The sequence below is a fragment of the Capricornis sumatraensis genome, chromosome 4, assembly GCF_032405125.1.
Source record: "Capricornis sumatraensis isolate serow.1 chromosome 4, serow.2, whole genome shotgun sequence".
Classification (NCBI taxonomy): Eukaryota; Metazoa; Chordata; class Mammalia; order Artiodactyla; family Bovidae; genus Capricornis; species Capricornis sumatraensis.
The window spans coordinates 10,930,299-11,052,194 of NC_091072.1; the positions used below are offsets into that span (position 1 = coordinate 10,930,299).

Consider the following 121,896-nt stretch of genomic DNA (forward strand, 5'->3'; position numbering starts at 1 on the left):
TGAACTGGCCCGAGTAACAAAGAGAGATTTGATGGGTCTGTGAGTTATTGGATTGGATGGGTCAGTGGGTTACTACACACACAGAAATCACAGGCAAAGGTTACTTGTTTTACTGTTCTTTTAAGCCCTTCCTCTGAAAAAGCCTTTGGCCTCACGTTCCATAGTGCATCCTTCCCATGGTGGGTGGTGTCAGGTAAGCTCTTGGTCTCCATTTTTGGGCCTCAGGGATTAGAACCTTGCCCTCCTTTTTATACCAGCCTGTGTTTCCTTTCTCAGAGCCACATTTCTTAGCATTTCCTTGTTCCTGTGGCGAATTGTGGGGGAAGCTAGGGAGTTCAAGGAAGGGTGGCCAATCACGAGGGCCGTAACTTGCCCAGGTTCTTTCAGTGGAGCTCATTGGAGCTCCTGTTTTTCAGTGGAGCTGCCTGTTTCCCAGTTCCATCAGCTTTGCTGTTTCCTTGGCTCACAAAAGATCCCTCCCTCTGGTAGCCCCTACAGTGAATTACTGCTACACAGGTCAGGAGCTGTACTGCTTCTAAAAGAGCCAGAATCAAATCTGTATGTTTTGTGGGGGGTTATACCTATTGGTTAACATTTCCCTTTTTTCCACATGTCAGCATGAGCATGTATCACATATCACGTGAAAGCCATATTTAGAGTCAGTAAAAATATTTAATTTCTCATCTGTTTTCATTGCAAAGCCCTCAGTAATGCAGTTAGTTCAACCTCCTGGGGCGATGCCCAGCAGGGCCTTGGTTTCCATGACTTCATCTAGACTAACTGTGGCATACCCTGCCTTTTGGGTTCCCATTACTACAAAACTGCTCCTATCAGTAAATCACTAGACCTCAAGGTTTCATCTAGAAGATCAGACTCACTAGAGTAAACTTATTCTATGGTCTCTACACACTGATGCACAAAATGCACTCTCAACCACTTAACACAGAGTTGCCAAGTTCAGGGTTTAGCACACCTTAAGGCCAACAAAGGTCCGTCTAGTCAAGGCTATAGTTTTTCTGGTGGTCATGCATGGATGTGAGAGTTGGACTGTGAAGAAAGCTGAGCACCAAAGAATTGATGCTTTTGAGCTGTGGTGTTGGAGAAGACTTTTGAGAGTCCCTTGGACTGCAAGGAGATCCAACCAGTCCATCCTAAAGGAGATCAGTCCTGGGTGTTCATTAGAAGGACTGATGCTGAAGCTGGAACTCCAGTATTTTGGCCACCTCATGCGAAGAGTTGACTCATTGGAAAAGACCCTGATGCTGGGAGGGATTGAGGGCAGGAGGAGAAGGGGACGACAGAGGATGAGATGGCTGCATGGCATCGCCAATTCGATGCACGTGAGTTTGGGTGAACTCCGGGAGTTGGTGATGGTCAGGGAGGCCTGGCGTGCTGCAATTCATGGGGTCACAAAGAGTTGGACACGACTGAGCGACTGAACTGAACTGAAGGTCATGTCAGACAAAGGAGCCTGGCATGCTGCAGTCCATGAGGTCTCAGAGTCAGATACAACTTAGCAACTGAACAACAACAAGAAGGTAATGTCAGGGTGTCCTTTAGGAGGGACTGACATCTTGTTAGCCTTTCCCCAGTCAACTAATAATGTCCCTTAACTTTCAGCACAGAATGTACATGGTGAGGGTTAACACATCTCAGTGTTGTCACGGTGAGATTGGAAGCATCATAACCAACAGGGCTGAGACTATTCCTGCCCACAGGCAGCCTGGCCATCCCAGGGCCACAGAGTCGAGTTGTGTCAAGAAGTCAGTCCCTGGTGTCCGATTCAGCCCCAGCTTTTGGATCAGGACTCCTAGTTCTACCCCTTACGTCTCATGAACATACTAGGGGCTTGTCCAAATTTGGAAACCCCGGCACTGGTGCTCTGCTCAACTGTCTTAAAGCTGCAAAAGCCCACAGGTGGTCCCTATTCATTGAAGGGGCTCTCTTTGTCTCTTTAGAGCCTCATTATTGGGGTTTTGCTGGAAAGCCATATTTGGAACCCAGATAGGACAGAATCCTGGGAAAGCCTTGGAACTGTCAACTTGTGGTCAGAGAAGGTAATGCACTAATTTCTGTTTTTGATCAACAATCAGGACTCCTACCTCTGGGGTCAAAACAAACCCTAAACACTGAGCCCCATGACTGTGAGATCTGAGCTATGGTTGGGGAGACATTATTTCTTCTTTCTGCCACAAAATTTGGAACTTTAACAGTATTTGGATCTAAATTCTGTTTTGTCCGACTCTTTGTGACCCCCATGTGCCGGGGGCCAACATGGGGAATCCCACCCGTGGCAAAGGTCATGAGGAAGAGGCCTGACAGGCAAACGTGAGATCAGGCCTCGAGGGAACTCCCTGGACCTTCTCAAGCATTCACCCCCAAAATAGAGTCTGTCTGCCTTATTGCATTATGCCTTTCACCAACTCTTCTGACATTAACAGGGGGCTATCCCCCACCACCTTTCTCTGAAAAGAGTTAACTTAGAGCTCTAGTTAATAAGTCTCCTGGGCATAACAAGAGTGTTTCAGTCCAAAAACTCCTCTGATGGCTCTCTAGCCTGCCTGACAAGTTTATCCAGCCTCTTACAACCACACATGTGATTGTTCACAGCCTCCCAACTGTGGGAGGCATGAGAAGCTCAACTTTCTACATACAGAGTCTTTTGAAAAGTTAGAAATTATTAGTGTAGTATTAGTGGATTGTTACAAATATACTGGTGGAGGGTTTCATTGTTGAGCCAATATTTGCTGCTAAGTCTCCATATCCCTTGTCCCTTATATACATTAACTGATATAACTGGCATATAGGAAAACTAAGTAATAACCTTTTATATTAATCATGTTAAACCTTAGGCTAGTAAATTATTTTCTTGATCATAGCCCACTACACATTTGCCCTGTAGAAATGCAACTTTATCTGGTGCCTTTGGAGGGTGGTGCCTGGTTTAAGAAAAATCACCCTTGGAAAAAATAAGTTTTCTGGTTGACTGACCATTATCAGAAAGAAAGGGTCATAAAATGTTAGCAGACCCCCTGGCCAGACGATGATATAAAACCACCTAAGACCTTTGTATGCATGCATAAAGAGTGCCTGGTCTCGATAAGGGTCAGGTCTGTTGACTCTGCATGACTTTGTATTATCCATTGATCTCTATGTACAACTTAAAGTATAAAAGCTTTCCTGAAAAAGAGATGGACCAGTTCCTGGAAAGACTGGTTTCCCCCGTGTCTTCTTTACTTTCTCTCCTTTCCAGGCTAATTCCCGTCTGGAGCACAGAGGCTCGCCATGTCTACTTATTTGCCCAGGCTTCTAAGACCCATGCAAGAGGGAGCCCAAGGTTGGGCACCCTCTGCTACTCAAGTGGGCACCTGTGGCCTACGTAGATGGTGCAAGTCCCTTTTCTCGGGGCTTTATTGGTCTCCTATGTAAACCAAGGAATACAGCCTCTTTTCTCCTCTATTTTCTCCACTACACTATTCTTTCCTAATCTCTCTTTATATCTCTAAATAAATAATCTTATCTAATCCCCGACACCGTCCCTGCTTCAAATTCCCTGGATCCACTGCGGCTGGACCCTGGCACCCATGGACTGCAGCACACCAGGCTTCCCTGTTTCTCACCGTCTCCTGGAATTTGCCCAAATTCACGTCCACTGAGTCAGTGATGCCATCCAAACATGTCATCCTCTGCCACCCTGTTCTCCTTTTGCCTTCAATCTTTTTCCTGCTCTCAGGGTCCTTTCCAATGAGTCCCCTGTCACATCAGGTGGCCAAAGTATTGGAACTTCAGCTTCAGCATCAGTCCTTCCAATGAGTATTCAGGATTTATTTCCTTTAAAATTGACTGGTTTGATCTCGTTGCAGTCCAAGGGACTCTCAAGAGTCTTCTCCAACAACACAGTTTGAAAACGTTAATACTTCTACACTCTGTCTTCTTTATGGTCCAGCTCTCACATCCGTACATGACTACTGGAAAGACCATACCTTTGAGTGTATGGACCTTTGTTGGCAAAGTGATCTTCGCTTTTTAACACACTATTTAGTCTCACTAAATATCAATAAATCATCAATCTATGCATGAATTCTCTCATTTCCCTTGCTAACATGTTTCCCCAAAAATGGACGCTATCCCAAAAACCATGCAGAAACACTGTCCAGGTATATTGTGTAGCCTCCAGGGTGTCAACGACCTATTCAAAGGTACAAGGAGTATGGATGTAGAGGAATAGAGAAAAATGCAGCTTTGAGGTCCAAAACAGAAATACTGAGTGTCTGCCAGCAGGCAGTTGGGCAAGAGGGTGTGTGGGTTTGACACCACTGGGTGAACAGGGATGACAACCACATTTAGTGCTTGCAAGTCTTGCACAAACTGATATTCCTCATTAGGCTTATGAATGGGAAGGTCTGGGGTGTGGCAAGAGGATTGGCAGGGCTTAATGAGTCTGTGTTTGAAAAATGTGATGAGTAGTGATTGCGTCCCCATCAGAGTCTCAGATTTAAAGATATGTCCTTCCAAGGGTATTTTTCCCCAGGCCTTATTGCATTCCCATCACAGTCTCAGATTTAAAGATATGTCCTTCCAAAGGTATTTTTCCCCAGGCCTTAATCATTTTTATTGTGTGTGTGTTGGTGGGGTGGAGGGGGGGCGGGGGGGGGCGGGGGGAAGTGGGGGAGGTCAGGGAAATGACATATTTTGTCATCCTGGAACCAAGGTATCACAAAATCCAAGATTTAATTGTTTTTAAATTTGAGGGGATGCCTGGGGAGTATCTTGATGAGCAGAAGGTGGGTCCCCTGGGGCTGCTAACAGATGCAGTGTCTGTTTGAATTCTCTACCTCCTTGGACTTCACCTTGTCCTAAGCACATCAGTTCAGTTCAGTTCAGTTGCTCAGTCATGTCTGACTCTTAGTGACCCCATGAACCGCAGCACGCCAGGCCTTCCTGTCCAACACCAACTCCCGGAGTCCACCCAAACCCATGTCCATTACATTGGTGATGCCATCCAACCATCTCATCCTCTGTCGTCCCCTTGTCCTCTTGTCCTTAATCTTTCCCAGCATCAGGATCTTTCGAAATGAGTCAGCTCTTCACATCAGGTGGCCAAAGTATTGGAGTTTCAGCTTCAATATCAGTCCCTCCAATGAACACCCAGGAATGATCTCCTTTAGGATGGACTGGTTGGACCTCCTTGTAGTCCAAAGGACTCTCAAGAGTCTTCTCCAACACCACAGTTCAAAAGCATCAATTCTTCTGCGCTCAGCTTTCTTTATAGTCCAACTCTCACATCCATACATGACTACTGGAAAAACCATAGCCTTGACCGCTGCTGCTGCTGCTGCTGCTAAGTCGCTTCAGTCATGTCCGACTCTGTGCGACCCCATAGATGGCAGCCCACCAGGCTCCCCCAACCCTGGGATTCTCCAGGCAAGCACACTAGAGTGGGTTGCCATTTTCTTCTCCAATGCATCAAAGTAAAAAGTGAAAATGAAGTCGCTCAGTCATGTCCAACTCTTCACGACCCCATGGACTGCAGTCTACCAGGCTTACTAGGATTCTCCAGGCAAGAGTACTGGACTAGGGTGCCATCGCCTTCTATGATAGCCTTGACTAGACAGACCTTTCTTGGCAAAGTAATGTCTCTGCTTTTGAATATGCTGTCTAACTTTCCATCCAAGGAGCAAGCGTCTTTTAATTTCATGGCTGTGATCACCATTTGCAGTGATTTTGTAGCCCAGAAAAATAAAGTCAGCCACTGTTTCCACTGTTTCCCCATCTGTTTCCCATGAAGTGATGGGACCAGATGCCATGATCTTTGTTTTCTGAATGTTGAGCTTTAAGCCAACTCTTTCACTCTCCTCTTTCACTCTCATCAAGAAGCTCTTTAGCTCCTCTTCACTTTCTGCCATAAGGGTGGTGTCATCTGCGTATTTGAGGCTACTGATATTTCTCCCAGCAATCTTGATTCCAGCTTCTGCTTCCTCCAGCCCAGCGTTTCTCATGATGTACTCTGCATGTAAGTTCAATAAGAAGGGTGACAATATACAGCCTTGACGTACTCCTTTTCCTATTTGGAACCAGTCTGTTGTTCCATGTCCAGTTCTAACTGTTGCTTCCTGACCTGCATACAAGTTTCTCAAGAGGCAGATCAGGTGGTCTGGTATTCCCATCTCTTTCGGAATTTTCCACAATTTATTGTGATCCACACAGTCAAAGGCTTTGGCATAGTCAATAAAGCAGAAATAGATGTTTTTCTGGAACTCTCTTGCTTTTTCAATGATTCAGCAGATGTTGGCAGTTTTATCTCTTGTTCCTCTGCCTTTTCTAAAACCAGCTTGAACATCTGGAAGTTCATGGTTCACATATTGCTGAAGCCTGGCTTGGAGAATTTTGAGCATTACTTTACTAGTGTGTGAAATGAGTGCAATTGTGCAGTTGTTTGAGCATTCTTTGGCATTACCTTTCTTTGGGATTGGAATGAAAACTGACCTTTTCCAGTCCTGTGGCCACTGCTGAGTTTTCCAAATTTGCTGACATATTGAGTGCAGCACTCTCACAGCATCATCTTCATACTAGCTCCTAATTGACTTAGCAAATCTCTCCAGAGAAGAGGGTCAGAGTATTCTGCCATATACAAAAAGAAGTGAGTAATAATAATAGACCTGATTCTGCAGGCAAGGGGAGATGTAAATTGCCTTACCATTGGCCATCTATCAGCTACCAATACAGTGCAGTTAGGGTTGGAGTGGGGCCCAGACAGCCAAGCCAGAACAGAGCAAGTGGCTCCAGTTTTAACAAGAATTAATTTCTGCTTCCTGCCATGGCGGGAGTGACCCACAGCTCCTCTGGAGTCATGAGAATGGATCAAGTGGGATGTGGACCTGGACAGGCACTTGGGCCCCATCAGATGGTGTGCAGGAATCTCTCATAGGAGAGATTTGAAAGGAGCTAGGACATCCCTACTTCCAGTGCCCTGCCTTTCAACAAAAGACAGGCTGCTTTTGGCCCAGACAGCTTCCATTGAGTCAGCCTTCTTGATCCTCCAGGATCCCCTTGAGTTCATGGGAGAATCAATACAGTCAAAAGCTTTTTTTTTTTTTTTTAAATTAGTCTCATATCCTTCTTGGCCTCTTCTGTGAAGTATTACTTATTATTGACCTTGAAGTCCTCCTCTACCAAGGTTGACAATGGGGTTCAGGGCCCAGCCTCAAGCTTTTATAATGTTTTCCAGATGTCAGAATGGCCTGGGAGATAAAATGCATGGCCAATAGCAACCTCCCTTCTGCCGACTCAGGGTCTGGGTGAGTGTCCTTCCTGAAGTCCCTGTCACCTGGCTCAGGAAGATGGCCAGGCTTTCATCTTTCTCCTGTTTAATCTCTCAGACCTTATCATAATTTAAAGGCTTCACTATACACCCTTTCATGGTTTCCAACAGACAAGTAGCATACTGTCTCCTCCCAGCCTGCCTACATTGTCTTCAGAGTCCCAGCATGGGTCATGTCCGGGTTTCATCCCCACCTGCCTGATAAGTCTGGTGGTGCTGGCCAGCAGCTAGCAGGCTATCTGAGGGCCTCCTGGCATTTCTCAGTGTCTGCTCCTTTTCATCACGGGTACAACAGGGGGCCAGAGTAACCACGATGTCCTGCCAGGTGAGAGAGAATGTCAACCCCAGCCTGGTCAGTTCATCCTTAAACTTGTCAGGGTTCTTTGAGAAGGGGACAAGCCCTTGAGTCGTCACTCGACTCCCAGCAGCTGGGAGTCTTATACTTCCCAGAAGAATTAAAAGGCCTTGTGGGGCGGAGGTGGGGGCTGTCTTTGAGCTCGACTGGAGCCTTCCTGGGGAAAGCTCTGGAGGCTCCAGTTTGGGAGGGTTCTGGTTTGACAAGGTAAGATGGAAGTCGAGGGGCTGAAGGCAGTGATGAAAGGGAAAAAAATGGGGGCCTGAAAAGGGGCTTTGGGGGGCCAATGGCTTGTCGCTGGTTGAAAGACCGGGGTCCCTGAGAAAGTCTGGCTCCGAGTCTCTTGGGGGCAGCACAGGAACAGAAGGTCCTCACTCAACGACAGGAACCCCTCTGCCGGGAGCCAGTGTGGGGATCTCGTCCTTGGCCAAGGTCATGAGGAAGGAGGCTCAGCATTACACAAAGGCGAGATCGAGCCTCAGGAGACCCCCTGTTCCTGAGCATCTACCCCCAAAACCAGAGTGCCTACTTTACCATTTTATGCTTTCACCTATACCTCTGACTTTACGGGGGGCTGTTCCCCCACCACCTCTCTCGGAGAAGGAGTTAACTTGCAGCTCCAGTTAATAAAAATTCCTGGGCGTGACAAGAGTGTTTCAACTTACAAACTCCTATGAAGGTTCTAGCCTGTCTGAGCAAGTTCGTCCAGCCACATGTGATTGTTTACAGCCTCCCAACCGTGAGAGGCATGAGATGCTGTAAACTTTCTATATACAGACTCTTTTGAGAAGTTAGAAAATTATTAGTATAGTATAGTGGGTTGATTAGAAATTATACTGATAAAGGGTTTTTCATTTGCTGAGCCAATATTTGCTGCTAAATCTCCATATTTCCTGCCCTTATAATGAATATAACTAGCATATAGGAAAAATAAGTATTAACCTTTAAGATTAATCATGTTAAACCTTAGGCTAAGTAAGTTCCTTTCTTGATTATAACCCACTACACCCTCACCCTATATATTTGGAGGGTGGTGCCTGGTTTAAGAAAAAATCACTCCTGGAAAAAATAAGTTTTCTGGTTAACTGACCATTATCAGAAAGGACCATAAAATGTCAGCAGGCCTCATGGCCAGAAGATGATGTAAAACCCCTAAGACCTTTGTATAATTTTATATGAAGCACCTGATTTTGACAAGGGTCAGGTCTGCTGACCCCGCGTGACTCTGTATTCATCCCTATGTATAACAAAAAGTATATAAGCAAACCTGAAAATAAAGAAAATGGATCAGTTTCTGGAAAGACTGATTCCCCCGTGTCGTTCTTTCTTTCCCCTTCTGGCTGAATTCCCATCTGGAGCGTGGATACTTGATTGGTATTCCACGTAAACCAAGTTATTCGGCCTCCTTTTCTCCACTAACATTTCCTACTACACTATCCTTTTCTAATCTCTCTTTATACCTGTAATTAAGTAAGTTTTTTCCTAGGACGCTGATTCCATCTCCCCTTCGAATTACCCTGGATCCACCGGGGCTGGACCCCGGCACCCCTCAGTCAGGACTCTCGATAAAGTCTCATAAAGAGGGCACATACTCGACCTCCCTCCATTTTTGAGACTTCTTACCAAATTGGTCCAACTGCAAACTGGTGTCCAAGTTTAAAGGATCCCCCATGCTGGGGCCACTTCTCCTGGTCACCTGAGGCATGTTGGTGTCAGGCTGCATTGCAAAAGAAAATCAGGATTTGTTTTGTTTTTTTTTTAAACTGTCTCCACAATCTTCTATTGTTGAGAATGAAGCCCTGAGGAGAATCTGTGGGGATTCCCTGGGCATTTTCTATGTTTCCATATAAGCCTGGAGGCTAACAATGAGAGACCCTGGGAACTCAAGGCCTGGTATAACCGCCAAGGGGATCACAGAATTCCCTCCTCAGAGTCAGACACACAGACAAGGGGTTTCCAGGATGAAGGGGATGGGAGTGTAGGCGTGAGGTCCAAGGGAGAGGAAAAGAGGGATAAAAAACGACTGAAAAGGGGAAAGAGACAGAGAGATTGCCTTTTCCACTCACCCGCTACAGATGTCTATTCAGGCACCCACCCTGGGGCTTCCAGAAAGGGCCAGCGAAGGAGGGAGCACCCTGTCCACTGCCTGGCAGGTCCTCGAGCCCAGAATCCAGCCAGTTGTACCGTTGTGAAACTGAAAGTGTTAGTCGCTCAGAAGTGTCCCTTTCTTTGCGACCCCCATGGACTGCAGTCCGCCAGGCTCCTCTATCCATGGAATCCTCCAGGCAAGACTACTGGAGTGGGTTTGCCATTTCCTTCTCCAGGGGATATTCCCCACCCAGGGATCAAACTCTGGTCTCACGCATTGCAGGCAGATTCTTTACCAACTGAGCCTCCAGGGAAGCTTGTACCTTGTGGGTGGGACTCGCACCTATGCGTACAACACAGAAATCTGCCACTTCAGCCCTTTCTCTCGGAGCTTCTCTCTCCAGCAGGAAAATAAAGATGAGGATATTGGGACGATCGGACTTCTGGCCACGACATGATACGAAGTCTGATTCCCCTATCACCCTCGCAAATCTCTGGTCAGGAAGAGCCCGCAGGGCAAGGAGCTGCGTGCTGTGAGGCAAGCCCCTCCCACCTCTGCTGGTCACCATCTAGATGACCCGCTGCCGGCCAGAGGGAGCTGGTCCCGCAAGCTGAGAGGAGTGATGCGGTAGCCGCCCACGGTCCGACCTCTTGGAAGGACAGGACAAAAGGAGAGGATGGAGAGGGGATAGAAGCAGCTGTCAGGAGAAGGAAGGGGGCAAAGGGGAGAAGGAAGTGTTGTCTGAATGAGGGTCCTGAAGCCCCCAGGGGCCAGGAAGGCAGACTTACCAAATGTGGGGGCAGTTAGGATTTTGGTCCTTTTGTGTCTTGTTCATAATTTGCTCCAACTGGGCATGCACTCAGTTATTTTTAGTCCATGCTCCATTACTCTGGGAGAAAATTTAACTACCACTGTTTACGTTGATGATAGTTTTAGAGTAGCTCATGATTTTGGAATGTTGTGGAAGCAACCTGGTTTCCTTACTTCTAACAGAAATACAATTTTAAACAGCCCCTATATTCACCACAGAGAAGGCAATGGCACCCCACTCCAGTACTCTTGCCTGGAAAATCCCATGGACGGAGGAACCTTGTGGGCTGCAGTCCATGGGGTCGCTGAGAGTTGGACACAACTCAGTGACTTCACGTTCAGTTTTCACTTTCATGCATTGGAGAAGGAAATGGCAACCCACTCCAGTGTTCTTGCCTGGAGAATCCCAGGGACGGCGGAGCCTGGTGGGCTGCCGTCTATGGGGTCGCACAGAGTCGGACACGACTGAAGTGACTTAGCAGCAGCTATATTCACCAATTATTAGGTGCAATACTTTAAGCCTGCCACTTCAGCTATTATGGAGACTCTGGGGAATCCTAAACTTGACTCTCTGGGAGTGAAGGGAAATAACTTTGCTGGCATTTCTGCAAGGAATTAAAGGGGAACAGCTGCCAAACTTGTGTCATGGTGCAAAGAGATATTTCTCCAAACGAAAACAGAAAAACTGGCTAGAGAAGCTCAACAATTGGCCTCAAAAGAAAAAATAAAAAAGGAAAATGGAGGTTAAAAGGTAAACAATTGTTCTTGTGATAAAAAAAATCTCTGGTTTAGACCAGTTTATTCCTTCTCAGATCCAGATTTCCAGTTTCACTATCTGCTCTGCAATAACGGATTGAATGCTATTTTCTCCGTTAGTGAAGGCAGTGGTAGGTCTAGCCAGCAGAGGGCACCAGAGGTACATTGAGGGAAGAACAGGCTCCACCCGCGAGTAGTGTTTGGCTTTCTTTTTCTTGCTGCACAGGGCGTGAGCAGCGGCGGCCTAAGAAGACATCCAATGATGCTTTATCCCAGGTGCTCACGCTCCCAGAGTATGTCTCCCTTAGGTGATCTCACTGGCCTCCCTGGGTCCAGTAACCACATTCTTGGATCCTACTGATACCACATCATGGACTTCAGGTCTTGCTCCTGCGGCACCACCTCCACAGACTGCACAACCCCTGCAACAGTTGCAGTTTACCCACACCCACCCCGGTTCAGACACTGTACACTCCAGCTCGCACATGAGGTGGCACTGGTTCTCTCAGCAGCACCAGCTGGAGTTATGTTTTCTGCTTTTCTCCATGTCTGTGGACCACTTCTGGCCCAAACCATCAGCTAGGCAGAAATGATACCTTCTCCAATGAGGTCTGAACCTCAGCCTTGGGAGGGTGGCCACTCTTCCAAGCGTATCCTTCCTTGGGTAGTTTCCCTCAGACCTAAGATACCTGTTGAGTTCTCAGGATATCTTTAAATAATGGCTCTCCAATGGAGTATATTATTAAAATACCTATTTAAATTACTGTGTAATCCCTGTTCTCCTGATTGGACCTGGACAAATATAAGGCCACAGGCACAAGCTAAAGGAGGAACACCGCTGCTACTGTGCTGAATGCCACAGGAGTCTGACGTTACAACTTGGCAAACCATAATGAGCAGTTCAAATGGATGGCCACCTGATGTCCCATGGTAAAATACTCCATCTCTACTAGATCCCAGTAACACACCATTTCTCAAAAGATACATAAAAATTAGGTTCATAACATTGAAAAGAACCTTTGCAAGTAAGTGGCTCTGATGCTTTTGCTTCCTTGAAAGTATTACTTGCTCAGTTGTGTCTGACTTTTTGCAATCCCGTGGATTGTAGCCCGCCAGGCTCCTCTGTCCATGGGATTCTCCAGGCAAGAATACTGGAGTGGGTTGCCGCACCCTCCTCCAGAGGATCTTCCCGACCAGGGATTAAACCCCAGTCTCCTATATTGCAGGCAGATTCTTTACTGTTTAAGCCACCAGGGAAGCCCTTAGCTTCATGGTACACCTCCTCTTGGTAAACAGGAATCTGAACACACTAAAGCAGGTATACAGCTTTCAAAGAGGAGAATTGGTAACAAGAGAAAGACTGGATTCAACAACTCCTGAGTAAACGCCACTAGGACAAGTCATAGGCTAGCTGAAATCTATGAAGGAGGAAGGAGGAAAGTGGGGGAGAGGTTCAGGTCCACTGAAAGAGCAGAAAGGAAAAGGGATACTCTCTATGCTGGGGTCTTGAGACACAACTGGCAGGCTCTCAAGGCTTTATGGGTCTTTGACTGCTTTTAGCTGACTGAGAGTCTTTTTCAAGTTAGATACAGAGAAACTGAAAATAGAGAAAACACCAGACAATTAGGATGATTCCGGTGCAGATGATTTATTATTTCATGATTTAAACCCTCAGCAGTGACAACAGAGGGGACACAGAAATATGCTGGTTTGTTTGTTTGTTTGTTTTCCTTCTTGGTTTAGGCCAGTTTCTGGTGACTTATTTGGTACTATCCTCTCTACAGGGCAAGACCGTCAGTGACTGTTGCTATAAGGGAAAACAAGATAAAGCACAAAATGAAATAACAGTGTTACTATTTTTTTGAGTCCACATATTTCTAATACAAGCAATTTATTTAAAAGGTATGGCAATTGAGAGAGGATCAGGTAAATAATAATCGATTCTAGGGAAAAAAATCATTTGTTAACTCAGCTGCAAATAGTCTTAGTCTGTGTCTTCCTAAAATATCCTAAGTGCTTATTTATCAATTTTTGGTAACTATTTAGGTCAATAAAGCAAAGTGCCTTTAAAATTCCATTCTAAGTACATAAACTGATTTTAGTTTAGAACAAAAAAGAAAGAGATGTAATATTTCTAAGTACAATCACATTCTATAAAGGATAAAAACACAAACATACATGCACATACCTGTCTATACATCTATATATTGAAATAATTTAACAATGATCATCCTGGGTGCTAATATCAATGGTTAGTTTTTATTGTTTTGAATAGTTTTAAAGGAATAGTTAGATTCTCATGAAAGGACACACTAAAAAATAACCCACCAATAGTCTTCAACGACAAGGACATCAAAAACAAAAAGCCTAAAAACTAATCAGAGCCAAGAGGAGCCAAAGGAAACATTAAACAAAAAATAATGATGTCTCATGAATGGACTCTGGACCAGAAGAAGGACATCTATTAAAAGCTAAGAAAATATGAATATAGTATGGACCTTAGTTAATAATAATATATTAAATTGCTTTATCAATTGTAACTTATCAACTAATATTAAATGGTCATAATAGAGAAGACTGAGTGTAAAATATATGGAAAATTGTACTCTTTTCTCAATTTTTCTGTAAACTGAAAATGTTTCAATGCCATAAAGCCTCTTTGGAGTAAAAAAATTCATGAATGTTTATTACTTGTTACTACTATAATAAACAGAATGATTTGCATACTCACAAGCATATAGAATTTACTGAATAAATCAAGAGAGGGGAGTAATGGCAAGATACAGGCATTGCAAGCTCTCTGGACAGAAAAGGATCTTACTCTCATTATAAGGTAATCCTTCAGAATTATGATTAATGGAAATGGTTAAGCATAAAATAAAGTCAAAATGTTTGTTGTAAAACTCAGCACAAAATTGAAAATGATAAAATATTTTTGGAGCCAAGAAAATAATGTTTAAAAAACAAGAATTAATTAACAGTAGGCTAGATCTAAAATTCAAACTTAACAGAAAAATCAGTGGAGAGAGTTAAGAGAAGGTAAAAATACACTCAGCATTTCTTAAAATAAATGGAGTCTCAAAAGTGCCTCTAATCCGTTATTACTAATATTATATTACATATTTGTCTTTCTATGCATACTCATGAAAGAGCTCATTACAGAGAACAAGATGGCAGAGACGTAGGTGGACCATGGAGTACATCTCTCTCCACAGATACACCAGGAATACACCTTCAGACACAGAAGTGCATGCAGGACACCAGCTGCTGAGAGCGGACAGGAGTCCCTGACCAGCAGAAAAGAAGAGAACCAGGCAAAACTCGGTAGGACAAGGAACTAGGGGGGAAAACAGGAGTGTTAGTAGGACTGGACCTGCCCTCAGTGGGTGGGGGAACTGAACCAGGGGTCCACTCCCCACATCATTGCAGCAACCGTCTGAGTCAGAAGAAAAACATTTAAGGCTGAGAGTAAAACAGCCAATCCGTGGCAGCCTAAATGGAATGAGACTCAGACAGTCCTTGCCGCAGCCATACATACCCTGGACAGGGACACAGGTCCCCTGGAAAGGGCAGCGGCTCGGAGCTGGAGTTTAGGAATTGTGAAGAAATCCCAGGACGAGGGCTGCTGCTGACTGCAGAGACGGGGATCGAGAGGATGTGAGGGAGGAGATTGTGCCAGGAAAAGCCTGTAGAGGAAAGCCAGGCAGCCATGGAAGCCAGGCAATATAGATGAGTCACGTGTAGGGGGTGAAGCCATCACCACGGCCTCTCTCTCCCCACATGCCTGCATCAGCAGCTGAACAATAGAGAGGCTGATCCATCAGACACACTGAACTACAGAGGAGGACCCCAAACAGGTTGCCCCTTTAAGTGACTGATGTACAAGACTACACAGTAGGACCCCAGCCAAAGGGGGCCCTCTGTGTGCCTGACACACCGAACAACAGGGAAGGATCCCAAGGAAGGGAGCCCTCTAAGTGCCTGAATGGGAGGAGATATGGAGAAAAACTGGCCAAAGAGGCCTTCTGATCCCCAGCTACAAGAGGCTCGAAAAAGACTCTGAGAGGGCCATAACTCCTGCGGCAGAGGCAGTCCATGTCCCTGCAAACTTGGCACCACCAGGGTCCCTGCAAGCCAAGCAGCTGTGCCAACCCTCACTGGGGCAGAGCTGACACAGGCAAAAATGTCCTGCCTTTATGCACCCAGGGTCGCTTTGGTCGGTCCAACTCTTTGCAACCCGGTAGACTGTGGCCTGTCAGGCTTCCAGGCAAGGACACTAGAGTATTTTGGCCAATACTGGTTGCCATGCCCTTCTAGAGCACTATATTTCCTGCTGCCCTAGCTGCCAACTCTCCTGAGTACCTGGTGCTGCCAGAGCCCCTGCAACCCAAGCAGCTGTACCACTTCCACACCTGGCCCTCACTGGGGCACACCCAAGTCCTCCAGCACAGCCTCAGGAGCAAAGCCCAGTGGACGACCCACATGCAGAGGTGGAAATAAAACCACAATTGAAACCCAGGGGCAGTTGGCTGAGGAAGAGGACCCAAACCCCTCCCACCAGCTGTACAAGCTGCACATTAAATCCGCATGATCAATTAGGCAGACTCTGTGTCTAGGGAACATATATAAAAGCCCATTGAGAGCTCCCACAAAAGAAAACACACTAGTTCTGAGAGCTGTGGACATTGGAGGCAAGAACACACAGGAGTAGAAGCAGATTAGGATCTGAGCTGCCCCCACAGCAGGTCCAGAGACCAGTACAGTGTTGGAGGCCATCCTAGGGAGGTGAGGTGGACTGTGACTCCCAGTGAGAAAGGACGCTGACAGCAGTGACTCAAGAAAAACATTTATTATTCTTGTGTTCTGACTTGTTCTGTAGACTCTTTTGGATTTTTTTTTTTTTTACTTTTTTCTTTTTCTTTTTTTTCCCTTCCCACCACCTCCCCCCATTGTAGTTGTTGATTTTATTGGCACTATGAAATCTAATTAAGCTTTTGAGTTTTATTTTTTCCTTTCTCAGTCACATTTTTTATTGTTCCTATTCACTTCTGCCTCTACACTGGACTTGTGGAAATCTGTGGAGATTTTCTTTTTTCCACATTTATTCCTTTCTTTGCTTTTCCTACTGTTCTCTTCCCCTTGCAGTTAGTCTTTAATTATATAAATCTTTTTCTAGCTCTATTTAACTTTGCATATCTATTCTTTCTTTCATTTCTTTCCATCACTCTCAAAATATTTGTTACTTTTGTTTTCATTGCTTTATTCCCCACTTGGCACCTAGCTTTAGTTTTGTTTTCCAGTTTGTGCTTTAGTCAGTTTCATTTTTAACTGGTAGATACAATTTTCTATTTCCTTTGTTCACTGGGTCAATCTACTGTCTGTTATTTTTGTCGGACTGCTTTGATTTTGCTTATGGGTCTATATGTATATGTGTATATGCAGTCACACTTTTTATTGTTATTATAAACCACTGCCTCTATTTTGGATTTTGCAGTTCTGTGGAGTTTTCCTTTTTTTTTTTTTTTCTGCTTCTTCCTTTTTTCTCTCTCTCTCTCTTTCTTTTAATTGTATTAAACCTATTATATTTTTCTCCATTTATTCCTTTCTTTGCTTTTCCTACTGTTCTCTTCCCCTTGCAGTTAATCTTTAATGTATATAAATCTTCTTTATCTGCCTCTATTTAACTTTGCATATCTATTCGTTCTTTCCTTTCCTCTCAGCATGCTTATTAGTCTTGTTTTCATTGCTCTAGTCCCCACTTGTCGCCTTGCTTTAGTTTCGTTTCACAGTTTGTGCTTTAGTTAGTTTTACTCTTAACTGGTAGGTGTAATTTTTGGTTTCTTTTGTTCGCTGGGTCAGTCTACTGTACTTTATTTTTGTTGGACTGTTTTGATTTTATGAATGAGTGTATATGCATAGGTATATATTTCATTATCTTAATTATTATTTGCTTGATTTTGTAACCGACATTTGTCTGAGGTTCAGCTTTGGTTTCTCATTTTGGGTATTTGTTTTAGTCTCACTTAATGCCATAACAAACCACTTGGGGAATCTTTGTTCCTGACCAGAGATCAAGCCCTGAGCCGCTGGAGTGGGAGCACTGACTCCAAGACCCGAGATGACCAGAGCACTAACCATCAGTTCAGTTCAGTCACTCAGTCGTGTCTGACTCTTTACGACCCCATGGACTGCAGCACACTAGGCCTCCCTATCCATCACCAACTTCCAGAATTTACTCAAACTCATGTCCATTGACTTGGTGATGCCGTTCAACCACCTCATCCTCTGTTGTCCCCTTCTCCTGCCTTCAATCTTTCCCAGCATCAGGGTCTTGTCAAATGAGTCAGTTCTTCACATAAAGTGGCCAAAGTATTGGAGTTTCATTTTCAGCATCAGTCTTTCCAAGGAATATTCAGGATTGATTTCCTTTAGGATGGACTGGTTGGATCTCCTTGCATTCCAAGAGACTTTCAAGAGTCTTCTCCAACACCACAGTTCAAAAGCATCAATTCTTCAGTGCTCAGCTTTCTTTATAGTCTAACCCTCACATTCATACATGACTACTGGAAAAACCATAGCTTTGACTAGATGGACCTTTGTTGGCAAAGTAATGTCTCTGCTTTTTAATATGCTGTCTAGGTGGGTCATAACTTTCCTTCCAAGGAACAAGCATCTTCTAATTTCACGGCTGCCATCACCATCTACAGTGATTTTGGAGCCCCCCCAAAAAAGTCTGTCACTGTTTTCGCTGTTGGAGCAGTGGCTGCATGGCATCTGGGTGATGCTGAGGAGGTAAACCCCATCAAAGGGCAAAGGAGAAGAGCCAGCAAGATGGTAGGCAGGGAAAATTGTGTTTAGAATCAAACCCAATACCCACCAGAGATGCTCAAGGGCTCAAACAAACCTTGGGTGCATCAGGACCCAGAGACCCCACAGAAACTGAGACAGAACCGTGTTAGAGCATCTCCTGTGGAGGGACGGGTCAGCAGTAGACTGCCAGCAGCACAGGGGCTCTGGGTCCAGCAGACCTGGGTATAGCATAAGCCCTCTTGGAGGAGGTTGCCATTAACCCTAACATAGAGCCACCAGAGCTTACACAAGACTGGGAAAACAGACCCTGGAGGGCACAAACAGAACCTTGTGTGCACCAGGACACAGGCGAAAGGAGCAGAGACCCCACAAGAGACTGACCCAGACTTGTCCATGAGTGTCCAGGAGTCTCCAGGAGAGATGTGGGTTGGTGGTGGTCTGCTGCAGGGTTGGGGGCACTGAGTGTAGCAGCGTGTTCGTGGGACCTTTTGAAGGAGGTCACCATTATCTTCATTACCTCCACCATAGTTTGGGCCAGGTAAATAGCAGAGAGGAAACACAGCCCCACCCATCAACAGAAAATTGGATTAAAGATTTACTAAGCATGGCCCCGCCCATCAGAACAAGACCAAGTCTCCCCTTCAGTAGTCTCTCCCATCAGGAAGCTTCCATAAGCCTCTTATCCTTCTCCATAACAGGCGAAAGGAGAAGGAGACACTTCTCCTTCCTGTGATTGGTCACAGAAACAATCACAGTCACAGAAAACTAACCAATCTGGTCACATGGACCACAGCCTTGTCTAACTCAGTGAAACTATGAGCAATGCCGTGTAGGGCCATCCAAGACAGACGGGTCATGGTGGAGAGTTCTGACAAAACGTGGTCCACTGGAGAAGCGAATGGCAAACTACTTCAGTATTCTTACTTTTAGACCCTGTGAACAGTATGAAAAGGCAAAAAGATGCACTGAAAGATGAACTCCCTAGGTCGGTAGGTGCCTAATATGCTACTGGAGATCAGTGGAGAAATAAGTCCAGAAAGAACGAAGAGACGGAGCCAAAGCAAAAACAACACCCAGTTGTGGATGTGACTGTTGGTGGAAGTAAAGTTCGATGCTATAAAGAGCAACATTGCATAGGAACCTGGAACGTTAGGTTCATGAATCAAGGCAAATTGGAAGTGGTCAAACAGAAGATGGGAAAAGTGAACATCAACATTTTAGGAATCAGTGAACTAAAATGGATGGGAATGAGTGAATTTAACTCACCCATGACTGTTATATCTATGGCTGTGGGCAAGAATCCCTTAGAAGAAATGAAGTAGCCCTCATAGTCAACAAAAGAGTCCAAAGTGCAGTACTTGGGTGCAATCTCAAAAACAACAGAATAATATCTGTTCATTTTCAAGGCAAACCATTCAATATCACAGTAATCCCAAGTCTATGCCCCGACCAGTAATGCTGAAGAAGCTGAAGTTGAACAGTTCTAAGAAGACCTACAAGACCTTCTAGAACTAACACCCAAAAAAAGATGTCCTTTTCATTATAGAGGACCGGATGCAAAAGTAGGAAGTCAAGAGTTACATGGAGTAACAGGCAAATTTGGCCTCAGAGTACAGAATGAAGCAGGGTAAAGGCTAATAGAATTTTGCCAAGAGAACACACTGGTCATAGCAAACACCCTCTTCCAACAACACAAGAGAAAACTCTACACATGGACATCACCAGATGGTCAATACTGAAAACATATTGATTATATTCTCTGCAGCCAAAGATGGAGAAACTCTATACAGTCACCAAAAATAAGACCTGAGGTTGACTGTGGCTCAGATCATGACCTCCTTATTGCCAAATTAAGACCTAAATTGAAGAAAATAGGGAAAACCACTAGACCATTCAGGCATGACTTAAATCAAATCCCTTATGATTATACAGTGGAAGTGAGAAATAGATTCAAGGGATTAGATCTGATAGACAGAGTGCCTGAAGAACTATGGACAGAGGTTCCTGACATTGTAGAGGAGGCAGGGATCAAGACCAATCTCAAGAAAAAGAAATGCAAAAAGGCAAAATGACTGTCTGAGGAGGCTTTATAAATAGCTGTTAAAAGAAGAGGAGTAAAAGGCAGAGGAGAAAAGGAAAGATATACCCATTTGAATGTAGAGTTCCAAAGAATTGCAGGAGAGAGGAGAAAGTCTTCCTCAGTGATCAATGCAAAGAAACAGAGGAAAACAATAGAATGGGAAAGACTAGAGATCTTTTCAAGAAAATTGGAGATACCGGGGAAACATTTCATGCAAAGATGGGGATAATAAAGGACAGAAATGGTCTGGACCTAACAGAAGCATAAGAGATTAAGAAGAGATGGCAACAATACACAGAAGAACTGTACAAAAAAGATCTTCATGACCAAGATAATCACGACGGTGTGATCACTCATCTAGAGCCAGACATCCTGGAATGTGAAGTCAAGTGGGCCTTAGAAAGCATCACTACGAACAAAGCTAGTGGAGGTGATGGAATTCCAGCTGAGCTATTTCAAATCCTAAAAGATGATGCTGTGAAGTGCTGCACTCAATATGCTGGCAAATTGGGAAAACTCAGCAGTGGCCACAGGACTGGAAAAGGTCAGTTTTCATTCCAATCTCAAAGAAAAGCAATACCAAAGAATGCTCAAACGACTGCACAATTGCACTCATCTCACACACTAGCAAAGTAATGCTTAAACTTCTCAAAACCAGGCTTCAACAGTACATCCAGATGTTCGAGCTGGATTTAGAAAGGCAGAGGAACCAGAGATCAAATTGCCATCATCCACTAGATCATAGAAAAAGCAAGAGAGTTCCAGAAAAACATCTATTTCTGCTTTCTTGACTATGCCAAAGCCTTTGACTGTGTGGATCACAACAAACTGTGGGAAATTCTGAAAGAGATGGGAATACCAGACCACCTGACCTGCCTCTTGAGAAAACTGTATGCAGGTCAGGAAGTAACAGTTAGAAATGGACATGGAACAACACACTGGTTTCAAATCGGGAAAGGATTATGTTAAGGCTATTATTGTCACCCTTCTTATTGAACTTATATGCAGAGTACATCATGAGAAATACTGGGCTGGAAGAAGCACAAGTTGCAATCAAGACTGGCAGGAGAAATCTCAATAACCTCAGATATGCAGATGACACCACCCTTATGGTAAAAAGCAAAGAACTAAAAAGCCTCTTGATGAAAGTGAAAGAGGAGATGGAAAAAATTGGCTTAAAACTCAACATTCAGAAAACTAAGATCATGGCTTCTGGTCCCATCACTTCATGGCAAATAGAAGTAGCAACAATGAAAACAGCGAGTATAAATTAGCAGTGAGCTTCTCATATATATGGTTTTTACTCTGTTGTACATTCCTTCTGTTCTTAATTGGTTGAAAGGATATATCATAAAAATGTTTTTAATTTGTCAAATTTTTCCTATATCTACTGAGACAATCTTGTCATTTTCATTCTTCATCTGGTTAATGTGGTGGGTGTTATCACATTGATTAATTTTCATATGTTGAACCATCCTTGCACTCCCATGATATCACTTTGCCATGGTGCATAATCCTTTCCATGTGCAGTTGAATTTGGTTTTGCTAGTATCTGTTGAGAATTTTTGCATTTATATTCATCACAGATACTAGTAGTTTCCTTTTTCTGTGGAGTCCTTACCAATTTTGGTATCAGAGTAATGCTGGCCTCATAAAAAGAGTTTGTGTTTTCACCTTTATACTTTTTGGAACAGTTTTAGAATACTGACTTTAATTCCTATTTAAAATTTTGGCAGAATTCACTAGTAAAACCAATCTCTCCTGGGCTTTTCTTCGTTGTGAAGCTTTTAATTACTGGCTCACTTTCCTTGCTAGGTTTTAATCTGCTCACTTTCTATTTCTTCATGATTTAATCTTGGCATGTTACATGTTTCCAGGAATGTGTTTATTTCTTTTTGGTTTTTTTAGTTTTTTAGCATACAAATGTTCATAGTAATCGTTAAGGAACTATGAACTATAAAAAGATTAATTCTGTAGTATTTGTAATGATACTATTTCTGGTTTTATTATATTAGTCTTCTCCCTTTTTGTGCTAGTTAGCCTAGCTAAAGTTTTGTTAATTTCTTTCTTTTTTCAGAAAAACATGCTTACGTCTATTGATTTTTAAAATTGCTTTTCTAGTCTTCCTTTTCTTCATATCTGCTCTAAGCTTTATTATTTCCTTCCTCCCACTTAATTTGGGTTTAGTTTATTTTCTTCATTCCTTGATGGTTGTCAAGTTCAGTGGTTACTTGAGATCTTAAGACAGTTAAAATGAATGAAAACTCCAAGACTCTATCTTATTAATAATTTTTTTCTGACATAAAAATATAACTATAAGCACATTTGACATCTTTACAATATCAGTCTTCGTTTCATGTGGCAGTAAAACATCATCAAGTAATTAACCTCCAATTAAAATAAACAAATTTATATTTAAAAAAAACATCATCAAGATATAAGCTCTCCTTACCAAACTTCAAAATTAAACAAAAATTATGTGGTCATAAATGCTAGTGTGAAATCTCTCCTTTGGTGTGGGTCAGGGAGGGTTGAGACATCATGAAACCAAGTTTTATTATTCAGTACTATACAATCATCTACAATGGGGACCATATAAGAATATTGTGAACAAACGCTTGGTTTGAAATTAACGATTTTAAGTGTTCCTTGTACAACGATTGAAAGGTACAATGCAGAATGGTTAATCCTGCTATACTCACCTGGCACTGGGGAATGACACGCTGTTAGTGCTGCTTTCTTCTGACACAGATCTGTAACAGCGATAATGTTTATTTTTAAAAAGTGAGAAAATGTTTAAATCTTAATCAAGTGACTATTTGAATGAAGAATGTTCTTCAGAGCAATAGAGTGATTCACTAAATAAAATGTCTCCTTCTAGGGAAATAAGAGCAATAAAATAACTACCATCTCAATATTAGGAGAAACACCACCAGCCATCTCACTATGTCGACCTAATCTTCTCATTCTCATTTCACATTTACTCAAATATTTATGGTATAAGCCCACATAGTTGCGGGCAGGCCCCTTGATTCCTTGGTAATCCTAACTCTCACCCAAATTAAGCCAAAACAATAAAGTAGCAGTCCAAAATTTCAGCTTAGAGTCTGTACATTTCTATAGATTTCTTTCATTCTCTCATAACACATACTCTTCTTCTCTTTATATCGATTCCAAGAAGGTAAAACTAGAGATAAATACCTCTGTGGGAAAATATAGTAAATTATGAATAAGGGGTTCAATAATGATGCTTAAATTTTTATGTAATGGATTACAGATAATATGATAATGTCATTTATTAATTTAGTGTACCCAGGAGTTTATGATAAATTGGAAAGCTATTATCTCACCTTTTATACAGTTACAGAGAATAATTTTAAGAACATAAAGATTAAACCCCTTGCTCAAGATATCATAGTTATCAAGATATGCAATATTTAGAAGTTAAAGCCAGGTTTTCTGAGACTAAATATAGTTTTCGCCCCATTTCATGATGCTTCCTCCTGTCTAACCTGATTAACATGAACTACACATGTGATTTCTAGCTGAGAAATGACTTGCCCAATCAGCAATATAACGAATTAGGAAAATAAATATTAGGCAGGCATATTCATAGATCTTATCTCTAGTGGAGTAGGGTATTTTAATGAAGTTATTTACCATTGGTCTGAGGCTCTGTATGTTAAAATTTTATTTTTAAATGCAGTGTTATTATTTATTCTCATGAAGAGAAGTCTCCCGTGTACAATATGACCATATAGACAGAGTCTGGATTAAGAGCTTGCCCAGTGGCTCAGATGGTAAAGAATCCACCTGTAATGCAGAAGACGCGGGTGAGGAAGACGCCCTGGAGAAGGAAATGATAACCCCATCCAGTATTCTCGCCTGGAGAATTCCGTGGACAGAGGAGCCTGTGGTCTACAGTCCCTGGGGTCGCAGAGTCAGAAACAACTGAGCGGAAACTATCATATTGGATGAAGAGGCTGAATTAATCTCCACCATACCCTTGACACCCATCCTCCTCAAGTAATACTGCTGGTAAAATGTAGTAAAACCAGAAAAAATATGAAGGACACCAAGCCAGTTTGAAATGTATCTGTGTGCCTCTCCTCATATCGCTTTGCCTATATAGTCTTAGCATATTCTAGATGAACCATGAACACTTTTTTCTTGACTTATTTATTTGATAAGAATAAAACATATATACCTTTCACTTTCAAGTTCTCCTTTGTAGCACAGCTCTCTTATTTTATCCTGCTTTATTATAAGAGCAGCAGCAATGATGAACACAGGTATAGAAATGTAGAAAATGAGTTGAAGTCTGTGTTTTGGATGACCAAGAGATCTTCCCTTCAAAAAACTTTTACCTCGAATGGAAAATATCATTTCAAACTGTGTCAGAGATTTTATTAATCAAATGAAATGGTGCAAAGCTATCATTATCAGCCATATTCCCAAACACTAAACAATTCATTCATATAGACTGTGAATATAATAAAGTCCAAAAACCTAAACTAATATATTAAATGAGCTTTACAGATGTTTCTGTTTTCAAACTTCTACCATATGGTGATTTCCTTGATTGAAGGCATTGTTCTTTCATGGACCACATGTTTAACACCTGCAAGTATTTCTTCAGTTCTGTTAAGATACAGGGTTTCTGAGGCTCAAACATATATATCACAAAGAGTATTGGGATTTTACCTGTATGTGAGAATTAAATCTGGGGTGTGTGGCATTTTGGCTTCTCTGGTGGCTCAGATGGTAAAGAATTTGCCTGCAATGCAGGAGACTTGGGTTCAACCCTGGGTCGGGAAGATGCTCTGGGGAAAGGAATGACCACCAACTCCAGCATTCTTGCCTAGAGAATTCCGTGGGTGGAGAAGCCTGGGGAGCTACACTCATGGGGTCACAAAGAGTTGGACACAACTGAGCACCTAAAATTTTCACACTTTATGTGGCATTTTTCTTATATTACTAGAATTTTTTCTAAAAATTAAAGGTACTCTAAATAACTTATTTAACTAAGTTATTTAATCAAATATGTGGCAACAGGAAATTGTTAAAATGACTCTAGATTTTATAGAATGCATGGCTAAATCTGCCTCTGACCCATTTCTGATTAACAAGTGCTAATATTTACATTTTCCTCATCTGTTCTTATAGATTCTCAGCTGACATCTGTATTCGCCTTCCTGGAGTCCTTATGTATTGAGTCCTGCTTTCTTCATAATTTGTTGGTTTGCTTCCTTTTATTTGATATGAACTCTTTGGCAATGTGGGAGTCCTGGGTTCAATCCCTGGCTCAGGAAGATCCCCTAGAGAAGGGAACAGCTACGCATTCCAGTATTCTGGCCTGGAGAATTCCATGGCCTATAGTCCATGGGGTCACAAAGAGTCGGACAAAACTAAGTGACTTTCACTTCACTTCATTCTTGCTCTATCACTTCTTAGCCACATGGGGGAGCTGACAGGCAGAAGAGCAACTCGCCAGCTACAGTGTGGCTGATCACAGAGGCTCAAAATTCTCCTCTTAGGCTAGCCTCAATTCTTCTCCTTTTTTCCCATGGTTTTTAAAGAGAGTTCAAGGTAGGAGCAGCATTTTATTTTTCAGTCAGCTCTGTGTCTGTGCCTGGGGTTCCTGGTATCTTCAAGGTAAAAATTACATGATATTTGTAATTAGACAAAGAATCAGATGAAGAGATCAGCATCTCTAGTTATATCCAGCAGACTGATTCTCAACCTCATGTGTAGTCTTCTGGGTAATCATGGAGATCACGTGGTTACTTTGAAAATGAATAAGATATGAAAGTGGCCTTGAAAGTCTAAGCAAGATTTCCCAGACCAAAAAAAAAAAAAAAGGTCTTTCTTTCCCTTTTACTATCTAGTTTTAATGAGCACTGTGTACTGATACCTGCCAACAAAGACTATTTTCTATAAATTCTTCTTTCAGTTTGAGATCTTCATTTAATTAATTACTCTGAGTCTCCAGTCCCCATACGTTAAACTAGTCCCCAACAATCTGCCTCAAGGATTCTACCTCCTTTCAAAGATACCTCAGGGCATCCAGTCATTTAACTATTCAGTTCAGTTCAGTTCAGTTCAGTCGCTCAGTCCTGTCCGACTCTGCAACCCCCTGCAGCACACCAGGCCTCCCTGACCATCACCAACTCCCGGAGTTCACTCAAACTCATGTCCATTGAGTCGGTGACGCCATCCAACCATCTCATCCTCTGTCGTCCCCTTCTCCTCTTGCCTTCAATCTTTCTGAGCATCAGGGTCTTTTCAAATGAGTTCTTCACATCAGGTGGCCAAAGTATTGGAGTTTCAGCTTCAACATCAGTCATTCCAATGAACACTCAGGACTGATCTCCTTTAGGATGGACTGGTTGGATCTCCTTGGAGTCCAAGAGTCTCTCAAGAGTCTTCTCCATCACCGCAGTTCAAAAGCGTCAATTCTTCAGCACTCAGCTTTCTTTATAGTCCAACTCTCACATCCACACATGACTACTGAAAAAACCACAGCCTTGACTAGATGGACCTTTTTTGGCAAAGTAATGTTCTGCTTTTTAATATGCTGTCTAGGTTGATCATAACTTTTCTTCCAAGAAGTAAACGTCTTTTTATTTCATGGCTGCACTCACCATCTGCAGTGATTTTGGAGCCCAAAAGATAAAGTTTGCCACTGTTTCCACTGTTTCTCCATCTATTTGCCATGAAATGATGGGACTGGATGCCATGATCTTTGTTTTCTGAACGCTGAGCTTTAAGCCAACTTTTTCAATCTCCTCTTTCACTTTCATCAAGAGGCTCTTTAGTTTTTCTTCAATTTCTGCCATAAGGGTGGTATCATCTGCATATCTGAAGTTATTGATATTTCTCCCAGCAATCTTGATTCCAGCTTGTGCTTCATCCAGCCCAGCATTTCTCATGATGTACTCTGCATATAAGTTAAATAAGCATGGCGACAATATACAGCCTTGACATACTCCTTTTCCTATTTGGAACCAGTCTGTTGTTCCATGTCCAGTTCTAACTGTTGCCTCCTGACCTGCATACAGGTTTTTAAGAGACAGGTCAGGTGGTCTGGTATTCCCATCTCTTTCAGAATTTCCCACAGTTTGTTGTGATCCATACAGTCAAAGGCTTTGGCATAGTCAATAAAGCAGAAATAGATGTTTTTTGGAAACTCTCTTGCCTTTTTTTTTTTCACTGTTTAGTTTTTTATTACAGTACTGGGATGATCCATCAGATGTTGGCAATTTGATCTCTGGTTCCTCTTCCTTTTCTAAAACCAGCTTGAACATCTGGAAGTTCACAGTTCACATATTGTTGAAGCCTGGCTTGGAGAATTTTGAGCATACTAATTCACTGCTTTTCACCTCCTCCGTTTTATTTCCCCCAAATGTCTCAGCCTTTATGACTCAAGGGTTTAATTGTCATATCAAACTCCCCAAAACACAGATGTGACCATAGCAAACTTCATGGGTAAATATCAGGCATAAAGGGGCCAGCATCCAGCAGCAGCAACTCCCAAAACTTTTCCCCCTTCTCCTCCAACTCCACACTGCATTCAGATGGGTGACAGAAAAACAAGATGAGAAGTTCTGTGTAGACACAAGATTGCTCATAAATAGTCATTTCACTTTTGCACTATTAACTACACAGTTACATGATTGCCTAGTTCCTCCAGGCAACTATTCTACCATGAATAAATTCCAGGTTTACTTAGAATAATCGATGTATACTAAAGAGTGTGTGTGTGCTCTGCCTTTTGCAAGCCTGCCAGCCTCTCCTGTCCATGGAATTCTCCAAGCAAGAATACTGGAGTGGGTTGCCATGCCCTCCTCCAGAGGATCTTTACATCCCAGGATTGAATCTACTTCACTGGGCCACAGTGAGCTCAGATCTTGCTCAAGTAATATTCTAGGTGTTTCTGCGGGGTGTTTTCAAATGAAATTAATATTTAAATCAGTATGTGTGTTAGTTGCTCATTTGTGTCCATTTCTTTCTGACCCCATGGACTGTAGCCCACCAGGCTCCTTTATCCATGGGATTTCCCAAGCAAGAATATTGGAGTAAGCTCCCATTCCCTTCTCTAGGGGATCTTCCCTACCCAGGGATTGAACCCAGGTCTCCTGCATTGCAGATAGAGTCTTTACCATCTGAGCTACCCAGGAAGCCCAACATTTAGATCAGTAGACTGAGTAATGTAGTAGCTTTCTTTAATGCAGGTGGGCCTCAATCCTGGAGGTCTTAGTTAAACAAAAACACTGATCCTCCAGTGAAGATTCTTCCTGCTTGAGGTGCCCAAACTGAGACACCAGCTTTGCCTGACCTTTAAGGCTGCTGCCCTTCACGCAAAAACTGCACCATCAGCTCTCCTCGAGCTGAGTTTACTGACTCTGTAGATCTTGGAATCTGTCAGCCTCCAGAATCACATGGGCCGATCAATTCCTTCTAAAGCTTCTCCTCCTGTGCCATCAATGGTCCCATTTCTCTGGAGAATTCTGACTAATACAGATTTTGGTTCCAAGAAACAAGATGTTGTTATAAAAAATACCTAAATATGTGGAAATGGCTTAGGAACTCATAATAGATACTATCTAGAGGAATTTTGAGGCACATTGTGGAAAACACCTAGATTAATCTGAAGAGAAGGCAGGAAGAGAAGGGGACGACAGAGGATGAGATGGTTGGATGGCATCACCGACTCAATGGACACGAGTGTGAGCAAGCTACAGGAGTTGATGATGGACAGGGAAGCCTGGCATGCTGCAGTCCATGGGGTTGCAAAGAGTCAGACAAGACTGAGACCGACCTGAACTGACTGAATCTGAAGAGATTGTCGGTGGAAATCTGGACGGTAAAGGCAACTCTGGTGAGGATTCAGAGGCAAAAGAGGAGAGGAGAGAAAGCCCACATCTTTTCTAGACGATACAAAGATAATCATGAATGGAATGCTGGTAGAAATATTTACATGAAAGTTGTTCCTGGTGAGATTTTAGACAGAAAAGAACAATGGGTAAGAAAAGGCAACTCCTGTTATAAAGTGACCAAAAACTTGGCTAAATTGTAATCTTGTGTTTTATGGAAGATAGAATTTGTGAGTCATGAAACTGGATAATTAGTTGAGAATATTTCTAAGAAAAATGTCAAAGGTGTAGCCTGGACACCCCTGACTTATTACAGTAAAATGTGAGCAGAGGAGAAAAAGTGAAGAAGCTAGCGCTAAGCAGAGAGGTGCCAGAATTTAAAGATTTGGAGAATTCTCAGTCTATGAATTTTGCAAAAAAAAAAAAAAAAAGAGGGGGGGATATGTTCCAAAATGTGGACAGAAAAATCATCTGATAAATAGACTGTCCACGTGAACCATCTCAGGAGACGGCGGGAATAAGGATGAGATGATATCAGCAGAAGCACTGCCAGGTCCGACCGAAGAGAACAGCACAGAGCCACAGAACAGGCTGGCTGCCAACACGCTTTATCCTCCAAGAAAAGAGAAGGATGCAGAGGGTGACTCAGAGATCATCCAGGCTTCCTCTCCCATCACGGGGCCAGCAGCTATCTCTTCCTCACTTTTGACCAGCCAAGTTCCGTTGCCCAGTGGCTCAGGGGCAGTTTACTCCAAAGAGCTGTATGGATGGAGCCTCTGTCCAGAGCTGAAGAGTTAGGGTAGAAGCTACTGCAGCTGGGTTATGCTCCCACCCCAAAGGCTCTGGAGGACAGAACATCAAAACTAAGAAGGTTATTCTCCAGCCTGAACATCAAATGTAATTTGCCTTGCTAAGTTTTATTTGTATTTTCTGAGACCTGTCACCCTTTTCTCCTTTCCAATTTCCCCCTTTAGGAACAAGAATGTCTATTGTATGCCTGTCTATCCACCATTTTTTATTTTCTTGATGGTCCAACTGTCACACCTGTATATGACTACTGGAAAAACCATAGCTTTGACTAGATGGACCTCTGTCAGCAAAGCGATGTCTCTGCTTTGTAATACACTGTCTAGGTTTGTCATAGCTTTTCTCCCAAGGAACAAACATCTTTTAATCTCATGACTGCAGTTACCATCTGCAGTGATTTTGGAGCCAAAAAATAAAATCTGTCACTGGTAACACTTTTTTTCCCTTTTATTTGCCATGAATTGATTGGACTGAATGCCACGATCTTAGTTTTTTGAATGCTGAGTTTCAAGCCAGCATTGTCACTCTCCTCCTTCACTCTCATCAAGAGGCTCTTTAGTTTCTCTTCACTTTCTCTGATCAGACTGGTATCATCTGCATATCTGAGGTGGCTGATATTTCTCTTGGCAATCTTGATTCCAGCTTGTGATTCATTCTACCCAGGATTTCACATTATATTCTCTGCATAGAAGTTAAATAAGCAGGGTGATAATATACATACAGCCTTGTTGTATGCCGTTCACAGTTTTGAACCAATCGGTTGTTTCACGTCTGGTTCTAACACACATACAGGTTTCTCAGGAGGCAGGTAAGTTGGTTTGGTATTTCCATCTCTTTAAGAATTTTCCACAGTTTGTTGTGATCCACACAGTCTAAGGCTTTAGTGTAGTCAACGAAGCAGAAGTAGATGTATTCCTGGCACTGCGCTTTCTCCATGATCCAACGAATGTTGACAATTTGATCTCTGGTTCTTCTGCCTCTTAGAAACCCAGCTTGCACATCTGGAATTTTCTCAATTCACATATGGCTGAAGCCTAGCTTGAAGGATTTTGAGCATAACCTTACTACTTACTACCACTTGAAATGAGCATGATGGTATGATGAGTTTAGGCTCTTATGAGGTCATTGCTTTTTCACTGGGACCTGTTGTGCACAAGAACCTGTGTGTGCCCTCTAGAGTGGAGGTTCTGTTTCCCCCAGTCCTATGGAATTACTGCAATCAAACCCCACTGGCCTTTAAAGCCAGATGCTCAGGGAGTTCCTCCTCCTGATGACAGACCCCTAAGCTGGGGACCCCCATGTAGGTGCTCATAACTTTCACTTCTGTGTAATAAGTTCTGTGATACAATTATTTTCCAGGTTGTGGGTCACCCACCCAGTGGGTATGGGATTTTATTTTATCGCTATTGCACCCCTCCAACTGTCTCATTGTGGCTTTCGCTTTGTACTTGGGTGTAGGGTATCTATTTGTATGTTCCAAAATTTGTTTTCAATGTCTGTTCAGCAGTTAGTTGTGATTTTGGTGTTTTTGCAAGAGCTTATGTTTTTCTACCAAGTCATCTTGTCTCTGCCTCCTTTTTCTTTTTCCTGTGTGCTTAATCTTATTTCACTTGCTCACACAGTGCTGAGGGCAGAGGTCTTACACCCTACACTTCAGACCTAGTGCGAAATTGCTTTGCTGACATCTCTGCTGAGTGTGTAGAAGTATTGAATAACACAGCGTTGCTTATTTAAAGGTTGCTAACAGAGCATACCTTAAAAGTTCCCCATACAGGAAAAAAAACACTCTAAGTATGCTGACAGGTGTTAGCTAGACCTACTGTAGTGACAACCTACATTGTTTTACAATGTATAAAATATCAAATCATTATGTTGTACCCCCTGAAACTAATATAATGCTACACATCACTTATATCTTAATAAAAAATATTTTGAATTGGTTATGGTGGAGAAGGAGCCGAAAAAACACAAATGGAGATGAAATCTCAAATGTCTGGGTTGAGACAAGCAAGTATCTAAATCAATTACACATTTTTGTTTCCTAAATTAAAAAAAATTTGTTTTCCCTAAAGATGGCAGTGTTCAGATAAAAATAACTACTGCTGGATTAGTTCTGGGCCCACTACAAGAACAAACATGTTTTATCTATTCATTCAATTTCTTCTTTTTTCTTTGTGTTTTTCTTTTTTATTTTTATATATATTTAATTTTTTAATATAAATTTCTTGATTGCTCTACAAAACTATGAAGTTACATTTCCAGATTCATAGATTGCAACTAAAATGACTAGTGGGAGAAAAAAGTGGAAGTTTTGATAACATCTGTTGATCCCTTACAGTGAAGCAATGACTCTGTCACGTTTTAGAAAGTAAATGTGGTAGCACACATTGCCCCAGCTCTTAGGTAATTTAGTTTCCAGAAGAGAATTTCAAATAAGCTTCTGAGTTTCTATGAAAATTTTAATAAAACCATACAAAATAAAGTGATTGTTGCTATCCTGATCAAACACAAACTAGTCTTTGTTCATCTATATGCATATTTACCAAACAGAGCAAATGTAACTCTTTGCAAGTTCCATTCAGTCTATAAATTTCTTACTGAAGAAAAGAAAAAGATCTCACTTGCCAAATGTCCTGACCACCTGGTACACAACACTGAAAGGGGTGTGATTTGTTTTTCTGTGATATGAAGGTTTTCATAATGAAAATTTCAATCACTTTCAGTTTCCTCAAAATGTGCAGAAGCATTTAACAAGATTTTGTTTGTTTGTTTTTTAACTTCACACTGTAGAAAGACATTGCTTCCTTAAACAAGTGTACAAGATGGTTGTACACTTTGCTGGCCATAGAAGATATGTTGAAATATTTGCAGTGCAGTGGGTGTGTGTCCAGTCATGGCTGACTCTTTCCAACCCCATGGATAGTAGCCCACCAGGCTCCTCTGGCCACGGAATTCCTCAAGCGAGAATATTGAAGTGGGTCACCATTTCCTCCTCCAGGGTATCTTCTTGACCCAGGGATCAAATCAGGGTCTCCTGCATTGGCAAGCAGATTCTTTTACCGAACCACCTGGGAAGCCCAGTTCAGTTCAGTTCAGTTCAGTTCAATTCAGTCGCACAGTCCTGTCCGACTCTTTGCAACCTAATGAATCGCAGCACGCCAGGCCTCCCTGTCCATCACCATCTCCCGGAGTTCACTTAGACTCAAGTCCATCGAGTCCATGATGCCATCCAGCCATCTCATCCTCAGTCGTCCCCTTCTCCTCCTGCCTCCAATCCCTCCCAGCATCACAGTCTTTTCCAATGAGTCAACTCTTCGCATGAGGTGGCCAAAGTACTGGAGCTTCAGCTTTAGCATCATTCCTTCCAAAGAAATCCCAGGGCTGATCTCCTTAAGAATGGACTGGTTGGATCTCCTTGCAGTCCAAGGGACTCTCAAGAGTCTTCTCCAACACCACAGTTCAAAACCATCAATTCTTTGGTGCTCAGCCTTCTTCACAGTCCAACTCTCACATCCATACATGACCACTGGAAAAACCATAGCCTTGACTAGACGGACCTTAGTTGGCAAAGTAATGTCTCTGCTTTTCAATATGCTCTCTAGGTTGGTGATAACTTTCCTTTCAAGGAGTAAGCATCTTTTAATTTCATGGCTGCAGTCACCATCTTCAGTGCTTTTGGAGCCCCAAAAAATTAAGTCTGACACTGTTTCCACTGTTTCCCCATCTATTTCCCATGAAGTGATGGGACCAGATGCCATGATCTTTGTTTTCTGAATGTTGGGCTTTACGCCAACTTTTTCACTCTCCTCTTTCGCTTTCATCAAGAGGCTTTTTAGATTCTCTTCACTTTCTGCCATAAGGGTGGTGTCATCTGCGTATCTGAGGTTATTGATATTTCTCCCGACAATCTTGATTCCGGCCTGTGTTTCTTCCAGTCCAGCGTTTCTCATGATGTACTCTGCATATAAGTTAAATAAGCAGGGTGACAATATACAGCCTTGACGTACTCCTTTTCCTATTTGGAACCAGTCTGTTGTTCCATGTCCAGTTCTAACTGTTGCTTCCTGACCTGCATACAGATTTCTCAAGAGGCAGGTCAGGTGGTCTGGTAATCCCATCTCTTTCAGAATTTTCCACAGTTGATTGTGATCCATACAGTCAAAGGCTTTGGCATAGCCACGCTAAAATATTTACCTGATGTAAAATCTTATTTTTTAAAATGCTGGACAAGAAGAAAATACTTCTCTAATGTTGAAATTCATGGAGGATGAGAATAGAGAAAAAAAAGTTCTCAATGAAATGGAAATTTATATGCTGCTTTTCCAAAGCAATCTGATGATCTGTGAAGAGGCCTGCAGAATTCCAGAATAGGATGTATTGACTACACCTTGGTAGTTCTCTGATTTGCACAGGTTGTGACAACAATTCATACACTTGAAAAAACGACTCATACCTTTGGAAATAAAGACTGCTTCTGAACTCAAAAAATGTAACCAGCAATGGGGAAGCAAGTTAGGAAGGACTTCCTCAGTTCCTTTATTAAAACAGTAATTTATATGGAATTCAAATTAGATTTCACCAACTAAGATTACTTCTATGCTTTAAGCCATGTTCCCTGAAAAAGAAATATTTAACATCCAGTGTGCTTCGGAGTGCATAAAAATGATGGGCATTTGAGACACGGATAGCCTATGTGATGAATTTAAATATGCAAAAGAGCTGACTGACAGAGAGGTGGCCTATCATACCAAGCCTGTAGCAACAAAGTGATTGAACATTTTTGCAGAGCTGCAAAATATTAATAGTTTTTCCAAGCCTGAGAGCCTGCTTTATCTAGTAAAGAAAACCCTTAGTATCCTATGCTCAACTGCTTTTGTCAAGATACTTAGCATAATGCCATTACAATGAACTGATATCGCAATTCAGTAAACGTGGGCTTGTTAAAACAAAGCTTCAAGTCAAAATGAATTTTACATTTGATTCTATTCCACTTTGCTACTACTTAAAAGAAGGATACCTTAAAGGCTGCAAGCAGTTCAGAAAAGTATAACTGGAGAATAAAACAAAAAATATGTCTGACTCTATTATGGCACTGAAAGAAGCATGACACGTTAATTATTCCTGTTATATTTTTATTCTTTCTCCTTTCTAAAAATCATACATTTATGTATTTTAAGAAAAAAGAAGATAGCCATGCAAAACTTAAATATCTAGTATAGGGTTCTTAAAAAGAGGTAAAGTAAATTGCTGTATTATAGAATACATTATATTCTCATTATAAAGTATTGTTCTTGTTCATATATTGTTACTTTTAATTGGTTTTTCTATAAACTACTATTGATCAGCACTGTTAATTAGTTCTATTGCTGTTTCACTTAAATAATAGCAATTTACGTAACAACCTGGAGAAGGAAATGGCAATCCACCCCGGTACTCTTGCCTGGAAAATCCCATGGTTGGAGAAGCCTGATAAGCTACAGTCCATGGGGTTGCAAAGAGTCAGACACAACTGAGCAGCTTCACTTCACTTATTTAACAAAAGTACACAATACAGAATAATATCAAATTTGAAATAAATACCCATTTTTTCTACATATTTATGTGAAAATAATAATATATATAGTTTCTTGTTACATGTTAAATGATTATATTTCCTTTTCTTAGGTCTACACACAGTCTGATATATCTGTATTTTAATTGTTTAAGAAGTTACTCCCCTATGTATGCCTCCTCTTGGTATTCAAGCTGCATATAAGCCTGCCCAGGAGCTCATCATTTATTTGACCCAAAGGAAAAGGGGTAAAGGGGGACAGACATCCTCTTCTGAAATCAGGAATATTCTCCAGTTGTTCCCAGTCTCATCCAGACCTACTTGATCTCAAAACAATCCTCAGGAACCCTAGGTGTGGGGATATTCTCAAGGTAAAATTTTAAATTTTAGGTTGGAACCCCTACAATGCAAAAGAAAGGAGTGGCCTGAAAGACAACGAAGATGACTTAACACCATTTTAAACCAAGCATATGTGAGACAATCCAAAGTGAACAATCGAAATTAACTGGTCAAATTAGGTACACTGTAATTTCTACTTCTCAAATTTCCTACTACTAGGTACAATTTTTGTTAGTAAACAATATCAACGTTGATACAGGAATACAAACTTAAAACTGTCTTAGTTTTTTAAAATTTTATAAGTAAAATAAAACTCATATTTGTTGACGTGAGTTGCTTTGCAATGTGGCTTGGAACCTAAATTTCATTTTCTTACATATTACCTTAGATTAACAAAGTTTTAAAGACACTAACCAGCTTTGTGCTGGTGTCCATCATCGACACTTCCAAACCCTCCTAGAAGGGGCTTGCAGTTAGGAGGCGCAAACCCTTTCGAACAATGGCAATGATTTAAATTGTTGCATACCTAGAATAATTAGAAAATAGAACAATTTTTATGTACAAAGTTGGTTTTCCATAGAGACCAATGAATATTCTATACTTATTGAACAGAGAATTTAACTTAAATAGACAAATTCAACAAATTGTCACAAATTTTACCTTGAAAATTTCCTATACTGTAGAAAGTATATCTGGCTTCTGTTGCCAAATCATTTTTAAAAATTATTTCAACTTGCCCCATAACCAGACCAAGATATGATCAATCAACAATAACATGCCACTAATTATCATTTACTTCCTAACTTCACAGAAAAGTCTGGACACCAAATTAATGAACAAAACACTTCTAATGACCTCATTTACCAGTTCCTGCCTTTCTCTGTTAAAATATCATTTTGGTTAAATGATAAACACAGTACCTATAGCATATCCAGCCCACATATTTACCAATCATTTTATATGCCAGAATCATCCTAAATGTTTCTACATCTTCTCTAATATTAAACAGTTTGGCAAGATTTCTCAAGAAAGTAAGATTGAAGCTGTAAGTTATAGACTGTTAAATCACACCAAGCAGCATGAAGATGATAAAAAATTACTCAGAAGATTTCTTTAAATCTCCAAACTGTTGACTGAATTGTTCAAAGCATGTTACTTAAAATGAAAACTGAAATTACTTACTCCTTTTGAATTACAATCAACATCATTACTGCATTGTGTAGTATTTATTAGGAATCTAACCTCTCTACAGGAAAAGTTCAAACAATACTAAAACAAAGCAAAGAAATTGAAAAACAAATTCAGTCAAACCAACAAATTAGACTGTGCATATAGATAATACATGAGAAAAAATTCAAGGTTTCATATTACCAAGAATTGGCATAAAAACTCAAAACATAAAGTTATAATTGTGACAGCATTGAAATAAATATGAAATAAATAAACTATGTGCCTTCATACTGTAAAAGTATAGTCATGTAAGAAGTTGAAAATTTTATTTTCTTGCCATCTAGTACCAGCAGTCCTCTTAGAAAGAAAAATATCCAGAAAAATAATTTGGTTAGTCCTTTGAGTTCAATCATTATGTGAGGAGCATTTAAAAAATATCCAGGCCTGGGCTATACCCGACACCATTATATCAATATATCTGTGGGCAGGGTTTAGATGATTACCAGGAGCAGTTAGGGCTGAGAAATATCGCATGGGAGGTTGAGATAATAAAATCACGTGTATGAGGAGCAAATGAGGCACGTTACTATTGCATGTGGGGAAAAAAATGAGGAGAAAAGCAAGGATAACAGGAAATTATATGAGGTAATACAATGATGAGAGACTCTCATGAAAGAGATGGCTAAATGGCCTTCTAAGAAAAGGAATGTTTAATGTGTACATTTATATTGCCCTAATTTATGGCGTTAAATTATGTGACCTTTTCCAATTACTCAAAATTTTTCAATAAAATCAATACTTTACAAAAGATTTTTGTTTTTGGCTGAGTTTTGCTTTTTGATCATAATAACAACAGAGGAGACAGAAAGAGGGGGATCAGAACTCAGAAACAGAGATTGGAGCCAATGTCATTTAGATTTCAAGGGGAGAGAGACCTCAGATCTTGTACGTACCTGTATGTTTTCAAATAAGCAAGATGTGACAGATACTATGATATTATCAAAAAGTATTAGGAGAGGGTGGGATGATTTGGGAAAATGGCACTGAAACATGTATAATATCATATAAGAAATGAATCGCCAGTCTAGGTTCAATGCAGGATACAGGATGCTTGGGGCTGGTGCACTGGGATGACCCAGAGGGATGCTTTGGGAAAGAGGTGGGAGGGGGGACCAGGATTGGAAACACGTGTACACCCGAGGCGGATTCATGTTGATGTATGGCAAAACCAATACAATATTGTAAAGTACAAAATAAATAAATAAACAATAATTTAAAAAGTAAATTTGAATTTACTAGAGACTAGAGACTCTCTTTCAAAAATATGTACATTAATTTTCTAGTGTAGCTCTTAGAATTAATAATTTCTAAGATAAATTAGAACATTAACTGTTGTTGGATATATTGTTTATAGAATATTAGAACTTTCTGAAAACATTCTATAATTATAGAAGTATATTATTGTTATAGATATAAAACATTATATTATTGTTAATGCTGTTTGCTTATTCTTATGTACAACATACATGATAACTATATGTATTGTATGATAGCAGAATATAATATTGAACTAATATTATTCAATTAAAACATTCATCTACCAATCAGAAAAAAAATCAAGAGTTGATCATAATAAGTTAAAAATCAATATAAATTTATATATTCTACAGAAACAATCAACATAATTTAAGAAAGTTTTTCCAAAAACAATCCATCAGTTCAGTTCAGTTCAGTCACTCAGTCATGTCTGACTCTCTGCGACCCCATGAATTGCAGCACGCCAGGCCTCCCTGTCCATCAACAACTCCCAGACTTTACCCAAACTCATGTCCATCGAGTCGGTGATGCCATCCAGCCATCTCAACCTCTGTTGTCACCTTCTCCTCTTGCTCCCAATCCCTCCAGGCATCAGGGTTTTTTCCAATGAGTCAACTCTTCGCATGAGGTGGCCAAAGTACTGGAATTTCACCTTTAGCATCATTCCTTCAAAAGAACACCCAGGACTGATCTTCAGAATGGACTGGTTGGATTTCCTTGCAGTCCAAGGGACTCTCAAAGAGTTCTCAAACACCACAGTTCAAGGGCATCAATTCTTCAGCGCTCAGCTTTCTTCATAGTCCAACTCTCACATCCATACATGACAACTGGAAAAATCATAGCCTTGACTAGATGGACCTTAGGCGGCAAAGTAATGTCTCTGCTTGTGAATATGCCATCTAGGTTGGTCATAACTTTCCTTCCAAGGAGTAAATGTCTTTTAATTTCATGGCAGCAGTCACCATCTGCAGTGATTCTGGAGCCCCAAAAAAATAAAGTCTGACACTGTTTCCACTGATTCCCCCATCTATTTCCCATGAAGTGATGGGACCAGATGCCATGATCTTCGTTTTCTGAATGTTGAGCTTTAAGCCAACTTTTTCACTCTCCACTTTCACTTTCATCAAGAGGCTTTTGAGATTCTCTTCACTTTCTGCCAAAAGGGTGGTGTCATCTGCATATCTGAGGTTATTGATATTTCTCCCAGAAATCTTGATTCAAGCCCAGCACTTCTCATGATGTACTCTGCATATAAGTTAAATAAGCAGGGTGACAGTATACAGCCTTGACATACTCTTTTTCCTATTTGGAAGCAGTCAGTTGTTCCATGTCCAATTCTAACTGTTGCTTCCTGACCTACATATAGGTTTCTCAAGAGGCAGGTCAGGTGGTCTGGTATTCCCATCTCTTTCAGAATTTTCCACAGTTGATTGTGATCCACACAGTCAAAGGCTTTGGCATAGTCAATAAAGCAGAAATAGATGTTTTTCTGGAACTCTCTTGCTTTTTCCATGATCCAGCGGATATTGGCAATTTGATCTCTGGTTCCTCTGCCTTGGAATCCCTTAGAAGAAATGGAGTAGCCATCATGGTCAACAAGAGTCCAAAATGCAGGACTTGGATGCAATCTCAAAAACGACAGAATGATCTCTGTTTGTCTCCAAGACAAACCATTCAATATCACAGTTATCCAAGTCTATGCCCCAACCAATAACGCTGAAGAAGCTGAAATTAAACGATTCTATGAAGACCTACAAGACCTTTTAGAACTAGCACTGAAAAAAGATGTCCTTTTCATTATAGAGGACTGGAATGTAAAAGTAGGAAGTCAAGAAACACCTGGAGTAACAGACAAATTTGGCCTTGGAATACGGAACGAAGCAGGGCAAAAGCTAATAGAGTTTTGCCAAGAGAACGCACTGGTCATAGCAAACACCTTCTTCCAACAACACAAGAGAGGACTCTACACATGGACATCACCTGATGGTCAACACCGAAATCAGACTGATTATATTCTTTGCAGCCAAAGATAGAGAAGCTCTATACAGTCAACAAAAACAAGACCAGGAGCTGACTGTGGCTCAGATCATGACCTCCTTATTGCCAAATTCAGACTTAAATTGAAGAAAGTAGGAAAAACCACTAGACCATTCAGGCATGATCTAAGTCAAATCTCTTATGATTATACAGTGGAAGTGAGAAATAGATTTAAGGGTCTAGATCTGATAGACAGAGTGCCTGAAGAACTATGGACAGAGGTTCGTGACATTGTACAGGAGACAGGGATCAAGACCATCCCCATGGAAAAGAAATGCAAAAAAGCAAAATGGCTGTCTGGGGAGCCCTTACAAATAGCTGTGAAAAGAAGAGAAGTGAAAAGCAAAGGAGAAAAGGAAAAATATAAGCATCTGAATGCAGAGTTCCAAAGAATAGCAAGGAGAGATAAGAAAGCCTTCTTCAGCGATCAATGCAAAGAAATAGAGGAAAAGAACAGAATGGGAAAGACTAGAGATCTCTTCAAGAAAATTAGAGATACCAAGGGAACACTTCATGCAAAGATGGGCATAATAAAGGATAGAAATGATATGGACCTAAAAGAAGCATAAGACATTAAGAAGAGATGGCAAGAATACACAGAAGAACTGTACAAAAAAGATCTTCACAACCCAGATAATAATGATGGTATGTTCACTCACCTAGAGACAGACATCCTGGAATGTGAAGTCAAATGGGCCTTAGAAAGCATCACTAAAAAAGCATCACAACAAAGCTAGTTGAGGTGATGGAATTCCAGTTGAGTTATTTCAAATACTGGAAGATGATGCTGTGAAAGTGCTGCACTCAATATGCCAACAAATTTGGAAAACTCAGCAGTGATCACAGGACTGGAAAATGTCAGTTTTCATTCCAATCCCAAAGAAAGGCAATGCCAAAGAATGCTCAAACTACCGCACAATCGCACTCATCTCACACGCTAGATAAGTAATGCTCAAAATTCTCCAAGCCAGGCTTCAGCAATACGTGAACAGTGAATTTCCAGATGTTCAAGCTGGTTTTAGAAAAGGCAGAGGAACCAGAGATCAAACAAGCCATAGGACAGTAATTTTGATCAAATAATATGTTACTCAATCCAAACTAGTATTTACATGAGATCTTCAAATGCTATTTAAATATTTACTCCCTACAGTGCTTACAAAAACACTTGCTTATACATTGCACAACATAAAAAAATGATCTGTATAAAATTTACTTAAAAGTAATATTGCTGTTTAAAAGAGGTATGGAGATCATTAAAAACTAATATTGGTGCAATATTGCTTAATAAACCTGTGAAAGTTGTCCACAATTTGTAAATAGAGACAATGAGAGAACTACACTCACCCCAATGTCATTTTTGAACATTCATTAAAGGAAACACAAAGATTATTTAATTATTTAAGGGAATGTATTTTCCATAACTTGCTAGTCACTACTGATAAGGGCCTAGATTTTAAGTTACATGATAACAGATTTTGTCTGGCAAATATATAAATGAGTTTTGTCTGACTGAAAAGATAACCCCCAAATTATGGTTTTACTGCTCTATAGGACATTAGCAGATTTTACTTTAAACCTAGCAGTTGTATTTCAACATTCTTTTGCCTAATGGCTCTAAATATGTAGTCCTTTAAACACTCTTTGAACTAGCTTTCACAATTTGTTCCTTCATTGCTGTGTTTGATGGGTGCTCAAATTTATATTTGTATAAAAGCTATGTTTTTACATTTCTGAAAGTCTTCAAGCCCCAAATGAAGTACCTAAGTGGACATATTTGCCATACTCAAATTTCTTTGCCCAACAAAAGTTCCCTTTAAGCTATTTAAGTATGGACATGTATTTTCTTATATGCACATGCCTTGTAGGGTAATTTACAAGTGGCATCAAAGATTTACTTTGGCTCACTCTCCATTTCTCTTGAGTTTTCTTTTCCTTCTCAGTTTTGTTTTGAGTTGTTTTGATATCATTTCTGATTCTTAACCGGTCAGTAAGTCTGCCCATGATATATGCTGTGCTGTGCTTAGTTGCTCAGTCCCATCTGACGCTTTGTGATCCCGAGGACTGTAGCCCTCCAAGCTCCTCTGTCCATGGGGATTCTCCAGGCAAGAATATTGGAGTGCATTGCCATGCCCTCCTCCAGGGGACCTTCCCATCCCAGGGATCGAACCCAGGTCTCCTGCATTGCAGGCAGATTTTTTACCATCTTAGCCACCAGGGAAACCAATGAATACTGGAGTGGGCAGCCTATCCCTCCTCCAGGGGATCTTCCCGACCCAGGAATCAAATCGGGGTCTCCTGCATTGCAGGCGAATTCTTTACCAGCTGAGCTACCAGGGGAGCCCACCCATGATATATACATGTATATATATACTTGTGAATATATAAATATTTGAATATTTGTGAATATATAAATATATGTGAATGTTTGCATATATGCATATACATGTGTATATACATGTGCATACACATACAGTTTTGCTTGTTTTACATATTATAGAATGGCTATACCTTTGGGTTGTGTAAGTTGTTCATTTTTGCCACTTTAAAAAGAAAATGAGTGTGACTTTAAGGAACCATATAATGTGTGTATAAGTTTTTAGGCTGCTAACTAGCTTCTGTATGAGAGGTGTAATTATCTACCTCTCATTTCTTTCTGAAATATACCTTAACTGCGTTAAAATTATAATTATACAGTTGGGACATATTAGTAGCAATAATGGCAGAAGACAACCATCTCAGGGTAATGGGTTGTGTAACTGCTTTTCAAAAGACAAACTAGCTTTATCCTGATGTTATATCTGATTATTTCAGAATATAAAAGAAGACAGTCAAAGTCAAGGTTTAAATGAATACAGAATATTATATTTTGTGCAAAGTAACCTTTATTTTGTTTATAGTATCTGTAATAAAAAAAAATAATGAGTCTGAAAAATTTTAGTAATAACTGTTCAGTTTTGGTGGGATCAGTCATAAGATAATTTTAGAATGTGCCTGTGAATAATGTAGAGCCTGACAGAGAATGAGATGGTTGGATGGCATCACCAACTCAATGGACATGGGTTTGAGTAGACTCCGGCAGCTGGTGATAGACAGGGAGGCCTGGCGTGCTGCGGTTCATGGGGTTACAAAGACTCGGACACGACTGAGTGACTGAACTGAACTGAACTGAATACTGTATTGATGTAAAATTATAATTTGGATTTTTAAGAATTGTATACCTAGAAGTTGGTTGTGAAGTATTTAATTTGCTCTTAATAGAGGTCATTGTCATCGTGAAGTCACTCAGTCGTGTCCAATTCTTTGTGACCCCATGGACTGGAGCCCACCAGGCTCCTCCATCCATGGAATTTTCTAGGAATAGAGGTAGTACAAAGCTTTTCTTTACTTTCTATAATTCACCTAGATGAGAGAGATTCAGTAGTTCACCAAAATAATTTTCTGCCTTTGTATCATGTAAATGGTTATTTTTAAAACTTCTCCATATTTTTGAAAGAGCTAAAGTTCTGTATAATTTTACTACATTCACCTATTAATATGGAAGCTCTTGCATTGTCACTTTGGTTAACAGGGAGCTAAGCAAATTTTACTGTATACCAATAATCCTTTTTAATTAAGTGACCATACCACCTTGGGCAACTGTGGTGATTTTTATCTTACCAGTTCTGAGTTTAAAGTCAAAAAAATTTGGGGGTCATTTTTTTAATACCTAAAACTATTTTTAAATTTCTGAGATTGCAAACAGAAAGTAATGGATTTGACCTCTTATCTCATAAATAAAAGAATGCTAAAAATAATTAAATTTGTTTGATATTCTCCATAATTTATTTATTTTTGGAAGATATTAAATTTTTAATGAAAATGCATCACACTGTAAGGGCTTTTTACAAAACAGCAAAAACTATTGTTCCTAACTGCAATTGAGAAGAATTTTATATCTTTACTTTTTAATTCATTTTAAAATTTAAGTATAGCTAATTTACAATGTTGCCTTAGCGTCAGGTGTACAACAAAGTAATTCAGATGTGTATATATATATATATATATTCTTTTTCCTCTGGTGTAGGAAAAGACAACCCACTTCAGTATTCTTGCCTGGAAAATCCCATGAATAGAGGAGCCTGGTGGGATGCAGTCCATGGGGACACAAAGAGTCGAACAAGATTGAGCACACACACAATGATGATTCTTCTTCAGATTCTTTTCTATTATATGTTATTGCAACACACTGAATATAGACCCCTGTGCTATACAGTAGATTGTTGTCATATACCTATTTTATACATAGTAGTGTATATCTTTGGAGAAGGCAGTGGCACCCAACTCCAGTACTCTTGCCTGGAAAATCCCATGGAAGGAGGAGCCTGGTGGTCGGCAGTCCATGGGGTTGCTGAGAGTTGGACATGATTCAGTGACTTCACTTTCACTTTTCACTTTCATGCATTGGAGAAGGAAATGGCAACCCACTCCAATGTTCTTGCCTGGAGAATCCCAGAGATGACGGAGCCTGGTGAGCTGCCTGCCATCTATGGGGTCACACAGAGTTGGACATGGCTGAAGTGACTTAGCAGCAGCAGTGTATATCTTAACTCCAAACTCCTAATTTATGATAGTTTCCATTACTTCTTAGTTAAATAGCAATGTAGGAGCTGCATAGGATGACAGTATGGAGATTCCTTAAAAAACTAGGAATAAAATCGCCATATGACCCAACAATCCCACTCCTAGGTATATACCCTGAGGAAACCAAAATTGAAAGGGACACATGTATCCCATTGTTCTTTGCAGCACTATTTACAACAGCCAGAATATGGAGGCAACCTAGATGTCCATCAACAGATGAATGGATAAAGAAGTTGTGGTATATATATACAATGGAATATTACTCAGCCATAAAAAGGAACACATTTGAGTCAGTTCTAATGAGGTGGATGAACCTAGAACCTATTATACAGAGTGAAGTGAGTCAGAAAGAGAAAAATAAATACCATATTCTAACACATATATGTGGAATCTAGGAAAATGGTACTGAAGAATTTATTTACAGGGCAACAATGAAGAAACAGACATAGAGAATAGACTTATGGACATGGGAAGAGGGAAGGAGAGGGTGAGATGTACGGAAAGAGTAACATGGAATCTTACATTACCATATGTAAAACAGATAGCCAATGGGAATTTGCTGTATTGCTCATGAAACTCAAACAGGGGCTCTGTATCAATGGAGAGGGGTGGGATGGGGAGGAAGGTTCATAAGGGAAGATATATATTTATACCTATGGCTGATTCATATTGAGGTTTGACAGAAAACAGCACAATTCTGTAAAGCAATTATCCTTCAATAAAAAATAAATAAATTTTTAAAAAAGAGGTGCATAGGATGAACTGTTAAAGAAATTCAGCCAGCCTTCCCTAGGTTAATTTTAAATGTTATTAATATAAGCAAAACTACTGGTCTCAGCATATATTGTAAATGTTACAAGAATGAATTGAAAGCTCATAGAAAATCAAGTTCATTTCTCTCCATAATATTCTCTTATCCTCAAGAGAAACTTTGATCAAACTCTTTTTTCCTTGTTTTTTTTTAAATTTTATTTTATTATTATTATATTAATTTATATTAATATTATTATATTAATTTATTTTATTATTTTTTTTACTTTACAATATTGTATTGGTTTTGTTATCACACCGCTGCACTCCAATAAGAGATTTTGTTTTTCTCCATTTTCATACTATTGGTGACTCTAATAAATTAACCATTCAAACTTTATAAGCTTTTGATCAACTGGTAGTTTGTACTTTCAGATACAGGATAGAAACTAAATCTTCACTGACATGTAGAAAGGATCCTATAAGGTATTCCAAACTATTTGAATTTAAGAATTAGACTCACAGGTATAGGATATGGAACTTATGCTGACACTGATTAGACAATTTCACTATGATGTGAATTAAATATATCATATGGCTGAATCAGGATTTACTGGAATCCATTATATCCAAAAATAAAATGCCATACAAAAGTAAACTGCTAACTCAAGATCCAGGGAAGTAAAAATTAATTATTCAGGGATAAATTAAATGAGAAAAATTAATTGTGGTCATGCTTTTCTGATGATAAATGAGAAACCTTTTTTTTTCAGTTCAGTTCAGTTCAGTCACTCAGTCATGTCCGACTCATTGCGACCCCATGAATTGCAGCACGCCAGGCTTCCCTGTCCATCACCAACTCCCGGAGTTCACTCAAACTCACATCCATCGAGTCGGTGAGGCCATCCAGCCATCTCATCCTCTGTCGTCCCCTTCTCCTCCTGTCCCCAATCTCTCCCAGCATCACAGTCTTTTCCAATGAGTCAACTCTTTGCATGAGGTGGCCAAAGTACTGGAGTTTCAGCTTTAGCATCATTCCTTCCAAAGAACACCCAGGGCTGATCTCCTTTAGAATGGACTGGTTGGATCTCCTCACAATCCAAGGGACTCTCAAGAGTGTTCTCCAACACCACAGTTCAAGGGCATCAATTCTTCGGCACTCAGCTTTCTTCACAGTCCAACTCTCACATGCATACATGACTAATGGAAAAACCATAGCCTTGATGCATTTCTAATCTTCACTTCATTAGCTATATGCTTTTATAAACTGAAATGAAGCATTTTAAACTAGTAGCTGGTTCCACACATCTCCTCAAATTCAAAAATAAAACTTTCACTGTTTCTTCACTTTTAATGGCAATGTAATTATTTATACTCTTGATAATAGTCCAAACTTACTGTCCTGCAATCTTCCCAGGTGGCTCAATGGTAAAAAAAAAAAAAAAAATCCACCTGCCAAGGCAGAAGACACAGGAGGTGCAGACTCTATCCCTGAGTGGGGAAGCTCTCCTGAGGGAGGAAATGGAGACCCACTCCAGTATTCTTATCTGGAATACTAACCCATGGACGGAGGAGTCTGTGGGTCGCAAAAGTGCTGGATACAATTGACTGAGTACACACACAATAAATAACTAGAAAACTAGACTTAAGTGTGCTCCTGCAGAAGAACAGAGAAATAGCTGCAGAAAGAATGAAGAGACTGGGTCAAAGTGGGCGTGATGGTCAGTTATGAATGTGTCTGGGCGTGAAAGTAAACCCTGATGCTGTAAACAGCAATATCGCATGGGAACATGGAATATTAGGTCCATGAATCAAGGTAAATTGGATATGGTCAAGCAGGAAATGACAAGAGTACACATCAACACTTTAGAAATCAGTGAACTAAAGCAGATGGGAAAGTGCAAATTTCATTGAGATGATCATTATATCTACTATTGTGGGCAAAAATCCCTTAGAAGAAACGGAGGAGCCCTCATGGTCAACAAAAGAGTCTGAAATGCAGTACTTGAGTGCAATCTCAAAAACAACAGAATGATCTGTTTGTTTCCTAGGAAAAACATTGAACTTCACAGTAATACAAGTCTATGTCCAGCTAATAATGCCAAAGGAAGTTGAACAGTTCTATGAAGATGTACAAGAAGTCTGGAACTAACAGCAAAAAAAAAAAAAAGATGTCCTTTCATTATAGCAGACTGGAATGCAAAAGGAGGAATCAAGAGATACCTTCAGTAACAGGCAAGTTTTGGCCTTGGAGTACAAAACAAAGCCCGGCAAAGGCCAACACACTGGTCAGAGCAAACATCCTCTTCCTACAAGATGAGACAAGTCTACACATGAACATCACTAAATGGTCAATATCAAAATCGGATTAATTATATTCTTTGCAGCCAAAGAGGAGAAGCTCTATACAATCAGGAAAAACAAGACCTGGAGCTGATTGTGGCTTGGATCATGACCTCCTTAGTGCAAAATTTAGGCTGAAATTGAAGAAAGAAGGGAAACCTACTAGGCCACTCAGGCATGACCTAAATCAAATCCATTATGATTATACAGTGGAGGTGATAAAACAGATTCAAGGGATTAGGTCTGGTAGATAGAATGCCCGAAGAACTGTGGATGGAGGTTCATAACACTGAATAGAAGGCAGTGACAAAAAACACCCCCAAGAGAAAGAAATGCAAGAAGTCAAAGTGGTTGTCTGAGGAGGCCCTACAAATAGCTGAGAAAAGAAAAGAAGCAAAAAGCAAAGAAGAAAAGGAGAGATATACTCAACTGAATGTAGACTTCCAGAGAATAACAAGGAGAGAAAAGAAAGGCTTCTTAAGGGAACAATGCAAAGAAATAGAGGAAAACAGTAGAATGGGAAAGACTAAAGATCTCTTCAAGAACATTGAAAGATATGAAAGAAACATCTCATGCAAAGATGCACGCAATAAAGGACAGAAACAGCAGGGAACTAACAGAAGCAGAAGAAATTATGAAGAAATAGCAAGAATACATAGAAGAACTATACAAAAAAGGTCATAGTAAACTGGACAACCATGATGGTGTGTTCACTCACCTAGAGCCAGACATCCAGGAGCGTGAAGTCAAGTAGGCATTAAGAAGCTTTACTACAAACAAAGCTAGTGGAGGTGATGGAATTCCACCTGAGCTATTTCAAATCCTAAAAGATGATGCTTTTAAAGTGCTGTATTCAATATGCCAGCAAATGTGGACAACTCAGCAGTGGCCACAGGTTTGGAAAAGGTCAATTTTCATTCCAATCCCAAAGGAGGGCAATACTAACGAATGTTCCAACTACCGTAAAATTCTTCTCATTTCACATGCTAGCAAGGTAATGCTCAAAATCCTTCAAGCTAGGCTTCAACAGTACGTGAATTGACAACTTTAAGATGTACAAGCTGAATTTAGGAAAGGCAGAAGAACCAGAGATCAAATTACCAACATCCACTGGATCATAGGAAAAGCAAGAGAGTTCCCAAAAAACATCTAGTTCTTTATTGACCATGCCAAAGCCTTTGACTTGTGGATCATAACAAACTGTGGAAAATTCTTAAAGAAACAGTAATAACAGACAACCTTACCTGCCTCCTGAGAAATCTGTAGGCAGGTCAGGAAGCAACAGTTAGAACTGGACATGGAACAACAGACTGGTTCCAAATTGGGAAAGGAGTACATCAAGGCTGTATATTGTCACCCTGCTTATTTAACTTATATGCAGAGTACATCATGTGAAATGCCCGGCTGGATGAAGCAGAAGCTGGAACCAAGATTGCTGGGAGAAATATCAGTAACCTCAGATATGCAGATGACACCACCGTTATGGCAGAAGGTAAAGAAAAACTAAAGAGCCTCTTGATTAAAGTGGAAGAGGAGAGGGAAAAAGTTGGCTTAAAACTCAACATTCAGCAAACTAAGATCATGGCATCTGGTCCAATCATTTCATGGAAAATAGATGGGGAAACAGTGAAAACAGTGACAGACTTGATTCTTGGCAGCTGCAAAATCACTGCAGATCATGACTGTAGCCATGAAATTAAAAGACTCTTGCTCCTTGTAAGAAAAGTTATGACCAACCTAGATAGCATATTGAAAAACAGAGACATTACTTTGCTGACAAAGGTCTGTCTAAGTCAAAGCTATGGTTTTCCCAGTAGTCATGCATGGATATAGAGTTGAAGTATAAAGAAAGCTGAGCACCAAAGAATTTACGCTTTTGAACTGTGTGCTGGAGGAGATTCTTGAGTCCCTTGTACTGCAAGGAGATCCAACCAATCCATCCTAAAGGAAATCAGTCTTGAATACTCATTGGAAGGACTGATCCTGCAGCTGAAGCTACAATCCTTTGGCCACCTGATGCAAAGAACTGATTCATTGGAAAAGACCCTGATGCTGGGAAAGATTGAAGATGGGAGGAGAAGGGGATGACAGAGAATGAGATGGTTGAATGGCATCACCGACTCGATGGACATGAGTAAGCTCTGGGAGTTGGTGATGGACAGGGAAGCTTGGCATGCTGCAGTCTATAGGATCACCAAGAGTGGGACATGACTGAGTGACTGAACTGAATGAACTGTGCACTTACAATAAAAAAAATTTTATGAAAAATGATACCTCTATAAGGCTATTTTAAAATGCATTGGTTGGTATATTATCAAAATCAGCATAAGTATAAAATATAATTGTTAAAACACTTAAAATTTTTACTTCTAATTACCATTCCAGGGCCACATATAGTGCCATCTTCTACAAATGTTTTGTCTCTGTCTTCAGGTCTTTCAACTGTGGTAAATGTATCTCTAGGCAACCTCTCAGCATTCAGAAATACTGATGCGCACATTTCATCTCGTACATGCGTATAGATCACAGATAAATTTGCTTGTGATACTAAAGTTTTATATGGCCAGGCACAAACTAATTTTCCACACAATGTGTGACTAAAAGCATAAGGAAGAAAAAAAAACTATTATTTACAGAAATAAAGTAGATTGCTGATACAGCTAACTTTAAAAAGTATTTTGATAATTTAAATCCAAATTTCAAAAGTTTTCTGTAAGTAAATTTTAGGAGCATATTGATTCATGTATGATTTGGCTCTCTGTGTTTCGTGAGGAAATGTAGCAAGGGAAAAATAAACCATTTTTGAAATCTGACAGCCCTGATTTGTTCTATATTAGCTTCTGAAATTTGAGCAAGTGATTATTGGTGTTCCATTTTTTTATTAGTAAAATGGGATAAATGATTCTAACTACAAACATTTGATATATATATAAATATACATTTAAATACACAGTATAAATATAAGTATATATAAAGGACTTCACACAATGACTACCTCATCCCATCAATAGACATGATTTTATGGTCATTGATATAACATTATAGCTATTGAACACATGTTATCTCTAGGAAGTAGGTAATATTGTTCAGCTCAGATCATAAAACAGAGAAAACCTGTTATAAAATGGCATTTTAGTTTGTACATGTATTCCAGAATCTTAGCAATATACAAGCTATATTCCAAACAAAATTATAATTCTCTAAATACATACCTAAACCCACAAAAATTTCTGCCACAGTTTCCATATCTATCTCCTCTTGCATTTACTTCATCAAAACAACTAAAAGGAGCACCTCTAGCCCCTAAAAGAAAAAAGAAATTGTACAGAAAAGGTTGACTAAATTATTATGACACGAATAACCACGTTGGTATGATCACTCACTTAGAGCCAGATATCCTGTTGTGTGAATTCAAGCGGGCCTTAGGAGGCATTACCACAAACAAAGCTAATGGAGGTGATGGAATTCCAGCTGAACTATTTTAAATCCTAAAAAGATGCTGTGAAAGTGCTACACTCAATATGCCAGCAAATTTGGAAAACTCAGCAGTGGCCACAGGACTGGAAAAGGTCAGTTTTCATTCCAATCCCAAAGAAAGGCAATGTCAAAGAATGCTCAAACTACCACACAATTGTTCTCATTTCACACACCAGCAAGGTAACACTCAAAATCTTTCAAACTAGGATTCAACAGTATGTGAACTGGGAACTTTCAGATGTACAAGCTGAATTTTAAAAAGGCAGAAGAACCAGAGATCAAATCACCAACATCCACTGGATCATAGAAAAAGCAAGAGAATTCCAGAAAAACATCTAGTTCTGCTTCATTGACTATGTTAAAGCCTTTCACTGTGTGGATCACAGCAAACTGTGGAAATTCTTAAAGAGATAGGAATACCAGACCAACTTACCTGCCTCCTGCAAAACCTGTATACAGTTCAAGAAACAATAGTTAGAACTGGACATGGAACAACAGACTGGTTCCAAATTGGGAGAGGAGTACATCCAGGCTATATACTGTCACCCTGCTTATTTTAACTTATATGTAGAGTACATCATGCGAAATGCCAGACTGGATGAAGCAGAAGCTGGAATCAAGATTGAAGGGAGAAACATCAATAACCTCAGATATGCAGATGACACCACTCTAACAGTAGAAAGCAAAGAAGAACTAAAGAGCCTCTTGATGAAGATGAAAGAGGAGAGTGAAAAAGCTGGCTTAAAATTCAACATTCAAGAATCTAAGATTTTGGCATCCAGTCCCATCACTTCATGGTAAACAGATGGGGGGAAATTGGCAACAGTGACAGACTATTTTCTTGGGCTCCAAAATCACTGTGGAGAGTGACTGCACTCATGATATTAAAAGACACTTGATCCTTGGAAGAAAAGCTATGACAAACCTATACAACATATTTAAATAAAACAGAGACATCACATTGCCAACAAAGGTCCATATGGTCAAAGCTATGGTTCTTCTAGTAGTCATGTATGGATGTGAGAGCTGGACCATAAGGAAGGTTGAGCGCTGAAGAACTGATGCTTTTGAACTGTTGTGCTGGAGAAGAGTCTTGAGAGTCCCTTGGACAGCTAGATTAAGCCAGTCAATCCTAAAGGAAATCAACCCTGAATATTCATTGGAAGGGCTGATGCTGAAGTTGAAGCTCCAATAGTTTGACCACCTGATGAGATGAGCCGACTCACTGGAAAAGACTCTGGTGCTGGGAAAGACTAAGGGCAAGAGGAGAAGGGGGCACAGAGTATGAAATGCATCCCTGACTCTATGGACATGAGTTTAAGCTAACTCTGTAATGGGAAACCTGGTGTGCTGCAGTCCATGGGGTTGCAAAGTGTCGGACACAACTGAGCTACGAAGAATAACAAAAACACATACGAGGCAAATCTGAAGGAATTTTCAAGGTAGACGATGGGTGCCCATGGGAGTTTTTAGTACAGTTTACACACCAACCTGAAGAGGGTGAGCTAGGATGAAGAATACATTAAAAAGAGTTGTCATAGGACCATACTATGAATTATCCCATGTAAGGAAGCATTGCTAGCCCATTAGTTTCCTGGGGCTGATGTAACAAAGCATCAAAAACTAGGTGGCATAAAATAACAGAAATTTGTTTTCTCACAGTTCTTGAGACTAAAGTCAGAAGCCAGGATGTGGTCAGGGCTGTCCTCTCTCTGAAGTATCTAGAGGAGAATCCTTTCTTGTCTTTCCTAGCTTCTGGTGTTTACTAGCAATCCCTGGAATTCCTTGGCTTATTGATGTATCACTCCAGTCACCTGGCCATTTTCTCACTTTGTTTTTAGATTGCTTTCCCTCTTGAATGCCCAAATCACCCCTTTTATAAGGGCACCAGTCATACTTTAGTAGCACCCACTCTAATGACCTCACTTTCACTGGATATTCTCTGTACAGACTCCACTTACAAATAAACCCATATTTGAGCTACTGGGGATATTAGGACTTGTTGAAATAAATTTCTAGGCCCAAGATGGAGCCATTCCTGGTGGGATGCCAGGTCAGCAAACCAAGACGTAGATAACTTTCATGGTCCTATAAATACTCCCCTTGACCAGAACACAGTGTGTCCAGCCAGCCAAACCCAACCGCCAAGAAGCTGTAATGATTTCTTTGTTCTAAATAAGGTCTGATATGCAATTCCAGTCAATTGGTGGAAGCCAAATACTTTTCCCTTATTCCCCGACTGCCTTCTTTGATACAAACTCACAGTCCTGTTTCCTTGTTTCATAGTTCCCTGGACTCCTGAGAGGGGAGATTGTCTGCTTCATGAAGCAAAAAAAGTAAAACTTGCTTAGATCAGTTAAATGGTACTCTTTGGATATTTTAACAGACTTAACATATCATTTTGAGGGGGACACATTTCAACCCATAACAGGAAGATTCTCATCAATCTTATTCCATGTACTTTAAGGTTTCATAGAGTTCATTCCGATATTGTCATCATCTTGTTTACCTCTTTATCCATTTTATACATTTTGTCTTTTACAGAATTTCCATGACTTGGAAGAGTCATCCTGGAGTTGGTGTCCAGAGATCATTTGGAACCATGTTGCTGCTCTGCTCTCTTGAATGTATTAATGTAGCGCATGGTGATTTGGCAGTTTCTCTTCACATTTTTAGGAAAATGTTTAGAGGAAAAATAGAAATCAGCTAAGGTAGAAGTCAAACAATTAGCTGATGAGGTGGATCATAAGCTCAAACTTCTACATAAATCCTACATTCCATGTATCTCCTAGGGGTTCTGCTTCTCTGATCAAACCGTGACTGATGCAGTTGACAGAGGAAACAGCAGTTCAAGCTCTGAAAATCATCATGAATTTTTTGTTTTTAGAACCAACCCATCAACAAACTGAATCATGTATGATTCTGAAGGATAATTTGATATATCACAGAAAATAGATAAAGCCATCAGAAATGATATGATCCAAAGCTGTGTTCCAGCCAGCTTTTGCTGGGTAGCTGTTTCTCTTCTGTATCTGACTTAACAGTTGATGATCTGCTTCAAATAAGCCATTTGTCATTGACTATAAACCTGTTCTGCTTTTGTGGCAGACACCACATAACAAAATAATGATTAATAAATATCCAAGTAGACAGAAGGACTGAAGAGACATTTTCCCAAAAGGGAAATGTGAATGACCATCAAATGCTGAAAAGATGTCAAAGAGAGAAATGCAAATACAACAACAATATCACCTGGCCAGAATGGCTATCATCAAAAAGAACACGAATAACACATACTGGAGAGAATGTGAGTAAAGGAATCCTCATGCACTGTTAGCAGCAATGTAAACTGGTGGAGCCACTCTAGAAAACTGTGAGTGTGTAAGTTGCTTCAGTTATATCCGACTCTGTGACCCCATAGACTGTAGCTCACCATGCTCCTGTGTCCATGGGATTCCCTGGCAAGAATACTGGAGTGGATTGCCATTTCCTCCTCCAGGAGATCTGAAGATTTTTCTCAGAATCAAGAAAATTTTACTTCCTTTAACACTAATATACACTGGGCCTATACGTAGTATGGGCTTCCCAGGTGGCACTGGTGGTAAAGAACCTGCCTGCCAGTGCATGTAGACATAACAGACATGGGTTCAATCCCTGGGTTGGGAAGATCCCATGGAAAAGGGCACGACAACCCACTGCAGTATTCTTGCCTGGAGAATCCCATGCAAAGAGGAGCCTGGTGGGTTATGGTCTATCAGTTCAGTTCAGTTCAGTCGCTCAGTCAAGCCCGACTCTTTGTGACCCCATGAACTGCAGCACGCCAGGCCTCCCTGTCCATCACCAACTCCCAGAGTTTACCCAAACTCATGTCCATTGAGTTGGTGATGCCATCTAACCATCTCATCCTCTGTCGTCCCCTTCTCCTCCTGCCTTCAATCCATATGGTCCATAGGGTCGCAAAAAGAGTCAGACTCGACTGCAGCAACTTAGCACATACATACATAGTATACACTTATTTTAAAATCACACTTACATTTTTTATAGCATTAAATAACACCGTTTGGGATAATCAGAATTTAGAAACTACAAGGAAAACTGTGGTCATTACCTTCTCCAATTAATCTGCTACAGTGTTTGTTAATAGACCTACACCGTCCGTTATAACAGTAGGCGTCACCTGACTCACAAGTCTCTCCATTACGTGCGTAAGTGTCAGGCACACAGATTGATTCATTCCCATTACAAAATTCTTCAAAGTCACATTCATCAACTGCTTTCCTACAAGGTGTATTAACTGGTTTTATCTGGAGGAAAAAAGAAACATAAGAAAAAATTATACATCAATGATACCCAAGTTTTCTTTCTCTTCAGGCTTGAAATTTCCACCCATTTTTCCCCCAGTAGCTAAGAGCAATGAGCCAACTGTCTTCCTGTTAACTATGTAAGTGCTGCACAGACATTTAGGTGATTGAATTTACTGTGCATAAAGGAGTGGGTGTTGATGGTGTGAGATACAAGAAACTGAATGGTAAGGAGACTATCATAATTATTAAAAAGTAAGAAAGTAGAGATAAGGAACAATTATAAAAATTGCTTTCAACTCACTAAGAATATACTCAACATGTGCAACCTCCAGCTTCTCCACACGCCATCCATAAGCAGAAAATAAGCAATCGTTCACAAAACAATAAATATGCTTCATAAACATTTAGAAAAAAGTTTGAAGGACACACAAGAGAAGGTTTGTTTTACATACCACATTGAAAACAACTATAAAAAATGACTTGCCCAATTATATATCTCTAATCTCTTCAGTGCTTACTATTAGCTCATAGATTCAGGGTGCCCTTTATGTATATCTACTTTTGCAAACAAATATCTAAATACCACCACTGCAAAGCCTTTCACTCAGCCCAAGACCCAATACCTCATGGCTATCATCAGTATCTTACACAAACTAAGCCAAAATTTTTCCAGCTTCAAGGTCCTAGTTGTTGTTCAGTCACTCAGTCGTGTCCGACTCTTTGGGACTCCATCCATGGACTGAGGCCCCAGCTTATATAACATTTACTGCCGCACCTCACAAAAAGAGTTTCTGGATACTTCTCTTATTGTCAACAAGTATCCACTACCTGCAGCAAATCTGACACAAGTTCTTCAAGCAATGGGTGGGAAGACACAACACAGTATTTGTGTTGCCTAAGCTTATATAGTTAACATTCAAATCAAAACCAATAATTAAAATAGTTTCTAAAAGAAAACACATATAAATGTAATGAGAAGGTATTTTATTTGCTTTTTCAGAGTGTAGAATTTTTTCTTTACAAATGTGTATAATTGGCAATCTTCCTTTTATTCTAATTTCTTTTTTTAATCATTAAAACTTTATTGCATAGCTGTTTAAGGATCATGGAAAATATGAGGAGAAAGTACAGAGATTTTCCTTATAACCCCTGCTGCATACAACCAAGCACATGATGCGTTTGTTGCAGTTGACAACCTTACATTGACACATCATAATCACTCAAACTCCATGTATATTAGAGCTCTTTCCTGCTGTTTTACATTTTAGGTGGAGATAAGTGAGCACTTGCAGTGCCCTAAGATGACACCACCTTTATGGCAGAAAGTGAAGAGGAACTAAAAAGCCTCTTGATGAAAGTGAAAGTGGAGAGTGAAAAAGTTGGCTTAAAGCTCAACATTCAGAAAACGAAGATCATGACATCTGGTCCCATCACTTCATGGGAAATAGATGGGGAAACAGTGGAAACAGTGTCACACTTTATTTTGGGGAGGCTCCAAAATCACTGCAGATGGTGACTGCAGCCATGAAATTTAAAGACACTTACTCCTTGGAAGAAAAGTTATGACCAATCTAGATAGCATATTCAAAAGCAGAGACATTACTTTGCCAACAAAGGTCTGTCTAGTCAAGGCTATGGTTTTTCCAGTGGTCATGTATGGATGTGAGAGTTGGACTGTGAAGAAAGCTGAGCACTGAAGAATTGATGCTTTTGAACTGCGGTGCTGGAGAAGACTCCTGAGAGTGCCTTGGGCTGCAAGGAGATCCAGCCAGTCCATTCTGAAGGAGATCAGCCCTGGGATTTCTTTGGAAGGAATGATGCTAAAGCTGAAGGTCCAGTACTTTTGCTACCTCATGCGAATAATTAATTGACTCATTGGAAAAGACTCTGATGCTGGGAGGGATTGGGGGCAGGAGGAGAAGGGGACGACCAAGGATGAGATGGCTGGATGGCATCACTGACTCGATGGACATGAGTCTGAGTGAACTCCGGGAGTTGGTGATGGACAGGGAGGTCTGGCGTGCTGCGATTCATGGGGTCGCAAAGAGTCGGACACGACTGAACTGACTGATTCACTGACTGAACGTCCTTCATGCTCTTCCTATTCTTCTTCTCCTCCGTGCCTGACAACTACTGATCTTCTCACTGTTTCTAGAATTTTCCTTTTCCAGAATGTCATATAGTTGTAATCATACAGTACACAGCTTTATTAGAGGGGCTTATTTCACCCAACTTCTTCTTCAGTATTTAAATACCCAGTTCCTCAAAAGTTATTTGAATCAAGCTTTATCATTGTACTTGCTTCCTTCATTATAGTGGCTTTATTTTTCTTTCCATGGCTCTCTTAATTCCCAAATAACCTTAATTTTTTAAACCTTCTGACTCCTTGTTTCACATCATTTTCTCCTAAAATATTTTTGTTTTTTGTCGTTCTACATATATTTTTATTCTTGCCAAGACTGTCAGTCTGTATATAAAATGTATAATCTGGGTATAGGAGTGTGTCACTTTATACAACTGAACTAGGGATGAGTGGGTTAAATTTATTGTTTCTGACAATTACACCAGCCTTAATTGCATAGTAAAAAAATTACTGTATCAGAAAAATTATAGCCTGGGCTATATCCCTTTCCATAATTGGGCTCAGAGACTAATTAGAATCATAAACACTGCCCCAGTCTCACCAGCAGTTATTCAGGTATCCCTGTGGGCATGTGAATTTGGTTTCTGAGGCAGAAAATGTATTCCCTTCTGGGCACAGTAATGACTCTACATCACTATACTAGCTGTCTTTGACAACTTGATTAATTTTTCAAGTTACCATTAATATGAATAATTAATACTATACTATGATCAATAATGGAAAAGAAGAGGAGAGAGGTATCAGCAGAATGGGAAAATAGGTGATTTTCAGACTGTATATACCATGGATAAGAACACCTTTGTGGGAGCCATAGAATCCCCCACCAAAATAAATTTCCAGTCCCCTGGAGAGTAAAAATATCTGCGAGTTGATGCACTGAAGTGGGTAAGAACAGTTGCACTTCACCCACATCACCTCTCACCCAAGGTGGCCTGTGATTTCTCCGGCAGAGGAAAGTGAAAGTGATGTCAGAGCCGGGTTTCCCCAGCCTCATGAGACACTTGCCATGAAGCCCACTTTCATCCTACCCCACCCAGAACACTGAGGGAACTGGCACCCGTTGAATAGTCTGGAGACACCTTATTTCCTGGGTTTCTTGATTTCCCAGGCAAAAATACTGGAGTGAGCTGCCATTTCCTTCTCCAGGGGATCCTCCCAACCCAGGGATCGAAGCCAGGTCTCCTGTATTAGCATGCAGATTCTTTACCACTGAGCTACCAGGGAAGACCCTGGAGACACTGAGGAATAGGGAAAAGGGATGGGAGCTCACAGCAAAAGTGTGTGGAGCACAACAACCAGCATCCTAAGAACTGGCTCACAGGCTCTTGCCAATAGGATGCCTCGCCTGAGGACACACAGCTCAGGTGTTCCACACATCCCATCTACAACCAGAACCCACACTCTCCGGCAGATGGTGCACGTGAATCCCCAACAACTTGGTGCACATGGATGTCAGCAGCTGGCTGGAACCTCCTAACTCAGAGAAGGTGCGCAACTTTGAACACTTCAAGGCACTACCTTGGGGAAAATAAATGGGAGGCTTTCCACATTCATACTAGCTTTGCAAGACTGAGAGAAAGCATACAATCCTAATCTTTCCCACTGTGAGGGAGTGAGAGGAATGGAGTAAACACACCCACAGGAAAGGTCTGAGAGACGCTCTGAACTCTAGCTGGGCTAACTTCTTTGTCTCCCAAGGCCAGCTGGTTAACACAGGAGGAGATGGCGACTTCTTCAGATGCAAAGACAGCAATGCCAAGACTCAAGGAACATAGAGAATCAAGGAAACAAGATACCACCAAAAAAAAAAAAAAAAATCTCTGTGGAAGACACCCCAAAATGGAGATGTACAAACTGCCTGACAGAAAAATTAATCATCGTAAGTTCAATGAACTATAGGAGAGAACAGATAGACAAATAAATAAAATCTGGAAAATAATACATGGGCAAAATGAGACATCGAACAAAGAGTTTTGGGTTTTTTTGTTTTTTTTGTTTTTAAAGGAACCAGATAAATTCTGGATCTTAAGAATAAACTGAACTGACAATTTTCACACAAAAGCTGCAAGGGCACAGTTGATCAAGCAGAAGGAACAATGAACTCATAGATAATTACTTGAAATTATACAGTTGGAAGAACAAAGAAGAAAAAATAAAGAAACTCTACGGTATTTATGGAACGTCATCAAAATAAACACTGTATGCATATGTTAGTCCCAAAAGGAGCAAAGAGAAAGGGCAGGAAACTGACAGAAGAGGAAACAGATGTACCACAAGGGAAGCCACATAAGACTGTAAGACTACTGAACAGAAGCCTTGTAGCACGAAGAGTGGGAGGGTAATTCCAAAGAAAAGCATTTGCCAGCTAAGAAAACTATATCTAGCAAAGCTGTCCTTTACAAATGAAGAAGAGATAAAACTTTACCAGGAAAACAAATGTTGAGGAAGTTCATTGCCACTAGACCTCTCTCTCTCACACACACACACACACACACAATGCCCTCTGAAGAGAGTTCTTTAAGCCAAAATGAAAAGATGCCAGTTAACTTCATGAAACCATATACGAGTATAAAAACCATTGGCAAAAGTAAGTATTCAGTAAAGTTCAGATACTCCAATACTATACATAATAGGCACACATGCTCGGTTGCTTCAGTGTGTCCAACTCTTCGTGACCTCATGGACTGTAGCCTGCAAGGCTCCTCTGTCCATGGGATTTTCCAAGCAAGAATACTGGAATGGGTTGCCATGCTCTCCTCCAGGGGATCCTCCTGACCCAGGGATTGAACCTATGTTTCCTGCACCTCCTGTGTTGAAAGCAGATTCTTTATCCACTGAGATATCTGGGAAGCCCTGTATACATAATGTGGTGCTATGTTAATCACTTATAACTCTGGTATAAAAGTTAAAAAATAAAAGCATTAAAAATAACTAGAACTGCAACAATTTGTTCAAGTATTCACTCTATTAAAAATGTTATAATAGCATTAATAGCATGAGATGTGAGGGGAAAGAAGTAAAAGTGTAGAATTTTATATGAAATTGAAGCTGTTATCTTAAATAGCCTGTTATCACCATAAGATGCTTTTATAAGTCTTGTGATAATCACAAAGAAAATACTTTTAGTCAAAACACAAAATATAAAGAGAAAAGAAACAAGGCATACCATCACACACAAAAAAAATCATCACAAAGTAAGACAGTAAAAGAGGAAAAATGGGACAAAAGAACTACAAAATGTACAGAAAGCAACACTATGGCAATAGCAAATCCTTCCTAGTCAAACATTACTTTTTTTTTAATGGGCAAGTGTTTCTTTTAATTATTTTTAATATTAATTTATTTATTTTAATTGGAGGCTAATTACTCTACAATATTGTAATGGTTTTGCCATACACTGACATGAATCTGCCATGGATATACATGTGTTCCCCATCCTGAACCCCCTTCCCACCTCCCTCCCCATCTCCTCCCTCTGGGTCATCACCGAGCACCAGCCCCAAGCACCCTGTCTCATGCATTGAACCTGGACTGGCAATTCGTTTCACATATGATAATATACATGTTTCAATGCCATTCTCCCAAATCATCCCACCCTCGCCCTCTCCCACAGAGTCCAAAAGACTGTTCTATACATCTGTGTCTCTTTTGCTGTTTGAAAGTAAATAAATTATATTCAACAATCAAAAGACACAGTAGACAGATGGACTAAAAACAAGACAACTATATGCTGCCTACAAGAAACTCATTTAAGCCTTCAGGATACAAATACACAAAAAGCAAAAGGATGGAAATAAGTAGTCCATGAAAATGGCAAAGAGAGCAGGGAGGGCACACTTCAGTTCAGTTCAGTTGCTCAGTTGTGTCCGACTCTCTGCAACCCCATGAACCGCAGAACACCAGGCCTCCCTGTCCATCACCAGCTCCTGGAGTTCACCCAAATTCATGTCCATTGAGTCAGTGATGCGCACTAATATCTGATAAACTATCAGATAAAATCAGATAAAAATATCGGAGGGCACACTAATATCAGATAAAATAGACTTTAAGTCAAAAACTCTCACAAGAGACACAGAAGGTTATTATATAATGATAAAGAGATAAATTCATCAAGAGGATATAACAGTTACAAATACATATGCACCCAACCTTAGAATACCTAAATATGCAAAGCAAATATTAACAGAACTAAAGACAGAAAGTCACAAACACAGTAATAATAATAGGTGACTTCATTACCACACTTTCAATATTGGCTAGATCATCCAAAACAGAAAAATCCATAGCAAAACACTAGATTTGAACAACATTACATATCTAATGGGCCTAAGAAACATACAGAGAACGTTCCATCCAGTAGCACCAGAATACACATTCTCTTCAAGTACATGTAGAACATTCTCCAGGATAGAGCATAGGCCAAAGGCAAGTCTTAAAACATTTAAAAAGACTGAAATCAGATCAAGCATCCTTCCAACTTGAAGAAACAATCAAGCTCAGAGTTAGCAGAAGGGAGGTAATAATATATATTAGAGCAGAAATAAGTAAAATAGAGATTTGAAAAACGATTTAAAAAATACATCAAAGAAAACTAAGAGCTGGTATTTTTGAGAAGATAGAATTGGCAAACTTTTAGCTAGGCTAACAGAGGGGAAAAAAGAGACAACTCATAAAATTATAAATGAAAGAGGAGGCATTACAACAGATATCACAGACATTCAAGAGATGATAAGAGACTATAATTATATACCAACAAATTTTATAAACTAAGAGAAACCTAGAAATAACCTTCCAAGATTGAATCATGAAAAATTTGGAAATCTGAACAAAACTATAATGGGCAAAGACACTGAATTAGTTATCAAAGACCTCCCAAGAAAGAAAAGCCTGGGATGATCTGACAGCTTCACGGTTGAATTCTATCAAACAGTTAAAAAAAAAAATTAAGGCAAATCCTCCCTAATCTCTTAAAAAAAAATTGAACACTAGAAAACATTTTCAAACTCATTTTGCAAGACCAGAATTACCCTCACAAAGTCAGGCAAAGACATCTCAAGGAAAAAAAACTTCATGCCAATGAAAACAGATGCAAAAATTCTCAACAAAATACTAGCAAACCAAATTCAATGGCACATTAAAATGTTCATATGCCATCATCAAATGAGATTTAGCCCTGGGATCCAAGTTTGCTTGAACATACATGAATCAATAAATGCAATATACTACATGAACAGAATGAAGGATTTAAATAACATGATCATTTCAATAGACATAGAAAAAATTAATATAACTTTGTTAATAACTCTGACAAAAGTTAATATATTTTCATAATAATAAAACTATCAACTTAGCTATAGGAAGGAATGCACCTCAACATAATAAAGGCCACATAGGATAATCCCACAGCTAACAAGCCAAGGACTCCCTCTCTCACTACTCCTATTCCACTTAGTACTGAAAGTCCTAGCCAGAGCAATGAGTCAAGAAAAAGAAATAAATTACATTCAAATAATTTCTGTTTGCAGATGACAACATCCTATATATAGAAAAACATTTAAAAAAAAAGACTTCACCAAAAAACTGTTGAATAAAAATGAATTGTGTAAAGTTGCAAGATACAAAACCAACATACAAAAATCAGTTGTTTCTTTACAGTAAAAATGAACTATCTAAAAAAGAAATTAAGAAAAAAAATCCTACTTATAATAGCATCAAAAATAATAAAATGCTTGGGAATAATGCTAATTAAGGATATATAAGATCTGCATGCTGAAAATTAGAAGACATTGAAGAAGGAAATCCATGATGAAAAACTGATTTTTTTGTGTGTCCTTTGTAATAAATAAATAATAAAACAATAGTCACAAGTATGCTATATGCTGAGTCCTTTGAGTTCTCTACTGATTCATTGAACCTAGAGACAGTACTGGGGACCTCTAAGAAAGGACAGAATTGTCATCATAACAATTCTGAGTCTTCCAATCCATTCACACGGAGTATTCCGTCACTCACTTAGATTTTTTTTTCTTTTTCTCACAAATGTTTTAAGTGTATTTCTTTTGCACTTCTTTTGTTAAGAGTATTCCTGGGACTTCCCTGGCAGTCTAGTGGTTAAGAATGTGCCCTGAAATGCAAGGGATGAGGGTTCCATCCCTGGTAAGGAAACTAAGATCCCACATGCCAAAGAGTATCTAGAAAGTCTGAGTGCCTTAACAGAAGAGCGAAGATCCTGTGTGCTGCAACTAGAACCCATCACAGCCAAATAAATAAATAAAATGTTTAAAAAGACTGCTTAAAAAAAAAAGGAATATTCCTAAGTATTTTAATGCTGCTGTGAATGGGATTTTAATTTCATTTTCAGATTGTTCATTGCAATTACATAGAAACTCAATTCATTTTTGTACTGTGACTATGTATCTCATGATTTTTTATAAACTCATTTAATTGTTTTAAAGGGTATTTTTGGTGGATTCCTTAGGATTATTATATATATGCCGGAGAAGGCAATGTCACCCCACTCCAGTACTCTTGCCTGGAAAATCCCATGGACGGAGGAGCCTGGTAGGCTGCAGTCTATGGGGTCGCAAACAGTCAGATACGACTGAACGACTTCACTTTCACTTTTCACTTTCATGCATTGGAGAAGGAACTGGCAACCCACTCCAGTGTTCTTGCCTGGAGAATCCCAGGGATGGGGGAGCCTAGTGGGCTGCCGTCCATGGGGTCTCACAGAGTCGGACATGACTGAAGTGACTTAGCAGCAGCAGCAGCATTATATATATGCAAGATCATGTTATCTGCAAAGAAAGAAAGAGAGTTGCACTTCTTCCCTTCCAAATTGAATGTCTTTTATTTCTTTTTTCTTACCTGACTGTACTGTCTGAAGTCTCTAGTACAGTGTTTAATAGAGGTAATGCAAATCTGTATTCTCGCTTTGTGTTTGATTTTAGGGGGAAAGGACTCAGAATTTTGATATTAGTATGATGTTAGCTGTAGGTATTTCATAGATGCTGTGTCAGATTAAGTTCCTTCCTATTTATAACTTGAAGACAATTTTATAAATAAGTGGTTATTACATTTTCTACTTTTAATTAATTTTTATTGGACTATAGTTGTTTTACAATGTTGCATCTTGTTTCTACTGTACAGCATAATGAATCAGCCATATGTATTTGTTGTCGTTGTTCAGTCGCTTGGTCATGTCTGTCTCTTTGCAACCCCATGGACTGCAGCACGCTGGGCTTCCTTGTTCTTCAACATCTCCCAGGGCTTGCTCAAACTCATGTCTGTCGAGTCAGTGATGACATCCAACCATCTCATCCTCTGTCATCCCCTTCTCCTCCTGCCTTCAGTCTTTCCTAGCATCAGGGTCTTCTCTAATGAGTCAGCTCTTTGTATCAGGTGGCCAAATATTGGAGCTTCATCATCAGTCCTTCCAGTGAATATTCAGGATTGATTTCCTTTAGGACTGACTGGTTTGATCTCCTTGCAGTCCAAGGGACTCTCAAGAGCCAGACATATCTCCTCTCCCTTTCAGAATTCCTTCCCATTCAGGTCGCTACCGTGCATTTAGTACAGTTCCCTGTCCTATACACAGTATGTTCCATTAGTTATATTGCTACATCATTTTTCTGCATATTTTGAAATGATCATGTATTTTATTTTCCTTTATTTAAATAATATGGTGTACTACATTAATTAAATCAATGTGCACTACTGAAATAAATCCCTCTTGGCCATGGTGGCATTCTTTTCATATGTTCCTGGATTCTGTTTGTAATTTTAAAAGGATTTTTGCATCAGTATTTATGAGAAATATTAATCTGTAGTTTTCTTGTGAGGCATTGGTATCAGGGTAACACTGTCATCTAGAATGAGTTTTAAAGTATTCCTCTCTCTTACATATTCCGGGAGAGATTGTGGTGTGTTGTATACCACACAATACACAATACACCATACACCAATATACAATGTTATCAAACATTATTATTTCTTCTTTAAATGTTTGACAATTTTCACCAGTGAAGATATCCGGATCTGGGCTTTACTTTGTGGAAAGATTTTAAGTTCCTAACTCAATTTTACACTTGCCTATTCAGAATTTCTATCTCTTCTTAACTCAGTTTTGGTAATTTGCATCTTAGGAATTTTTCCATTTCACATAAATTGTCTAATTTGCTTGAATATACTAGTTTAGTATATTTTCTTATAATTATTTTAAATCATATAAGATCTGTATGGATTCTCCTCTTTAATTTCTAATTTTGGTGATATGTTACCTCTCTTTTTTTCATGGTCTAGGTAAAAGTTTGTCCATTTTTGCTGATTCCTTTTGAAAGAAGCAACTTTGGTTTCACTGATTTCCTCTCAACCATCATTATTTCTTTCATGATGCTGACTCTGGATTTAATTCTCTCTTTTTTGTACATTTATAAAGTACAACCTTATAGAATAGTTTCTTTAAATATTTAGATATTTCAATATGTTTAAGTATTTAAAGCTAAAATTTTCCCTCTAAGTACTGCTTTAGCTGTACACCTCTTGATATGTTGCTTTTTATTTATAATTTATAATTTATAAATAATACATATTCTGCTGTTGCTGGGTGGAGTGTTAAGTAGGTGTCAATTTGGTCCAGTTGCTTGATAGTGTGGCAAATGTTTTCTATATCTTTGCTATTTTCAGCATAGTTGTGGGAGACCCTAAGCCAGCCCTAGCAAAGCTTAATCCAGATTCCTGACCCATAGAAACTGTGAGGATAATTTAAGTTTGGGGATAACTTGTTAAGCAATAATAGATAAGTAACATACCATGACCTTATAAAACTTGGCCCTCGTCTATATCTCTGACCCCTTCTGTCTTAGTAGGAGCCCTCCACAAAACAGGATTTGAGGCAAAACTTATACGCTAATGCTTCATTAAGGTTTGGGAGACTAGATAGACAAAAGCAAAACAAATAAATATAATTGGTACATGACCAAAGCTTAATCAAAAATTGTATGTACTTTTTCTTTCAGGGAGGTTTTCCCTGGAAATAATACATGAAACATGGCATCTGAAGTCAATCTGTCACTAGAACTGAGCAGAAAACCATAGCCAAGCATACTGAGATTATCCCATAGACTCAGTCCAGTGTACCATCTCCTACCACATTGCTATAGCAAATTGAGTGATAAATTAAATAGTCGTATTTCAATGAATTCTTACAGAGTTTTATTTCATTGCCTATAAAACAAGAGATAGTTTACAAAATGTCTGACTTGTCAACCACATTTTAGAAACATGTATAACAGTCTTCTTAAATAATCATTATTTGAATCAGCGTTTCTAACAAAAAATCCATATTTTGGAAATCAATATGAATTAGACATTTGTTTTTTAATCAGAAGCACTGAAAAACATGGCTTAACAATTCTGGAGAAGCACATAAACAAGGGCCAATACACTCTTTCCTTATCCATCATTAAACTTGAAGAGCATACCACTTTTATTCCTTTATTGAATTCCCAGTTCAGTATCTTTCTATTGCTTCTTTTTCTTGAATCTTTTAAACAAATTCTTCTCTTTGTCATTTATGTATTAACTCAAATGTCACTCCCTAGAGTGACATTTTCTGTTTAGCTTGGCTAAAATACACTCTCAGTCACTCTATTCTATTAGCTTACTTTATTTTTAAATCATTTATCATTATACAAAGCTGTATCTTTAATGTTTGTTTGTTTGAAGATTTATTCTCTGCAATACCCACCAAAAGACTGTGTGGAGTAAACTATTTTCTAAATTAGTGAATGAATGAACAATTTCAAGCTGCAAACACACTGTAAATGCGTATCAGCTCATAGCACCACTCTTCTATTTCATCCAAAGTTCACTGACCTTTGATCTGTATATTTTTGTTGTTATTTATTCTGTTCTTCACTGCTATACATTACTTTTAGGGATATGAGTAAAGTAGAGTGATGTTCAGCTGTCACATTTAACTGGAACCAATTTTTCTTTGATATTGGTTAAGAAATCACTGTGTTTTCAGTCCTATTTATTTTTCTCCACTTTTCTTTCTGCTCTAATCCTTGCATTTAACTCTACCTTCTCTTTTATAAGGCATTTTAAAATTAATTAATTTATCTATTTTCAGCTGCACTGGGTCTTTGTTGTTGTGCATGGGCTTTCTCTAGTTATGGCAAGCAGGGGCTACACTCCAGTTGGGGTGCATTGGCTTCTCATTGTGGTGGCTTCTCTTATTGTAGCACATGAGCTCTAGAGCATGCGGGCTTCCGTAGTTGCAGCGTGAGAGCTCTCGAGTTGTGGCACACAGGCTTAGCTGCCCTGCAGCATGTGAGATCTTAGTTCCCAGACCAGGGATCAAACCCGTGTCCCCTGCATTGACAGGTGGATTCTTAATCACCAGAGCACCAGAAAAATCCTATCAATTGGTGGGCTACAGTTCGCAGAGCTACAAAGAGTCAGACACAAATGAAGTAACTTAACACACACACATATCTGTTAAGGGGTTAATATCCAAAACATATAACAGGCTCATATGACTCAATATTTAAAAAAAAAAAAAACAAGCAAGCAAGCAAACAACTTGATTTTAAAATGGACAGAGAGCCTGAATAGGCATATTTTCAAAGAAGGTATATGGATGGCCAACAGGCACATGTAAAAATGCTCAGCATCACTAATCAGGGAAATGCAAATAAAATTTCACAATAAGGTATCACCTCACACCTGTCAAAATGGCTATCATCAAAAAGACAACAAATTGCAAGTGTTTATGAGGATGTTGGAGAAGGAAATGGCAACCCACTCCAGTGTTCTTGCCTGGAGAATCTCAGGGATGGTGGAGCCTGGTGGGCTGCCATCTACGGGGTCGCACAGAGTCAGACACGACTGAAGCTACGAGGATGTGGAGAAAAGGGAAACCTGGCACCCTGTTGATGGGAATATAAATTGTTACAGTCACTATGAGAAACTGTATGGAGGTTTCTCAAAAAGTAAAAATAGAACTACTTTGATCCAGGTTATATATTTGAAGGATACAATACCAGTGTCTTGAAGACATAGGTATACCCCCATATTCATTGCAGCATTACTCACCATAGCCAAGATAAGGCGATGACCTAAGTGTTGAGCAATAGATGAATGTATTCAAAGAAATGGAGTGGAATAATATTCAGCCATAAAAAAGTAAGGAAATCTTGCCATTTGCAGCAACAAGTAGGGACCTTGAGGGCACTATGCTAAGTGAAATAAGTCAGACAAGAGAAAGACAAAGATTGTATGACTTCACATGTGAAAAGTTAAAAAGCCAAACTCCTCATATTGGTGGTTGCCAGAGGATGTGGGATAAAGAAAGTGGGAAGATGTAAGTTAAGGATACAAAATATCAACTATAGGGAGCATAAAGATGGCGGAGGAATAGGACGGGAAGACCACTTTCTCCCTCACAAATTCCTCAAAAGAACATTTCAACGCTGAGCAAACTCCACAAAACAACCTCTGTAGGCTGGCAGAGGACAGCAGGCAACCAGAAAAGCAGACCATTGTCTTCAAAAACAGGTAGGAAAAAATATAAACGACGAAAAAGGAGACAAAGGAGGTGGGGAGGGAACTCCGTCCCGGGAAGGGAAGCCCGTCCCGGGAAGGGAAGCCTGTCCCGGGAAGGGAATTTTAAGAAGAGAGGTTTCCAAACACCAGGAAACACTCTCCCTGCCGAATCTGTGGCGAGTCTTGGAAACCCAGAGGGCAACATAACAGGAAGGAAAAATAAAGAAATAATTAAAACCAAGAGATTACAAGCCCAACAGTAACTCCCCCAGCGGAAAAGCAGCACAGACGCCTGCATCCGCCACTGGGAAGTGGGGGCAGGGCAGGGACGCGCGGGAGGCGCGGGCTGCAGTGCTTTGTAAGAATCGGGCAGGAACGCCCCACGCGCAACCAGAACGATCTAACTTGCGCTAGCAAACCAGACTGTGGGATAGCTACAGCACGAAAAGCTCGAACATAAGACGCCGCCAGGACCGAGCACAGAACAAAGGACGGAACGGAAAAAGCCGGCTGCAGACCATCCCCCGCCGGGGACAGGCAGCCAGAGCCGTAAGGACTGGAAAGGCGCAATTGCAGACCCGGAGAGACTTTACTTACCTAACTGCAAGCGGGCTTCTTTGCTAAGACTTCTGAGGGTGCTGGACAGTCACAATCTGCCTCACGGGGGACGCCAGCGGTCCACCCAGAAAGTTGAGCAGCAGCGACAGAAAAGGTGACAAGCCGCGGTGATCACGCTCGCCAAACTCCTGAGCTACTCGGACCTGGGAAGGGCACAAAGCGCAGTCCCAGCCGAATCTGTGCCTCTGAGGGCTGCCTGAGCGCCAAACATGAGCAGCTTGGACCGGGAAGTGCACGCAGCCTAGGGCCGGCCCCAGACGGTTCCCGGCTGTGCATCGTAGAGCCGGAGCGGTTTGTGCGCCGCGAGAAGGGACAGGTCAAGCGGGGCTGTGACACTGTGAGCACACAACAGCGCTATTTGTTTGCGGCATCCCCCCTCCCCACAACGCGACTGAACTAGTGAGCCTGAAAAACCAGCAAACGGAAGAAGTTAAACAGAGGGAACCACCTTGGAAGTGATCCCACACGGCCCAAAACATCAGAGAAGAGCCAGATATATTTTTACTATTTTAAAAATCATTCCTTTTTTTTTTTCTCTAACCTTTTTTTTAAATTGTTAAGTCTTCTATTTCTCCTCTAATTTTTATTACTATAACCTATTATTACTATTTTTTAAAAAAAAAGACTTTTTTTTTTTTTTTTTAAGGCAAACACCATATATAGCCTTTGGATGGTTGTTGGTGGGGTTTTTTTTGTTTGTTTGTTTTGTTTTTTTTGTTTGCTTGTTTTTTTTAATAATTCTTGGTTTTTTTTCTTTCTTTCTTTCCTGCTTTTTCCTTCTGCTTCTTTTCTTTAATATTGTATTTTTGAAAATCCAACCTCTACTCTAGATTTTTAACCTTTGCTCTTAGGTTTTTGTTGTCAATTATGTTCATTTAAAAACCCAAACTTCACTACCCAAGTTTACCTGAGAGCGAGATTACTGGCTTGACCACTCTCTTCTCCTATGGACTCTCCTTTTTCTCCACCAGGTGGCCTCTGTCTCTTTTCTCCCCCATCTCTTCTCTATCCAACTCTGAATCTCTGTGTGTTCCAGACAGTGGAGAACACCTAAGGAACTGGTTACTGGCAGGATTTGTCTCTCTCCTTCTCATTCCTCTCTCTTATCCTCCTGGTCACCTCTGTCTACTTCCTCCCTCTCCTCTTCCCTGTATAACTCCGTAAATACCTCTGAGTGGGCCAGACTATAGAGCACACATAAGGAAGTGACTACTGGCTAGCTTGCTCTCTCCTCTTTTGATCTCACCGCATCTCATTCCAGTTACCTCTAACTACCCCCTCCATCTTCTCTTCTCCTTGTAACTCAGTGAACCTCTCTGAGTGTCCCTCAATGTGGAGAAACTTTTCATCTTTAACCTAGATGTTTTATCATCGGTGCTGTATAGATGGAGAAGTCTAGAGGCTACTGTAAAAACTGAAGACCAGAAGCAGGAGGCTTAAATACAAAGCTTGAAAACATTAGAGAACTCTTGAATTCAGGGAACATTAAGCAATAGGAGCTCATCAAATGCCTTCATACCTACACTGAAACCAAGCTCCACCCAAGGGCCAACAAGTTCCAAAACAAGACATATCACTCAAATTCTCCAGCAACACAGGAACACTCCCCTGAGCTTCAATATACAGGCAGCTCAAAATTATTCCAAAACCTTTGACGTCTCATAACCCATCACTGGTCACTCCACTGCACTCCAGAGAGAAGAAACCCAGCTCCACCCACCAGAACTCCAACACAAGCCTCCCTAACCAGGAAACCTTGACAAGCCACTGATAGAACCCCACCCACAGTGAGGAAGCTCCATAATAAAGAGAACTCCACAAATTACCAGAATATAAAAAGACCACCCCAAACGCAGCAATATAACCAAGATGAAGAGACAGAGGAATACTCAGCAGGTAAAGGAACAGGAGAGTTGCCCACCAAACCAAACAAAAGAGGAAGAAGTAGGGAATCTACCTGAGAAGGAATTCCGAATATTGATAGTGAAAATGATCCAAAATCTTGAAATCAAAATGGAATCACAGATAAATAGCCTAGAGACAAGGATTGAGAAGATGCAAGAAAGGTTTAACAAGGACCTAGAAGAAATAAAAAAGAGTCAAAATATAATAAATAATGCAATAAATGAGATCAGAAACACTCTGGAGGCAACAAATAGTAGAATAACGGAGGCAGAAGATAGGATTAGTGAAATAGAAGATAGAATGGTAGAAATAAATGAATCAGAGAGGAAACAAGAAATACGAATTAAAAGAAACGAGGACAATCTCAGAGACCTCCAGGACAATATGAAACGCTCCAACATTCGAATTATAGGAGTCCCAGAAGAAGAAGACAGAAAGAAAGATCATGAGAAAATCCTTGAGGAGATAATAGTTGAAAACTTCCCTAAAATGGGGAAGGAAATAATCACCCAAGTCCAAGAAACACAGAGAGTTCCAAATAGGATAAACCCAAGGCGAAACACCCCAAGACACATATTAATTAAATTTACAAAGGTCAAACACAAAGAACAAATATTAAAAGCAGCAAGGGAAAAACAACAAATAACACACAAGGGGATTCCCATAAGGATAACAGCTGATCTTTCAATAGAAACTCTTCAGGCCAGGAGGGAATGGCAAGACATACTTAAAGTGATGAAAGACAATAACCTACAGCCCAGATTACTGTACCCAGCAAGGATCTCATTCAAATACGAAGGAGAAATCAAAAGCTTTACAGACAAGCAAAAGCTGAGAGAATTCAGCACCACCAAACCAGCTCTCCAACAAATTCTAAAGGATATTCTCTAGACAGGAAACCGAAAAGGGTGTATAAACCCGAACCCAAAACAATAAAGTAAATGGTAACGGGATCATACTTATCAATAATTACCTTAAACGTAAATGGGTTGAATGCCCGAACCAAAAGGCAAAGACTGGCCGAATGGATACAAAAACAAGACCCCTCTATATGCTGCTTACAAGAGACCCACCTCAAAACAAGGGACACATATAGACTGAAAGTGAAGGGCTGGAATAAGATATACCACGCAAATAGAGACCAAAAGAAAGCAGGAGTGGCAATACTCATATCTGATAAAATAGACTTTAAAACAAAGGCTGTGAAAAGAGACAAAGAAGGCCACTACATAATGACTAAAGGATCAATCCAAGAAGAAGATATAACAATTATAAATATATATGCACCCAATATAGGAGCACCGCAATATGTAAGACAAATGCTAACAAGTATGAAAGGGGAAATCAACAATAACACAATAATAGTGGGAGACTTTAATACCCCACTCACACCTATGGACAGATCAACTAAACAGAAAATTAACAAAGAAACGCAAACTTTAAATGATACATTAGATCAATTAGACCTAATTGATATCTATAGGACATTTCACCCCAAAACAATGAATTTCACCTTTTTTTCAAGTGCTCATGGAACCTTCTCCAGGATAGATCACATCCTGGGCCATAAATCTAAACTTGATAAATTCAAAAAAATCGAAATCATTCCAAGCATCTTTTCTGACCATAATGCATTAAAATTAGATCTCAATTACAAGAGAAAAACTACTAAAAATTCCAACATATGGAGGTTGAACAACACACTTCTGAATAACCAACAAATCACAGAAGAAATCAAAAAAGAAATCAAAATATGCATAGAAATGAATGAAAATGAAAACACAACAACCCAAAACCTGTGGGACACTATAAAAGCAGTGCTAAGAGGAAAGTTCATAGCAATACAGGCATACCTCAAGAAACAAGAAAAAAGTCAAATAAATAACCTAACTCTACAACTAAAGCAACTAGAAAAGGAAGAATTGGAGAACCCCAGAGTTAGTAGAAGGAAAGAAATCTTAAAAATTAGGGCAGAGATAAATGCTAAAGAAACAAAAGAGACCATAGCAAAAATCAACAAGGCCAAAAGCTGGTTCTTTGAAAGGATAAATAAAATTGACAAACCACTAGCCAGACTCATCAAGAAGCAAAGAGAGAAAAATCAAATCAATAAAATTAGAAATGAAAATGGAGAGATCACAACAGACAACACAGAAATACAAAAGATCATAAGAGACTACTATCAGCAGTTGTATGCCAATAAAATGGACAATGTGGAAGAAATGGACAAATTCTTAGAAAAGTACAATTTTCCAAAACTGAACCAGGAAGAAATAGAAAATCTTAACAGACCCATCACCAGCACGGAAATTGAAACTGTAATCAGAAATCTTCCAGCAAACAAAAGCCCAGGTCCAGACGGCTTCACAGCTGAATTCTACCAAAAATTTCGAGAAGAGCTAACACCTATCCTACTCAAACTCTTCCAGAAAATTGCAGAGGAAGGTAAACTTCCAAACTCATTCTATGAGGCCACCATCACCCTAATACCAAAACCTGACAAAGATGTCACAAAAAAAGAAAACTACAGGCCAATATCACTGATGAACATAGATGCAAAAATCCTCAACAAAATTCTAGCAATCAGAATCCAACAACATATTAAAAAGATCATACACCATGACCAAGTGGGCTTTATCCCAGGGATGCAAGGATTCTTCAATATCCGCAAATCAATCAATGTAATTCACCACATTAACAAATTGAAAAATAAAAACCATATGATTATCTCAATAGATGCAGAGAAGGCCTTTGACAAAATTCAACATCCATTTATGATAAAAACTCTCCAGAAAGCAGGAATAGAAGGAACATACCTCAACATAATAAAAGCTATATATGACAAACCCACAGCAAACATTATCCTTAATGGTGAAAAATTGAAAGCATTTCCCCTAAAATCAGGAACAAGACAAGGGTGTCCACTTTCACCGCTACTATTCAACATAGTTCTGGAAGTTTTGGCCACAGCAATCAGAGCAGAAAAAGAAATAAAAGGAATCCAAATTGGAAAAGAAGAAGTAAAACTCTCACTGTTTGCAGATGACATGATCCTCTACATGGAAAACCCTAAAGACTCCACCAGAAAATTACTAGAGCTCATCAATGAATATAGTAAAGTTGCAGGATATAAAATCAACACACAGAAATCCCTTGCATTCCTATACACTAATAATGAGAAAGTAGAAAAAGAAATTAAGGAAACAATTCCATTCACCATTGCAACAAAAAGAATAAAATACTTAGGAATATATCTACCCAAAGAAACTAAAGACCTATATATAGAAAACTATAAAACACTGATGAAAGAAATCAAAGAGGACACTAATAGATGGAGAAATATACCATGTTCATGGGTTGGAAGAATCAATATAGTGAAAATGAGTATACTACCCAAAGCAATTTACAAATTCAACACAATCCCTATCAAGCTACCAGCCATATTTTTCACAGAACTAGAACAAATAATTTCAAGATTTGTATGGAAATACAAAAAACCTCGAATAGCCAAAGCAATCTTGAGAAAGAAGAATGGAACTGGAGGAATCAACCTGCCTGACTTCAGGCTCTACTACAAAGCCACAGTCATCAAAACAGTATGGTACTGGCACAAAGACAGACATATAGATCAATGGAACAAAATAGAAAGCCCAGAGATAAATCCACACACATATGGACACCTTATCTTTGACAAAGGAGGCAAGAATATACAATGGAGTAAAGACAATCTCTTTAACAAGTGGTGCTGGGAAAACTGGTCAACCACTTGTAAAAGAATGAAACTAGATCACTTTCTAACACCGCACACAAAAATAAACTCAAAATGGATTAAAGATCTAAATGTAAGACCAGAAACTATAAAACTCCTAGAGGAGAATATAGGCAAAACACTCTCAGACATAAATCACAGCAGGATCCTCTATGATCCACCTCCCAGAATTCTGGAAATAAAAGCAAAAATAAACAAATGGGATCTAATTAAAATTAAAAGCTTCTGCACAACAAAGGAAAATATACGCAAGGTGAAAAGACAGCCTTCTGAATGGGAGAAAATAATAGCAAATGAAGCAACTGACAAACAACTAATCTCAAAAATATACAAGCAACTTATGCAGCTCAATTCCAGAAAAATAAACGACCCAATCAAAAAATGGGCCAAAGAACTAAATAGACATTTCTCCAAAGAAGACATACTGATGGCTAACAAACACATGAAAAGATGCTCAACATCACTCATTATCAGAGAAATGCAAATCAAAACCACAATGAGGTACCACTTCACACCAGTCAGAATGGCTGCGATCCAAAAATCTGCAAGCAATAAATGCTGGAGAGGGTGTGGAGAAAAGGGAACCCTCCTACACTGTTGGTGGGAATGCAAACTAGTACAGCCACTATGGAGAACAGTGTGGAGATTCCTTAAAAAATTGCAAATAGAACTACCTTATGACCCAGCAATCCCACTGCTGGGTATACACACCGAGGAAACCAGAATTGAAAGAGACACATGTACCCCAATGTTCATCGCAGCACTGTTTATAATAGCCAGGACATGGAAACAACCTAGATGTCCATCAGCAGATGAATGGATAAGAAAGCTTTGGTACATGTACACAATGGAGTATTACTCAGCCGTTAAAAAGAATTCATTTGAATCAGTTCTGATGAGATGGATGAAACTGGAGCCGATTATACAGAGTGAAGTAAGCCAGAAAGAAAAACACCAATACAGTATACTAACACATATATATGGAATTTAGAAAGATGGCAATGACGACCCTGTATGCAAGACAGGAAAAAAGACACAGCTGTGTATAACGGACTTTTGGACTCAGAGAGAGAGGGAGAGGGCGGGATGATTTGGGAGAATGGCATTCTATCATGTATACTATCATGTAAGAATTGAATCGCCAGTCTATGTCTGACGCAGGATACAGCATGCTTGGGGCTGGTGCATGGGGATCACCCACAGAGATGTTATGGGGAGGGAGGTGGGAGGGGGTTTCATGTTTGGGAACACATGTAAGAATTAAAGATTTTAAAATTTAATAAAAAAAAAAAGGAAAAAAAATCAACTATAAAATGGAAAAAAGAAAAAGAAAAACTGTCTAGGGATCTAATGTACTGCATGGAGACTATAGTTAACAATAATGTTATTATCTACCTGAAAGTTGCTAAAACTGTAAATCCTAAGTGTTCTCAGTATGTGAAGAGGAAGATGTGTTAACTAACCTTATTGTGCTCATCATTTCACAGATCAAACTTACAGCAATTTGTTACACTGTATACCTTAAATAATGTTACATGTAGATTATATCAATAAACATGGGGGAAAAAATCATGTTCCTCCTCCAGTCTTAAGAATGCATGCCATTTACCCTGTTCAAGAGTATATTTCTTACTCCTTGGGATGCCAGTAGATTGTTCTGGGTGCTGGGCAATTTTCAGGGATTCATTAAATGCTTTTTTTTTTTTTAAGGAATCGAATGGTTGTAACAGTATCTGAATGAATTCTGAAGGAACAGGGGTTTTTACCAGAATACAGTAAAGAGAAGTCAGCCAATAAAAAAAAAAACTAATCTAACCTCCTGCACTCATGTGAAGTAGAGTGATAGAAAACAAGAACTTAATAAGGTTGTCCAAGATGTATGTTGATCACAGAGAAACCCCAATGAGTACAAGAAGGATTTGTAACAAGGTAAACAAATGGAAAGTCAAATCAGGAAAGAAAAAAGTCAGGCATTATGTACAGGAGAGTCCTGGATATGATAGGTTACAAAGTAGATTGAAGAGTGACAGGGCTCCAGTGCTGCTTGGACAAAATATTATAGGGAGGACTAAATATAGTATTGAGATGTTTTCCATCTCCTTGAAACAAGTATCTCAAGAAATTTAATACTTAGATATTATAAAATACAGTTTGCCTCCTACCTTGCAACTCGATGAACAGCATTCCCCCGAACCACATACTGCACCATTTTTCTTTATACATAATCTAGCATCACAGCAGCCTGGATGAGTACACGTCTGTAAACAAATGCTTTGTTACTCAATCATGCATGACTAGGTACACTCCTACAAAAGTGCAATACAAAATTTATTTACAAAGTCTAAGCATGTCCTAAAATCCACAGCTTGAGTAATTCCTTTCTTTATCTGAGACTTACTGAAATCAACATCTCATTCAGTAGTTTGTAAAAGAAATGTGTCATTTCACTACATTCAATATAATTTGAACAATATTAATACACTACTGAGGGGCCAAAACCTTACAGGAAATAGTTATTCTGTATCTTGTTAACTATCATTTTCTTATATTATCACTTTCATAATAGATGTTTACATATGGAATGTCTCTGATGTGAAGCTGTCAAACAAAACCTCAAATCTCTGTCCCCTCAAAAGTGGTCCAGAAGCCAGGCTGGTCTATCCAGACCTCTGATTTCACTGGGAGCTGGCCCCATATGCATTTGCATTTTATAAGATTCAGTGTCTTAGATAAATTTTCCCAGTTATTTCAATAGCAAGTTTGTTCTAAACTCTGCAATTTACTAACATTAGAAGTTTGAGTTTCCTGCTGAGTTTCCTGTCTTTTTCCTTACTGGTATTTTAGTTGGTATTTTCAATAAACAGCTTCACCACAGGCAGCAATACTATATTTTAAAAAGGTTATTTATTTCATATATTGACTCATGTAATCCTGTACTGACAGTTTAAATATACCTTTCTTAGCTTTATTTTCCCCTTACTGTCTCTTTGAATCAAAAGTTTGGTTATTCTTAGTTTAGGGGGTTTGTCTTCTTCAACACAGCTGTATTTGCAAGGGCAGACTTTCTTTTTTAAATTAATTTATTTATTTTAATTGGAGGCTAATTACTTTACAATATTCTAGTGTGTTTTGCCATACATTGACATGAATCAGCCATGGGTGTGCATGTGTCCCCCATCCTGAACCCACCTCCCTCCCTATCCTATCCCTCAGGGTTGTCCCAGTGCACCAGCCCTGAGCACCCTGTCTCATGCATCAAACCTGGACTGGCAATCTATCACATATGGTAATATACATGTTTCAATGCTATTCTCTCAAATCATCCCACCTTTGCCTTCTCCCACAGAGCAAAAGTCTGTTCTTTATCTCTGTGTCTCTTTTGCTATCTTGCATATAGGGTCATCATTACCATCTTTCTAAATTCTATATATATGCATTAATATACTATATTGGTGTTTTCCTTTCTGACTTACTTCACTCTGTATAATAGGCTCCAGTTTCATCCACCTCATTAGAACTGATTCAAATGCCTTCTTTTTAACACCTGAGTAATATTCCATTGTGTATATGTACCACAGCTTTCTTATCCATTCATCTGCCAATGGACATGTAGGTTGCTTCCATGTCCTAGCTATTGTAAACAGTGCTGCAATGAACATTGGGGTACACGTGTCTCTTTCAATTCTGGTTTCATTGGTGTATATGCCCAGCAGTGGGATTGCTGGGTCATATGGCAGTTCTATTTCCAGTGTTTCAAGGAATCTCCACACTGTTCTCCATAGTGGCTGTACTAGTTTGCATTCCCACCAACAGTGTAAGAGGGTTTCCTCTTCTCTGCACCCTCTCCAGCATTTATTGTTTGTAGACTTTTTGATAGCAGTCATTCTGACCAGCGTGAGATGGTACCTCATTGTGGTTTTGATTTGCATTTCTCTGATAATGAATGATGTTGAGCATCTTTTCATGTGTTTGTTAGCCATATGTATGTCTTCTTTGGAGAAATGTCTGTTTAGTTCTTTGGCCCATTTTTTTTATTGGATCATTTATTTTTCTGGTATGGAGCTGCATGAGCTGCTTGTATATTTTTTAGGTTAATTCTTTGTTAGTTGCTTCATCTGCTATTATTTTCTCCCATTCTGAATGCTGTCTTTTCACCTTGCTTCATTTGGCAAAAGCTTTTAAGTTTAATTAGGTCCCATTTGTTTATTTTTGCTTTTATTTCCAATATTCTGGGAGGTGGGTCATAGAGGATCCTGCTGTGATTTATGTAGGAGAGTGTTCTGCCTATTTCTTCTCTAGGAGGTTTATAGTTTCTGGTCTTACATTTAGATCTTTAATCCATTTGAGTTTATTTTTGTGTATGATGTTATAAAGTGTTCTAGTTTCATTCTTTTACAAGTGGTTGACCAGTTTTCCCAGCACCACTTGTTAAAAGATTATCTTTTCTCCATTGTATATTCTTGCCTCCTTTGTCGAACATAAGGTGTCCATAGGTGCGTGGATTTATCTCTGGGCTTTCTATTTTGTTCCACTGATCTATATTTCTGTCTTTGTGCCAGTACCATACTGTCTTGATGAGTGCAGCTTTCTAGTATAGCCTGAAGTCAGGCAGGTTGATTTCTCCAATTCCATTCTTCTTTTTCCAGATTGCTTTGGCTATTTGAGAGTTTTTGCATTTCCATACAAATTGTGAAGTTATTTGTTCTAGTTCTCTGAAAAATACTGTTGGTAGCTTAATAGGGATTGCATTGAATCTGTAGATTGCTTTGGATAGTATACTCATTTTCACTATATTGATTCTTCCAATCCATGAGCATGGTATATTTCTCCCTCTATTTGTGTCATCTTTGATTTCGTTCACCAGTGTTTTACAGTTTACTATATATAGGTATTTTGTGTCTTTAGGTAGATTTATTCCTAAGTATTTTATCCTTTTCATTGCAATGGTGAATGGAATTGCTTCCTTAACTTCTCTTTCCCTTTCTTAAGCAGAGAATGCTCTGGCTATTTCAAAATGTTTCCTTTTCCTCTCCTTCTGCCAGAAACATAAGACTTTTCTCCAGTATTCACTGTGACAACCAGTTCAAGTTTCTGCAGGTAAAGTGTGAGGGCCTTCCTATGACTCTGTTCCCAAGGAGTTTTAAACTATGAGTTCACATTAAGCCTCCAGAAATTTGTCAATTACAGTTCAGGTTTTCCTATCCAGATGTTGGTTCCCAAAAGGTTTTAGCTTGTGGGTTACTACTCCAGTAGTTGTGATTCTCTGCATTCACCTGTTGGTTTTTCCAGTTTGGGGGGCAGTTGTTTACTCTGTGACCTCACTTCTCTGATGGATGTGAGAGCTTTTTACTTGTTGCAAAGACTAAGAAGTGACTTCTAAGCTTCTCACATGTCAGACTAGAAATCATAATTCTTATCTTTTGACGTAATTGAATAAGAGTCCTTTAATTGGCTTTTGATATACACAGATATATATATAGTGTATATATATATGTTTGAACATATATGAATTATAAATGTTTTCTTCTATTTCAGACTCTAGCATTTTATTTTTCTTAAAAGAGCCTGAAAGAAAAAGTTTCTTCCAATAAACTTGATGAAGTACAAATTACATTGTTTTTCTTTAAAATCTCATTCTTATTTGCCTTCTCTAAGAATTTTTTGCCTATCACGAAGTCAGAAAGACTGTCTCCTATGTTTTATGCTAAAAGCTTTAGGATTTTTGCTTTTTTATATTTAAAGTATTTGATCCATTTCAGTTAGTTTTTCTGTATGATGAGATATCAACGTTTATTTTATGTACATTGATTTCTAGTTCATGTGTTACTTTTGTTGGAAAGATTTTCACCCATTGAACTGCCTCAATATACTGCAGAAAATCAATTAACCATGTAAACGTTTTATATATGGATTCTCTGTATGGTTTCATTAAGGGATATATTTATGCTTTGGCCAATACCATACTGTTTTACTACAACTTTATAAACAGTTTTGAAATTTTCAGAAAATTAGTGTATATGCTCCATTTTTGTTCTTTTGCTTTGAATGTTTTAGGCTCTGCATTTCCAGATACATGTAGTATTAGCTTGTAAATTTCCACAGAAAGATGGTGGAGTTTGGATTGGGATTATGATACAGAGCTGACATCTTAACAATACTGTATCTCCCACTCCATGAAAGTGGGATATGTCTCCATTTCAATCTTTCATTTATCTGAGCAATGAAAGATTTTACTGCACAGCTCTTGAATGCATTCTGTTAAATTTATCTCTGTTTAATGTTTTTAAGACAATGTATATGAAATTGCATGTTTTAGTTTATTTTCCATTTGTTGATTGTTTTTACATAGAAATCTATGGAATTTGGTTCATTTGCATTCATTAATTAGCTTTAGAAGCCTTTGGGAGTAGATTATTTAGGAATCTCTACTCATGTGGCCCAGTATAATTTGACTAAAGACAATTTTAATCTTTCTTTTCATTCATGTGAGTTTCTTTGTCTTGCCTTACTGCAATGGCAGAAGCACCCACTGCAGTGTTAAAAGGAAACAGGAAGAACGAATCTTTTTATCTTGCTCCATATATTAAGGAGAAATAATGAATCTTTCACCAGGAAGTGTGATAATAGTTGCAAGTTTTTAAGAGATGTACTTCATTAGAGTGAGGAGGTTCTCTTCTATTGGTGGAGTGATGAGAGAGTTTATAATGAATTGCTGCTAAATTTTCTCATTTTTTTTCCTTCATCTATTCTGTGATTGTGGCAAATTGCATTGAATGCCTTTCAATTATCTTGATGAATATTGCAAGTGCACTTAAAAAGAATGTCTAAATCTAGCTGTCTAATACATTGGCCTATGTTAAGTCGCTTTAGTCGTGTCTGACTCTGCAACCCTATGGATTACAGCTTGCCAGGATCTTCTGTCCAAGGGATTCTCCAGGCAAGAATACTGGAATGGAGTTGCCATTTCCTCCTCCTTTATTTATTGGGCTATAAATATCAATTATATTAAGGTGGTGGATAGTACTGTTCAGGTCTTATACACCCTTACTGATATTTTTATCTAGTTCTATAAATTACTGACAGATATGAAATAAACCTCCAAATATGATCATCTATTTGTCACTGTATCCCTTTAGTTCTATCAGTAATTGCTTCAAGATATCCAAAGATTTAATATATGTGTAAATTATGATATGTTTTTCACATATTTTAAACATATATATATACGACCATATACCCTTATTATTGTTATGCCTTCCTTATATACTTTTTATCTTTTTGAAGCATTTGTCAATGTTGATGTCACTGTCATTGTTCAGTCACTAAAAGTCATATCCAGCTCTTTGCAACCCCATGGACTGCAGCATGCCAGGTTCCTCTGTCCTACACTATCTCCTGGAGTTTGCTCACATTCATGTCCATTGACTCAGTGATACTATCTAACCATCTCATCCTCTGCTGCCCCCTTTTCCTTTTGCCTTCAGTCTTTCCCAGCATCGGGGTCTGTTCCAATGAGTCAGCTCTTCACATCAGTTGTCCAAAGGATTGGAGCTTCAGCTTCAGCATCAGTCCTTCCAGGACTGAATATTCAACGTTGGTTTTTTTTTAAGGATTTGCTGGTTTGATCTCCTTTCAGTTCAAGGGCCTTTCAAGAGTCTTCTCCAGCACCACAATTGGAAAGCATCAATTCTTCTGCACTCAGACTATTTTATGGTTCAATTTTCAGATCCACACATGACTACTGGAAAAACCATAGCTTTGACTATACAGACATTTGTCAGCAAAGTGATGCCTCTACTTTTTTAGTATGCTGTCTAGGCATTATTCTATATTTTTTCATTTTTGTATTTTGTATTTAAAAACTAAATATATTTGGCTGTCTTATATTTACTGTTTTCCTGTTATATTCTTTTCTGCTGTTTTACTTTCTACCTTAGAAGGCATTTGGGCTTAAAATACAATCCTTACAGATAGCATGTAATTTGTTCTTGATTGTTATTTAGCCAGACAGTATATATTCAGATTTGGGCCTATTTATGTTGATTATTAATAAGTCTGTATGTCAGTCTGTCATTTTGCTGCTTATTTCTTATTTATCTCATCTTGGTTTTACTCCATGATTTGCTTTGTGTTCATGAACTATGATTAGTATTTTATTTTAATTCTTCTATTGGCTTTTTTATATAAGTTTGCATAATGTTAAAATATTTGCTCTAGGATTTACAGTAAGTTTCTTTAAAATACTATAATCTATATAGAGTTAATACTGATTTCTTTCAGATAAATTATAGAAACCTTGAACCAGTTTATTTCAACTCTTCCATCTTTAGTGCTATCATGGTTATTATATAGATGAACATACGTAGAGATCCATACAGACACATATATATTCACATATATGCAGATACATAAATGTGCATCAGTCAGTTCAGTTCAGTTCAGTTGCTCAGTCATGTTCGACTCTCTGCGACCCCATGAACCGCAGCACGCCAGGCCTCCCTGTCCGTCACCAACTCCCGGAGCTTACTCACACTCGTGTCCATTGAGTCGGTGATGCCATTCAGTCATCTCATCCTCTGTCATCCCCTTCTCCTCCTGCCCCTAATCCCTCCCAGCATCACAGTCTTTTCCAATAAGTCAACTCTTCGCATGAGGTGGCCAAAGTATCGGAGTTTCAGCTTTAGCATCATTCCTTCCAATGAAATCCCAGGTTGATCTCCTTCAGAATGGACTGGCTGGATCTCCTTGCAGTCCAAGGCACTCTCAGGATTCTTCTCCAGCACCGCAGTTCAAAAGCATCAATTCTTCAGCGCTCAGCTTTCTTCACAGTCCAACTCTCATATCCATACATGACCACTGGAAAAACCATATCCTTGACTAGACGGACCCTTGTTAGCAAAGTAATGTCTCGGCTTTTGAATATGCTATCTAGGTTGGTCATAACCTTCCTTCCAAGGAGTCAGTTCAGTTCAGTCACTCAGTAATGTCCAACTCTTTGTGACCCCATGAACTGCAGCACGCCAGGCCTCCCTGTCCATCATCAACTCCCAGAGTTCACTCAAACTCACATCCATCGAGTTGGTGATGCCATCCAGCCTTCTCATCCTTGGTCGTCCCCTTCTCCTCCTGCCCCCAATCCCTCCCAGCGTCAGAGTCTTTTTCAATGAGTCAACTTTTCGCATGAGGTGACCAAAATATTGGAGTTTCAGCTTTAGCATCAGTCCCTCCAAAGAACACCCAGAACTGATCTCCTTTACAATGGACTAGTTGGATCTCCTTGCAGTCCTAGGGACTCTCAAGAGTCTTCTCCAACACCACAGTTCAAAAGCATCAATTCTTCAGCGCTCGGCTTTCTTCACAGTCCAACTCTCACATCCATACATGACTACTGGAAAAACCACAGCCTTGACTAGATGGACCTTAGTCGGCAAAGTAATGTCTCTGCTTTTGAATATGCTATCTAGGTTGGTCATAACTTTCCTTCCAAGGAGTAAGCATCTTCTAATTTCATGGCTGCAATCACCATCTGCAGTGATTTTGGAGCCCAAAAAATAAAGTCTGACACTGTTTCCACTGTTTCGCCATCTAATTCCCATGAAGTGATGGGAACAGATGCCATGATCTTCGTTTTCTGAATGTTGAGCTTTAAGTCAACTTTTTCACTCTCCTCTTTCACTTTCATCAAGAGGCTTTTTAGTTCCTCTTCACTTTCTGCCATGAGGGTAACATATATATACATAAATACATCCATACCCATATATAGCATGTATATATGTACATAATATAGTGTCAAAAGAACTCTTTTGTTATCTATCTATTGCTCTTCTATCATCTTTCATCTTCACTTTGGTTTGATCTTAATTCTATGTTTATGTCTTCTACAAGTAATAGATTTCATTTTAAAATATTTTTAATTGGGATAACTTGTCAATACAAATGTTTTTCTCCCTATAATAGCAAATAATATATTTTTTATTCCAGTGGTAACAGTCTCATCTTTAGATGTTCTTGACTGGTTTTGCTACTGCTTGTTGTTACAGGCATATTTATTCACCTCCTTATACACTCTTTGTGGTCACTAATTATAGGATTAGAGCTGACGCACATACCAAAGAATATAAGAGGGCAATATTTGAAGACAAATATTAACTAAAAGATGTTTGTTTTCCACTTCAAAAATGGAAAAATGAGAAAACTTAAAGGCTCCCATCTTCCTCAAAGACTTTTTAAAAATATCCTTCTAAAAACTAAGATATTCTTTACCTTCTTTTCCACCTCTCATTCACATGTATGGGAAATAAAATTTGAAAAAGTTTCCACTAACCCGTTCAGTGCCACAATCACATTGTTCACCCACTTCCAATATTCCATTGCCACACACCCTCCTCTGTTTGTAAACTGGCTCATCAGGAAGGATTTTATGAAGACATTCAATGCCAGAATATGCAGCAAAATATTTAAAGTCATCCAAGCTACAGGTGCTAAAATCCTTTACACCCCCAGATTGTCTAAAACATAAAAACATCAATATGACAAAAATTATTGCTATATATACACATTTCTCCCAATATATGATGCTTTGAAGAGAGATTTAGAAAGCAATATTCTCATGGAAAATAATAATCACATATAAAATAATATAAAAGCATTTTTAAATTGCTAAGATGTTTAACACACTTTTAAAATTTCGCCAAGAAAATTCTTATAATAAAAAAAGTCTTTGGCCATTCATCCTGTTTTAAAGAAGAACAATTATTTACCTTTCCAATGATCCTTATCAAATATTTAAACACAGAAATCGATATTCTTTATTTAACTTCTAGTGTCAAACAACTGCAGTTAAAATTTTTGGCCTCAATATTGACCATACTTTATTTAATATCATTTTTGTATTTTTTATGTAAATGCCAGTATGGACATGTCTGTATTACCTTCAAGAGCATATTCTTTGAGGGCTCTCACCCTCTGTAATCAAGCATTTTTCAAATAAGAATCTGTTGTTTAATTTATGCCATGGGGGGGACAGTAGGGATATGTCCTGACACAGTGAGAAAGTTGTTACAAGTAGTTTGCTAATATCTTCGCATCCAACTAAAACTAGAAAGAATGTGGTTTAAAAGTAAAGACTATGCCCTAGACAAGTATTTGACAAACGTTTCTGTGAAAGGCCACATAGTAAATATAGGCTTATGTGACATATGCTCTGTTGCAGCTACTCAACCTGCCACTGCAATGCAAAAGCAGCCATAAACAACATGTGAAACAAGAAGCCTAAAAAATTTATTTACAAAACAGTCAGGCAGCAAAATTTGGCCTATGATTCGTTGTTGGTTAAACTCGGCCCTATGCTAAAATCTACTCTCCATCAATTCTAACTGTTAGAGCCTAAACTCAAGCTTTGACAAGATCTCCAGACAAAACAAGTTTGAAAGTTCAGCTCTGACATTTTAGAGGGATTTGGGAATACCTTGAGTTATCTATAGACTCATGTAAATGAGTCATAAAATCAAGTACATAAGAGTTAAAATGGTTACCCAATAATTGAATTGCTTGGTAGGTAAAGAATCAATGGTTTTCCAGAGGAAGGTATGACAACCTAGGCTTTCTATTGTACTATCAACAATATCCAATATGCTATTACTAATAATAATCATACAAAGAAATAAGAAAATGTAATACATAGTCAATTTTAAAAAAGCAGTCAATAATAAGCAACACTGAGATGGCCCAGGTGTTAGATCTGACACAGAAATACTTGAAAGGAGCCATTACAAATATATTCAAATAATTAAAAGAAAAAAATGTTTACATAATTGAGAGTAATTTTAACTTTATAGCATGAACACTCAAAAGAGAGTACACATTATGCAATTTACATAATATTCTAGAGCCAGTAAAGCTAACTGCATTGACAGAAATCAGATCAGCAGTTGCCTGGAGGAGGGTAGAAGGTAAAAGGACAGCCAAGGTGGCTCAGATGGTAAAGAAGTTGCCTGCAATGCGAGAGACCGGAGTTTGATCCCTCGGTTGGGAAGATCCCCTGGAGGAGGACGTGGCACCCACTCCAGTACTCTTTCCTGGAGAATCCCCATAGACAGAGGAGTCTGGTGGGCTACAGTCCATGGGGTCGCAAAGATCGGACACAACTGAGCAACTAAGCACAGCAAAGTTCACAAAAGAAATTTCCATGCAGATGGAAATGTGGCATAGCCTGATTAACACCGTGATTCAGAGATTTATATATTTATATTCACCAAAAGTCATAATTATTATGCTATGTACCTGAAACTAACATAATGTGATAAATATCTATATTTCAAATTTTAAAAATCTCAAAAGTTTTCATAAGAATTGGAAACCTGACCAAAAAATGTTTAAGAAAATGCAAAGGACCTAGAATACCCAAAAACAATTCTGGAAAGACAAAACACTTGGGGACTTAAGCTACCTGATTTTAAAAATTGAATATAAAGCTACAGTAATAAAGATAGAAAGTTTTTCTATAAGGATAACCATACAGATTAATGACATAAAATAGAGAGTCCAATAAAAATTCACACATTTAAGGTAAATTGGTTTTTTACAAAGTCACCAAGGCAATTAAGTGGAGGAAAGGAAGGTCTTTTCAACAAGTGCTACTGGAATGACTGGAAATCCATAGAGCAAAAATTAAAATAAAGTTAAACACATACACAATAATCAACTTGAAAGGTATTACAAAACTGAATAAAAAATTATAAAACGACAATGCATAAAGAAAAAATTGACTAACTGTATTTCACCAAAATTAAAAACTTTATCTTAAAAATGGTACCCTAAGAATAATAGCAAATGAAGCAACTGACAAACAACTAATATCAAAAATATACAAGCAACTCCTACAGCTCAATTCCAGAAAAATAAACTACCCAATCAAAAAATGGGCCAAATAACTAAACAGACATTTCTCCAAAGAAGACATACAGATGGCTAACAAACACATGAAAAGATGCTCAACATCATTCATTATCAGAGAAATGCAAATCAAAACCACAATGAGGTACCATCTCACGCCAGTCAGAATGGCTGCAATCCAAAAGTCTACAAGCAATAAATGCTGGAGAGGGTGTGGAGAAAAGGGAACCCTCCTACACTGTTAGTGGGAATGCAAACTAGTACAGCCACTATGGAGAACAGTGTGGAGATTCCTTAAAAAACTGCAAATAGAACTGCCTTATGACCCAGCAATCCCACTGCTAGGCATACACACCAAGGAAACCAGAATTGAAAGAGACACATGTACCCCAATGTTCATCGCAGCACTGTTTATAATAGCCAGGACATGGAAGCAACCTAGATGTCCATCAACAGATGAATGGAAAAGAAAGCTGTGGTACATATACACAATGGAGTATTATTCAGCCATTAAAAAGAATACATTTGAATCAGTTCTAATGAGGTGGATGAAACTGGAGCCTATTATACAGAGTGAAGTAAGCCAGAAAGAAAAACACCAATACAGTATACTAACACATATATATGGAATTTTAAAAGATGGTAATGATAACCCTGTATGTGAGAGAACAAAAGAGACACAGATGTATAGAACAGTCTTTTGGACTCTGTGGGAGAGGGAGAGGGTGGGATGATTTGGGAGAACGGCACTGAAACATGTATAATATCATATAAGAAATGAATCGCCAGTCCAGGTTCGATACAGGATACAGGATGCTTGCAGCTGGTGCACTGGGATGAACCAGAGGGATAGTATGGGGAGGGATGTGAGAGGGGGGTTCAGGATGGGGAACACGTGTACACCCGTGGCAGATTCATGTTGATATATGGCAAAACCAATACAATATTGTAATTAGCCTCCAATTAAAATAAAATTTAAAAAAATTTTAAATGGTACCCTAAGGATAAAATACTAAAAAATCATTTATTTGGCAAAGAACTAATAGCTAGAACACAGAAAATCTAATTTTTTTTTAATGGACAGATATTGAAATAGGCTCTTCAAATAAGATATAAAGCAAAAAGCTATAAAGCATGAAAATATGTTCAACATCATTAGCTTCCTCGAAAATTCAAATTAAAATTACTATGAGGTAACTTTACAACCCCAAAATAATTCAGATTAAACAAACTGAGCATAACAAGTCTTGGCAGTGATGTGGCTCAACCAGGAGTGGCTACATGATTTGCAGGAACCAATGCAAAATGGAAATGCAGGACCCCTTAAATGATACTAATTTAAAAAAAAAAAACCTTCTTTTAAATATAAATTTATTTATTTTAATTGGAGGTTATTTTGGTTTCCTTTTTTCAGCAGTCTCTCTCAGTGGGGCATAGTTACTTATTTGCAACTTAATGTCTTTCTAAAATTAAAAAATAAATTGTTCACATGAATTGCACTATCCATCCTTACATTGTATAATGCAAATATTAAGCATTTGATTTCACACAGAATCACTGAAATCACACAATTCACATGTCGTGCCCCAGAGGGTACCTTCAATCTAGCCAGCAGATAAAAACTGAAGTCAGACTCTGGAAGACAGGAAGGAGGAAGAGAAATGTCCTGAGGCATAGAGAGGTGTGGGGATTTGGGACTATTTGGGTGTATGTTCCATCTGAACTTGAAAAGGATGTGTATCCTAAAGTTGGGTATAGTTCTCTATGACTATCAATTAACTCAGTTTGATTAATAGAAACATAAAGTTCCTAACCACCACCCCCCACAAAAATTTAAGTACAGTGTGTATTTAATAAAGAAAATTGTCTTACAAAGCTTCTGGTGACATTGTGCAAACATCCCCTGAACAATGGCAGATCTCAGTATTATCATAACTCATTCCCACATTAAGGCCAAGCAACTGCACGATACTGACAGCATATGACTCCAACGATAAACCCTCTACATACTAAATATAAGGGAAATAAAAGAAAATTAGTTAGCTAAGGATCATATTCAGTTATAAAAAATTATATACTTAATCAAAAATTAGTATATAAAAAACATTCATAAAATGCAGCCAAGATATTTATGCCGGTATATCTGTAGTAGAGTTATACAAGTATTATTAAACATGAATGGATGAGTAACACAACACTTTAATTTCAAGATACTATTAACTGACAATACCGCCTGTCTTAGCAAATAAAATGGGGCTTAATCATCATAAGGCATTACTTCTTTGAATTATTTTAAACAAAAACGGTTTTATAATCTTTTAACAATCAATCCTACATTCTCTTTATAGTAAACAGTCTCTAAAATAGGTCCCAATGATATTTATGTCCCTGTGTATTCCCATTCCAGTGACTGTAGGCTGGACTTCCTGACTTGATTCTAATTAATTTGATATAGCAGAAGTGACAGGTCATCATTTTCAGTCATTCAGTCAGTCAGTTCAGTCGCTCAGCCGTGTCCAACTCTTTGCGACCCCACGGACTGAAGCACGCCAGGCCTCCCTATCCATCACCAACTCCCGGAGCTCACTCAAACTCATGTCCATTGAGTCAGTGATGTCATCCAACCATCTCATCCTCTGTCACCCCCTTCTCCTCCTGTCTTCAATCTTTTACCAGCATCAGGGTCTTTTCCAATGAGTCAGTTCTTCGCATCAGGTGACCAAAGTATTGGAGTTTCAGCTTCAACATCAGTCCTTCCAGTGAATATTCAGGACTGATTTCCTTTAGGATGGATTGGTTGGATCTCCTTGCAACCCAAGGGACCCTCAAGAGTCTTCTCCAACACTACAGTACAAAAGCATCAATTCTTCGGTGCTCAGCTTTCTTTGTAGTTCAACTCTCATATCCATACATGACTACTCGAAAAAACCATAGCTTTGACTAGACATACCTTTGTTGGCAAAGTAATATCTTTTTAATATCTTGTCTAGGTTGGTCATAGCTTTTCTTCCAAGGAGCAAGCATCTTTTAATTTCATGGCTACAGTCACCATCTGCAGTGATTTTGGAGCCCAAGGAAACAAAGTCTGTCACTGTTTCCATTGTTTCCCCATATCTTTCCCCATGAAGTGATGGGACCAGATGCCATAATTTTAGTTTTCTGAATGTTGAGCTTTAAGGCAACTTTTTCACTCTCCTTTTTCACTTTCATCGAGGCTTTTTAGTTCCTCTTCACTTTCTGCCATAAGGGTGGTGTCATCTGCATATCTGAGGTTACTGATATTCCTCCCAGCAATCTTGACTCCAGCTTGTGCTTCATCCAGCCTGGCATTTCACATGATGTACTCTGCATATAAGTTAAATAAGCAGGGTGACAATATACAGCCTTGATGTACTCCTTTCCCTATTTCAAACCAGTCTGTTGTTCCATGTCCAGTCCTAACTGTTGCTTCTTGACCTGCATACATATTTCTCAGGAGATAGGTAAGGTGGTCTGGTATTCCCGTCACTTTCAGAATTTTCCACAGGTTATTGTGATCCACACAATCAAAGGCTTTGGCATAGTCAATAAAGCAAAGGTCATAAGTAGTCAACAAATCATTTCCAAGAAAAGTAATATAAAAAAAGTGACTTCTTGGATCCTATGTCTTTTTTGCTCATTCATCCTGGGGGAAGACAGCTACTATATCATGAAGCAGGCCTGTGGAGAGGCCCTCAGAAGTGAGCTGGGAAATATTTTCTGAGGTCTTCCAACAGCCACATGATAGTTTTTGAAAGCAAATTCCCTCTGTGTTGAACCTTAGAGTATCACAACTAGCATCTTAATTTCACCCACTAAACTGTTTCTAGATTCCTGATCCACAGAACAGTGTTGTTTCCATGTGATACAGTTTGGTACAACCAGTTACATAGTAATAGGAATAGATAACTAGTTAGTAATCTATAGTGACAGATAACTAAAACATCCTCAGTAGGCATGGTTGTTTTCTTTTGGGCCATTCCCAATATCTGTGTAGATGTTTGCAGCAGCTTTATTCATAACTTCCAAGACTTGTAAGCATTCCTGATGTCCTTTAGTAAGTGAATAGATAAACTGGGGCATATTTCAGACAATGGAATATTATTCAGCCCTAAAAAGAAATGAGTTGCAAGGTCATGAAAAGACAAGGAAGAAATTTAAGTGCATAATTCTGAATGAAAAAAGCCAACCTGCAAAGACTATATACTGTATGATTCCAACTATATGACATTCTGGGGGGAAAAATAAAGATGAAAGCTAGTGGAGGTGATGGCATTCCAGTTGAGCTATTTCAAATCCTGAAAGATGATCCTGTCAAAGTGCTGCACTCAATACACCAGGAAATTTGGAAAACTCAGCAGTGGCCACAGGACTGGAAAAGGTCAGTTTTCATTTCAATCCCAAAGAAAGGCAATGCCAAAGAATGCTCAGACTACCACAGAATTGCACTCATCTCACATGCTAGTAAAGTAATGCTCAAAATTCTCCAAGCCAGGCTTCAGCAATATGTGAACCGTGAACTTCCTGACGTTCAAGCTGGTTTTAGAAAAGGCAGAGGAACCAGAGATCAAATTGCCAACATCCACTGGATCATGGAAAAAGCAAGAGAGTTCCAGAAAAACATCTATTTCTGCTTTATTGACTATGCCAAAGCCTTTGACTGTGTGGATCACAATAAACTGTGGAAGATTCTGAGAGAGATGGGAATACCAGACCACCTTACCTGTCTCTTGAGAAATCTGTATGCAGGTGAGGAAGCAACAGTTAGAACTGGACATGGAACAACAGACTGGTTCCAAATAGGAAAAGGAGTACATCAAGGCTGTATATTGTCACCCTGGTTATTTAACTTATTTGCAGAGTACATCATGAGAAATGCTGGGCTGGAAGAAGCACAAGCTGGAATGAAGATTGCAGATGAAATATCAATAACCTCAGATATGCAGATGACACCACCCTTATGGCAGAAAGTGAAGAGGAACTAAAAAGCCTCTTGATGAAAGTGAAAGAGGAGATTGAAGAAGTTGGCTTAAAGCTCAACATTCAGAAAATGAAGATCATGGCATCTGGTCCCATCACTTCATGGGAAATAGATGGGGAAACAGTGGAAACAGTGTCAGACTTTATTTTTGGGGGGCTCCAAAATCACTGCAGATGGTGACTGCAGTCATGAAATTAAAAGACGCTTACTCCTTGGAAGGAAAGTTATGACCAACCTCGATAGCATATTCAAAAGCAGAGACATTACTTTGCCAACTAAGGTCCATCTAGTCAAGGCTATGGTTTTTCCAGTGGTCATGTATGGATGTGAGAGTAGGACTGTGAAGAAGGCTGAGCACCAAAGAATTGATGCTTTTGAACTGTGGTGTTGGAGAAGACTCTTGAGAGTCCCTTGGACTCAAAGGAGATCCAACCAGTCCATTCTGAAGATCAGCCCTGGGATTTCTTTGGAAGGACTGATGCTAAAGCTGAAACTCCAATACTTTGGCTACCTCATGCGAAGAGTTGACTCATTGGAAAAGACTTTGATGCTGGGAGGGACTGGGGGCAGGAGGAGAAGGGGACGACCGAGGATGAGATGGCTGGGTGGCATCACCAACTTGGTGGATGTGAATCCGAGTGAACTCCGGGAGTTGGTGATGGACAGGGAGGCCTGGTGTGCTGCAATTCATGGGGTCACAAAGAGTTGGACACGACTGAGTGACTGAACTGAACTGATGGTCGCTTGTGAGGAGGGGAGAAATTAACTGGCAGAGCATAGAGGATTTTTAAGGCAGTGAAAATACTGTGCTTGATACCACAATGATGGATACATGTCATTATTTGACCAAATCCATAGAATGTAGAACAGGATTGAACCCCAAGGCAGAAAAAAATATATATATATGGCTGATTTTAATGGGTCGGTGTATGTTTACCAATTGTGAGAAGTATACCACCCTGGTGAGTGATGCTGTTACCAAAGAAGGCTTTGCATGTGCAGGGGAAAGGAATACATGGACTTCCATCTCAATGGTGCTGTGAACCTAAAACTGCTCTAAAAATAGTATTTGGGTTCTTGATGCATCAAGAGCAAGGTGACATTGTGAGGGAATGGCACGAACAGTTTAGAGGAAAAGATGTACATGTCCATCCCAAACTCCCTAACTATCCCTTCCTCTCACCCTTCCCCCCAACTCTGTTACCAAAAATTCATTCTCTAAGCCTATGAGTCTTTTTCTGTTTCGTAAATAAGGTCATTTGTTCATTTCTTTTTAGATTCTCCATATAAGGGATGCCAAATGATATTTCTCTTTCTCTTATTTCACTCAGTATGACACTCTCGAGGTCCCCAGGTTTTTTGTTTTGTTTTGTTTTGTTTTGGCTCCCAGGTTTTGATCAAAAGCAGTTCTTAGGACAAAACAAAACAGAAGCCCTTGACAGGACACATTTTATTCTTCCTAGTTACAGACATCATTAATGGTTAAAAAAAAAAAAAGAAAAAAAATACTAACTAAGGAACAGACTTTATTTCTCAGAAGACATAATGCTGATCTCTTGGAAAAGGCATTCAGTAAAACTTTCATGTCTGCATAGGGTCCAGATCAGTAGTTTAATCGAGAGACATAATGGTTTCGTCAAACAATTCTTTTTCAAACTGTGGTCCAACAAATTAACCCCTAAATGGGTATCTATATTGCTCAAGCTCTTAATCTCTCTTAATTCAAGGATCCTTGTCTGACTCACACCACACAAACTTTAAAACATTTTTCCATTTCCCTTCTCTGTGTTTAAAGGGGGTTATGTCTCGTCTTCATGTATATAAAGACTCACTGGTAAGTCCCTTTAATTATGTCTCCCCTACTGCTGGAAATTTTTTATCGTGCCCCAACCCATAAGGGTTGGAGACCAGATTCAGATACATATTCTTCTGAGCTCTATTAACCACAGATTTCCTCATGGTCTAAGCAGTTGCTAATCTGATATGAGATCCATTTGAGCCTAAAGTTTCATTACCACAAAAACAAACAAATGAAAAACAAAAGCCTCTCAAGTGCAGCTATACAACATTCTGTTGACTGTTCATCTCATTACTGTTGGTCTCAATATTTTGGAGGCCCAAATCTTTCAAGTAAGCCATTTTTCCAACCAGACATGGCAAATGCTGAGGCCCACATGCCTTCAAGTTTGGCTAATACAAACCTTACAAACCAAAAACTTCGCCAGCTCACCTCTCATCAATCAAACCAACAACTGAGGCAAAAGGCCCATCCTGACTGGCCAAATTAGGGTGCCTGCCTTCAGCATGATTATGGAGCCCTAAACACAGGTATAAATATTTCAAATGGCAAAGAACCTGACTTTCTCTTAACAACATAAACCAAAATCAGGTCCTATAATTTAAAACGTATTTATAACAGAACTCTCGCCATCATCTAATAGGGCAAAACCTCAGACTGTTGAACACTTTTAGATCAAGCCACACATAACGGGCTGTGCCAGTCAGGCTCTGCAGAGATGCCAACGTCACTTTTGCTTGCTGTATATCCACAAGCCCCTTGAGTTAGCAGATATCTATAAGTCAGAGTCACAGGCCCAACGTTGCCTTCAAATGACACAAGGCCTTTAGCATCATTTTAATACCACAGAGCCACGAAAATAAAATGTGCATTAACTCAAGTCGGTATCACCTTTAAAAGGATATCCTAGTTCTATACCCCCAAACAACACTGGCTGGTCCAGGATCTCACTGCTAGAGATGGTGTCACCTCAAATAATTTCACTCCAGCCTAAGACCTGCCTGTTGGAGATGATTCTGCATCCTGCACGGAGACCAGTTCTCCTCAGACACTAAAATTACCACCCCAGGCATGCCCAGGGACTGCAGCTCCCAAGGTAAAAATGGCACACAGGTCATGTAATGGTTTTCTTACTTTGATATTAGGGACTCTATTGCATTTCCTGAACTTGCTCTCTTTATAGCCCATGACAAGGGTATACGTATCTGTTTTCTATCAAAGTATATATCCCTACACTCCATGTCTAAATGAAAATCTGTGCTGTTCTAAACACTGGTGGCAGTTATTGCTTTCCCTAGTGAACGCCCTTGACCCTAGGAAGAGGGCCACTCACTCCCCAGCGCCTTCTCCTACTGCTTTCTATAGTTTTCCACCACTGTACCACCTCCCACCCTACATCCCTGATCATGACCACCACAACCACCACTTCCCTTTGAATACATACAAAACCCATGAATCTTCAAATGTGCTTTACCAAACTAATCTACTGACACTTTCTGACAAAATTAATTGCCTGACTGACTTGCCACCTTTACTCCCCAAATACACCAAGATATTATTGTCCAAAAAACACATATAATTTTTAATACAATTTATAACTGCACAAACACTGTTACAGCTTCTAGAAATTTCAGATATATTTCTTTTGCTAACATCATACAAATGGGAAATTTAGTTACAGTTTGGCTTATAAGAAATCCTTATACTTTTACTTGGGTTTCTCCTTTTAACTCTCATAGTAAAATGTTTCCTATACTGATTAGCAAAACTTATGCCCTAAGTTCTAAAAGTCACTTCTTCTGTTATGTCAAAAGTTTGATAATATTTCAAAGCACAAAAGGACTAGGTTTATTAATATCACATTTTCTGTATTCTGATGCTTTCATACCTAGGGGCCTACAAATTTGGAGGTCTGCCACTCTTAAGAGCTCTCCAATTGCTTCACAGAGTAGACAGTTCGGTTCAGCTCAGTTCAGTCGCTCAGTCGTGTCCAACTCTTTGCAACCCTATGAATAGAAGCACACCAGGCCTCCCGGTCCATCACCAACTCCCGGACTTCACTCAGACTCATGTCCATCAAGTCAGTAATACCATACAGCGATCTCATCCTCTGTCGTCCCCTTCTCCTTCTGCCCCCAATCCCTCCCAGCATCAGAGTCTTTTCCAATGAGTCAACTCTTCACGTGAGGTAGCCAAATTATTGGAGTTTCAGCTTTAGCATCATTCCTTCAAAGAAATCCCAGGGCTGATCTCCTTCAGAATGGACTGGCTGGATCTCCTTGCAGTCCAAGGGACTCTCAAGAGTTTTCTCCAACACCACAGTTCTTCGGTGCTCAGCCTTCCTCACAGTCCAACTCTCACATCCATACATCACCATAGGAAAAACCATAGCCTTGACTAGACAGACCTTAGTCGGCAAAGTAATGTCAGCTTTGGAATATGCTATCTAGGTTGGTCATAACTTTCCTTCCAAGGAGTAAGCGTCTTTTAATTTCATGGCTGGAGTCACCATCTGCAGTGATTTTGGAGCCCCCCAAAAATAAAGTCTGACACTGTTTCCACTGTTTCCCCATCTATTTCCCATGAAGTGATGGGACCGGATGCCATGATCTTTGTTTTCTGAATGCTGAGCTTTAAGCCAACTTTTTCACTCTCCTCTTTCACTTTCATCAAGAGGTTTTTAGATTCTCTTCACTTTCTGCCATAAGGGTGGTGTCATCTGCATATCTGAGTGTATTGATATTTCTCCCGGCAATCTTGATTCCAGCTTGTGCTTCATTCAGCCCAGCATTTCTCATGATGTACTCTGCATATAAGTTAAATAAGCAGGGTGACAATATACAGCCTTGATGTACTCCTTTTCCTATTTGGAACCAGTCTGTTGTTCCATGTCCAGTTCTAACTGTTGCTTCCTGACCTGCATACAGATTTCTCAAGAGGCAGGTCAGGTGGTCTGGTATTCCTATCTCTCTCAGAATCTTCCACAGTCAAAGGCTTTGGCATAGTCAATAAAGCAGAAATAGATGTTTTTCTGGAACTCTCTTGCTTTTTCCATGATCCAGCGGATGTTGGCAATTTGATCTCTGATTCCTCTGCCTTTTCTAAAACCAGCTTGAACATCTGGAAGTTCACGGTTCACATCTTGCTGAAGCCTGGCTTGGAGAATTTTAAGCATTACTTTACTAGCATGTGAGATGAGTGCAATTATGCGGTAGTCTGAGCATTCTTTGGCATTGCCTTTCTTTGGGATTGGAATGAAAACTGACCTTTTCCAGTCCTGTGGCCACTGCTGAGTTTTCCAAATTGGCTGGCATATTGAGTGCAGCACTTTGACAGCATCATCTTTCAGGATTTGAAATAACTCAACTGGAATTTCATCATCTCCACTAGCTTTCTTCGTAGTGATGCTTTCTAAGGCCCACTTGACTTCACATTCCAGGATGCCTGGCTCTAGGTGAGTGACCACACCATCATGATTATCTGGGTCTTGAAGATCTTTTTTGTATAGTTCTTCTGTGTATTCTTGCCACCTCTTCTTAATATCTTCTGCTTCTGTTAGGTCCATACCATTTCTGTCTTTTATGGAGCCCATTTTTGCATGAAATGTTCCCTTGGTGCCTCTAATTTTCTTGAAGAGATCTCTAGTCTTTCCCATTCTGTTGTTTTCCTCTATTTCTTTGCATTGATTGCTGAAGAAGGCTTTCTTATCTCTTCTTGCTATTCTTTGGAACTCTGCATTCAGATGCTTGTATCTTTCCTTTTCTCCTTTGCTTTTCACCTCTCTTCTTTTCACAGCTATTTGTAAGGCCTCCCCAGACAGCCATTTTGCTTTTTTGCATTTCTTTTCCATGGGGATGGTCTTGATCCTTTTCTCCTGTACAGTGTCATGAACCTCATTCCATAGTTCATCAGGCACTCTATCTATCAGATCTAGGCCCTTAAATCTATTTCTCACTTCCACTGTATAATCATATGGGATTTGATTTAGGTCATACGTGAATGGTCTAGTGGTTTTCCCTACTTTCTTCAATTTCAGTCTGAATTTGGTAATAAGGAGTTCATGATCTGAGCCACAGTCAGCTCCTGGTCTTGTTTTAGTTGACTGTATTGAGCTTCTCCATCTTTGGCTGCAAAGAATATAATCAATCTGATTTCGGTGTTGACCATCAGGTGATGTCCATGTGTAGAGTCTTCTCTTGTGTTGTTGGAAGAGGGTGTTTGCTATGACCAGTGCATTTTCTTGGCAAAACTCTATTAGTCTTTGCCCTGCTTCATTCCACATTCCAAGGCCAAATTTGCCTGTTAATCCAGGTGTTTCTTGACTTCCTACTTTTGCATTCCAGTCCCCTGTAATGAAAAGGACATGTTCCTTAGGTGTTATTTCTAAAAGGTCTTGTAGGTCTTCATAGAACCGTTCAACTTCAGCTTCTTCAGCATTACTGTTTGGGGCATAGACTTGGATTACCGTGATATTGAATTGTTTGCCTTGAAAACGAACAGAGATCATTCTGCCGTTTTTGAGATTGCATCCAAGTACTGCATTTCAGACTCTTTTGTTGACCATGATGGCTACTCCATTTCTTCTAAGGGATTCCTGCCCACAGTAGTAGATATAATGGTAATCTGAGTTAAATTCACCCATTCCAGTCCATTTTAGTTCACTGATTCCTAGAATGTCGACGTTCACTCTTGCCATCTCTTGTTTGACCACTTCCAATTTGCCTTGATTCATGGACCTGACATTCAAGTTCCTATGCAATATTGATCTTTACTGCATCGGACCTTGCTTCTATCACCAGTCACATCCACAGCTGGGTATTGTTTTTGCTTTGGCTCCATCCCGTCATTCTTTCTGGAGTTATTTCTCCACTGATCTCCAGTAGCATATTGGGCACCTACTGACCTGGGGAGTTCCTTTGCCTTTTCATACTGTTCATGGGGTTCTCAAGGCAAGAATACTGATGTGGTTTGCCATTCCCTTCTCCAGTGGACCATATTCTGTCAGACCTCTCCACCTTGACCCACCAGTAATGGCTTAGTTTCATTGAGTTAGACAAGGCTGTGGTCCTAGTGTGATTAGACTGACTAGTTTTCTGTGAGTATGGTTTCAGTGTGTCTGCCCTCTGATGCCCTCTTGCAACACCTACCATCTTACTTAGGTTTCACTTACCTTGGGCGTGGGGTATCTCTTCACGGCTGCTCCAGCAAAGCACAGCCAACTCACCTACAAATGTACCTTTCATACACAAACCAGTCAATCCAGAGCCGATATACCTTACCATCCACTTTATCAGACTCACATACACCAGGCTGTTATCCACCTGCCAATGTCACACCAGGGCTAGGGACCAGACAACTAAGGACAGCTTCTATGCCTCATGGCCTGTTGAAACTAGCCAACTGGAGACCTGTTTAACCTCTCCCGTTTCTTCCCAACAAAATTGTAAGAGGCTCTTGACCACATTTCCCTCTGCCTCCTATGCTTCTTGATCAAACCTGGTGTTTTTTTATGTGGCCTCTGAATGCTGTGGCATATTTCTTGTTTCTAGGGAACTGTAAGTACGGTAAACTTCTGGATGACAGCCATTCTCATATCTGCATGTATTTCCATACCTAATGAAAACATATCCCAGGTAAGCCTGAAAATGTTTCAAAATAGATTAGCTTGTTCTTTAGTTAAGTTAGTTTAGTGAAGTTAATTCAAACTACTTTACAATAAAAGTACTTGTAAATGTATATATTATAAATTCTAGGGCGTCTGCTTAAATTTTTTAATTCAATCACTATTCTAGAAAGGAGAGAAAATGAAATAATATAAAATGTGCAGTTAAAACCACAGAAGGCAAAAAGAAAAAAAGGAAAACGGAAGATTTTAAAAAGAAACAGTGAACAAGGATAATAAATAGAAAATAGACAAAAGTCAACATCCATTTATGATTTTTAAGAACTCTCAACTAAGTGGGTATGAAGGTAACATATAGCAATAAAGGCCACATCCAACCCCACACCTAACATCACATTCACTGTTAAAAAGATGAAAAGTTTTTCCTCTAAGAACAAGAATAAGACAAAAATGCCCACTATCACCACTTTCATACAGCATAGTATGGAAGTCCTAGCCAGGGCAATGAGACAAGGAAAAAAGACATTCAAAATGGGAAAACAACAAGTAAAACTGTCACTATTGCCAAATTACAAGATATTATACAAATAAAATCTTAAAACTACACATACACACACACACACACACACATACACACACACACACACATACACACACACACACACACAAAATCCTGTTAGAACTAATACATTAATTTAGTAGTTTCTAGACACACAGTCAAAATAAGAAAGTCTGTTGTGTTTCTAGACATTAATAATACATTATAAGTAAAATAAATTAAGTAAACACTCCCATTTACAACCGTATTAAAAAGAACAAAATATAATCAAGGATATGAATTATACACTGAAAACTGTTAGACAATGAGGAAAGAAACTGCTGCTGTTGCTGCTGCTGCTAAGTCGCTTCAGCCATGTCCAACTCTGTGCAACCCCATAGACGGCAGCCTACTAGGCTCCCCTGTCCCTGGGATTCTCCAGGCAAGAACACTGGAGTGGGTTGCCATTTCCTTCTCCAATGCATGAAAGTGAAAAGTGAAAGTGAAGTCGCTCAGTCCTGTCCGACTCTTAGTGACCCCATGGACTGCAGCCTACTAGGCTCCTCCATCCATGAGACTTTCCAGGCAAGAGTACTGGAGTGGGTTGCCATTGCCTTCTCCAGAAAGAAACTGAGAAAGACACAAATAAATGAAAAGGTATTCCATGTTCATGGAATTAATATTGTTAAGAATTATTGTTAAGAATTAATATTGTTAAAATGTCCATTTTACACAAGGCCATCTACAGGTTCAGTGCAACCTCTATCAAAATTCTAACAACAATTTTCACCAAAATAAAACAATCCTAAAATTTGAATGGTAGACAAATGACCCCAAATAATTGAAGAAATCTTAAGAACAACGAATAAAGCTGGAGGTATCATGTTTCCTGATTTCAAACTATATTACGAAGCTGTAGTGATCAAAACAGTATTAAATTCTGTAACTATTTGTGATGATAGATGTTAACTAGATTTTTGTGGTTATCATTTTGCAATATATACAAATAACAAATCACTATGTTTTACACCTGAAACTAATATTAATGTATGTCAGTTAAGCCTGAATAAGAAATTTATACAATATGGTACGCCCAGTTCAGTTCAGTCGCTCAGTCGTGTCCGACTCTTTGCGACCCCATAAATCACAGCACGCCAGGCCTCCCTGTCCATCACCAACTCCCGGAGTTCACCCAAACTCATGTCCATCAAGTCGGTGATGCCATCCAGCCATCTCATCCTTGGTCGTCCCCTTCTCCTCCTGCCTCCAATCCCTCCCAGCATCAAAGTCTTTTCCAATGAGTCAACTCTTCACATGAGGTGGCCAAAGTATTGGAGCTTCAGCTTTAGCATCATTCCTTCCAAAGAACACCCAGGACTGATGTCCTTTAGAATGGACTGGTTGGATCTCCTTGCAGTCCAAGGGACTCTCAAGAGTCTTCTCCAACACCACAGTTCAAAAGCATCAATTCTTCGGCACTCAGCTTTCTTCACAGTCCAACTTTCACATCCATACATGACCACTGGAAAAACCATAGCCTTGACTAGACAGACCTTTGTTGGCAAAGTAGTGTCTCTGCTTTTCAATATGCTATCTAGGTTGGTCATAACTTTCCTTCCAAGGAGTAAGCGTCTTTTAATTTCATGGCTGCAATCACCATCTGCAGTGATTTTGGAGCCCCAAAAAATAAAGTCCGACACTGTCTCCACTGTCTCCCCATCTATTTGCCATGAAGTGATGGGACAAGATGCCATGATCTTAGTTTCCTCAATGTTGAGCTTTAAGCCAACTTCTTCACTCTCCTCTTTCACTTTCATCAAGAGGCTTTTTAGTTCCTCTTCACTTTCTGCCATAAGGGTGGTCCAAAGATCAATGGAACAAAGTAAAGAGTCCCTTAGACTGCAAGGAGATCAAACCAGTCACTCTTAAAGGAAATCAATCCTGAATATTCATTGGAAGGACTGATGCTGAAGCTGAAACTCCAATACTCTGGCCAGCTGATGTGAAGAGCCAACTCATTAGAAAAGACCTGATGCTGGGCAAGATTGAAGGGAGGAGGAGAAGGGGACAACAGAGGATGAGATGGTTGGATGGCATCACCAAGTCAATGGACATGAGTTTGAGCAAGCTCCAGGAGATGGTGAAGGACAGGGAAGCCTGGCATGCTGCAGTCCATAAGGTCGCAAAGAGTTGGACATAACTCAGCCACTGACAACAACAACCACTGCATCAAAAATAATAAAATACTTAGCAATAAATCCACCTAAAGAGACAAAAGACCTGTACTCAGAAAACTAAAAATGCTGAGAAAAGAAATCAAAGATGACATAAACAGATGAAAAGATATAACATGCTGTTAGATTGGAATACTCAATATTGTCAAATGATTATAATACCCAAGCAGTCTACAGATTTGATACAATTGTTATCAAATTTCCAACAGCATTTTCCACAGAACTATAATAATAAATTATACAATTTCTATGGAAGTACATAAGACCCTGAATAGCAATCTTGAGAAAGAAAAAGTGGAGTTGCAGGAATCAGGCTCCCTGACTTCATACTATAGAAAAAAAAAAAAGCTATAGTAGTCAAAATAGCATGGCACTGGCACAAAAACAGAAATATTGGCCTTTCCTCAGGCTTTGGGTGAAAGGGGACCAAGAGCAAGGACTGAGAATAAAAACAAACTCCTAGGAAATACCTGATTCTTCTTTAGCTATGGTAATAAATAAGCTCCAGAACTGGCTTTAGATTTATCTAATCAATCAATATGTCTTTTATAATTGTGGTAGCAAGTACATACCAGTACAGATTTTAAATCTGTTTTGTGGATGGCAGTTTGAATCACTGTACATGCTACTAAAAGTCAACTAAATATATAAGTATAAAAATCACAGTGTAGCCTTACTTTTCTGGAGCACTGTAATTAGCTCCTTTTGCTACTTTTTATATAGCTTGCTGCAAAAGGGATAAAACCCAACAGAAAACAGCAGATTATGAATATCTGATGACTGTTCCCTCCAGCAACAGCCTGCTTCCTCTAAACACATAACAAAGAATTGAATACAGTAATAAAAGTTACCCTGAAATAGAAAAATAATCAATGTCACTTAATTTTAAAAAGCACATGAATGTACACAAATTATTAATTTTGAAGAAAATTATTTTATTTGATATTTTGATATTTATTTGATATTTTTTCTTATTGATATTTCTGGTCATTAATTTTGAGGAAAATATGTTTAATAACATTAAAATAGCATTGATTCTATAATAAATGTTGATGCAAGCATACCACTACTCAAAACAAACAGACTTACAAAGGCCAAATGCTTTTTAAAACAATAAATTATAATCTGTTCAGTTAGTAAATATTCTTATTTTTAAAGAAATTATATAGTTTAATTTTAATTATTTTAATTATTTAATTATAATTATTATCCTAATTAGTAATAATAATACTATTAAAGGATGAACAAACTTAGCAGTATATATACTCATGCATTGAAATATTTAGGAAATTTTGGAACATGAGAATAATCAGAGCCAACTTGTTAGTAATTACATACCAGAGCAACTCCTCCAACAGCGAGCTTACCACATATTTCTCCAGGAACTGTGACTCCTATAAAAGTAGGATTTTTCTTGAAGCTAAAAAATAACAATTTTCTTTATAATTACCTTTCAATAGTATTATTAATAATTTTTACAGCATTATTTAACAAATATGATATCCTAAGTACCACACTACACTGAATTTTACTATTTGAATATTTTTGTCTTGAACTTTCAATGATAAGAATGTTTCAATACATATCTGTAATCGCTCAATCTGATAACTATCCAGAATAATAAGAAGTATGAAGCATGATAATTTATGCAAAACACCATTGACTAATGCTTATCATTTTATGCAGTTTCCCTCTACATTTATGACCCTAAAAATTCAATTTTCTGTAACCTCTTCATTTATCTTTTCACTAAACATATTACTAAGTATATTACTATTACTAAGTATAAATGAGTTTTCTCTGCATTAGAATCTAGATATTATGTGATGAGAAAATAAAATCACAAAAATTAATCAGATGAGAGGAAAGAATGTAGAGATAACAGGTAGTAAAAGTTTATAAGCCAAGAGAAGTAAAAAAAAAAATTATGTCACTCATAATTAACCTCCTTTAGTTATTTCAATACTTTTATGTAACTTTGCTTTTTTCAGGTAATTTTATGTTGGATGATACAAGTTTTTAAGTATTATTTCATATTAGCTACTTTAGGACAAAGATTTTAACCTACATTTTTCCCTCATCCTATGAAAGAAAGTGAAGTCGCTCAGTCATGTCCGACTCTTTGCGACCCATGGACTGTAGCCTATGGTGTCTACCAAATTTACAGAACTCAGTATACATTAAGTAAATGTTTATTTTTCATAATTAATATGTAAAATCATTTGAGGTTATTTCTTTATTTATGGAAATATGAGATACTATACTCACGCAAATAAGTATGCAGTATGATGAATTTGGGAGGTAAATTCATACTTCCAGTTTAAAAATTGATATAAAACATTATGAGGAGGTCCTTCAGTAGAAATTTTATTTTTATCTGACCAAATCTCTATGGAAGATATTCTAATAGTAAGTTTTAACTGGATAAACATCTAAATGGAGAAAATAAATGAAAATTTTTATATAAATTTGAACATTGTATTAAATTTTTGTAAAGGTATATTTAAGACATTTAATTCAGTATTTTTAATGTGGAAACTCTTCAAAAGTATGGCAAAATATTACATGCTGCTGCTAAGTGGCTTCAGTCATATCTAACTCTGTGCCACCCCATAGACGGCAGCCAACCAGGCTCCCCTGTCCCTGGGATTCTCCAGGCAAGAACACTGGAGTGGGTTGCCATTTCCTTCTCCAACGTATGAAAGTGAAAAGTGAAAGTCAAGTCGCTCAGTAGTGTCTGACGCTTCACAACCCCATGGACTGCAGCCTACCAGGCTCCTCTGCCCATGGGATTTTCCAGGCAAGAATACTGGAGCAGGGTGTCATTGCCTTCTCTGAAATATTACATACATCAATTCATATTATCTATATTTTTACAAAATAAAATTTAAAAATAGTTTAAATAACTTACAGCGTTAATAAGGCCAATGATCTGAATAATCTTCTGTGTTACAGTGTTTATATCAGAGCCCATGTAATCAAACTGAAAAAGATACATTATCATTTAAAAATAATGGATACTATTAATATACCACACATGTACAATATGCTACATACTAAAGTAGCCAGAGACTTCCCTGGTGGCTCAGACGGTGAAGCTTCTGTCTACAAGGTGGGAGACCTGGGCTGGATCCCTGGGTTGGGAAGATTCCCTGGAGAAGGAAACCAGCTGACGCACTAAGTGCAGGTGGCTGCACTGGCTGGTGCACTAAGGGAGGCCAAGAGGAGCCACCCCGCATCCGAGTTCACGGGCGGTGGCCAGGAGGAGTAACCCCACGTCCAAGGAGCGGTGGCTGCATGGGTGCAGGAGGGCCAAGAGGAGCCATTCCACGTTGAAGGTCAGGAAGGGCAGCAGTGAGGAGATACTCCTCATCCAAGGTAAGGAGCAGCGGCTGCGCTTTGCTGGAGCAGCCATGAAGATGATACCCCACACCCAAGGTAAGAAACCCAAGTAAGATGGTAGGTGTTGCAAGAGGGCATCAGAGGGCAGACACACTGAAACCATACTCACAGAAAACTAGTCAATCTAATCACACTAGGACCACAGCCTTGTCTAACTCAATAAAATTAAGCCATGCCCACGGGGCAACCCAAGACGGGCATGTTGTGGTGGAGAAGTCTGACAGAATGTGGTCCACTGGAGAAGGGAATGGCAAACCACATCAGTATTCTTGCTTTGAGAACCCCATGAACAGTATGATAAGGCAAAATGATAGGATACTGAAAGAGGAACTCCCCAGGTCAGTAGGTGCCCAATATGCTACTGGAGATCAGTGGAGAAATAACTCCAGAAAGAATGACGGGATGGAGCCAAAGCAAAAACAATACCCAGCTGTGGATGTGACTGGTGATAGAAGCAAGGTCCGATGCAGTAAAGATCAATATTGCATAGGAACCTGGAATATCAGGTCCATCACTCAAGGCATTTTGGAAGTGGTCAAACAAGAGATGGCAAGGGTGAACGTCGACATTCTAGGAATCAGTGAACTAAAATGGACTGGAATGGGTGAATTTAACTCAGATGACCATTATATCTACTACTGTGGGCAGGAATCCCTCCGAAGAAATGGAGTAGCCATCATGGTCAACAAAAGAGTCTGAAATGCAGTACTTGGATGTAATCTCAAAAACGACAGAATGATCTCTGTTTGTCTCCAAGACAAACCATTCAATATCACGGTAATCCAAGTCTATGCCCCAACCAGTAATGCTGAAGAAGCTGAAGTTGAACGGTTCTATGAAGACCTACAAGACCTTTTAGAAATAACACCCAAAAAAGATGTCCTTTTCATTACAGGGGACTGGAATGCAAAAGTAGGAAGTCAAGAAACACCTGGAGTAACAGGCAAATTTGGCCTTGGAATGTGGAATGAAGCAGGGCAAAGACTAATAGAGTTTTGCCAAGAAAATGCACTGGTCATAGCAAACACCCTCTTCCAACAACACAAGAGAAAACTCTACACATGGACATCACCAGATGGTCAACACCAAAATCAGATTGATTATATTCTTTGCAGCCAAAGATGGAGAAGCTCAATACAGTCAACAAAAACAAGACCAGAAGCTGATTGTGGCTCAGATCATGAACTCCTTATTACCAAATTCAGACTGAAATTGAAGAAAGTAGGGAAAACCGCTAGACCATTCAGGTATGACCTAAATCGAATCCCTTATGATTATACAGTGGAAGTGAGAAATAGATTTAAGGGCCTAGATCTGATAGATAGAATGAGTGATGAACTATGGAATGAGGTTCATGACATTGTACAGGAGACAGGGATCAAGACCATCCCCATGGAAAAGAAATGCAAAAAAGCAAAATGGCTGTCTGGGGAGGCCTTACAAATAGCTGTAAAAAGAAGAGAAGCAAAAAGCAATGGAGAAAAGAAAAGATATAAGCATCTGAATGCCGAGTTCCAAAGAATACCAAGGGAACATTTCATGCAAAGATGGGCTCAATAAAGGACAAAATGGCATGGACCTAATAGAAGCAGAAGATATTAAGAAGAGGTGGCAAGAATACACAGAAGAACTGTACAAAAAAGATCTTCATGACCCAGATAATCATGATGGTGTGATCACTCACCTAGAGCCAGACATCCTGGAATGTGAAGTCAAGTGAGCCTTAGAAAGCATTATTACAAACAAAGCTAGTGGAGGTGATGGAATTCCAGGTGAGTTATTTCAAATCCTGAAAGATGATGCTGTGAAAGTGCTGCACTCAATATGCCAGCCAATTTGGAAAACTCAGCAGTGGCCACAGGACTGGAAAAGGTCAGTTTTCATTCCAATCCCAAGGAAGGCAATGCCAAAGAATGCTCAAACTGCCACACAATTGCACTCATCTCACATGCTAGTAAAGTACTGCTCAAAATTCTCCAAGCCAGACTTCAGCAATACGTGAGCCATGAACTTCCTGATGGTCAAGCTGGTTTTAGAAAAGGCAGAGGAACCAGAGATCAAATTGCCAACATCCACTAGATCATGGAAAAAGCAAGAGAGTTCCAGAAAAACATCTATTTCTGCTTTATTGACTATGCCAAAGCCTTTGACTGTGTGGATCACAATCGACTGTGGAAGATTCTGAGAGAGATGGGAATACCAGACCACCTGACCTGCCTCTTGAGAAATCTGTATGCAGGTGAGGAAGCAACAGTTAGAACTGGACATGGAACAACAGACTGGTTCCAAATAGGAAAAGGAGTACATCAAGGCTGTATGTTGTCACCCTGCTTATTTAACTTCTATGCAGAGTACATCATGAGAAACGCTGGACTGAAAGAAACACAAGCTGGAATCAAGATTGCCTGGAGAGATATCAATACCCTCAGATATGCAGATGACACCACCCTTACGGTAGAAAGTGAAGAAGAACTAAAAGGCTTTTACTCTTGATGAAAGTGAAGGAGGAGATTGAAGAAGTTGGCTTAAAGCTCAACATTCAGAAAACGAAGATCATGGCATCCGGTCCCATCACTTCATGGGAAATAGATGGGGAAACAGTGGAAACAGTGTCAGACTTTATTTTTGGGGGGCTCCAAAATCACTGCAGATGGTGACTGCAGCCATGAAGTTAAAAGATGCTGACTCCTTGGAAGGAAAGTTATGACCAACCTAGACAGCATATTCAAAAGCAGAGACATTACTTTGCCGCCTAAGGTCCATCTAGTCAAGGCTATGGTTTTTCCAGTAGTCATGTATGGATGTGAGAGTTGGACTGTGAAGAAGGCTGAGCACCGAAGTATTGATGCTTTTGAAGTGTGGTGTTGGAGAAGACTCTTGAGAGTCCCTTGGACTGCAAGGAGATCCAGCCAGTCCATTCTGAAGGAGATCAGCCCTGGGATTTCTTTGGAAGGAATGATGCTAAAGCTGAAGCTCCAGTACTTTGGCCACCTCATGCGAAGAGTTGACTCATTGGAAAAGACTCTGATGCTGGGAGGGATTGGAGGCAGGAGGAGAAGGGGACGACCAAGGATGAGATGGCTGGATGGCATCACAGATTCGATGGACGTGAGTCTAAGTGAACTCTGGGAGATGGTGATGGACAGGGAGGCCTGGCGTACTGCGATTCATGGGGTCGCAAAGAGTCGGACACGACTGAGTGACTGAACTGGACTGAGGGATCAAACTTGGGTCTCCTGCATTGCAGGCAGATTATTTACTGTCTGAACCACCAGAGAAGCCCACAACATTAAATAGCTAATAACTATAGTTTTTCTTTTCTGCCTTGAAAAATTACTCAAAATTGTACTTAATTTTTAAGTTGTATTAATTTTCCCTTACCTCTTTTATTCCCTATTGTTTTAATATATTATGATAGAGTTTTTGCAAATTGATTTTTACTTTTACAAAACTATTGGTATTTTCCCTGTGACCAAGAGATGACTACATTTGCATGTATTTTCTATATAATCTATAGACATTTCAGTGTATGTTTTTGGTATCCATTAATGGACTTCCCAGGTAGCGCTAGTGGTAAAGAACCTGCCTGTCAATGCAAGAGATGCAAGAGATGCAGGTTTGATCCCCGAGTCAGGAAGATCCCCTGGAGGAGGGCATGGCAGCCCACTCCAGTATTCTTGCCAGGAGAATCCCACAGACAAAGGAAGTTGGTGGGCTACAATCCAGGGGTTGTAGCTCCTGCAGCTCAATTCCAGAAAAATAAACTACCCAATGAAAAAATGGGCCAAAGAACTAAACAGACATTTCTCCAAAAAAGACATACAGATGGCTAACAAACACGAAAAGATGCTCAACATCACTCATTATCAGAGAAATGCAAATCAAAACACAACGAGGTACCATCTCATGCCAGTCAGAATGGCTGCGATCCAAAAGTCTACAAGCAATAAATGCTGGAGAGGGTGTGGAGAAAAGGGAACCCTCTTACACTGTTGGTGGGAATGCAAACTAGTACAGCCACTATGGAGAACAGTGTGGAGATTCCTTAAAAAACTGCAAATAGAACTGCCTAATGACCCAGCAATCCCACTGCTGGGCATACACACTGAGGAAACCAGAACTGAAAGAGACACATGTACCCCAGTGTTCATCACAGCATTGTTTATAATAGCCAGGACAGGGAAGCAACCTAGATGTCCATCAGCAGAAGAATGGATAAGAAAGCTGTGCTACATATACACAATGGGGTATTATTCAGCCATTAAAAAGAATACATTTGAATCAGTTCTAATGAGGTGGATGAAACTGGAGCCTATTATACAGAGTGAAGTAAGCCAGAAAGAAAAACACCAATACAGTATGCTGCTGCTAAGTCACTTCAGTCGTGTCCAACTCTGTGTGACCCCATAGAACACAGCCCATCAGGCTCCACCGTCCCTGGGATTTCCAGGCAAGAACACTGGAGTGGGTTGCCATTTCCTTCTCCAGTGTATGAAAGTGAAAAGTGAAAGTGAAGTCACTCAGTCATGTCTGACTCTTAGCGACCCCATGGACTACAGCCTACCAGACTCCTCTGTCTATGGGATTTTCCAGGCAAGAGTATTGGAGTGGGGTGCCATTGCCTTCTCAACCAATACAGTATACTAATGCATATATATGGAATTTAGAAATATGGTAACGATAACCCTGTATGCAAGACAGCAAAAGAGACACAGATGTATAGAACAGTCTTTTGGACTCTGTGGGAGAGGGCAAGGGTGGGATGATTTGGGAGAATGGCATTGAAACAGTATAATGTTATATGTGAAACGAATCGCCAGTCCAGGTTCGATGCATGATACAGGATGCTCAGGGATGGTGCACTGGGATGACCCAGAGGGATGGTAGGTGGAGGGAAATGGGAGAGGGGTTCAGGATGGGGAACACGTGTACACCTGTGGCAGATTCATGTTGATGTATGGCAAAACCAATACAACATTGTAAAGCAATTCGCCTCCGATTAAAATAAGTAAATTTATACTAAAAAAAAAAAAAAGAAAAAACTTACCAGATTTTTATCCACAACAATATACATATCAATGTATCGGGAGAATAATTTGGTATGGCCAGATCTCTGAAAAACACATAACATGAGTCCTGAGAAATTTCCCAAAGTGTACGTTCTATTGAAATTATGTTCAGAGATAAACTGAGAGACATGTTGCTACTGATTATATATTAAGGTGATTTTTAAATACAAATTTTAGGTACTATTCAGAAAATTTCAGTCCAAAATATGCCTGTGGTTAATAAGAATTTTCAGTGAGAGTCAGTGCTATATATAATACTCAGGCATAATTTGATTTTTACAATAACTGATATTAGAAATATTAAGTTTGCTGCTAAGTCACTTCAGTCATGTCCGACTCTGTGCGACCCCATAGACGGCAGCCCAAAAGACTCCCCCGTCCCTGGGATTCTCCAGGCAAGAACATGAGTGGGTTGCCATTTCCTTCTCCAATACATGAAAGTGAAAAGTGAAAGTGAAGTTGCTCAGTCGTGTCCAACCCTCAGCAATAAGTTTATATCATACAATTTTCCTTTCCTTGTGTGCTCATTCAGTGTTGTTCAACTCTTTGTGACCTCATGGACTGTAGCTTGTCAGACTCCTCTGTCCATAGGATTATCCAAAGAGGAATACTGTAGTGGGTTGCCATTCCTTCTCCAGGGGATCTTCCCAACCCATGGATCAAACCCATGTCTCCTTTGTCTCCTACATTGGCAGGCAGATTCTTTACCACTGGGCCACCAGGGAAGCCTTCCTTCCCTTAGCCTTGTGATCATTTTCATAGTAATCTTTCATGTGGACAGATTTTTTGCTATCAATTATTAGAAACTACTTTTGACAAATCATGGTTTAGAAAAATATTACCTAAGTTTACAATCACTGACTGTTCACTGGAGCCAGGAATGTTATTTATGGCAGCTTACAGGTCGGAATGACGCTAAAGCTGAAACTCCAGTACTTTGGCCACCTCATGTGAAGAGTCGACTCACTGGAAAAGACTCTGATGCTGGGAGGGATTGGGGGCAGGAGGAGAAGGAGACAACAGAGGATGAGATGGCTGGATGGCATCACTGACTCGATGGATGTGAATCTGAGTGAACTCCAGGAGTTGGTGATGGACAGGGAGGCCTGGTGTGCTGCAATTCATGGGGTTGCAAAGAGTCGGACACGACTGAGCGACTGAACTGAACTGAACTGAACAGGTTTTTGTGGAGGAAGAATTCATCAGTTTGCTGTACACGTACGTTATGCAAGCCACTAACTATTATTATTCATTCCTGAATTCTCACATAACAAAGACTCATTTAGAAATTCAGATCACATATTCACTCAAATTACCAGAATAATTCAGGAAAAGGAGGAATTTATACTAATTATCCAAATGTCCACATATGAAAATTAGCTTTTCGGTTTATTTAATCTTATATTCACATATCTGTTTCCAAAACCAATTACCTAAGTTTTTGCTAAACTTTCATCTAACAAGAAGCATAACAAAAAATTTCATTCAGCATCCATCTGAAAAGTCATGAAATGCCATCATGAAAAAGTAAAATAAACTTAAAATTTACAAGTCACAAAATTTTGCTCTGAAAGTATTTTTCATTTTATAAAATTACACAGAATATATATAATAAGGAGTCCACACTTACTTCTGAACTTTTTCTGACTTTATACGGTGATCTCTCATAGCTGTAAGTGTCATTTTCCAGTAACAGAGGGATAGCACTTACATCATTTTTTTCTTCATAAATCATGTGCACAAATCCTGATATAGACTCAACTGGTTCAAGTGCATATGAGATGTTTTTAAACTGCAGTGTTCCCCTGAATGGTAAAATAATCAAAACAAATGTGAAATTATTCTACTGGAACTGTAATTCTAATAGAAATGTTGGCCAAAAAACAATTTTTTTTTTTACATTTAAAGTCACCTTGGTTTTTCTATTTCTCTCTTTATTCTTTGAGGTATTGTTCTAGAACTGGACAGTAATAACACAGTATATGTCTGGCTTTTTATTACAAATATTCCAATAGAAATAATGCTTGGGGCTGGTGCATGGGGATCACCCACAGAGATGTTATGGGGAGGGAGGTGGGAGGGGGTTTCATGTTTGGGAACACATGTAAGAATTAAAGATTTTAAAATTTAATAAAAAAAAAAAAAAGAAACCAGTTTTAGTGGCATGCATCTGTCAACTTAAAAAAATGCACGAGAGAGCTGCAAGGAAAGTTTTATTTGGGAGTAAAACAAGGACTGCAGCCTGGATGATCATATTTCAGATAGTTCTAACTGTTCCAAAGAGGTAGCAGGGAAGGAGAGTTTATATGTGATTTTTGTGAAGGTGGTGTACATGCGATCAAGCACGTATTTTTTGTAGAAAGTTTCTGCTAGTCTCATGAAGCTTCTGGTAGTCACAGGAAATAGTCATTACCATAAAGGATTTTATTACTTTTCTAGCTATGAAGAAATACAAAAATTGGGCTCATAAAATCAGCTACTGAGAATATCTAACTACCTGAAGACCTGTTCTGCCGGTTTTCACAGAGCACAGAGTGCCGCATTTCTGCTCTCAACCCTAAACTCCACTCCTTCAGGGGGTGCAAATTCAGCAGGAGCATGCGATTTAACCCTTGTTGAGGTCGATGGCAAGTGCCCGTACGCAGGCACATCTACACGCATCTATGACACATGTATGTGCTTGAACAGGTTAACACTTCTACCTAGGGTGTTGCTGTCCTAACCAAGACTGTAGCCACAGGCACTCTTTTCCTTAGTTTAGGTTCCTTTCTTCTCTTTGAAATCCCTATATCTCCCCTGACACTTCATGTTCTAAATCATTTGTGTGGCTGAGTTAAAGGTACTATTTGCCTGAGAATGACTGTGAGCAGAGCCAAAGTATCGGTCAGACTCAGGCATTCTGCACTGACAATCATTCTAGAAAATTAAGACACCTGTAAAAACATGAAGAATTTGAGAAAACTAGTATGGAGAGACCCAATCAACACTACCTATACTCAAGATTGCTCAAAGCCTCAAGCAGCATAGCCTGTTAGAATCAACATACAGACTCCCATCTGGAATGGACACTGCCAGGGTGACTAACTTTATTTTATCAGTAATTCTGGTTCACGCCATAGGAAATTGAAATAATAAAGGTGACTGTAGAACTAGAAAAAGTACTGGAGGATAAATATTACAGTTTAGCAAGATCTAATACTGGCAAAAGGAGTATCTCTAAATAGGCTACAACCTGAGTCCTGAACAAATGTTGAGTGATACAAGAGAATTTGGAAAACCTGCAACATATCCATGATAATTGCAATCCATCTGAGGAAAAAAAAAAAAAGTTAACTTCTTTTTTAAACAGACATTCCAGATACCTTATTTGCATTTTTTACTTTCACTACCTTAGTACTTTAATATGAATGGCCATGACCCAGTGAGTTGTGCCAGGCAGAAATAAGAACTAGTCCAGGTTATTTAATTTCACTGAATGTGTGAAATAACATTCTAGTAATTTCATAATATTTATATTTTAAGGAAAATTCAGAATAAGAAATCTATAACAAAGAAACCTAAGTCTTACCTGAGATGACAAAGGCTGATGATGTTGGATGTCATTTTTGTCATAAAAATAAACAACAGAAGCTGAAGATAAAAATGACCTAGGCAGAAATCAAAAAAACATGGTCATGTTGTAAACAGAAAACATAGAAAAATTATTCTTCATAATACAAATTTTCTTTTTAAAGGAGGAATTTAAAGTAGTGCCAATTATCTTGGCATATCCTATTGCCCACATACTGGTCATTTAAATAAGTTTGGGGCAGAGGGAGGTATTTTAACTACAGTGACATAATAAAAAATGCATGACAATGAATAGCCCAAACTGCTAGAAATATCAAACAGTGAAATAAGACAGGTCTCAATTTTCAGCGTAGAACTTTCAAATCCCTGTCATTATTGCTCATTAATTCTAGATTTTAAACTTGAATCTCAAAATTAAAATGTTGGGTTAGGCTAAAATTTTGAAAGATTTTCTTAGCATCACTACAAAATTCACATTCACTAACCTTCAGTTCAGTTCATTTCAGTTCAGTTCAGTCGCTTAGTCGTGTCCAACTCTTTGCGACCCCATGAATTGCAGCATTCCAGGCCTCCCTGTCCATCACCAACTCCCAGAGTTCATCCAGACTCATGTCCATCAAGTCAGTGATGCCATCCAGCCATCTCATCCTCTGTCGTCCCCTTCTCCTCCTACCCTCAATCCTTCCCAGCATCAGTTACAGCATCGGACCTTGCTTCTATCACCAGTCACATTCACAGCTGGGTATTGTTTTTGCTTTGGCTCCATCCCATCATTCTTTCTGGAGTTATTTCTCCACTGATCTCCAGTAGTATGTTGGGCACCTACTGACCTGGGGAGTTCCTCCTTCAGTATTCTATCATTTTGCCTTTTCATACTGTTCATGGGGTTCTCAAGGTAAGAATACTGAAATGGTTTGCCATTCCCTTCTCCAGGGGACCACATTCTGTCAGACCTCTCCACCATGACCCACCCGTCTTGGGTGGCCCCACGGGCATGGCTTAGTTTCATTGAGTTAGACAAGGCTGTGGTCCATGTGATTAGATTGACTAGTTTTCTGTGATTATGGTTTCAGTGTGTCTGCCCTCTGATGCCCTCTGGCAACACCTACCATCTTACTGGGGTTTCTCTTACCTTGGACGTGGGAAATCTCTTCACGGCTGCTCCAGCAAAGTGCAGCCACTGCTCCTTGTCTTGGACGAGGGGTATCTCCTCACCTCTGCCCCTCATGACCTTGAACGTAGAATAGCTCCTCTAGGCCCTCCTGCGCCCTCACAGCCACAGATCCTAACCTTAACTAGCCTTAACTGTGGTGTTGGAGAAGATTCTTGAGAGTCCCCTGGACTTCAAGGAGATCAAACCAGTCAATTCTAAAGAAAATCAGTCCTGACATTGGAAGGACTGATGCTGAAGCTGAAACTCCAATACTTTGCTCACCTGATGTGAAGAACTGACCCATTGGAAAAGACCCTGATGCTGGGAAAGACTGAAGGCAGGAGGACAAGGGGACGACAGAGGATGACATGGTTGGATGGCATCACTGACTTGATGGATATGAGTTTGAGCAAGCTCCAGGAGTTGGTGATGGACAGGGAAAGCTGGCATGCTGCAGTCCATGGGGTCACAGAGTCAGATACGACTGAGCAACTGAACTGAACTGAACTGAACCTTAACTGAGTACCAAGTTTTTCTCAATAACCCTGCTCAGAATTTCTTTCATTCTCCTCAGTAATTATACAAAAACTTGGCATCATTCCTGTCAATCATCTCGGTAACTTCCATGTCACCTCACTGTCAGATCCCCTGTACCCATCCTCACTCCTTATCTTTGAGAATGATTGCTTCTTTTGTTCAAAGCAAACCCTCACACCTGTACTATGCATCTTATTCTGTGCTATGTATTGAAGATACGTCACTTTATTAGTACTGTAACTTCAAGCTCTTCCTTGCTACTGTTTTTATCTTAATACTATTGAAAAGTTTACTGTCAAGTCATTATCATCCTGAATAACTGTTCCTCAGCCCTGTGTCTTTCTCTTGCTATTCCCTACATATTTTCAATTCTCAACAGATTTTATCAAAAGAGTAGTCTACACACAGTTTCTTCACTTTGTCAATTGTTACTCACCCTTAACTCCTCTAGAAAAGACCATAACCACCAGAATGTCAAATCCAAAAGACAATTTTAAAGTAATCATTGCACTGGACTTCTGGTATCATTTTTAAAACTGTGGCCACTTGGTCTATTCACTTAATTTACATCACACATCACTCATGCTTCTCTTCCTACCTCCTTGACTGTTCTAGCTTGATCTCTTTTGGCAGAACCAAAAATAGAAACACTGGTCTTTCCCAAGATTCCATCTTTAGCCACCTGTATATTTGTGAGCACTCTGTAAGTTCGCATTTTTTTAAATTACTGCTAAATCTATATTGCCAATCTCTCCTTAGAGATTCAAATTCCTATATTTGTATACCTAATGAAAAAAAAAGCCACTTGAATATCTTACAAGCAATGCAAACCAAAGTCACCCCTCAGATAAATATCTCCTTCATTAATACCCCTCATTTTATTACACTATAACCCACCAATTTTCTTAAGCAACAACTAAATTATCCAAAATTCCTCCTTGTTTCCCAATCATCCTACCAAATCTGTCAAGATCTACTGAATTTTTCTTTCCAGTGCCATGATCATTCTTCAAGCTACTATCATCATGCACTTAAACTATTATATAATTAGACATTCCAATTCCATTTTTATCCCCTCAAAAACAGCCTATGAGACTCAATGGACCTATATAAGTATGTGCTTAAAAATATTTATGGCTTCTAATATCCTTACCATGGTATTATAGATCTTCTACAATCTGGCTCCTGCCCACTTTTCCAAAATCTTTTACTTTTATCCTCAAAAAAATATGTCATTCAATCATTCTCACACTGAATTTCTGCACACCACAAAATCTACTCTGTATCAACCTGCAGATGATTTCTTCAAAACAGAATACCCCCCAAAACTACCCCACTTCTTTTAGAACTAAGTATCTTTCTTCAAGTCATCTCTTTGCAAAAAGCCTTCCCTGATTTCCAAAGAATACTATCTACACATTTATCACAATATTGCATTATAAAACACTTCTTCATTTACATCTTTATTACAAATTATTTAATTAAGACTACTTGTTTCATTGCCTTTTGTGTGCTTAGGACTTAACCCAAAAACTGACACACAATAGGTATCAAATGTATACACATATCTAATAAACATTTGAATTAAAATGATTCTATGCATAATCACTTTTTTAAATCAATACACCAAAATATAAAAATTTTAAAAGATAAAATAATTACTTACTGCTTTGTGAGATGGACAAAATATGGATTTCCTCCTATTGTAATGACGTAAGCCACCTGTACATGAGCATCCAAAAAAAATCAATAATAACACTTACAAAAATTATGCTAAATAATGTTTTTTCTAAGTTATCCTTTTGAGATTGACAAAATTAATAATAATGCATAATTATTATATGTGCTTCCATTGCCATGCGGATATTAAAATCTTCAGAATTCTGAATTGAGAACTAGGTGGTAGCATTCCCACATGCCTGCATCCACCATCACTCACACATCTGAGGAATAAGCTTGCTGATAATCATCTCTAGTCTAAGACACACACCACCAACTCACCATGCCCAAGGTCAATGCCAAGATGCCCACCTCACTTGAGAGAAACCATTTCTTGCTCACTCCCAGCCCTCCTAGAAAGTAAATTTTCCTGTTCATTGGAAGAGACAGTTCTAAAAGACAGAACTACAAGAAATGTACTACACCCATGGCAAGATGACACAATAAGCACCACTGCACTTTGCTTACCGAATGCAAGCAATGAAATTACTCTGGAAGAGAATGTAGGAGAGAACAGAGGAAGATCACAGACATGTCTATTTATTAAATAAATAGGATGAAAATAAAGGGGAAAAACAACAACAAAATTAGGATGCAATTAACAAGAAATCTACAAAAGCGACGGGAAGAAAAAATTCCAAAAAGACATCATCCAGAGCTTCTACAAACTTTCACACACAAATTCAACTGTTTGGGTTCAATTGTTTTCTCCCTCCAGCCAAATTTACATGTGAATTCCGAACTTTAGAATGTGACCTTATTCAGAGACAAGGCCTTTACAGAGGTAATCAAGTTAAGGAGAAGCCATTAGTGTGGCCCTGAAAGAAGAGAAGAGAAAAGCAACTGAGAAAAGGAAAGATATAAGCATCTGAATGCAGAGTTCCAAAGCATAGCACGAAGAGATAAGAAAATCTTCTTCAGCGATCAATGCAAAGAAATACAGGAAAACAACAGAATGGGAAAGACTAGAGATCTCTTCAAGAAAATTAGAGATACCAAGGAAACATTTCATGCAAAGATGGGCTCGATAAAGGACAGACATGGCATGGACCTAACAGAAGCAGAAGATAATTAAGAAGAGGTGGGAAGAATACACAGAAGAACTGTACAAAAAGGATCTTCACCACCTGGATAATCAAGATAGTGTGATCACTCATCTAGAGCCAGACATCCTGGAATGTGGTCAAGTGGGCCTTAGAAAGCATCACTACAAACAAAGCTAGTGGAGGTGATGGAATGCCAGTTGAGCTATTTCAAATCCTGAAAGATGATGCTGTCAAAGTGCTGCACTCAATATGCCAACAAATTTGGAAAACTCAACAGTGGCCACAGGACCAGAAAAGGTCCGTTTTCATTCCAATCCCAAAGAAATGCAATGCCAAAGAATGCTCAAACTACTGCACAATTGCACTCATCTCACATGCTAGTAAAGTAATGCTCAAAATTCTCCAAGCCAGGCTTCAGCAATACGTGAACCATGAACTTCCAGATGTTCAAGCTGGTTCTAGAAAAGGCAGAGGAACCAGAGATCAAACTGCCAACATCCGCTGGATCATGGAAAAAGCAAGAGAGTTCCGGAAAAACATCTACTTCTGCTTTATTGACTATGCCAAAGCCTTTGATTGTGTGGATCACAATCAACTGTGGAAAACTCTGAAAGAGATGGGAATACCAGACCACCTGACCTGCCTCGTGAGAAATCTGTATGCAGGTCAGGAAGCAACAGTTAGAACTGGACATGGAACAACAGACTGGTTCCAAATCGGGAAAGGAGTACGTCAAGGCTGTATATTGTCACCCTGCTTATTTACTTATATGCAGAGGACATCATGAGAAACGCTGGACTGGAAGAAACACAAGCTGGAATCAAGATTGCCCGGAGAAATATCAATAACCACAGATATGCAGATGACACCACCCTTATGGCAGAAAGTGAAGAGGAACTAAAAAGCCTCTTGATGAAAGTGAAAGAGGAGATTGAAGAAGTTGGCTTAAAGCTCAACATTCAGAAAACGAAGATCATGGCATCTGGTCCCATCACTTCATGGGAAATAGATGGGGAAACAGTGGAAACAGTGGCTGACTTTATTTTTTGGGGCTCCAAAATCACTGCAGATGGTGACTGCAGCCATGAAATTAAAAGACGCTTACTCCTTGGAAGAAAAGTTATGACCAACCTAGATAGCATATTCAAAAGCAGAGACATTACTTTGCTGACTAAGGTCCGTCTAGTCAAGGCTATGATTTTTCCAGTAGTCATGTATGGATGTGAGAGTTGGACTGTGAAGAAGGCTGAGTGTGAAGAATTGATGCTTTTGAACTGTGGTGTTGGAGAAGACTCTTGAGAGTCCCTTGGACTCAAAGGAGATCCAACCAGTCCATTCTTAAGGAGATCAGCCCTGGGATTTCTTTGGAAGGAATGATGCTAAAGCTGAAGCTCCAGTACTTTGGCCACCTCATGTGAAGAGTTGACTCATTGGAAAAGACTTTGATGCTGGGAGGGATTGGGGGCAGGAGGAGAAGGGGACGACAGAGGATGAGATGGCTGGATGGCATCACTGAC

General features: G+C 39.4%; 1 protein-coding gene across 1 annotated transcript; it reads right to left on the bottom strand.

The window, feature by feature from the left end:
- Window positions 1-11,383: 11,383 nt before the first annotated feature.
- LOC138078041 (disintegrin and metalloproteinase domain-containing protein 5-like) lies at window positions 11,384-115,005 on the bottom strand. The gene is made up of 19 exons (XM_068970508.1): window positions 114,860-115,005; window positions 113,985-114,159; window positions 112,333-112,398; window positions 106,795-106,866; window positions 106,152-106,315; window positions 105,222-105,303; window positions 90,564-90,700; window positions 86,122-86,305; window positions 77,960-78,055; window positions 55,617-55,812; window positions 51,244-51,334; window positions 50,409-50,628; window positions 36,977-37,063; window positions 36,209-36,320; window positions 24,429-24,588; window positions 22,924-22,974; window positions 15,755-15,943; window positions 14,870-14,963; window positions 11,384-11,575 (listed from the first exon to the last, which is right to left on the bottom strand). Exons 1-19 carry the CDS (start codon window positions 115,003-115,005, stop codon window positions 11,384-11,386), a joined length of 2,514 nt encoding a protein of 837 aa, XP_068826609.1.
- Between the last annotated feature and the right edge of the window lie 6,891 nt (window positions 115,006-121,896).

Bases quoted from the DNA above. Each gene is read 5' to 3' on its own strand.
- LOC138078041 (XM_068970508.1), bottom strand. From the start codon at position 115,005: ATGTGCCTGCGTACGGGCACTTGCCATCGACCTCAACAAGGGTTAAAT. The intron at 105,304-106,151 runs GTGAGTATAGTA...GTTATTTTTTAG, and splicing joins CATACTGCATACTTATTTGC to CTTCAAGAAAAATCCTACTT. The intron at 50,629-51,243 runs GTATGTATTTAG...TTATGCTTTTAG, and splicing joins AGAAATTTTTGTGGGTTTAG to TCACACATTGTGTGGAAAAT.